At 38.5% G+C, this 144,179-nt stretch overlaps 5 protein-coding genes and 1 long non-coding RNA gene across 8 annotated transcripts; 3 read left to right on the top strand and 3 right to left on the bottom strand.

Moving 5' to 3' along the window:
* Nucleotides 1-12,836: 12,836 nt before the first annotated feature.
* Nucleotides 12,837-30,183, bottom strand: kiaa1191.S (KIAA1191 S homeolog). Of its 2 annotated transcripts, XM_018254264.2 has the most exons (9): nt 30,003-30,182; nt 28,242-28,353; nt 27,983-28,058; nt 24,692-24,882; nt 22,701-22,818; nt 19,476-19,600; nt 15,921-16,024; nt 15,108-15,232; nt 12,837-13,981 (listed from the first exon to the last, which is right to left on the bottom strand). In XM_018254264.2, the coding sequence occupies exons 3-9, from the start codon at nt 28,008-28,010 to the stop codon at nt 13,770-13,772; spliced, it is 903 nt and encodes a 300-aa protein (XP_018109753.1). In that variant the 5' UTR covers nt 28,011-28,058; nt 28,242-28,353; nt 30,003-30,182; the 3' UTR covers nt 12,837-13,769. The 2 variants fall into 2 exon arrangements, with proteins under 2 accessions (XP_018109753.1, XP_041444629.1); XM_041588695.1 differs by lacking the exon at nt 24,692-24,882 and having other exon boundaries at nt 30,003-30,183.
* A 4,498-nt stretch (nt 30,184-34,681) lies between these two features.
* Nucleotides 34,682-37,578, top strand: arl10.S (ADP ribosylation factor like GTPase 10 S homeolog). The gene is made up of 3 exons (XM_018254614.1): nt 34,682-34,735; nt 36,730-36,898; nt 37,394-37,578. Exons 1-3 carry the CDS (start codon nt 34,682-34,684, stop codon nt 37,576-37,578), a joined length of 408 nt encoding a protein of 135 aa, XP_018110103.1.
* A 1,277-nt stretch (nt 37,579-38,855) lies between these two features.
* On the bottom strand, nt 38,856-42,427 carry nop16.S (NOP16 nucleolar protein S homeolog). The gene is given in 5 exon segments (NM_001092262.1): nt 38,856-39,241; nt 39,640-39,746; nt 39,970-40,027; nt 41,946-42,054; nt 42,297-42,427. Coding segments are annotated over 5 exon segments (507 nt in total). The 5' UTR covers nt 42,401-42,427; the 3' UTR covers nt 38,856-39,112.
* A 2,638-nt stretch (nt 42,428-45,065) lies between these two features.
* LOC108712394 (ADP-ribosylation factor-like protein 3) lies at nt 45,066-57,160 on the bottom strand. Its single transcript, XM_041588694.1, is given in 7 exon segments — nt 45,066-45,233; nt 49,241-49,426; nt 50,888-50,938; nt 51,403-51,481; nt 51,483-51,526; nt 53,512-53,664; nt 56,949-57,160. Coding segments are annotated over 7 exon segments (579 nt in total). The 5' UTR covers nt 56,967-57,160; the 3' UTR covers nt 45,066-45,185.
* A 12,488-nt stretch (nt 57,161-69,648) lies between these two features.
* Nucleotides 69,649-106,020, top strand: rgs14.S (regulator of G-protein signaling 14 S homeolog). 2 transcript variants are annotated; one of them, XM_018256123.2, is made up of 16 exons: nt 69,649-69,869; nt 72,917-72,938; nt 74,951-75,111; nt 75,617-75,709; nt 79,372-79,515; nt 81,515-81,679; nt 84,383-84,506; nt 85,864-85,973; nt 88,225-88,428; nt 91,386-91,462; nt 92,067-92,193; nt 100,803-100,881; nt 103,561-103,613; nt 104,309-104,477; nt 104,575-104,924; nt 105,517-106,020. In XM_018256123.2, the coding sequence occupies exons 1-15, from the start codon at nt 69,825-69,827 to the stop codon at nt 104,886-104,888; spliced, it is 1,887 nt and encodes a 628-aa protein (XP_018111612.1). In that variant the 5' UTR covers nt 69,649-69,824; the 3' UTR covers nt 104,889-104,924; nt 105,517-106,020. The 2 variants fall into 2 exon arrangements, with proteins under 2 accessions (XP_018111612.1, XP_018111611.1); XM_018256122.2 differs by having other exon boundaries at nt 104,575-106,020.
* Nucleotides 106,021-113,176: 7,156 nt separating this feature from the next.
* LOC108713237 lies at nt 113,177-128,286 on the top strand. The gene is made up of 6 exons (XR_001935133.2): nt 113,177-113,214; nt 114,067-114,288; nt 118,219-118,324; nt 120,907-120,978; nt 121,712-121,768; nt 125,957-128,286. It is a non-coding gene; the product is annotated as an uncharacterized LOC108713237 (long non-coding RNA).
* The last annotated feature ends 15,893 nt before the right edge of the window (nt 128,287-144,179 follow it).

Genomic DNA, 144,179 nt, shown 5'->3' with positions numbered 1-144,179 from the left:
CTATCTATCTATCTATCTATTTATCTATATATATATATATAATATTATATAATATAAATATATAAATATGATTGTTTTATATCCTTTCCTCCACTGCCCTCTCATGGTAATTGTGTACATAAGTAATAACTAATAAATGGATGGATGGATGCTTTGCATCCTGAGTTATCTCTAATCATGCACTAACTGCTTATCAAAAAGAAAAGTTAATCAGCCTTTTAGTAAGATATGGGTTGTAATGTAGTACTTTATATTGCCACCATAAAATATGACTTCAGGTCTCAGGATCCATCACTTAACAATGGAATATGGTAAGGGAGGGGTAGTATGAAACTTTGAGTCTAATATCGGTGGGGAAATGGTCCCTGGGATCAAGGATAAGACTATAATGTTTTTATTTCTATCTCTGTCATCAGCAATGTCTATGTAAGATAATATATTTATATATCTGTTTGCAACTTTTTTACAAACATCCAGTTGAATGGCCTCATGTCAAAAAGGGGGGTAAATGTTGAGGAGAGCTTTGTTTCCACTTTAATAAAATGCAGCTCAGAAGGTGAAGTACCAGTTACAGTTGTATACAGAATAATAGCAGTCCGACATCACTTACCTGATACCTGATATAATATTCCATTTTTCTAATAATAGAAATTTGATAAATTTTTCTTTATGTTTTTAATTAGGGATTAGGGATTTTAATTTAGGGATGCACCGAATCCAGGATTTGGTTCGGGATTCGGCCAGGATTCAGCCTTTTTCAACAGGATTTGGATTCGTGCAAATCTATCTGTCCGGCTGAACCAAATTCTTATTTGCATATGCAAATTAGGGGCAGGGAGGGAAATCGCGTGACTTTGTCACAAAACAAGGAAGTAAAAAATGTTTTCCCTTTGATTTTCCTCCCAAGGATAACTTTCTAATTTTTTCTTTTGCTATCTTCCTTTTTTTTTTTTTTCTTTCTTTTATTTCTTTTTCTTCTTTCTTCTTTTCTTGTTTTTTAAGTTGTGCATGGGTTGAGTACGAATACTGTGCTATGGTCTTCGGTTGAACATTGTAGCAGTTCTCAGTAAAATTTACATTAATGGGCCTCAATTGTGCTATTCTGTCAGTTTGTATTTCTTGTAATTGCTTATGCTGAACTGTATTGCTTATTACTAGATGTTAAAGTGCTACATATGCCATAATGTTCATATTTTCATGTAGTTTGTCTATGTAACAACAAATGAATAAAAAACTTTAAGTTACAAAAAAAAAAAAAAAATGTTTTCCCCTTCCCATATGCATATTAGGATTCGGATTCGGCCAAATCTTTCACAAAGGATTCAGGGGTTCGGCCAAATCAAAAATGGTGGATTCAGGGTGTATCCCTAATTAGAATGGAATCTGCAGTGTTCCCAATCCATTTGTTTATATAGAAATAAAAGCTATTATAAGGATTTTGAGCTTTACTTATTTTTTTTTTTAAACACACTACTATTATTCTGAACACAACTTTATATTAAATGGAAATAAGTATATACCGGTAGTTTAAATTATTTATGTAAATACAAAAAAATCTCAGTAAAAATGTCATGAGAACACAGGCTTTTTCCCTTTTTCCTTTAAAGGGATACTGTTATAGGAAAACATGTTTTTATAAAAACGCATCAGTTAATAGTGCTACTCCAGCAGAATTCTGCACTGAAATTCAATTATCAAAAGAGCAAACAGATTTTTTTATATTCAATTTTGAAATCTGACATGGGGCTAGATATATTGTCAGTTTCCCAGCTGCCTCAATCATGTGACTTTGTGCCTGCATTTTAGGATGGAACTACTTTCTGGCAGGCTGTTGTTTCTCCTACTCAATGTAACTCAATGTGTCGCAGTGGGACCAGGATTTTACTATTGAGTGCTGTTCTTAGATTTACCTGGCAGCTGTTATCTTGTGTTAGGGAGCTGCTATCTGGTTACCTTCCCATTGTTCTGTTGTTAGACTGCTGGGGGGAAAGGATATCACTCCAACTTGCAGTACAGCAGTAAAGAGTGACTAAAGTTTATCAGAGCACAAGTCACATGACTGGAGGCAGCTGGGAAACTAACAATACAGTATGTCTAGCCCCACGTCAGATTTCAAAATTGAATATAAAATACCTGTTTGCTTTTTTGAAAAATGAATTTCAGTGCAGAATTCTGCTGGAGCAGAACTATTAACTGATGTGTTTTTATAAAAACATGTTTTCCTATAACAGTATCCCTTAAAAAGGAACAGTAACATTGAAAAATAAAAGCAAATTTACCCTAGCAACCATGCATTGATTTGAATAAGAGACTAGAATATCATTAGGGAGTGTTCACAGGAGCAGTAATAAGCCGACGGAGTGAGCCCATTAGCAGGGAATCTGCATGCCGGTGTGTCCTAAGGAACCGCTCTGGCCGCGGCAAACAACAACTTGCAAAAATTCAGAGACGGACTCCACCGGAACAGTAGACACTCAGGGAACCAGCGTTTAAAACTGTAAATGCTTTATTAGACGTAGATTAAAATCACCAGCGGGCAGGGGATGTGCGCTTGACGCGTTTCGTGACCATTGTGTCACTTCATCAGAAGCATGAGTGCCCTCTGTCGGGCTCATACTAAAATAACACATATCATTAAAATCAAACGGAAACACCTGAATAAAAATCACGTAACGTGCATTTGCACCAGGTAGAAAAATCTGTCATATATCAGAAATGTAAACTCTTTAAGCAGTCCACTACCGTATGAATATAGATCCATTAATTCGACACATAATTTTTAAATATTTTTTAAATATCGCGTCAAGCGCACATCCCCTGCCCGCTGGTGATTTTAATCTACGTCTAATAAAGCATTTACAGTTTTAAACACTGGTTCCCTGAGTGTCTACTGTTCCGGAGGAGTCCGTCTCTGAATTTTTGCAAGTAGAATATCATTAGGAGAGCATCTGAATGGAAAGAGTAAAAAGTAGCAATACCAATACATTTGTAGACTTACAGGACACTTGTTTTTTTTTTTAGATGGGGGTCTGTGACCCCCATTTCTTAGCTGGAAAAAAAAAGGAAAGCAAATAATTAAAAAATCATAGCTAATTGAAAAATTGCTTAGGATTGGTAATTCCATAACATACCAAAAGTTAACTTAAAGGTAAACACATGGTGCATGTAACTACTGTTTATTCATAAGCAACTACAGTATATATAACTTGCAACTAGAATTTTCCAGAGATTACAAATAAAATCTTACCTGGAGAAACAGCAAACGCACATCAGCTCGTCTACATCCCAAAGACTGACCAAAGCGTCTGCACTGCCTGTGGCAAAATACTTTCCTGTGGGGTCAAACTTTATGCAGATGCAGTTAGAAGGATGAGCATTGATTGATTGTATGGGCTTCAGGTCAGGGTAACTGAAAGTGAAATGGATGTCGAATAATAAGATATATTTATCAAGCATGGTGCACAAAACATCCTATATAATCACAAAAAGGTATTTACCATTAAAGCACTTGTTGTTAAATGTGCTGTCAGAGCAAAGAAATAAGTGCAAAATAAAGTTACACAGTTTTAAGATATCGTATGCAATATACATGAGAGTGGAGGTGGTACAATATTACCAAGGCAAAATATTAAGGGTAGTAAGAAAATCCACCATACCGGCATGCATTTAAAGTATTGGCACATATCTATATTTGATTCTCCTTTTGGAATATACACAATTCACATAAAAGTTGCCCCAAATGTGCAAGGAGTATATTCCAAATAGAGAACACTGGTTTAAAACACTGGGATTGGGCTGAATTGCTTGAAGTTGTGTGTGCTTCAACCACCTTATATAAACTTGTGAGTTGAATGCAAAGCAGTTTGCAAACCCTTGCCAGGGGTTAAGTAGTACTTGTTGCAAAAAGCCTGATAAAGGGTGAGACTAAGCCCGAAACATTTATCTGACCTAATAAACTCGACATTTTTTACTTTTGCAACAATAAAGTGAGTTAGATCGCCGGAACCTACCTTGCCCTTCAGCATTTTGATTAATGAGGTAGTGACGAGCTGAGCATCTCTGAATAGACAGGCACGGTTAGAGTTTTTGTATCCAGTGGCTTGTTACAATGTTTACAGTCAGATGTTTCACATACCAGTTGTGTACTGTTAGGACACAACTGTTACAAGAGGTGGATAGTGAGGCGCTAGTGATGTGCAGGTGGGTCGGGCAGGTTCAGGCCGACCTTGCATGCTTCTTCGTGGAAGGTGGGCGGGTGCGGGTTGAGCTCTTCTCCTGCTCTCCCTGCCCGCCACCGCTTCTGGGTTTGACTCATGACGCCTGCTCCACCTGCCCGTTTTGTGACATCATCGGCGGGCGGGTCGTCTATAAAAGCAACTCCGGAAGCATGGATGCAGGCGGGCGCTAAGGATTGGCATTTGTACACCCAATTAGGAAAATCCTGACCCGCACATCACTATGAGGCGCTAATCTCCAATACTCAATAGGCAGGGACAACATTATTCTTCCACTAACCCCAACTTCTCTGCTTGCCTTCCGATAGAGAATATTCTCACCTGTTTTTAACCTCATTTTTGGTACAATTTGATTTTAACTATATAAATCGAAGGTCAAACTTGATCTTAAATTGGCTTATCCTTAGCCTAGTGACCAATGTAGTGGTGCAGTTCTCTGTGGAGTCTTTGGTAACCACATATGATTCATGGTTACAAGAAGCTGTATGGTGTTTTTCCACAGCACTGCAAACTTCAAGCTAAGTTCCTCTATAAGTAACCTATACAGGTGTGGGGGGGGCAACACATTTCTCTTTATTTGTTACCAATGATCATACACTGTCTAAGTAGAGAGAGGTCAGACAAGGCCTCAGTGTGGCCCAATAAATGGGTCGATAAGCTTCTGGCTCAGTCTGGAGGAAATATTGGCCCATCATAGCCAGTTTGTGAGGATATTTGTTTAATTGCCGTACAATTGCAAAGGCGGACAAACCCACAAAGAATTTTAAAGCTAAATATAATTTTATTTCTCTCCAATAAACTAAATCATCTTAATGAGGTGCCACTGCATAGGCAATTAGATTTTACCTCAGAATGCTGATACAGCCATTCCCACTGGTGAGAAAGAACATATGATTGTCATTGTTCCAGGAAATTTTTCAGGTTATATTATACCCCAAGGATGGAAAAAGTCAGAATCTGAAAATCCAGCATCTCAGACCTGCTGAAGTTATATAAGTGAATGGGAGAAGTCCTGAAGATATTCTGATATGTAATTTGTGCAAAAGAACTCATGGTTTTTGGCAAAAATCCAAAAAAAGTCGCGCAATTTGAATTTTCCTATGAGTTTTTTCCTGAACTGGAATTTTTCAGGAAATGTATTGATAAGTAAGGGGAAATTACCCGTGCGGATATTTTAGAAAACAATGAGATATATATTTCGATTTTGATAAATAACCCCCTACGAGTCTTTATAAAGCTGCCTAGCAGTAAATTTATAGGATCTATTATTGGGACAGCTTGGGACCTGGGATTTTCCAAATATCGGACCTTGGATCACCATACCATAAGTCTGTTAAAATCATTTAAACATTAAATATATCCATTAGGGTTATTTTGCCACAAATTCATGAATTTATTCAACTTAGTTACAATCAACTACAATGATCAGTTTTATCAATACAGAGAAAAAGGAAATCATTTTTAAAACATTTTTAAAATCACAGTTATTTTCTTAAAATTGACTCTGTGGGAGATGGTTTTCCAGATAACAGATTTCAGATAAGGAATCCCAAACCTGTAAAAGAAGCTGCCTAAAACTGCTATTATCTCAGAAGCTACCTAAAACAGACAACTAAGGGCACGGGGAGATTTAGTCTTCCTCCTGCTTCAATGAAAAAACGTCTGCGCCAATGCACTTGCGGGGCTTCGATTTCCGAAGTTTCCTCACGTAAAAGTGCCGGAAATCTAAGCGCCACGAGTGCATTGCCGCAATCGTTTTTTCATTGAAGCAGGTGGAAGACACAGGGAAGCAGTTCAGGGAGATTAGTCTCCCCGAAATAAGAGGCGAATTGTCGGCGGGTGACTAAATCTCCCCGAATGTAAATTGCAAAAGTGCTCAGCAAGTTTACAATAAATTATTTTTTCACCCTTTAAATAAGAAGTATAAATTTTGCACAGCCAAAATGTGTATGTAAGGGATATGTTTGTTCTCCAGTATCTGTCCCCAACCGACGTTCATATTGGTTTTCAGCATAAAAGACCAGTTATCCAATAACTATGTCTAGCATTACCTGAAGAAATTGAAGAGAACAAATCTACGTCCATTGTAAACTCAATAAATTTCTGTCAAATTTCTGCTGTCTCCGCCAAAAAGAAGATCGTCGCTGACCCACCTCAAGCAGTATTTTGGCCGTCGACCTCCCCTCCCTCCATCGCGAGCGAGTTCCACCGCTGCTGCAAGTGGTGGGCTGCTCCAACAAAACAGCTATAACACTTCAGGGCCCTTTCCTTTCACAGGACAGGGGGGAGGTCTAGCAGCCACCAGCTCCTACGCCGGGCATCATGTCGGCCTTCACAGCCACCCAGAGCCGGGCCCTCCAGCTGTAACACTACAGGGCACCCGGTTCTCCCACCTGGCGGCAGAGGACGCCCCTTTTCAACATCTGCCATTCACAGCACACCCCAGCATGCTGGTCCTACGCCTCAGGAGGAGCCACAACCCATCCAAGTGATTGGTAACTATACTGCCAATGATTTGATAAAGTCTTTGTTAGCTTTGTTAACCCCTGGTGCGGCGACAATGCATATAAGCACGGGGCTGTCTCTTCCCATGTAGCTGAAACTGCCTTTAGAGATTCAATCCTTTGTGATGCTATTCCTTTGGGTTTGCACTTGCCACATAAAGGACAAAATCACAAAAGGAGAGTATGCGGATATGCTTTCACTTTTGCCTTCAACAAAATATTTTTTATGCAAACAAATTAAACAGTCTGATCCTGAAATGGATAGGCGCCGGCCTGTGGCTAGGACATTCTCTAACTGGTTGCAGGCATTCTGCATCTATTCAAATGTATTGTGTGAGAAACACCCACAATTAGGTCCAGGGCTATTTAAGCACATAGACAGTATTCTAGAAGCATATAAAACCTATGGGGATATTTCCTGGTTTTTGTATGATGATAAATTTAGACAGAAGATGTCCATTCAGAGGTCAATTCCTTGGGGCTTCAAGGATATTGACCTTTGGATGGAAATGCTAATTCCCAAACAGCCATCGGTTCCATTACCTGGGAACAAAACCCCTGCTAAAAACAATGCTTGTTGGGCTGGTTCAATGAGTCAACATGCTGCTTCCAAGCGAACTGTAAATATTATTATTATTAACATGTACTTATATAGCGCCAACATATTGTGTAGCACTGTAATATAAACATGAACCCCAGTAAGTCTGATAACCCCAGTGAAGTTACCAGAAATGGACCCTGTAACCCTCATATCATTTCCAAAGAATTTAAAATCAAACAGTTTAAACCCAAAAGTAGTTAAAAAAAAAATTGGGAAGGAACTAGAATTGGGCAGAATATATGGCCCTTTCGAAGATCCTCCATTCGAGGATTTCAGAGTTTCGCCGTTAGGGCTAGTACCTAAGAAAGAGCCAGGAAACTATTGCTTGATTCACCATTTATCTTATCCATTGGGGGCATCTGTCAGTGATGGAATTGGTCAGGAGTTATCTTAAGTTTCATATACAACCTTCGACCAAGCAATATCGTTAATTCAGGAATATGGTCAAGGTTCATTATTGGCTAAAAGTGACATCCAATCTGTGTTCAGGCTACTGCCAATACATCCTGATTATTATAAACATTTAGGCTTTCACTATGAAGGCAGTTTCTATTTTGACAGATGGGCTGTTCCCTTTTGTGCTTTTATTTTGAAGCCTTTGCTTCTTTTTTGCAATGGGTAGTTCAATGGGAAACAGGCTCTAAGGGGGTCATTCATTATTTCGATGATTTCCTATTTGCAGGTCCTGCAGGTTCCAATTCATGTTGAATTTTGTTAAGTACTTTTACTTGGTTTGCAAGGAAATTTGGCATTCCACTAGCTGCAGACAAAACCATATCCCTACTACAACTTTGGAATTCCTTGGTATTCAGATAAACACTGTAAATCGTGAATTTCGCTTACCCGAAGTAAAAGTAGCTAAGCTTAGAAACATTCTAAATTCTGCTTTAAAATCAAAAAAGGTTAAATTAAAACATATAACACACTTCTTTTAGGAGAGCAGGTAAGAAGTAAGGGAAACTTACGTCTCCCCTGGAATGTTATCCTTGTGACCCCTCGTTGTGTTTGTAGCTTCTGATTCAGCTTTATGCTTCTACATTATGTTGCCCTGCCAGGCATCTTGAGGAGTTACAACCAATGTTCCATCTAAGGTGTGTGTTCATGCTACAAAGGGCGTGTAAAGGAAAATCCCATTTTTACCTTCTTTAATGAAAAAGAAACTGATCTCCAATATACTTTAATTAAAAAATGTGTACCGTTCTTATAAGAAACTTGACTGTATGCAGTGAAATTCTCCCTTCATTTACTGCTGTGGATAGGAATTGTAAGACAGTCCCTAACTGCTGAGCAGGGAAACAATGATACTTATGAACAGCAGGGGGAGCCCCCGCCTTACTTCCCAGCCATGCAGAACTCAAGCAGCTTTGTTTATGATGATCCCTAAGCAGCCCAGACCACACTGAGCATGTGTCTTAGTCTTGCAAAGATGTTTAACAAAGTTACAAGATGGTGACCCCCTGTAGCCAACTTTGAAAGAATAAATTATTTATTTGATTAGGCTTGTGGTGCAGTAAGTTCGTGTTTATATCTAGTATACAAAATACAGCATTTCTAGCCTTATTCTATTTTAGACTTTACATGCCCTTTAAGGCCAGCGCACACAACAAATTGTGTTGCACACACAAGTTGAAAATGTATGCACTAAAGAATTTTTGTGCACATAGAAATTAGAGTGAACATTGGTTACCACACCACATAAAAAATGTTTTGTTTATGAGTTTTGTGTGAGGGATATCCTTTTTTGCATTGTCATTTCATGTGATTAATAAGGATCTATCTACTGAAATTATTTAAGGGTAACTAAAGTCACAATAGTTTACATCTTTAGCTCATGTAAGATTTACATAGAGCCAGTGTAGCATCCACTCATACTCCATTACCCTACCACAAGGTAGGATCAAATACAGATGCAACACAACTCTACAGGGCAGATTTATCAAAATTTGAATTTTCAAATGAAAAAAAAAAAATCGAATTTAGAACTATTTTTTGTGTACTTCAACTAGGAAATAGTCCAAATTCGATTAGAATTTGAAAAAAATTCAAATATCTAAATTTATCATGTACTGTCTCTCTCTTTAAAAATTCGACGTTGATCATTCGCCATCTAAAACCTACTGGATTGCTGTTTTAGCCTGTGGGGGACAACCTAGAGTCCATTGGTAGACTTTTAAAAATAGACTTTTTTTGGGAAAAACTTTGAATCAAATGTGATCGAATGCGATATTCCTTTGATTCAAATTTGGGCGAATACAGACCTATGCAATTGAAAACTGACCTATTAGACCAAAAAAAAAAAATACTTAATTTCGGTTGGTCTTTTTGAATTTTTTTCAATTCGAATTGCGACCTTTTTCCCCAGCTTATATGGCTGCCCCATTGTTACACAACAGCTTATTTATATAAACTATAGTAAAGTTTCTGAAGCAAACACTGAACTTTTACTAGTGCAGGGCAACAGTACGTGATATTGTAATTACTTTAATACACTATTTTTTTTGGTTTTACTGTTCTTTTAAGCATTGGTTCAATCCCGTGTACTTTTCTCTACCAGTAATGCTGATGTTGTCTTAGTCGAAGGATCCTGGAAGAAAGTGGCAGAGGTGGGATGAGTTACTTCATTTTCTAATTTTATTGTTTCTAGTTACCAGCAAATAACATCAGAGCAAGCCTATGAAATCATAATGCACCATTCCAAATAAATTGTAATTTAATTGAAAACTATGGGTAGCTCAGGCTAATAGATTGAGAAAAACATGGGTTAAAACGGACATTGGTAAATTCAGTACTGATAAGGTAGAAAATTAATGTTTTCCTTTCCTAGAGAAATTACCGAGTCAAATAATAGACCAGATTGATATGACAATACTTGTAAAGCAGACTGTGAATCTGGATGAGGACACCACAGAAAGAGATATTGACTTTCACCTGGACATGTTTTAAATGCTCCGATTTCTAGAGAATGATATACCAGCAGCACTAACAGAGACTTCATACACTACATATCTTACTTTGTATGGCTGTTCTTAAAAAGACAAAGCAAAGATATTTGAGTTGTGGGTATGACCAAATATAGCTATAAATGATATGAAATGAGCTACATGGAGAGACCAAGCTCCAATAATTATTGCTCTCCATTTAAGGATATACAACACATGGAGCAAGTTTTAGCAGATTCAATTGTGACTCCAAATACCCAAATCAGCCCCAACCATCAAACGATAACCAATTGCAACAACAGGCACCTTTGTTTGATTGCAATAGCAGGTAATTGGGGTAATATGGCGCCTGCCTCTGGACTAGTAAAAACTGTAGATGGTAAATGGTCTGCACACTTCAATATTTAAAATACTACTATATATATATATATATATAAAATAGTATTTATATACTATTTATATAATAGGGCAACTAGGCTGGTAAAAGGTATTGAAAATCTTAGCTATGAGGAAAGACTGGCCAAATTGGGGATGTTCACGCTGTAGAAGAGGCGCTTAAGGGGTGATATGATGACTATGTATAAATATATAAGGGGATCATATAATAATCTCTCTAATGCTTTATTTACCAGTAGGTCTTTCCAGCTGACACGAGGTCACCCATTCCGATTAGAAGAAAAGAGGTTCCGCCTAAATATTCGGAAGGGGTTTTTTTACAGTGAGAGCTGTGAAGATGTGGAATTCTCTCCCTGAATCAGTTGTACAGGCTGATACATTAGATAGCTTTAAGAAGGGGTTGGATGGCTTTTTAGCAAGTGAGGGAATACAGGGTTATGGGAGATAGCTCATAATACAAGTTGATCCAGGAACTAGTCCGATTGCCATTTTGGAGTCAGGAAGGAATTTTTCCCCCTCTAAGGCAAATTGGAGAGGCTTCAGATGGGTTTTTTTTGCCTTCCTCTGGATCAACTGGCAGATAGGTAGTTAATAAAAAAAAAAAAGGCTGAACTCGATGGACATGTGTCTTTTTTCTATATATATTATATATACTGTAACAAAAAAACCGCACTCACAGGAGTTCAAAAGAAAGCCGCAAAGGCTGTGATTTATTTGAAACGTCGGATCAATAAATCACAGCCTTTGCAGCTTTCTTTTGAAGTCCTGTGAGTACGTTTTTTTTGGAATATATATATATATATACATATATACATATATATATATACATATATATATATATACATATATATATATACATATATACATATATACATACATATATACATATATACATATATATATATCAAAAAAGTCCAGACAACTTGCTTGTGCATCAAAAAAAGGTTTTTATCAAGCAAGTATTAAGTACAACGTTTCGAAGCTCCCGCTTCTTTATCAAGCTTGCTTGATAAAGAAGCGGGAGCTTCGAAACGTTGTACTTATTACTTGCTTGATAAAAACCTTTTTTTGATGCACAAGCAAGTTGTCTGGACTTTTTTGATATATATATATATATATATAATTTGTCCTTCGGACTAGGTCACAGACCAGGGTTAATCTCCACTCCATTTTGTTGATATATATATATATATATATATATATATATATATATATATATATATATATATATATATATATATATATATATATATATATATAATATATTTTATGTATTTATTAAGAAATAAGTACCTTTTACAGATTTATAATGCAGGCCATTTTTTTTAAGGGATGCAAGGAGATGAACTATGTCAACAGTTACTATGGTTTACCTTGATTCTGAAGCTACTGTAAAGCACTTTATAAATGTAAGCAAATAGTCAATTTAGCAAATTAGTCGATTTTTTTTTTTACTCTTATTTGACAGAAATAGTTTCACACATGGTTTTGTCAGTTGTTTGTTGAACAAATCAGCAGTATGTTGCATCATTCATACAAGCAGAAAAGACACAAGGTTAGGGGATTTGTGGATGTAGGAGTAATATACGGAAGGGCACAAAATCATTTGCCTAGGTGCATTTTAAAAGTAGTGTTGTGTTAGCTGGCAGAAACCCACGGGTTGGGTGGATTCGGGATGTTGCTTTGGGCTGGAGGCCAAACTTTGTCTTTGGAATTTCAGAGTGACGTTGGCATGCAGTGGTGGGGCTTAAATGGGCATTTGGCTGGTGTAGCAGTTTAGATGTGAAGGTAGGACAGTAACTACACAGAATCTACACCTCTGTTAATTTCTTCCGCTGTCACCTCTTTGAAGAGTTACAATGTGCCATTGTGATTGGATTAGTGGAAGAGTTTATATGCCGAGAACTTCCCACACCAGTCAGTTGAACTGAAGAAGCTGCTCGGATGAGTAGTGAAACGTCTTCATTGATTACTCAGCAAGTCCAGTTGTTTTTAAATTTACCTATACTAGATATACCATGACCTGGATGAATGAAAATCTTCAGTCATAGGACACTAGCAAGTTTATTGCCATTATATTTGTAATACCAGCCCCAGCTAGGCTGGTCATATACTGGTTGTGTGGCAGCCCTAAATACAAATGTTGGGTATTGCTCATAACTTAGACAAAAATGGTTATCTTTTTATTGTGAAGCATAAAATTAGGCACAATTAAAAAAAAAAAACCACAAGCACAAAGTAACACAAAATAAATTAGTTCTTAGAGAACAGAGTGCAAGTTTTCAAAACTGGAATAAACCTACAACGTCCATTTGTATTCAAACAGTACTTTAAGGGGGTAGAAATGAAACACCTTTTTCCTGAGTCAGATGTAGGGTTACTTGTTTTAAGTACATTTGTTTTAACAATTTAATGATTAGGTCTATGGACAAGAGCCACCAGACATCTCTATCATGCTTAATTGTTCAGAGCCCCAGGATTCTGTTATTGCAGTTTGGAGTGAGATGTAGACTAGATAAACTAAATGTTTTAGTGATAGGCTTTAAGAAAGTAGACAGGAAGCAGCCAGCCAGAAATAAGTCCACTATAATTACATACCTACATTAAAAAAAAATATATATATATATATATATATATATATATATAAATGTGTGGCATATTGGGATGGTGGCTCAAATTAAATTATAAAGATGAGGTCACTTGAACAGAATAGGTTTGTTGATATCTACCCTGATGGAAGGTGCAGTATGTATTTCTGATCTAACTGAAAAGTGGTTGTTTCAGGTGAAAATACCTAAAAGAAAATGTGATATTATCGACCAACTACCCGCTAGTGCACAGTTGTAGTTATTCAGTGGTTTACCTGGCAGTCGAATGCTCTAGCAGAAAGGACATTTTAGAGGCTTTTTGTTTACACATACATATAGAGTGCTAAAGGCTTACAAAGAACATCCTCATCACGATGGAAAGCTCAAGTCCAGAAGGTATGACAAGGTAATGCCAAATGTATCTCACTAATTTGCAAAGAGGAGAATCATTGCTAGTCTCCTCCTAAAGAAAAGCTGCAGAGCTATGGAACAGGACAGCTGGGTAGTTAGAATCCTGTTGGAGTAAGTATGTTCATGTCACGTGGTTTTAGATTGTGGCCACGGGGAATGTTCTTAGTTCCTGAAACCAATGAAGGCATTTCCATATTGGGGGGTTTCAAAGCAGAAGGATCATCAGATATCCTCGTAGCCTGTGCTCGCATCAGCTCCATAGGTGTTGGCTTCTGAGCACCTTTATACGGCTGGATAGTGAAACCTCCTGTATTGGAACAAACACAGTGATCAACATACACAATTTTTCAGCAGGATAGCGTTTTGTTCAAGGGGCAGGTCTGCTGGCACAGCATCTATCTTTTATCTATGCCTGGAGTATTCATTAATTCAAAACTATACCCCTGAACAATGTAGGTCTCTACAAAAATATCTTGCATAAAACAGCTCATATATAAAACATATTTCTAAAAATGTTTTAGTAGAATGTGCCATTGGCTAATCCTAGATAGGAAATTGCCATCCGAGACTATATGGAGACAAATAAAGTCTCAATATAATAGAGTGTTAAAAAGTGATACGGACATTCCACATCACCTTTCCTCTCCTCTTTACTTACTGTTTCAGCCAGCCACATGCCTTCAACCATGGCTGCTGCAGCTTTAATAGTAGACAAAAAAAGCACATCTGTGTTCCAGGCTAATGGGGTCTTTAATCAATTCCCAAACCATGGCTGAAGGGGCTTTGCTGGCTAACACAGGCGGGGTGGGGTACAAGTTGTTATTTTTCAGAATATTAGTGCCAAGTAGACACCAGGTTGTGCTACAATGAATACTAAAATCAGAGCTGCAGCGGTCATGGCTAAAGGCATGTTGCTGCTCAAACGTTAACGTTAGTTCAAGCGCTCAATACAGATGTTCAGAGAGATGGATTCTAATAACTGGTTGGACAGAACAAACAGATAAAACAAATTCTAATTCTAACACAGGTTAACTATAGTAATCACTAGTGGCAGAGCTTCATAAAAGTAGTGGAACTGATGAAACTGCAGTCACGGCTATGGAAACAAGGTTCCCCATTGTTTGACAGCACAGATGTAGCCCCAATGCTACTGGCTAGAATGGGGAGCCAATCATCATGACAGGTAAGTATCAACGCGAGGTTACAGTGTTCATTTTAGAGCAGCAGGAAGTCTTCATGTTTGCATAAAAATCTAGAATCTGGTCAGCATGAAGGAACACTTGTTCTTAGTGAAGACATTTATTCGCAGGTTCTGCAAGTTAGAACAATGTTATATCTGAAATTTCCTGCGGTCCACAGAATAGCCTTAATATTTATACAGTCATTTTAGTGTTCCTGTTTTCAAACGTCCTGGCATCAGGAATAAAGTTTACCTGGATCTGTGGTGGATTTCTGTACAGCACGAGGGCCAAACACACTCCATTTATCCACTCCTGTATCAGAGTTGCTTAAATCCCCAACTTGGAGAGAGCTGGTGGATCCCTGGCTGAACCATGATCTGCACAAGAGAACAAGGTCAAGAAAGCTCCAGCACCACTAGATAATAGCAGTATAAAAAAAATGCAATATGTCCGCCTTATAGTGAACACAAATTTTGAAATTGCATCGGAATATGTAGAAAGTGAAAATCTGAATGTTGTAGCTTGAAAAGTAAATAACCATTATCAAGTGAACAGTCCTCCAACATTAAGGGGCCGATTCACTAAGGGTCGAATATGGAGGGTTAATTAACCCTCGATATTCGACTAGGAATTAAAATCCTTCGACTTCGAATATCGAAGTCGAAGGATTTAGCGCAGATAGTTCGATCGAACGATAATTCCTTCGATCGAACGATAAAATCCTACGAATCGAACGATCCTTCGATCAAAAAAAGTTAGCCAAGCCTATGGGGACCTTCCCCATAGGCTAACATTGACTTCAGCAGCTTTTAGATGGTGAACTAGGGGGTCGAAGTTTTTTTTAAAGAGACAGTACTTCGACTATCGAATGGTCGAACGATTTTTACTTCGAATCCTTCGATTCGAAGTCGTAGGTCGAAGTAGCCCATTCGATGGTCGAAGTAGCCCAAAAAAAAACTTCAAATTCGAAGTTTTTTACCTTCGAATCCTTCACTCGAAGTTAGTGAATCGGCCCCCTAATCTAGACATGAAAACTGTGTCCCAAAGGAATAGCTGAATAATTACCTGCGCATTTGCTTAGGAGAAGAGCTGGGAGTGCTGCAAGGAGTTGACTGGGTAGATGAACTTTGCTTCTCTTCAGTGGATTCACCAGTGTGCATATTAAGTTTCTAGCAAGAAAAACATTTAGAAATGGTTGGACGGAACTTCATACACATTCAGTTTCCATGAGAGAAGTTGCGACAGATATTGCACTTGCGGGTGAGCAAAAAAAAAAAAAACAAGCAAGACATGACTGCAGTTTTGTTAAGGCTCAATAACATGGTGATGGGGCCTGGGCAATGCAAAAAAAAAAAAGTGCAATATTTGGTAATACAAAAGGAAACAAAATATCAAGAGCAAAGAAATCCCCCGCCACTTTTCTAAGCAAAATATCAGTTTTCTAATTGCCAAGAGAGAGCAAAGTAAATGGGACAGGAAAATTTAAGATAGTGATGCGTGGGTCGAGAGAGACTCGACCAGCACCTGACTTCTGCCCTCCGTTTATAGACCTCTGCCAGCCCCACCGATGACATCACAAAAGGGGCGGGGCAGGCACGTGCCTACAAAGCCAGCTGTGTAAAGTCGCAAACCGAAAGGTTGGCCAGAACCCAGGGGTCCCACGGGTATCGGGTTAGCCCACACATCACTAATTTAAGCCCATGCAGAGATGAGTTCTAAAGCTGATTATATTTTAATTTACATTTGCCTTCTGTATGGCATAAGCACATATTTTGCAGTATCTATAAAACTAAAGTGTTTGTAGTTCACAAAGCTTAAACGTTCCTTTACGCCTGGTCAGTAAAGATAGATGGTCACTGGTCATGTTTCTCCTGCTTGTCCCAGCGTCTGATAATCCAGCAGATACTGTTAATGCAGGAATGTCCACACAATATGCATAGTAAACCTACCGTACATGCCTGCATTAACATTATCAGGGGAATTTTTAGGAGCTGCAACAAGCAAGGGAAACACAGTCAGCCGGTGTCTAGGTTTGCGGAGGATGCACTCAGATTAAGTAAAGGGCATTGTGAACTATAAACAATTCATACTAAAAACAATAAGAATTTTTAATTGATATATATTGTACAATATGTACAAATGCCAGAGAAGGCTAATATAAATATATTGCTTTTAGAGCCACTTTAAGCCTTAAAGGAGAACTAAAACAACCCCCCCCCCACCCAAAACCCACCCTAAGCTTTCTGGCATTGCCCCCTCCCCGGGATGTGCATTATTTTAAAAAAATATATATATATATATAAACCTTTAAAAAAAAAATTGAACCTTAAATGTATCTATTGGGTGACTCGAAGCCTGCGGGAGCATGCTAGGTTGTGCCAATTTAGGAATCGGCTTGAACTGCACATGCGCAAGTTGGCATTGAGACCCAAAGACAATAATATGGTGACTTGGGGCTCCGGATGATGGTGACCTGGAGCTCCGCGCGCTTCTCTGCATTTAAGGGTCAGATTTTTTTTAAACTAATGCACATCAGGGGGAGCCAGAGGGGAGGGGGGCCAATGACAGAAAGTTTAGGGGGGGGCTTTTGGTGGGGGGGGGTTAGTTCTCCTTTAAGTCACACATGGAGATCAGGAGATCTTGTTTTTCTCAGTCATCATTGTGGTAAGTTGCCTACAAGGGAAAAAAATTAAATTTGAGATATGAATGACATTTGACCTACAGTATGTGTGTCCCATGCAGCCCTAGTGGAACTAAATAGCTACATGGAAGATTATTAATAAATATTACAGCATCTGAAATAAAAAAAATTTACCAGTCGAAGAATAGCCCTTTCATTTCCTTTTTTAATATTTCATTTGCCTATGTTCCCTGTCAGTGTTGGGCCATCTTATACATCTCTTCCTAGCTTATTAATGTTAAAAAGCGACATTAACATTTAATGCAATTTGGTGCTAGAGGAGGAAAGTACCTTCATTAAAAGCTGAAAAATATAAATAAAGGGATTCTGACATGATCTTTATGCAGAAGCTTATATTACTAAATTACATTGTTTACATTACAAATAATTCACTCTACCATATAAAATGGTTTAGCTGTCCAACAAGTGTACAGATGCCATACAAATAAACCTACAGAGCCCACAAGCAGGCCAAGGACAAAAAATAAATAAAAATACTGGTACAGAGTTTAGTATGACTTTTCAATTCAGAAGTGCCGCACTTTCAGAAACCCCTGCAGACTCAGCAAATGTGGCTAAAACACATCATGATTTTTCCTGCCTACCAAGACAACACTAGGGAAACGTATACAAATGACCATAGAGGAATAGTGCTATTTAAAGGGATACAATCATGTTCCAGTCATTTCAGCTTGTCAATAGCAGCAATGATCCAGGACTTCAAACTTGTCACAGGGGGTCACCATCTTGGAAAGTGTCTGTGACACTCACATGCTCAGTGGGCTCTGAGCAGCTGTTGAGAAGCTAAGCTTAGGGTTGTCGCAAATTATCCAGCAGAAAATGAGGTTGGCCTGTAATATAAGCTGATGCTACAGGGCTGATGATTACATTCTGATGCTAGTTGTACTGATTTCTGTGCTGCCATGTAGTAATTATCTGTATTAATTACTAATCAGCCTTATACTGTGACATTTATATTCTATATGTATAGGGTTGCCATTCAGCCGGTATTTTACCGGCCTAGCCGGTAAAATACCTGCCAAGGCCAGGGCCGGTATTACAAATTTACCGGCAATGTAGCTCCCTGTAAATTTGTAATACAATTAAAAGGAGCCCTCGGCCTGCCCCCAATCCCCTGGAACTTACCTTTTCTTTACATGTCCATGGTGAGGCCCCGCCCCTTTTGACATCATGGCCCACCCCTTTGGGTCCCCGAACCCCAGCAGCCGGTAAATTTTTTTTTAAAAAAAGGTGGCAACCCTATATATGTACTGTATATTGTGAGTGGGTCTATAAGCCCATTAAGTGACAGCAGCACAGAGCATGTGCAGTGAAGCAGCAGAAAAGAAGATGGGGAGCTACTGGGGCAGATTTGGAGACACAGATCATTACTTCTAAATGACTGTGGTTGCCTTGGGCTGGAACAAAAGCCCAAAACACAATACACAACATTTATAGCTACTTCTTTAGTTAAGCGTTAGTTGTCCTTTAAACTTACATCTGCTAAAACACTCAAAATTGTGTATAGCTCAAAAAAAAAAAAAGCATACAAAGGCAATCCGAGTGATTATATGATTTGAGTGGTTTAACAGAGACAAGTCTCCGTATTGTCTATGGCAGGGTATTTTCTGGCTTATTCTAGAAGAGACAAATTTCGTGTCACAACAGTCATCTTGTGTCGTTGCTCTTTATAAACGTTCAAATATTAATTTAAAGGAAAAGATATATTAACGCATTCTATAAGTTAGAAAATGAAGATTTCCAATAGGAGCAGCAGGGATGTTAGTATTTAGTGTGGGTGAGAGAGCAGCAGCTTTAAAACAAAAAAAAACAAACAAAAGTATCACTTGAGCACTATATGCGCATGCACCTAACTCACTGCTAAGCTTGTAAGAAGATTCAGGCTGAGGATGACAGGGGAAACCAGGAGAGAATCTTACATGCAGGGCTTCCGCCACGCGGTGGTATTTGGTCTCTTCAGCAGTGAGGCCCTTGTGTGGCATATACCCAGCATCCCTGAGGCCAGCCTGCAGTTCGAAGCGTTGAATGCTCTCCTGTGTATGCTCTGGAAAAGGAGACATTCGCACACACAACTTTCAAGCAGGCATGGAAGCCAGAGATTTGTACTATACCAACTACAGTTACAGTAACACAAAACAACTCACAAACACTAAACACAATCCCAATGTGCAATTAAAATGTTCAAACATTGAAAATAAGCTGGAATTCATTCTTGGGGATTGAGACTGGGGGAAAAACTGGTGCATTATGCTTCTTACATTTGAGGTACTGGTGGAATGTTGATAAAGCTTACTGTTATTTCTAAAAAAAAAAAATAGAAATTCATGACATTTATTGCTTTATAAGCAATTCACAAGCATTCTGGTATTTCCATGACATTTGGAAAAGCAAAAGCTACGAAAACAGTTTATTGCCTATAGATTAGCCACAACAGTGCAAGCTATAAAACTATATTCTGCAGAATGCTTTACCATACCTGAGTAAACAGCTCTAGACATTGTCTGTGTTTGTTTAGGACAGCAGCTGCCATATTAGCTTGGTGTGACATCACTTGCTGCCCGAGTCTCTCCCTGTACACTCATAGCTCTGGGGTCAGATTACAGTAGGGAAGGGGGAAAAGGAGTAAACTGAGCATGCTCAAGCCCTAGCCCTGGAGGTTTATGTTGAAAACAGGAAGTCTGATACAGAAGCCCATGTGTACACAATAGAAGGATAGAATGCGGTGTTTCTTTTGACAGAGGACTCAGAGCAGCATTACTTTGAGGGTATACTGGTGTATTTATATAGAGCTTTCTGATAAAGCTTACTTACGTTTAGCCTTTCCTTCTTTAAAAGCACACAATTTAGTTTAGCTTTGATTGGCAAAATAGAAATTTGTTTGTGCATAATTTCAAAACCAATACACATACTATAGAATGTAATGTAAACATACAGGTCAAATGTATACTGGATAGTGTTCCACTTTCGACAATATGAAGAGACAAAAGCAGAAAAAACATTACAGCTTTCTCCTGAAGTAACAGCCCGACAAAGCAAGACACAGTGAAACACTACTTGGATATTGAAAAGATCAAGCTTCCCAGAAAAACACGTAACATTATTACGGCTACTTTGGAAAAACCATAGAAACCTTTTTGTCAGGAACTAACCATTGCACACAATGTGGTTTGCAAATACCGGTACTTAGACTCCACTATTGCTATTGAAATCCAGCCAATTGGCCTTAAGAATATAAAATTTTTCTCCACACTAGCAGGATATATTATCCCGCAAAAGGGGAAAAAATGGAATGTATGAATATATATATTTTTATATTTTGTTTTATTACATAGACATTTACCAGCAGGTCCAAATTAAAACTTCCATCTAGTAAATAATTACACAGCTAACCTAGAGTTACTTTACGCTTCAACAACAACAAAACGTTGCTGTGTTATAGGGTATTATTATATGCGAGCGCAACACACATCTGGACCCCAACTAGACAATTTGTTTTGTCCCAGGAAAAACAAATATACTTTTACAAGCAATATGGGGAAACGCCCAAGAAAATGATTTAAGTTGCAAAAAAAGCACCATAATGAAAGTGCATTCAGTTCAATATTAAATGCATATTAGTTTTGTATGCCAATGATTTTGAGTAGACCGTTTATAAATAAACATGTGATTGGAACAAGCAAAAAAATGCACAATTCGCAAATACTAAGGCATTTACCTACATAGTTCCAATATCATCATATACTACAGTTTATTTAACCTTCAACAGTAAAAATGCTGCAATAAATTACCTAAAAATCCTGCATGCTAACATGGTTACATGGTAAGCAAACTACATAGAGAAAACAGAGCTTGAGATTGGTCATTTATGTTAAAAGGCATGCCTTGATCTAGGGTTAAAACCATTTCTGAGGATGCCTCTGTCATGGCAAAAATATGGCAATTTACTCCCAATTCTATACATATGCAATATACGCAAAGCAAGAATATTTGTCTTTTAAAAGGAAAATAAATTTGTGGTATTTTGTTGGGCTTTTAATCATCCGTTGCGTAACCCACAATGTAAAGAATAAGCCTTGGAGTGACACTATACAATTTCACCATTTGCAGATGTAATTTCATTTGAAGAAGTTTGATTGCATATTAAGTGTTGCACAAACTAACTAGCCAACGGCAATTAAACATCAGCTGGTAGCATGCCGGCAACTAGGAGGAATGGTCTATGACAGCAAATGATTTAAAGATTCATTATGTCAGCAGCAACAATCAGATGAACAGGCCAAGACTTTCTATTTTCCAAATGCAATAGCCTGTCTCATTAAAGGGATACTGTCGTGGGAAAACATGTTTTTTTCAAAATGCATCAGTTAATAGTGCTGCTCCAGCAGAATTCTGCACTGAAATCCATTTCTCAAAAGAGCAAACAGATTTTTTTATATTCAATTTTGAAATCTGACATGGGGCTAGACATTTTGTCAATTTCCCAGCTGCCCCTGGTCATGTGACTTGTCCCTGCACTTTAGGAGAGAAATGCTTTCTGGTAGGCTGCTGTTTTTCCTTCTCAATGTAATTGAAGGAGTCTCAGTGGGACATGGGTTTTTACTATTGAGTGTTGTTCTTAGATCTGCCAGGTTATCTTATTTTATCTGGTTACCTTCCCATTTTTCTTTTGTTTGGCTGCTGGGGTGGGGGGGGGGAGATGATATCACTCCAACTTGCAGTACAGCAGTAAAGAGTGATTGAAGTTTATCAGAGCACAAGTCACGACTTGTGGCAGCTGGGACATAGACAATATGTCTAGCCCCATGTCAGATTTCAAAATTGAATATAAAAAAAATCTGTTTGCTCTTTTGAGAAATGGATTGCAGTGCAGAATTCTGCTGGAGCAGCACTATTAATTGATTCATTTTGAAAAAAAAAAAAAATTTTCCCATGACAGTATCCCTTTAAGAGAACTGCCTCATAATTAGAATATGTACCAAAGGAAACATATGCAATGATCCTAAACAAGCGGGGACAGCTAGCCTTCGGCACTTCATTTCTTGAGACAATACACAGAGCATTTCGCAATGCTCTGAGAGTTGTTACTCAGTAAATCTACCTTCCAGGAGAAATAAATAGGTTATCAGCGAAAGTGGTATCCTTACTTGTCATAAGAGAGTTCATGATGATAGAAGTGGCTTTAGCTTTCACCACAGGTACTTTCTCAGTGGAAGAGGAGGGGGGCAAAGAAGGCAGAGGAATGTTACTTTCCCCATCCTCAATCTGCTCAAAGGGGGTAGAAAAAGAGGTAGACAAGTATTGGGACAGGGGGAAAGAAAGAGAACAAAGTTATTTCCTTTCACAGGTTCAGTAAATGCAAAGGGTCGTTAATACATATATGTTAATTATACTTTTAAAGGGGACCTGCCACCCATTAAAATAATTCCAAATCCTATTTTATCATGTTAATCAAGCAAAATGAACTTTAATTACACTATATAAACTATTTGAAACTTGTGTCCTTCAGTCTGGGAATTCATAATTATAGCAAGCAGGCAGGAGCCATCCGACGCACTGGCTACACAATTAAATGGTGCTGTATGGAAAGTGAAAGTAACATTTGACTGACAGCTATGGTTTTTAAAGGAATTGTTCAGTGTAAAAAAAAAAAACTGGGTAAATAGATAGGCTGTGCAAAATAAAAAATGTTTCTAATATAGTTAGTAAGCCAAAAATGTAATGTATACAGGCTGGAGTGATTTGATGTATAACATGTCAGTCAGAACACTACTTCCTGCTTTTCAGCTCTCTTTGTTTACACTGACTGGTTACCCTGGTTACCAGGCAGTAACCAATCAGAGACTTGAGGGGGGCCACATAGGTCATATCTGTTGCTTTTGAATCTGAGCTGAATGCTGAGGATCAATTGCAAACTCACTGAACAGAAATGTACCATGTGGCCCCCCTTCAAGTCGGTGACTAACTCAGAGCTGAAAAGCAGGAAGTTGGATTCTGGCTGTTTTATTAGACATCTGTTCACTCCATCCAGCCTTTGTACATTACATTTTTGGCTAACTATATTAGAAACATTTTTTATTTTGCACAGCCTATTTACACAGTTTTTATTTTCACACTGAACTATTCCTTTAAATGAGTTTACAACAATATTTGGGTTTCATGTTTAATTTGAAAAGGAAATTTTTTTATACAGATTTTTATGTCTGGGTGACAGGCCCACTTTAAGAGCATATAGACTTTGTGAAATACAACAGAAAAATCTACACAGCACAATGTTTCAAGGTGCCATACCGAGGATTAGAACACATAGGTTATGCTTCAGGTTAATAATCCTATAGAAACATTACAGTGACATCCACTGCAAAACACACAAGGCTAACAAAATGTTTGCCTGTAGTACATGGCTGCCACAAAAATAATCTACGTCTGCATGCCATTTATGTGTTGAAATAGAGCACATGAAAGAAGTACAAATGCATTAGTCCAAAAATGGGCACAGCCAAAATGCACAAGAATCAGGAAAAACAAAAGGACAGGCAAGGCATGTTCTGGGCAGAAGTGGGCTAATAATCCAGTAAAAAAATGAAAGTAATAATTGCTGATGGCAGGCCTAACATGTGGAATGTTACTAACTAGTGAACATATAATCCCCTCAAAATCAAAAGTCCAGCAAGCTATGTGTGCATGTTGGACCAGATTTACTTGTTTTTTCAAACTGCACTTAAAAATCACTCAATATCTTTCCAGGCTCCACAAGAGAATGGAAATGAACGATGACCCCAGTAAGTCTGGCCAGCTTGAAACTTATTTTAAATCATTTTCTAAATTTGGTGCCTTTCATGTCTTTTTAAAAAGTGGGGGGCTTAACTTTCTGAGCATAATTTTGTAACTAAAAACCCCTGTTTTGCAAAATACATACATTAGCTTAGATATGAAATTCATTTGTGAAACAGTCGACCAGGGAATGTGCGTAGATTCATTTTTTCATGTTTGGATGTTTGTAAAAAGAGGAGGGGCTTGTATTTTTAGTTATTAATCTGAAGTTCTGTGATCAACTGATTATGTGGGAGTCAAAATACACTACAAAATAAAACTTGAAAATGAAAGGGTACCGAAAGAGATGTTCTCCACTGCATACCTTAGATAGTAACTGGTATTTACGCTCTGGAATTATAGGTTTTCGCCAGACGCTGTTACTGCCCATGTCAGAGGGAGGTGGTGTCATCGGCGCTGTATCCTCCAGCGCATCGTCATAGCTGAAAGCTCGACGGTGCATCCCAATTGGGAGGGACATCTTTCCCAGCAGCCCACTAGAACTGTGCTCAATGGCTGAAGACAAAGAGTCGACAGCTTACTTCAGGAAACTGCACTCAAATCCTTAGTACTCAATTAAAACACAAGTTCCATGAGTGTATCTACATAAAAACGCCGCTATATCAAGGAACCTTACTTTTTGACCTAATGCCTGAGTTTTCTACATCTGTAGAAGCTATGGATGGATACAAGGGAACACTTGATTTAAAAAAAAAAAAAATTAAATTTGAGAACAGGGACTTAGAAATAATGGTGCATGCTAGACAACCAATTAGATATTTATTCTGCAAAGTTTACGTTTATATTTGAGTGGCCTCAGCATTAGCTGAAAGGACACTAGCTTAACAAGTACATGTGTTGGCAATTCTGCCAGACAGTCATATGAAAAAGTTTGGGAACCCCTCTCAGCCTGCATTTACTCCACTTTCAACAAAAAGACAGTGGTATGTCTTTTATTTCCCATGAACATCGGAGTACTGGGGTGTTTTCTGAAAAGATTTTTAGTGAAGCAGTATTCAGTTGTATGAAATTAAATAAAATGTGAAAACCGGTCGGTGCAAAAACGTGGGTACCCTTGTAATTTAACTAATTTGAATGCATGTAAACTGCTCAATACTGATTACTGGCAATACCAATTTGGTTGGATTAGTTTGTTAAGCGTTGAACTTCATAGGCAGGTGTGTCCAATCATAAGAAAAGGTATTTAAGGTGGTCAATTGCAAATTGTGCTTCAGTTTGACTCTCCTCTGAAGAGCATGGGATCCTCAAAGCAACTCTCAAAATATCTGAAAACAAAGATTGTTCAGTATCATGGTTTAGGGAAGGCTACAAAAAGCTATCTCAGAGGTTTAAACTGTAAGTAATGGAATCAGGAAATGGAAGGCCACACAGTTGCTGTAAAACCCAGGTCTGGCAGGCCAAGAAAAATTACAGGAGAATGGAGGATTGTGAGAATGGTTACAGACAACCCAAAGATCACCCCCAAAGACCTGCAAGAACATCTTGCTGCAGATGGTGTATCTGTACATCTTTCTACAATTCAACGCAATTTGCACAAAGAACATCTGTATGGCAGGGTGATGAGAAAGAAGTCCTTTCTGCACTCACGCCACAAACAGAGTCGCTTGTTGTATGCAAAAGTTCATTTAAACAAGATGAAGAGACAAAAATGGAGTTATCTGGTCATAACAAAATGTGCTTTGCATGGCGGAAGAAGAACACCGCATTCCAAGAAAAACACCTGCTACCTACTGTCAAATCATCATGCTGTGGGGCTGTGTGACTAGTTCAGGGACAGGGGCCCTTGTTAAAGTCGAGGGTCGGATGAATTCAACCCAATATCAACAAATTCTTCAGGATAATGTTCAACAAGCATCAGTCACAAAGGTGAATTACGCAGGGGTTAGATAGTCCAACAAGACAATGACCATAAACACACTTGGAAATCTACAAAGGCATTTATGCAGAGGGACAAGTACAATATTCTGGAATGGCCGTTACAGTCCTCCGACTTGAATATCATCGAAAATCTATGGGATGCAAGTTGTCCATGCTCAGCAGCCATTAAATTTAACTGAACTGGAGAGATTTTGTATGGATGAATGGTCAGAAATACCTCCATACAGAATTCAGACACTCATCAAACTCTACAGAAGGCATCTAGAGGCTGTTACATTTGCAAAAGGAGGCTCAGCTAAGTATTGATGTAATATGTCTGTTGGGGTGCCAAATTTATGCACCCGTCTAATTTTGTTATGATGCATATTTTCTGTTAAACCAATAAACTTTATGTCACTGCTGAACTACTACTGTTTCCATAAGGCAAAAGGAAGTTGCTACTTTGAAAGTTTAGTCAATGAAAAACAAAACTCCAAAGAATTAAGAGGGGTTCCCAAACTTTTTCAGAAGACTGTAAATATCAGAACGTTATGAGAGCCGCACCACAGGCTGACACTATGCATTCAGAGCGGGCTTATTAGTTAAGGTTAGCACAGTATCCAACCTGTGACCTATAGAAAACTGGTTAGGGATCAAAGTGGTAGCTTAAAGGAGAATGAAAGCTTAAAAAAAAAAAAAAAAGAAGGTGGTATGGTAGAAATGCAACACAGATATAGTATTGAATCATTTTGAATGTATTTTTCAGTAACACAAGCGTTCAATCTTTTTGTATACATTGTACTTGGCCTTAAACCAACAGTATATTAATTATTATGCCTATTATCATACAGATTAAAATGCTGAAATGTTAAATAGAAAAAATGCCTCGCTTCAGCCACAGCTGAACAAAACATTGAGCATAAGTTTAAGAACACCAAGGGGCAAATTTATCAATTAAAAATACTTAGAAATTCGACCATCGAATTTAAATACTTCGACTTTGAATATCGAAGTCGAAGTTTTTTTTCATCGAATTTGGGGTTCAAAGTTTTTTTTAAAGAGACAGTACTTTGTTTATCGAATGGTCGAATATTCTAACTTTTTTACTTCAAATCGAATTCGTAGTATCCAAAAAATTACTTTGAATTACGAATTTTTTTACTTTGAAAATTCCCTCTAATTCACTTCGACCCTTGATAAATCTGCCCCCAACACACTGCAAATCCTTCTGAGACTAAAGCTGGCCATAGACACAAAGATCCAATCGTTGGAACGATCAGACCTCCCCATCTCCCGACCTGCCACTAACCTTCAGATTAAATAAAGTAGTAAAAGAAGAGATCAGATGATGTTCTGCCCCTAACAGCAATCATACGAAAGTTGATTTCCGACAAAGCTGGTGACAGCCTCCCACTGAAAATCGTCTGAACGTCAATACATGCAGAGATATCAGCAGCCGTCAGAAGTCTTTTAACCTGGACGATCGTCCTAACGACAGATCTCCGTGGGATGAAAAATGTCGGGACTCTCCACACACGGTCCGAAAATCATACGAATCAAGGATTTGTACGATCCGATCTTTGCGTCTATGGCCAGCTTAGTGGCAGTTTTAGAAGAAACTAATTAACATCTGTAAAATTATTTCTTACACATGATAAGCTAAGTGCACCAACACTATCTGAGCCCAAAACATACGTAGGTAGGTGTTCCATCAATAAAAACAATACTGAAACATTACCAGGTACATCAGGCTGTCTTGATGCCATTACAATAGACTTGTTCTTTTTTCTCTATGGTATTCCAGAAATGGTCACCTGGCAAACACAAGCAACTATTTATTGCACAATGTAATTGGATATGCAAACAAATATTCAGACAACAGAATGAGGGACAATAATATTGACCAGAGCAATAAGCAAGTCATGAGTCAGCAATGTTCACATTTATACAGCAAAACAAACACTGCAGATAAAGAGAAGAGTTATTAAGTGCCTTACCAAGCCACTGGGTTTCGAAAAATTAATTGGAATGAAAGAGGTTAAAGTGGTACATTGTGCAAATAACGTTGAAACCGTGGAGAATACTCCAGAAGTGGTCCATGCAGCATATCTAAAGGCAAGGAAACAAATGATGCATGAAGAATAGACATTAAGCACGTTTGTTTACTTAACATCCTCACCAATAAAACGTAGATATAAGCAGAAACCGAGTTAATGTCTACTAGGGATGCACAGAATCCACTATTTTGGATTCGGCCAAAGCCACAAATCATTTGCGAAAGATTAGGCCGAATATAGAACTAAATCCGGATCCTAATCCATATTTTTACTTCCTTGTTTTGTGACAAAAAGTGACCCGGTTTCCCTCCACTAATTTGCATTTTGAGTCAGCGGGATTGAAGGAACTTCTCTGCAAGCCAAGACATCGTGGCCCGACAATACATACAATATGGGCCAAAATGTAACAACCAACCGTATGAGAGATTATCACCTCACGGGTGCAAAGTATTCCATATGCCAAATTTATTAAAGGGGAACTCTGGCTTCGAAACCAAAATTTGATAAAGAGGCCCACATAACACAGAAACCCCTAATATACCCATTACAGTTACCGGTTGCTGAAATCCAGCTGTTTAATCTCTTTCTGCATCATTTGAAATGCTGTCAGGGAAGGAGGGACTAAAACACTAATGTTACAAATTGTAACAACTTCTCCACAGCTTAAGGTGGCCATAGACGCAAAGATCCGCTCATTTGGCGACATCGCCAAACGAGCCGATCTTTCCCCGATATGCCACCAACGTGCATGGCAATATTGGGGATAATCTGAATCTTTGGCCCTATGGCCGAACGACCGGATTACAGCGAGAGTGCAATGGGCTCCGACGGGACAAAATCCAACCTGTCCGATCGACCAATCTCCGCCGGATGAAAAATGTCGGGACTCTCCACACACGGTCCAAAAATCGTACGAATCCTCGATTCATACGATAGGATCTTTGCGTCTATGGCCACCTTTACAGACAGCATGCAGGAACTACATAACCCACAATGCATTGCACTATGATCCATTCCTTATTGAAATCACATGTGCAGGGAATTGTGGGGTTTAGAGGATGCAGATGGCTGTTGATACAAAGAAACAGTAGTCAGACAGCTCAGCAAAGTAGTCAGACAGATGAGCAGGAGAGCAGGGGGCTAGGCTTAGAGAACTGTTCCAAACCATTAAAAATCATGAAAAGTCTGCATATTTTCTAGTTGATGTATACTGCAAAGTTGCTTGAAATTATTTATAGTATATAGTTTACTTTTCAAAAAGCTATTTTAAGTTATGTTTGTGTGGAGTTCCCCTTTAACAAAGAAAAATTAAAAAAAAAACAAAGAAACAATAAAAAAGTGCGTTATTGAGATAAAGTGGCAACCCTATGCTAGACACAATACGTGTCGTCGTGTTATGACGACCAAAAAAAATGTACCGGGTTTAAGACAGGACCAGAAACGTGTGGAGAACAGACCTAATCAATTTCAATTCAGGGCGCATTGTGTTACCATAACTACTATTCTAAAGGCGTTCTTTAACCTTCTGTGATAAAAGAAATGTTATCTGGATGGAACCTTGATGGGAAAAAGACAAACGTTGGGCAGGGCACCCCTTCTCTGCTGATGGTTTAATCCGGCCATTCCACCCCGTGCTCAACAATACAGGAAAGAGGAAGAGAGCAGTATGGCGGTAGTAGAATAAGTCATGTCGAATCTTACCTGTAGACCACTCGGTCCTCGGTCCCCCCTCCCTTTACTAGTACTCGCCCTTCCTCCTTCCGTGTTGAACCCCAAAACGGTGGCGATTAGGCTCGGTAATGAAAACAACAAACAACCCCATCATCAATAGCAGAATGGCGGCCTGAAATGAGAGGCGTGTGCGTAGGGACAGGGCCTGCGCATGCGCTTTCCATTCCCGTGCGGATGGTTTTAGTTCTTGAGGCGCGCCGCTGCTCGAAAGCCTTTTCCGCCATTTTCTTGTAGGGAAAACATTTCTCTTGTTACTTATTATAGGAATGCCATGGCCATGAGGTTTGGTGTATCCTAGCAACGCGCCATAGCCCTGGGAGACGGAAAATAGCAAGGCTTCCATAAAAAAATGGGAGTTCTCACAATTTCCAATTGTCACAGAGACTAGACTCCCAACCTGAGTTCGGTGCAGGCCATCTAGCCTTTGCCCTTCATGCAGTATAACCAGTTTAACTTACTATTTCTATAAATTTGGACTTGGTTGGTGAAAAATATTTACTTCATTCTGCTAAACAGGTGAGAAGGCTGCAAAGGAAAGATACGTGGAAACTTTCCAACGGCGCAAACGAATGGGTAAAGCACTGCGTATCTTGACAGCGCTATATAAATAAATGATGATGATGATGATCTTGCCAAGATTCAAGCCCATGAGATCCATGAATTTAGAGCTGAATCAGATTAGATTGAGGATGAAAACATTCCCAGCATAAGTGCAAAGGGAATATTAGAATTCAGAGCATTGCATGGGAAATAAAACTGTCCATTGCCCTTACCCCTAAGCAAATAATTTAAAAATGAAATCAGGACCAACGAAAAAGTTGCTAAATGGTCAATCCGTATGTAAAGTTTATTTAATGAAAAGTTCCCTTCTGAAAGGTAGTGGACGCGGAGCTAAATACAGAAGCATAATTTTACATTTCCATATTTATTTACCGTTTGTTTTGTCAGCAAACCACATAAATTAAGACAATGTTTCTTTTGTATTATCCTGATTATACTGTGCCTTACCATGTCATATTTCTCTTTAAATATTCAGTATGTTAATGCAAAAACACTCTTACTGTGGCAATGCAGAGTGTAAAGTCACAGGAACAAATGAGTGGAGCAGAACATAGAATAATAAACAATAAAGATGTGACATTTGTCCCTGCTTCTTATAAGGACCACTTGAGGCTAAGCAAATATACTCACTTATCTCCACTTAAAGTGGACCTGTCACCCAGACACAAAAAGCTATATAATAAAAGTCCTTTTCAAATTAAACATGAAATCCAATTTCTATTTTTTATTAAAGAATTCATAGCTGTTGTAAACTCATTAAAAATCTCAGCTGTCAATCAAATATTATCTGCCCCTCTATGCCTTAGGCATAGAGGTGGGGCAGACAATTACTTTCACTTTCCATTCAGCACTTCCTATATGTCACTGCTCTCCACACATTTCCCTGTTCTCTTCACCGTTTAATTGTGAAACCAGGGCATGGGGATGGACATCGGGTCCCCCATTCTGGTGCATAAACAAGATTCTGAGATGATGCAAGGCTTGTCTTAATAACAGTGTCCACAAATGGCTTCTGCCTGCTTGCTATAATTATGAATTCCCAGACTGAAGGAAACAAGATTTAAATAATTTATATTCCTGGCTATCCTCCCTGTCAACATGAAAATTCACTAACGGGTTAATCTCCTGCTACTCCCAGCCTGGACAGAAGAAAGTTAATTTTAAGAACCCATAAAGCCCACCCCATCCTGGCTCACATCGGTCTATTTATAAAGCCACCATAGGGAGGGCATGTTGGCCGGGAGGATGGCCAGGAAAAGAAAATTCCGGTAAGTATGATATTCATTTTCTTTTTTCCTGGCCATCCCCCTCAACATGACAATTCACTAATGGGTCATACCCAAGCAATTAATGTTTTTAACAAACTGATGTAATAAACTAAACCTTTTTACTCATAAGCATGTTCTGGAAAATGATTTAAGTATATATGGTTATACCTCTGTTTGGTTACCAGTGGACTCCAGCATGCTAACATAATGTTTATTAGACTCTACTCCCAAGTTGATTAATATAATACCCAAGCAATTAAACCACAAGAAAGGGAAGATAACTATACTTCAATTTATATGGCCCAACAGGCAAAAAAAAAGGACTGACTGTCCAAACTGGACCTGAGATGATGACATAACCTTGAATCTGTCAAGGTCTAATAAGAAACGTAGTAGGGGTAATTGCAGATCATTTCGGAAGTCACTCCTGCCTCTGATGCCCAGGAGGCTGCCACACCAAGTGTCTAATGTACCTTACGCCCCTAGGCAAATAGTTGCCCTGCTATTTACAAGTCCTTGATATGGTCTTGACTATCCAGGAAAGAGTTGACTTGGAGGCAAGTTCCCCCTTTCTCCTTCCTGCTGCACAGCAAACAGTATTCTAGACTTTCTGAAGTCTTCTCTTCTTCTGAAATAAATCTCAAAACATTGTATGACTATATCTATATTTGAATCCTCCTCCCGAGAGGATGCTGGAGGCTCCAAGGACAGCAATACAATTGGTTACTTAATGTGGAACTTAGAAACAACTTAAGACAGGATACTGATTGGTCTGAGTAATACTTTCTCCTCATGGAACATCCTGTAAGGAGCATCTATTGAAGGGCCTGGCCCTCGAAGGGCTGACATCAAAAAGTTTTCAGAGTAAGCAACACAAAGAACTTGATCTAAATGCTGAGTTGTGCAATAGAGAGGGGTCTCCGATCAAGAGGAAGACCCCAGGTTGGACAAATAGACCTAGTCAGTGGACGAATTTTGAGTTTTGATTGGAAAAACTTATCTGTTAATGGATCTCTCGACCACCTCTTCTCCAAGTCGCCAACAATGCAGAGACTTGGCCTTTCAGAGTGCTGAGACTCAGACCCTTTTGTAGCCCTTTGTTAAGAAACTTCAGGATATTCACCGCAGATGGTGTTAAGGATTAATATGCATCTCAACAGCCCAGGAAGATAATATCTGCTATGCTTTATAATATTTACAATTTGTGTTGCATTTCCTGGCGTTGATAAGGGTTTGACCTGATCAGAACATTCATACTCTCTTAGGATCCTCCTTTCAACCTCCACACCATCAGTTTGAAGTTGATTGGGTTTGGATGCCTCCATCCTCGACAATAAGATCCTCTGCAGGACTCTCAATATTATCTGTACTGGAGGAAAGATGTAAGCAAACAGACCCTCCCAACTCTAGGAGAAGGCATCCACTGCCACAGTCCCATACAAGGGACTCTGAAGAGGAAGATCTAAAGCTTGGAGAAAAGATCTATCGCCATCATATTCAGCTCCGTAAACCCCAATAGATGACGGCTGAGATAATCTGCCTCAAGATATTGCGCTCCTGGAATGTACAGAGCAGTTAAATCTTAAAGGTGGATCTAAGCCCATTCCATGATTGGGACAGTTTTAAGAACTTGCTCCTTGTTCCCCTTGATTTCTAAAATAAGCTGCAGCCGCTGCATTGTCTGATCTTCACTGTAGACCCTAGAAGAACCACCCTGAATTCTAGGATATTGTTCAGTATCTCGGAAAAGGTCTTCTACCTGCCCCTGAGAAGACCTACAAATGTTCCATGGAACTGCCTTGCTTGGGAAAGAAAAGTACTCTTCCCCCTGAAGACTTGGAGACCATGTCATCTAAGGCTTTCCCAAATAATCCTTTCCCTTCAAAAGGCATCTTGCAGAGAAATTCCTGGACCCAGTATCTGCAAACCATGTTTTAACCCAAAGGGCTCTGCGCTGCAACTTCAATGACAAAGAGCAAACTGACAGCTGGACAAGCTCTAGAGAGGCTTGTTCTGAAGTCATCCAGACCTTTTAAGTTTTATTAATTTTTTTTTTCTGGGAACTTTATCCTCAACGGCTTGTTTCAGATTCTTTGCCCACAGAGAAAGGGCCTTTGTAGCTGCCAACAGAGCTGCAGTAAGCTTACAGGCCATCAAGAAGACATAACATTTATTTGATTCCTGGGATGTTTCAGTGCTGAAATGTCATCTATTAGCAAAGCCGCCATCTTAGCTAATCTAGCCATTGGAGTATGCCATCAGATCTACTAGTCTCACCTGAAAAAAGGATGCAGCTCTTACACTTCTCTCTCAAGCAGAACTCTTTTGAAGATTTTAAACTACTCTGCCTGAAAAAAATCTGGCACTTGAGCATTCATCAAAGGATCACAGCCGGTATTCGAACTCAAAGCTCCATACCTGTAAACCAGGCGCTGCGCCACAGGGTCTGAGCCCTTGGAAAAAGAAGAGAATTGGTTAGTTGGTCAAACTCCTCCAGGTTGATGGTACATCTAACAGACTTAATAAGGGGATTAAAAGCTTTTGGTCAAATAGCGAGATCTTCCTCTCAGCCCCCCTTCTTAAGCTGTATAAAAGGTGTATCTTTGATTTTTCTACAAGGCAAATGAGTTACAGCTGTAGGCTTTCTTTAATAGCTGACCATGGCAACTGAGCTTAGCCGCTGGCCCTTTATTAAAGAAAATTTCCTAGATAGAGAAACCTTAAGAGGCACAGAGAGATCTTAAGCAGAAAGTCCCTTTGAGAGTTTGGGATACTGCTCTCTTAATTAATGACTCCTGATCTGGCAAGGAGGTGGAAGGAATGGCTGCATCATGTGAAACAATTCACCTTCTTAGAAAGATATTCAGTGAAAAGGTATTACAAATCCTATGCTCTTCATTGCAGACTTGTTAAATGCTTCTGAATCTCACTTACCCACTTTTACTGGGCTCTTCAGAAGGAGCAGAGACACTCAAAACAGTAAGAGAATGCATAATAAGCATAACACTCTGGAGGTTCGTATTTTTTCAAAGTGCAAAGCATGGTACTCACTCGGCAGCTTTGCATCGACTCTTTTAGATACAGCCAGATCCCTCATAGTGCACATGTAGGCAGCAGCAAGGAAAATCCAGATTGGCGCCATACAGCTTTCCATACAGAGTGTGCAAAGCACCAACAGGCACTGCAAAGCAGCAATAATACCCCGGCCGCACAGGGTCCCCTTCCTGACAACGCTGTTGTCAAAATGGAACAGGGGCTACGGGTGTAGAAAGAACCTCCAGAATCAAAACTGCACCCTGTAATCTACAATTTGGCAAATAAGTGAGTACTTTCTTGTCCTGTAAAATAAATAATAGAGAGTTAGTTTAAGCTGTTAAACCTCTCACACTATGCCCAGGCTGGGACAGAAGAAAAGACTGATGTGAGCCAGGATGGGGTGGGCTTTATGAGTTCTTAAAATTAACTATCTTCTGTCCAGGCTGGGAGTAGCAGGAGATTAACCCATTAGTGAATTTTCATGTTGATGGGGGATGGCAGGAATTGTTACTTACCACATTAGGGAAGTGGCCCAGGTGCACCACCCTGAGACCTCAGCATAGGGAGAGGACAACCAAAAAGAAACATGGAGCAGGCACTCAAATGAAGGCAATATTCCACCAGATAGTTGAAACCATTTAAAAATATTTATTGTGTCCTCAGCCTTACATGTTTTGTGTTATAAACACTTAGTCATAGGCTAACTATACTATATATTGTCTATAGTGCCTACACTTCAGATAACTGGACATAGAGGTTGGTTTATGTGGAGGACTCAGGGATTGGATCACTTGATAATTGGTGTTGTGATTTGTGCACATGACTAAATACTGTAATTAAGCTCCGTACATTTAGCCTATGACTAAGTTTTTATAACACGAAACGCGTAAGGCCGAGGACACAAATCTTTTTACATTGTTTCAGACACTGACACAGTTTTATATAGAAGCACTGTGGAATGATACACGACTGCCCATCCAGACTCGGAATGTGTACAGTGCAAGACTGAATTCATGCATTTTGGATTCACTACTGCTGGGTTTCCCAAAGGAGCACTCATGCAGATATAGGTCAGGTATTTATGAGACTGGAGTTGCAATAGCTGTAGGCAATAAATGTTCTAGTCAGTAACTGCAATCTCAGGGTGGCAGGGCTCTGCAGAATTTATTGTTGTTTTTATTATGCACAGCTGTGGCTTTCTTTTAGACCTGCCTATGCTGGGCAACCACTGGTAAATACCACTTAGGACAATTCTCTGGCTATTTTAGAAAGTCAGTCAATGCACTTATATGTCCTCCTGTCAGAGATAAAGGTACCCCTAGCTAGTATATTATATATTAGAATATTATATTAGTATATAATGGCAACATGTATGAGCCTGTTTTATAGTGCTTTATGCAGAATTGCTTATGAAAAGTGGTCAGCAATCTATAACCACATACTTGACATACACAAAGGGTGCTTCTAGGTGGGCGATTTCTTTGCCACTCGAATGTAGTGCACCACAGGCAACACTAATTCTAACAGCAACAGTAAACTGTAGTTCTTTTTATTCAGGTATCTCTGCCTGTGTTAGAATGCAACTTTCTACCCATGAACACTGTTGTATAAATAACATACTGTGCATTTATGTGCAAACATTTTCTTACCTTGATATAACCTTATTTATCATTCTACCAAAAACAAGTCATATGCTGCAATTTTTGTTTTTCTAAATACCTTTCTATTTCATAGGTACTTGCATTAGATCATTTTCTTTCAGTACCTCTGTTGGTTTCATATCTTTTTGTTTGTGTTTTAAAGCCACAATAACACTTCACTTTTCATTTTAGGTGAAGTATTTGGATAGGGTATTATTAGTACTGGGTTTGGATGGAGCTGGCGAAAGCAGCATTATTCATGCTGTTAGCACCAATACTACAAAGTCCAGTTCTGCTCCAACTCATGGATTTAACTCTGCCCAGATTCTCCACCAAGGACTGTGGATTGAATTGCTAGAAGGTAATGAAAGTTGCCATTTTTTTGGACAGATTATGAAGGTCATCCATAGGCTGTAACTACTTTGAGTTGAGGGAAATGACAGATACATTTTTGTGAGAAGCTACAAACCACCTGCAGAACAAGGTATGTACTTGTCCTTGTAGCTTTAACCCCCATTTTTTATGTTGGTGCACTTAAGTAGGTATAAACTGTAAAACAGTCCTCACGTCAACCGGGGTTACAGTTGTTTTATGTACATAATGGTTTGCCAGCACCACTTTGCTGCTGGAACATAACTATATTTGCTGGAAGCATCATTCAGTAACTTCTCCGTTTGTTGCCAATGCATCTATCAAAGAAGTTACCCCCAGCAGCAGAGCAGACCAGAACTCTTGCATTACTCTGTATCACCAGGTACAGAAAATACATTTTAGGCTTTAATTTACGGTTTAGAGGTGCTGTTGGTGGCACATATGTTGCTTATGTTCGATGATAAATTATCATTTTGTTTCATAGTTGGAGGCAGCCAGAATCTTCGGACATACTGGAACCAATATCTGAAGAATGGCCACATTATAGTCTTTGTAGTGGACTCAACAGACAGCAAGCGCATCCACCTTGCTAGACAAGAACTGCACTGGCTTCTTCATGAAGCACCAGATCTTCAGCTTATGGTTCTGGCAATAAGCAGGTACAAATAGACACAAAAAAGAATGCTCCAAGGAAAATTAACTTTATAGTATTAATGGTGTAGTTAAGAGTTGTTTATTAATCTGCATAGTGGGAACATAAAGACAGTACACCACCAACTCTGCAGACTTGAGGCTGCAATAATCCTTTAGAAGGTTGCATTTGTGCCTTCTGTTTCACAGCCCAACAATAAAATGTAATGTCTCCTGGTGCTTAAAAAAGCGAACATGGCACAAATCCTATTTTAAAGTGACCCCATTCCTCTCCTCAGCACTGATCTTTGCTAGTCAACCACACAGCTTCTACAAACATTATCTCAAAAGTGACTTTGTGCTTAAGGGGCAGTGCAAAGTAGCAAAAGGCTGTAATCAAATCTAATGTATCCCCTACTTAACGAGACTTTGCACCTCCAGACACAGTGTTCATAAGGTTAATAGCAGATCCTCTTCCAGTGGAGAAATGCAAAGAATCGACAGATTTATCTCTAATTTATAGAAGTAAAAGTTTAAACAAGGGGGAGGGGTGCGCATATGTTTCACACCATTGCAGTTAAGTTAATTGCTTTGTGACCTGGGCCAATGTGTGTCCTCCATAAAAATTGCTGTAGCCCAAGGAACTTTATTCTAGATTGTTGCCATGTTTTATCCAATAAACCCAGTCACCCTTGTCAAAATGAAACAAATAGACCGTATTTCCCATGAAAGACTCTCAATATCAGGCTACATGTTTAAAGGGTAAGCAACTTGGTATTCTAATTTTCTCAACCTCCCTTTCCTTCAAAGATCAGAATACTGCACTGTGCCTTCCTGAAATTCACTCAGAACTTCATCGGATTACTGGCGATAGGGAGGTGACCTCGCTAGGAACTAGTGCCATATCAGATGGAGCTGGCCACAGCACCAGGCTACATACTGTGAAGACACTGCTAGAGGAAAGATTACATAAACTTAAAGGACCAGCACAAAATGGTGGTAATCATCCAGCAACTACCCAGTGCCACACATCTCTTCAAAGGGATGGTTGATATATGTGCCTTATGGACATCTACAAATATGTTTACAGTCACCATCCTCAAACTGCTCGGGTGTTTTTCGGGGATCTATTCCTGTTGCAGGCGCAGACAAATACATAGTCTATACAAGATGGTCAAACTGTGCGCTAAAAAGATGGACACTGAGCAACATAGTTTACACTCAGTGTGTGTTGGCTCACACACTCATTCAGGGTTCTAGTATAAAATAATCACTTGAAAAAAATAAGCTATTAATGACAAGGGAGAGAAAATTTTTAAAAATTATATTTATATATAATAAAATGACTGAATTGGTGCTAACTTTTGAATGTCTTAACATGTATTCATAACAGTATGTCCCTGCAACAAAAACAAATATTCCCAGCTGGTTGGGCATATGATCCAGGTTCATGAATACTAGGCCTGAATGCTGATGCAGATGTACTGATGTTCCATGAGATCTGGATTGAGGGTTGTCCAACTAATGGCAATGTCCTCAGTCAGATGGACTGTCTTCTTCACAATAAAATGTTCTATTGCATTACGTGGGATGTAATCATAGCCTGGAAGTCTTGTGGGTGATGTCGTTTGTATAAGTTGACTTTGCGCTGGATCTGTTTTGGTGTATCTTGATAATAATTCTTCTCATCCCGGGCCATTGCCTGCACAGACAAAGCTTAATGAGCTAGAGCAATTGCTTGCTTCTACAGCAGTTAAAAAACAGAACATCATGGTTTCCTCTCAATCTGTGGAATCAGGTATGACAGTTCAGATAGCTCTCAAGTTCTCTCATTACCCCTCATAATTAAATTGCTGCTTACATGAAACAAAGACATATTAGGTTCAACTGTTAACATCTCACTGGTGGGAATCCTGAAAAAATGTTTTGATCTTTTAACAATAATCTAAATGATATATGAAAACTTCCATACTACAGCTCAGATCCTTACTTTCTACAGTTCCACAGAGCCTCAGCAGGGCTAAACTTGAGGCTGAATAGAGCTCACGGTAGATGTTAATGGGCTATTTTTAACTACTAGATCCACCACAGCACATTTACCTTGTAGTCTTCACCATAATTTTCAACCATGTGCCGAACATAATGAATCATGTCAGAAGAAATGCCCATTGTCTGTTTGGAAGGCAGGCTGGCTAACGCTTGGAGCCCTGTCAAGTAGACAAAGTTAAAGCAGAGCTTACACACACAGCAATTGATATTTTATTTACTGCATTTCACTTTTAAAACATTTCATACAACATGAGGGTAGTCCTGTCAAGTCATTATGGAATGTTTACATTTTTTTTCCAGCACTATTGCCACCACTTCAATAATTACAATTCTTAAAAAATCCCTACTGCTCTTTTTTTGTAACAAACCAATCCCACTTACCTTCTAGAACATATGGTTTCTTTATTACGTTGCTGTGTTGTTCCTCTGCATCCTTCACCTGGAGTACAGTAATAAAGTAAATAAATGTATATCTGTCACCCAAACACCATCACACAAGATTGTAAGAAACATGGAACTGATGTAATGTATGCATTATAAAAAATGGCTTTAAGAGACACTATACCCAACTTTTAAGATGTCCCACAGTTGACAGAAAACCTAAAGCGATACTGACACGTTCCTATAAAAATCATAGGAACATGTCAGTGTCAAGTAAATGCTTGACTGACACGTTACTATGATTTTTATAGGAACGTGTCAGTATCGCTTTCATTACATGTGGAAAACAATTCGCCAATGAGAATTCTACTAACTAAAAACTTTATTACCAGCAATAGCATTCTTGATGTAATCTTACATCGAGATTATTGTGTCATTTTGGCTTTATTATTACTCTGTGCAGACACTTTTTCATTGCTAGGAAACCTCTTATTGACTGCAGCTCTAAATGCAGAAAAATAGCATATGGAGTCATATTTAAAAAAAAAAAAATGTTTTAGTACAGTAAGGGTAGAGCTCCATGAGCGACTTTTTATTCGGTCCAATTAAATCTTCACAAAATGCGACTCCATCCGTCATGTGCGTTTTGTCGGCAGGAATCGATCCAACTAAAAACGCTCATGGAGTTCTACTCTTAGGGAAACGTTTTATTGAGCAACATTTATTTAAGACTACAACCCAGGTGTTGCTGGACTACAGCAACTCTTAACCTAGAGATGATTGATTAAAATTTGCTGGGATTTGTAGTACACTTGACAGCTTTATGTTCTTTATGCTTGCCTCGTTTGTTTTGAGTATAACAGCTGCTATGTGCACTGGGATGTCAGTTACTAAGATGTCAGATCATCAGGGTGATAATGGGGAGGGTCATAATTATTATCATTAATATATTAAAAACACTTATGCAACATCTATTTTTAAAAATATACGAAGCATTTTAAACAGGTGTCACATAATAAATTAAAGGAAATTAAAACAGTAAGATGAATTATTAAAGGATTCTTATAATTATTTGCCTTTTTGTTCTGACTCTTTGCAGCTTCCAAATGGACGTCGCTGACCCCATATAAAAACAAATGCTCTGTAAGGCTACAAATGTATTGTTATTGCTACTTTTTATTACTCATCTTTCTATTCAGCCCCTCTCCTATTCATGTTCCAGTCTCTTATTCAAATCAATGCATGGTTACTAGGCGAATTCGGCCAGGCGGGTAAAATACCGGCCAGGGGGCAACCCTACTTGCAGGTGAGCACTAGCATCTGGAAAGACAAATTGGAGAAGGAAACTCCCAGGGCGCTAAACCGCTCCCCCCCTCCCCCCTGGGCAAATGCCCCTAACTTTTTACTCACCCCTCTGCGCAGGTCCTGTCCACGGAGTTCGCAGTCGCCATCTTCTCCCACGCGCGTCTTCTTCCTGCTCTGACCGGCGTCTTCTGGCGCATGCGCAGTAGGAACAGGTACCGGTACGGCTCTACTGCGCATGCGCCGAATGTCACCAAGTTTTCCGATTTCACTTCGTGACATTCGGCGCATGCGCAGTAGAGCCGTACCGGTACCTGTTCCTACTGCGCATGCGCCAGAAGACGCCGGTCAGAGCAGGAAGAAGACGCGCGTGGGAGAAGATGGCGACTGCGAACTCCGTGGACAGGACCTGCGCAGAGGGGTGAGTAAAAAGTTAGGGGCATTTGCCCAGGGGGACAGGTAGGCCAGGGGGGAGGAGGGAGGGGGGGCAACACAGGGGAGGGGGGGAGGGGTTTAGCGCCCTGGGGGTTTCCTTCTCCTTTAACACATACAGATATTGCTGTAGCAGTGAAGGGATATGACCAAGACTGTTTAACTGGCCTGACACACACACACACACACACCCACCCACCACCATTTATAGATGTAAATTGATGCTTCCTATCATGGCTCACCTTGCTGGGACGCACAGGGAGGCACTTATTGGGATCAGCTGCCAGGCCCATTTCTGCCAAGTTCTTGGCAACAGACTTTCCATCGTTCCAGGCATTTCTAATTGTTTCACTGGAATAAGAAAAAAAATACTTTTATAAGCACCACGTGACTTGCAGCTTATAAACACGGAAATACATCTATGCACAGTTCAAGGGGTACATTGCTGCCATTCTACTGATTAATAAACTATCCCAGGACACCACAGAAGAGATGTCCACCCATCACCTGGGACAGGTCACTGTATAATAATAGTTCAATATTACCCACGACCGCCGCGGAATACATGCTGTAAGTATCACACACTTCCGTACCAGGGAATTCTGGGCGCATGCTTCTTTCTCGCCTTCCGTTTGAGTTTTTTCCTATCCACGTTATAGTTAAATGTATTCCCACGCTTCTTCTTGACTTTACCCATGTTACCGACACACTCTGATCATAAACAGGAATCTGCGCCGTCCGCTGGAAGGAACACGAGGGGAACGGAAAGCGGAAGTTCCTTTACTGATGACGTTCATCTCCCAGTTGGATTCTGGGCAATGTAGTTTTTGATTACGATGCGCAGTCTCTTTTCAGCCTACCATTTTTCTTATCCAAGTTTTTATAGTTTGTGGTGGAGAAAAAAAGTGCAACATGGTCTTTTTTTTTTTACCAAAAATATATAACGTGATAAATACACGAAGAAGATAAAATATACATTTAGACAGTATAATGAATTTGTACAAAGGAGAAACACAAGCTTGATGTTGACTGTGGTATTTTTCTAAAACTGTTTTCAATACCAATAGGTCTTTATTAAAAAAAAACAAAACCAACTTTCTGTTCTTGAGATCTGGTTGCTAGGGCTCCATTTACTGCCTAGCAACAAGAATGACAGAATGCGACAGATTATGGAGACCAAGGACATATTCCCCTTCCTTCCTGTTTTTCTGTACCCCAAAGGAAATCCTTAAATAAATCATGCCTTTCAAAAATAATGATAAAAACCAGGACTCTGTGTATCTCGCAACCAGCAATTATTTTTTGTGCCTGTATGTTTGCCTCCCATCCACTTAGACTGTAAGCTCTACGGGCAGCGCCGTTTCTCAGGAAAGAGCCGCCTGAGGCGGATCCTGTAATGCCGCCCCCCCTGCCCACTTACCTTTTCGGGGGGGAGGTAGCAACGCTAGTGCGGAGAGTGCAATTGCGCTATCTTACACTAGTAAAGCCGAATTTCCAGTTTAAAAAACGGAAAGTTGGCTCTTAAAGGCACCAGGAGCGGCTCAACTCGCCTCATTGGCAGAGCGCCCCTCTCTACGGGGCAGGGACCTCCTTCCCACTATGGGGAATATTTATCAAAAAGTGAAGATAGAGATTGCCACAGTCCTCTAGAGTGAAATTCCGCCACTCTCCATTCATTTCTATGGGATTTTTAAAAGAGTGTTTATCAATGGGTGAAAGTGAAAGTTCATCCTTTGATAAATACGCCTTTCAAAAGTGGTGGAATTTCACTCTAAAGGACTGTGGCGATCCCTAACTTCACTTTTTGATAAATATACCCCTATGTCTCATATCCACATGCTGTAGCACTTAAAAGAGAAGGAAAGCTATGGAGGCATTTTATTGCCAATAGATTACCCACAATAGTGCAAGATAGAATGCTACATTTATTCTGTAGAATGTTTTATCATACCTGAGTAAACAGCTATAGAAGCTCTCTGTTTGTTTAGGAAAGCAGCTGCCATATTAGCTTGGTGTGACATCACTTCCTGCCTGAGTCTCTCTCTCTGCGCACTCATAGCTCTGGGCTCAGATTACAGCAGAGAAGGGAGAGTGGGGGGGGGAGGAGCAAACTGAGCATGCTCATGCCTGGGGCAAGGAGGTTTAAGATGAAGGCAGGAAGTCTGATACAGAATCCCATGTGTACATAATATAAGGAAAGAAATATGGTGTTTCTTTTGACAGGGGACTCCGAGCAGCATTACTTTGAGGGTTTACTGGTATATTTAGATCCTTTCTGATAAGGCTTACTTAGTTTTAACCTTTCCTTCTCCTTTAATCTCTTTGTCCTGATATGAATCTGTATATATTTATTATGTGATTTGTCTTCCCTGTGTATACTTTTATATGTACTTTTATGCACTGTACAGCGCTGCGGCTCCTTAACAGTGCTTTACAAATAAAGTTATACATACATACATACATTCATACATTATTTTAAATGCCTGCGTGGAGCAAGACAGGATAAGAGTATGTAATAATACAAAAACACAATAAAAATATTCAAATAAATATCATTTATCATTGTGCTCTCACCCAGCTATTTGGCATTGTATGCTTATACGATGGCCAATCTGCATTTTTGTATGAAAATAAAGAGGAGCAAATGGAATAACATATCAATCATAGCATGCAAAGAGAGGAGACTACCTTGTTGTTCAATACAGGTATGGGACTTGTTATCCAGAATGCTCGGGACATGGGGTTTTCCGGATAATGGATCTTTCCGTAATTTAGGTCTTCATGCCTTAAGTCTACTAGAAATTAATTTAAACATTAAATAAACCCAATAGGCTGGTTTTGCTTCAAATAAGGATTAATTATATCTTAGTTGGGATCAAGTGCAAGCTACTGTTTTATTATTACAGAGAAAAAGGAAATCATTTTTACTAATTTGGATTATTTGGATAAAATGGAGTCTATGGGAGACCCATTCCGTAATTCGGAGCTTTCTGGATATCGGGTTTCCGGATAAGGGATCCTATAACAGTTGAGAGAGGACTGGACAGGAGGAAAAATAGTGTGGAGTAGGCTTTCAGTCTATAATTCTCTGGTGGGTCCCTGGTATCCCAGTGTTACAAAGCAAATTTATAATTTTTGTATTATTTGCTTTCAGTTCTGCTCCCATTCCAGCACCTTGATAATGACAATTATTTTTCTTTGCACATAGTTATTTTAAATTATTAATTTTCCTTTAAATAAATATTTAATTTTTGGGTGGTTTTCATTATTATTTTGCCAGAAATGTTAATAGTGTGCATTTTTGAATTGCTGTGGGATAGACTTAGGAAAAGAAGAATCTAGGACAACTGGAGTTTCTTATGTTTTTTTTATTGCAAATATGTTTCATTTTACATTTGCATCATTTGCTAATAACGTTTACAAAGACTTATTTAGGCAAAAGTTGGTAATCAGAAGATGCCACAAAACCTGCAGAATGATTTTCACTTTTTCTTTGCAACAATATTCTTGCATATCCAGTGCATCCCATCCTAAAGAGAAGGCAACAATACACATATTACAAATCAGCAAAAAAATATCTAATTTGGTGGCACTGTAATAAAAATCACAATGTTTGTTCTGATAACAAGAAGCAACAAGCAAGTTGCTTTTACCGAACAGTTGTATAAAAGCAGACATTTAGGGGCCGATTCACTAACTTCGAGTGAAGGATTCGAAATAAAAAAACTTCGAATTTCGAAGTGTTTTTTGGGCTACTTCGACCATTGAATGGGCTACTACGACCTTCGACTACGACTATGACTTCGAATCGAAGGATTCGTACTTAAAATCGTTTGACTATTCGACCATTTGATAGTCGAAGTACTGTCTCTTTAAGAAAAAACTTCGACCCCCTAGTTCGCCATCTAAAAGCTACCGAACTCAATGTTAGCCTATGGGGAAGGTCCCCATAGGCTTTCCTAACTTTATTTGATCGAAGGATATTCCTTTGATCGTTGGATTTAAATCCTTCGAATCGTTCGATTCGAAGGATTTTATCGTTCGATCGAAGGAATAATCCTTCGATCGCACTATTTGTGCTAAAATCCTTTGACTTCGATATTCGAAGTAGAAGGATTTTAATTCCCAGTCGAATATCGAGGGTTAATTAACCCTCGATATTCGACCCTTTGTGAATCGGCCCCTTAGTAAACCCGATGCAAGTTTTTTTTCCATTTTTTCCGATGCAAGTTTTTTTTCCATTTATTACTATACTTTATAAAAGGATACTTTATATAATGTTTTGTAATACCTAAGAAAAGGTAATTTAGTAAGGGTTAGCAAGATTCAAATATAAACAACAGGCTCAAAGTACCATTTTAGATCACAGCGGTTATATAAATTCAGTAGTTATATAAATTCAGTTTATACCTGAATAAGGGGTGTGTTACCCAAACCTTATGTAACCACTTCTGCCTCGAAAAGCTGTTAAGGCAATAGCCTATTATAACCTGTATTATTATATGTATTATTACATGTTCAAGTTGAGTGTCCAGTTTGTAATGTTGTCCTAATACATTTAGGAATGGGGTCTGTTTGCCCAAAATATATAAGTATTAATATAGCACCAGTCACACATTAAATTTTAGTGCTCTTCTTTGTAGAATGCTCTAGTAGAATGTTTATTGCTTATGTCGTCATGGAACAACATAACATTATGTTCTTTATTTTATTTCTTGGTGTTGAAAATCTACATTATGCAGTACACTACAATAAAAAAAAGAGAGATATCAATAAAGGCCCTTCTCACTGGCTAAATGAAATGTTATTATTCTGCCGCACACCCGTGATTCACTTCTACTGCAATGGTGGTGCTGGTCTTCCTTTGGCCCAGCCGGGTCCCTTAGCAACAATAAACATTTCGAAACAGATCCACACAAACTCTAGATTATGCAGTCAGGGAATTAATCCCACCAGAAATTTAACGTTTCGGGGGGAACCCTCCCTGGGGGAGGAAGGAACCCTCCCTTCATCAGTATTAAATTATTAGTGTACAGACCCATTTAAACACAACTAACGCCGCCTCCTTTTCCCATCAAGCAAACCGAGTAGTGTTTTTACCCCATTTGTTAACAACAGTCCAATTTACCAAATCCATTTGTCCAATTAGTCAAATTAGGGTATACCAACTTCCTCATTTATTTAAGGGGGTTATTTACTAAACTCTGAATGCAAAAATCCCGAACAATTTGTGATATATTTTAATAAAATCAGACTTTTATTTAATTATTTAAATTTATTTTATTTAATTTATTAAACCCCGAGGATGGAAAAGTCGGAATCTGAAAATCCTGCATCTCAGACCTATTGAGGTTGCATATAAGTCAATGGGAGAAGTCTCAATGATTTTTTGATGTGTGCTGGGTTTCGTGCAATACCCTGAAATTTGTGAAAATCAGATTTTTTCCTGCAAAGCACATTTTTGGGAAAATGTAATAAATACACATAAAACCCAGAGCGGATTTGATCAGAGTTTGTAGCACAAAATATTGAGATAAATTCAGACTAATAAATAACCCCCTAGGTGTCCCAAAGTGAAGTCCACATTTATTATACCACAACATTATGGGGCCGATTCACTAAGGGTCGAATATCGAGGGTTAATTAACCCTCGATATTCGACTAGGAACTAAAATCCTTCGACATCGAAGTCGAAGGATTTAGCACAGATAGTTCGATCGAACGATCGAAGGATAATTCCTTTCGATCGAACGATTCGAAAGATTTAAATCCAACGATCGAAGGAATATCCTTCGATCAAAAAAAGTTAGCCAAGCCTATGGGGACCTTCCCCATAGGCTAACATTGACTTCGGTAGCTTTTAGATGCGAACTAGGGGGTCGAAGTTTTTTTTAAAGAGACAGTACTTCGACTATCGAATAGTTGAATAGTTGAACGATTTTTACTTCGAATCCTTCGATAGTCGTAGTCGAAGGTCGAAGTAGCCCATTCGATGGTCGAAGAAGCCCAAAAAAACTTTGAAATTCGAAGTTTTTTAACTTCGAATCCTTCACTCGAAGTTAGTTAATCAGCCCCTATGAGTGGTAAAAATGCACATTCCATAATATCTTCTCAGTGGCTAACCCTTGGGCCAGGTCTATTATGACCACTATATACTACAATAAATGCTCATTTAAAAACAAAACAACCAGCAGTTTATATTTCAAATTTACTTTAGTTTTTTAGTTTATATTTACAAGTGATTTTCTGCATTACTAACAGCTCATAAGACTGAATGTAATTTTTACAAGTTCAGCAGGTTTCCAATAGACTTGTCTTCAGGCTCGGATTTGTGGAGAGGCCACCAAGGTCCGGGCCTAGGGCGGCAGGATTTTAGGGGGCGGCATGCTGCCCAACCACACCCACATTGGTTCAGAAACACTGGGGAGGCGCAAGAGATACTATAGTTTTTAAAATTAACTGTACATAAATCCCAATTGCTCTGGTTCCAATGATGAAAATTTGATTAAATAAAAGGAAGGGGACAGGGCGACGCCTTGCATCACATACAGGGGCCGATTCACTAACTTCGAGTAAAGGATTCGAAGTAAAAAAACTTCGAATTTCGAAGTGTTTTTTGGGCTACTTCGACCATCGAATGGGCTACTATGACCTTCGACTACGACTTCGAATCGAACTATTCGAACTAAAAATCGTTCTACCATTCGACCATTCGATAGTCTAAGTACTGTCTCTTTAAGAAAAAACTTCGACCCCCTAGTTCGCCATCTAAAAGCTACCGAATTCAATGTTAGCCTATGGGGAAGGTCCCCATAGGCTTGGCTAACTTTTTTTGATCAAAGGATATTCCTTCGATCGTTGGATTAAAATCCTTCGAATCGTTCGATTCTAAGCATTTTTTCGTTCGATCGAAGGAATAATCCTTCGATCGTTCGATCACACTATTTGCGCTAAAACCCTTCGACTTCGATATTTGAAGTCGAAGGATTTTAATTCCCAGTCGAATATCGAGGGTTAATTAACCCTCGATATTCGACCCTTGGTGAATCGGCCCCTTAAAGTAATTCTCATTTTATTTGGGGCTGGGGATAATCAGTGGGATGTTAGTGGGAGGATAGTTCAGTGCCCCTGCTGAAATGAAATGCCACATAGATAAATATTTTCATTACTCAAAGCAGTTCAGTAAGTTCCGATGAATTAGCACTTTTAAAAAGCCAAACAACTTTGTAAAGTGTGCCAGTTTGTTAAAGCACCGACTGTCAGGAAATTGTGTCCTCTCCACTAAACCACCATTTTCTCCAGCTGAACACACAAAGAAATCAATTACTCTATAACATTCAAGGCTAGTTGAGGGGCAGCTCTAAAAACCTAAACTGAAGTAACAGGAGGATTTGAATTTATTTCACTTAGTTTAAAGATCCAAATTAAAGGTATACTTATGTTTTTTTACCGTCCTTGTTGGCCACTTACAGCATATACTATATGCCTGTTGTACAGAAGCAGATTGTATGGTTTCCTTTAAATGAAGACTTATTACCTGGATGCCTTCTCCTGAGAGGGCTGAACATGCTTGGATCTGCCAAGTTCTGTCTCGGTACGTGTGTAAATTTAATCCCGCAGAAATATCAGCTGCAGGGGCTGCGGTCAACAAATCCTGCTTATTGGCAAACACCAGCAAAGGAACCCCCACAAGGCTTTCATCTTCTATTAATTCTGCCAGTTCCTAGAAGGCAATTAAACAGAATTAAATAGAACTAGCAGACCAAGCTTTTCCTAGATGACTGCATTCTTCTCAAAAGCTCTTATATTTATTGCAAATGAAACATCATGACAATATTATACCCGGGAACTCATATCTTTTCTTTTTACTTTTTCTGTTGCTTAAAATCACAATACTTTCACAAAATTAATAATGGCTTTTTGTTATTCACACATTCTCAGTATAATTCTGCTCTGTACACCACATGAATAGTTAAACTTAAAAAAACCAACTGGGATAAGTGGCAAATGGTACTCTACTTTCTTGCTGAACTAAAAAAAAATGTTTCTCTGTCCACTTCTCAATGTTGTTCTATATCACGCTCACTAAATCCCTCAAGAAAAGGCGCATAAAGGCTAATACACACAAGAAAGATGATGTAAAATGAACCCAACTGTAAGGCCAAAGGCCTCAGGAGTAGTGAGGACCAAGGGAGGAAATAACAATGTCCAAGTTCGCAGTACAGAAGAGGATGAAACAGAAGAATGGTCAAACAGGCAACAAGATCAGTCCAGGCAGAAGAGGTTCAAGGTCGAAGTTTTCAGGCAAAGGTCCGTACACAAATATCAAGAAGTTCGCAATGAATCACACCCAGGAGTAGTAAACTAAACCTATAATCGGGCATTGAGGGAATCCCGGAGTTGCTTTAAATAGGCCAGGTTTCGGCGCCAATTTTGGACGCGCTGACGTCATGACGCCGACGCTGACGCACTGACGCCAGCGTCCTGACGTTGACGCACGTTCTGACGCCGGCGTCCGTTCCGACGCCGGCGACCAATCCGGGGACGGAAAGACGCTGACGTCATCGTGCTGCGACCAGCAGGATCCAGAGGGCTGCCATCTTGGACGCCATCTTGGGAAGGACTTACGGTTTTCCTTACACCAACTATGTCCGCACTCTGTCTCCATTGTAAAACTCAGCCCATAAAACCCGTATACTGGGAAAAACAAAATACCAATATAAAGCATAGCCTTAGAATGATAGATCAGTAATTATAATTGCCTAAATGTCCACTGTATAATGAATGTATGGCCTGTCTTCTGTTGATAATCAAGAATAGATATTCGGTATTCATGTCTTCTTTAACATCAATCTTTTAAACCTCGTATCAGCTTTCCAAGTTATCAATTGGCAGTAGGTATATTAAAGGATTAGGAACATTTTTTTTAAGGGGGTACCGCTTGATCATTATAAAGGTGCCCCACATAGGGTACACCAATAAAGCCTAAATGTTCTGCGCCTTTTGATTCTAATTATGTTATCTATCCTCACAAATTCACTTCTGGTATGGGGTATATTGGTCAAACATCAAGGGTTCTTAAAATAAGTATTAAAGAACATCTCAGTAACATCAGGAACTAAATACAATCCAATGTTTTAAGGTTAAATTTATATTAAATAGACTACAATTTTGCAGGCTTTACCTGTCCTGTTTCCTCAAAACGTTTTCGATCTGCACTGTCCACTACATATATCTGCAAAGAAAAGGAAGATTTAGTGAGCTGCCCTTGGCACCCTTGCCCCAAACTCAGATGTAATTGCATTTTATAATAGGTTATATTAGATGGTAAACCATATACTACTCCTACGGTTACCAAATGTACATCCTGAGGATGTGAGAGAGTGTGTGTGGGTTCATGCGTGGATTTGTGTGGTTGCGTGTGTGGCTTTGTTTGTGGATTTGTGTGGGTATTTGTCTGTTCTGTGAATATTTGATCACTAGATGTGAATGGATGTTTGCATTTTGAATATCGTGGCTAAGCCATTTCCATACAGTCTAGTAGGAACTTAGTAGGAACCTTTAATGGCATAAACAAAATGCTTTCATTGTTGGCTTGATCATTGCCATAGCTACCTTAGGCATGGGTTTTCCTGTTATTTCTAATAGCATACATTTAGCTTTATTACTTTTCCATAGACCAAAGTACAAGCGTCTCACCAATAGATCAGTGCTGCTGAGGTACTTTTTCCAGTGTGTGCGTATTGCCAGTGTGTGCGTATTGCCCTTTGACCCCCAATGTTAGCTTCAGACCCTGGGATTGGACAGTTTTGATGTTAAATCCCTGAAATGAGAAGTATCCAGCTTTATGAGCCTGCTTTAGAGACATAAATATAATACAGCAGCCCTTCTGCAAAAGTCATTACACAAAGGGGCCGATTCACTAAATTCGAGTGAAGGAATCGAAGTAAAAAAAACTTCGAATTTCGAAGTATTTTTTGGGCTACTTCAACCATCGAATAGGCTACTTCGACCTTTGACTACGACTTAGAATCGAAGGATTCGAACTAAAAATCGTTCGACTATTCGACCATTCGATAGTCGAAGTACTGTCTCTTTAAAAAAAACTTCGACCCCCTAGTTCGGCAGCTAAAAGCTACCGAAGTCAATGTTAGCCTATGGGGACCTTCCCCATAGGCTTTCCTAAGTTTTTTTGATTGAAGGCTATTCCTTCGAACGTTGGATTAAAATCCTTCGAATCGATTTTATCGTTCGATCGAAGGAATAATCCTTCGATCGTACAATCGCAGAATTTGCGCTAAATCCTTTGACTTCGATATTCGAAGTCGAAGGATTACAATTCCTAGTCGAATATCGAGGGTTAATTAACCCTCGATATTCGACCCTTAATGAATCAGCCCCAAAGTTCTGAATCATATATATAGCTAAATACTGACTGTGGATGCTAGATAGAGATGGATCATTTTTTAATTTGTCCAAATACCTAATTTGCAACAAATGATTGGCCAATTACAGAACTGCAGCCAACCCCTAATTTGCATATTCAGATATGAGATGCATAACAAATTGCATTATTTGGGAACAAAAATTTTTTCTTTTTTCCAGAGCTGAACCAAACTTGAACTCTAAGGATTCAAACCAACCAAATCCAGCTGGAATTTGGCCCAATTCTGATTGCCCAATTGTAGGTCTCATTATGCTGAGTTCATAATGCCCTCTAATTCTATATACATTGCCTGCCCTGACAACTTCAGATCTTATCTGAACCCTTCGGTATCTCACTATTGGATCGATTTCTGCAACCCCAGTATCTAGTCTTTTCCCTAATCCTTCACAAACTGTTTCTGATTGCCCTGCAGCCCTGAAAATGCCATACAGATATGTATAGCCAGAGAACTGTGCAGTTGAGCAGTCAAACAGAAAGTAAACATTGAGCATTTGTTATTGTTCCATTATGATATAAGTAAACGGAGGGCACACCAAATTCCAATAAACATAGGCAAATATTAAATATGAGGTGCACAACAAACCATAAGTCGCCCCTACCGAGCGACCAAATATAACAAATACAGAAAATTGGGTCTGCACACTCAAAAGGAATTTTCGACACAGGTGGTGAAATTTAAGATATGCTTTACTTAGTAAAAACAGACAATGACATCGTCATCACAGCGAACAAAAAAACATTTCACATTGTCATAATATACATACCACCCTTAAGTACAGAAAAGGCAGACAAGGGAATACAAGTAGCGGATACACCTGCCTAAATGAGAATGACCCCAACGTTTCGGCTTACCCGTGATAATGATAGTTTAGGGAGCCGCGTCACTACGCTGCACGTATAGTCGGCGGAAGTGACGTAGGCGGATGTGACGTCACAGATCCGGAAGTTCGGGTAGCGCGCGAAAAATAGGGACGGACGCGTTTTTGGAGAGGGTATTTATTCTGCTGCTTATTCGGTTGCACATCAGAATCCCCTTGACAAAGGCTATTGTGCCGAAACGTTGGGGTCATTCTCATTTAGGCAGGTGTATCCGCTACTTGTATTCCCTTGTCTGCCTTTTCTGTACTTAAGGGTGGTATGTATATTATGACAATGTGAAATGTTTTTTTGTTCGCTGTGATGACGATGTCATTGTCTGTTTTTACTAAGTAAAGCATATCTTAAATTTCACCACCTGTGTCGAAAATTCCTTTTGAGTGTGCAGACCCAATTTTCTGTAATTGTTCCATTATGAGTAAGAATTATTAACCAAGCTAACTTTAAGGACCCAAATAAAATGTATTTTTACCCCAAAACTGTACCTGTGTGGGAGTGATACTGCTGACTTCCTCCAAGGCAAGCCTGGTCAGAATGGTGGTTTTGCCTGCATTGTCCAGTCCCAGCAAAACAATTCTTATTCCATTTTCATCAAAACTGTTTAATGACTTCAGTTCTTGTACAAGTGACAGCAAACCCTAAACAAGTAAGTTCATAATATTTATGAGTCTGATTTTTGTTTATAAAAGTACAGAAACATATATTGAATTATACAATTATGCTCAGAGAGCCATATTAGTATTTTTTACATGCCGATATTCCAATGACAATTTTCTTTGACAATACAATTACAGGGGAATGTAATAAAAGTCGCAAAGAGCAAAACAATTCGCACCAATAAGACTAAAAATCCACATCTCGCAATGTAATATTGTTCCTTAAACTGTAATTGCATTGAGAATTTTAATTGCGCATTGCGAATTTTAATTGCGCACTCATAAGAAGTGCTTGAAGGTGTCGTAATCTTTTGGAGCAAACATAACGACTTTTTCAGTAAGAAGTTTTATTACATTGACTGCGCATTGGCGCAAACTATAAAATTCGCAAACGGTCTTTCACTGTAGGAAGTGGTCTCTAAACAGTTTCCGGGCTCGCAAAAGCTATATTAGATTCGCACAAAGTAAAATTTGTTCGCGCAAAGGCATAACTTTTCGCATTGCGAATAGTTTTTCCGTTAGCGATTTTTATTACATTCCCCCGATAGCATTTAAAACTAAGGAATAACTTTGAGCTTGCTTCTCACATGAGAGTTCTGGTGCTTTATAGGTAAGTCAAACAGGATGTTATTTCTCAGTAAAGCCGAGCATGGGTTCGCCCATTTTATTAGATTTTTAGATTTCAGAGGTCCAAACTTAGCATCTAAAAAAGGTTATATGAAAAGGGGGAAAGTTTTACTCCAGTCTATACCTTCAGACTGTGGTGGACAGAGTCTCATTTTTGGCTCCCAATGGGAAATGTAGCTCCTCCACTGGTGCCTTTAATTGTTACAACATGGCCAACACGGAGGGCTGGTAGATATGATGCTAAGGGGCTGATTTATCAAAACCCTTATCAAAAAATTTGTTGCCGGGCCACTAATCTCCCCAAAACTCCCCAAATCTCCACGTGTGTCTCTGCCCTAAAGGACAATCTGTGCATGTGCTGATTGACAAAGGGATCCACCCCCTTAGCTCCACCTCTGACTTTAGCTGAATGTGTCTTGTGATGTGCTGAGGGAATTTTTTTTAAGGATTTGTTTTCTGTTTATGCACACTAGAGCCGCCCCCTTAGAGCCTCCACCCTAGGCTTCAGCCCTCGTGTAGCTATATAGAGAATACAGCTCTGATTACACCTTTCACAAGACGTTAATGACAGACAGTCTGAAGAGTGCTTTCCAGTTTCAAAGAAAAAAGAATGATTAATATTAGTGCACACACAATACAATATTAATAACATGTCATAGAATGTTGGAGAGTATGGTGGTTTTCTGCATTATTATGACCTAATGAGAATGGACACATTTCTTGGTCCAAGCACATGGATTATACACAATCCTTCTTGTTATAACAAGATCTTGTTAAGTGGGAAATTAAAAACACAATTTCTTTAGAATAGTTTAACCTATAGGTCACGGCACATCATAGAAGAGACACTTAGGGGCCGATTCACTAACTTTGAGTGAAGGATTCGAAGGTAAAAAACTTCGAATTTCGAAGTTTTTTTTGGGCTACTTCGACCTTCGACTACGACTACGACTTTGAATTGAAGGATTCAAAGTAAAAATCGTTCGACTATTCGACCATTCGATAGTCGAAGTACTGTCTCTTTAAAAAAAACTTTGACCCCCTAGTTCGCCATCTAAAAGCTACCGAAGTCAATGTTAGCCTATGGGGAAGGATATTCCTTCGATCGTTGGATTAAAATCCTTCGAATCATTCGAACTATCTGCGCTAAATCCTTCGACTTCGATATTCGAAGTCGAAGGATTTTAATTCCTAGTCGAATATCGAGGGTTAATTAACCCTCGATATTCGACCCTTAGTGAATCGGCCCCTTAAAATTAAACAAAGTGTATTACATTAAAATCAGTTTTTGGTTTGGGCAACTAAATCCAGGTTTCCTCAAGATAAAGGTTAAGAAACACTGGATTCACATGTTGTTGTTGGGGACATTTAAAGTTCAGCACAGTGCCTACAGAGGTGACAAGAATTCTTGGAAAGATATGATCAGAGATAGTGCAGAATGTGGTAGGAGAGCGATAATGAGGACATGCAGAAGAGAAACCAGAAGCTGGAATTCCCCATGTGAATGTGAAGTATAGGGATTCTCTGTATTCGGTAGAATCCTAGCACTTGAACTTAAAAAAAAAAATTAGGATGACTATAGGGTTCATTTATGATTGCAAGGTACAATTTGTATTGGCATCAAGGCATGCAACATGTGCATCTGCTTTATGTTATTTAAGGACTCCCTTTGCATGTTGTGACTATACACACAGAATGGGCTTGCATTCCAATTGCATTTCCAAAATATCACTGTAAAAAAGTCCCAATTTGCATTCACTCTGCAAAAATCAATATGCAGCCACAACTTGCACAAAGTACACAAATTAGCATTTGCATTGCTACACATTGCACTAACTTCATAAATAATCTCATATATGGTAATGCCTTATAACTAAATCATTGGAAAGCCTGTGGAGAAATGATTTCCAAATAATCCAGTGCACAAAGGATGCCAATGAAAAGGTGGTTAGAGGCAAACTATGTAAAAGGTCATCCCTACACTAAATTTTGAGGAAGATAATATCCAGATTTTTGGATTGCCAGTCCATCAGTTAGCCAATGTGAGCAAGACAATAATGTAAAATTAGAAATAAGGGACACACATGGAAACAATCCATTGTTGTAAAACTAACTACCCCCATACAGTATCTTGTTTATCCCTTCATCCCAGCACTGGTCTCATACACATTGTTTTGCCTTATGTGCTACTGAGTAGTAGACAGTAGGAGTGTACCTTATGATATCAATTCAGTAAACAAGACCACTTTATTCCCTGTAATAATCTAAGGAGTTTATCCACTAAAGTGTGTGAAAGGTCTATATCCATGAAAGCCAGGAGTCAAAAATAACAGTGTATGATTACCGCAGTCACATAATTAGGAAGCAATTACATTAAAGAAAGCATGTTGTCACTTCAGTTTTTTTTACCACCCCACCCAACTGCATGACAGATATGTCTGTGATGCTAACTGGGATAAATGATTTTCCATGGCCTGTATTTTGTGTGTATGCCTCTCTGCTATGATATTTAGAACCCATACCATAATTACATATTGCTGTAGGAATTAAAAGCATTGTATTTAGAGATAGGCTTGCACTATTTGCTTTTGCTCAACGCTGCGTCTCTCTATTTTCAGTCTACCAACCTGCCCACATACCTTTTGGACTTCGCCCATACTTCTACATTCTCTGTAGGTGTATCACTGTAAAGAAAAGTAATTTCCCTAAAGCAGTAACGAGTCTCTGTTTATGATGGCAGAGGACATTGGGCTGATCCTTCCTTTGTCTACACAGTTTACCCTGTGTGTAACACATTTCCAAGGGGGAGGCATGCAGAAGGGATTAGGCAGCCAGCTTTAGCTGCTCTTTTTTTTTTGATCAGCATTAAATAATTACCTGGGTAATCCCTCAGCCATCTGCCACTGCTTAAGGGTTCATCTGACAAGAACCATTCTTACATGAAATATATCTCACCTAAGCCCAAGCTTTGGTCACTCTGCATACTCCTTATCTTTATTTCATAAGCAGATGAGTGTGATCCAGCACAACATGCAATTTCCTGCACTCTTCCTCACCATAACACAGGGACACGGTGTGTCTTTTGTTTATAGCTTACACCGCAGAAATGCCCGGGAGAATTATTTCAATTATATGCAATGGGAGAAGCCAGATATCATATACAGAGTCGGGCTTCGGAAGCTTTTTTTGACATTGCACATCTAACATTTCTTATTTAATAATAAATTACCTTATTAGCATTTATATATGTAAGATGGTCCCTTCTTGAAATATTAACATAGAGCTGTTTATTCTCCTTGTGACTATACCACCATTTGTAAATATTCTTGTTACAAAAGTATAAGAATAATGTGTAGATACTGTATTAGGAGAAGAGAAAACAAAAACAGGCATGTGAGACTAGTCAGCATAACAATACTGGAATTAATTTACTGTAGACAATCTCTGATAAAAAAACAAAACAATCCATGATGGAGGGCCCATGCCTCTTATAAAGAGCAACTTACTAATACAGTCACCCAGCTTCCTCTCTGCAACTCTTTAGGGTCAGGCCACACAGGGCGTTTTGGGGAGATTTGGTCGCCTGGCGACTATTCGCCTCGTTTTTGCGGCGACCAATCTCCCCAAACGCCTTCCCTGAATATGCGTCGGCTAAAATGAAAAAACGCCGGTGCTAATCAGATGCAGGGATTCATTTTTCGAAGTCGCCCGAAGTTTCCTCGTGAGGCAACCGCAGACGACTTCGGAAAACGAACCGACGCGTGTGATTAGCCGCAAAAAACTAAAAAATCTCCCCAAAATGCCCTGTGGGAACTTACCCTTACCCACCACCTTTCAATAATGAGATTGATACCAATTTATATAGTTAAGGCTACAGCAACATTTATTAACAGAGTAAATGTAACTGCTTGTATAACCAACCAAAGGAAAATAATTTAATATAAGATTAAGATAAGGAAAGCAAAATTTTACAACTTACATTAAGGGGCAGATTTATTTTAAGGTTTGAATGGTAAATTTGAATTTTCATATTGTTGGGGGGGTCAACACAATTTCAAATTTAAAACCAGCAACTCGAATGTGAATTCGAATTTGAGATTTATCACACCTCGACCATGGAAACAGTTCTAATTCGATACTTCACCACCTAAAACCTACCAAATTCATGTAGAAGTCAATGGCAGAGGTCTGTTGACCCATTTGAAGGTGTTAATAGCCTTCCTGACATTCAAGTTTTTTTCTGGAGGAAAACTCAATTCAATTTCGGTTTGTATTCGATTCGAATTAGATTTGTATTCGATTCAAATTTTCGGGTCCTTCCTATTCGATTGAATGTTAGATGTTTGAGTTTTTACATAAATATTCTACTGTTTGAGTTTTGAGTACATTGGAATTAATTAGAGTTAAAAAAATTCACATAACTTCGAAATTCGACCTTTGATAAATTTGCCCCTATTAGTCACAGATGATGCATCTCATTTAAGACCCTCCACAGCCCCCACATTTCCATTGTTTCACAGCCCAATGCTAGTGACCTTTACACCTCTTTGCGTTTTACATTACACATGGTGATGTTAGGTGTTTGATGACCCATAAAAGACCCATTTCGTGCAATAATCCAAAGATTGTGTGGTTTTCAGCAAAAATCCAAAAAAGTTGGCATCTTAGTGTCCCATTTATCAAATTCCGAATTTATCTGAATATTTTCTGAAAACTACTCCGACCAAATCTGCACAGGTTTTTTTGACTTAATTATCAATACACTTTCGCGAAAAATCTCTGTGCTGGAAAAAACCCCAAAAAATCATGAATTTTTTTTTTCAGATTTTTGCCTGAAAACCACAAAATTGCACGAATTATTGCATAAAACCCAGCGCAAAAATAATTAAAAAAACTTTTGAATTAGGTTAAACAATCCTTATAGAATTTTATCAGTTGCAAAAGCAAGCACTATATATGTACTGTATTATTGGACTAACTTAACCTGCCCTCTAGTGGCCAGATCACAATGTGCTCCGTGACATGGCTCTTCCAGCAGAAAACTTCAACATTTCAACAGATTATTTGTACTTGTTTCGAAAACTGAAGCATATTTATACAAGATATTTGATATTTTTGGGATTTCTGAATTATTTTCCCTCTGTAACCTAAAGTATATTATACAACAGTTAACAAACAGGGACAACAAAATATGTTTTAAAGGAGAACTAAAGCTTAACTAAAGAAGTTGGCTAGAAATGTTGTACATTATGTTTTGGGTTTCTGTACCAGCCCAAAGCAACCACAGCCCTTTAGCAGTAAAGATCAGTGTCTTCAAAGATGCCCCAGTAGCTCTCCATCTTCTTTTCTGCTGATTCACTGCACATGCTCTGTGTTGCTGTCACTATAATACTTTAAATACCTAATATGCTTCATGTAATGTTGATTACTGTTGATTTGATCAATCAAAGTACTGTCTCTTTAAAAAAAACTTTGACTTCAATACTTCGCCAAATTAAACCTGCCGAAGTGCTATGTTAGCCTATGGGGACATTCTAGAGCAGTTTTCTAAGTTATTTGAAGTCGAAGAAAAATCATTAGATCGATGGCTGAAATACTTCGAATCGTTCGATTTTACTTTGATCGCAAATGGCCAAATTCAATGTAAAAAACCTTCGACTTCGATAAGTTGAAGTATTCCAGTTCCAATCCAACTCGATGGTCGAATTTCGAAGCTTTTTTTACTTCAAAATCGACCCTTGATAAATCTGCCCCTAAGAGTCCGACGACCACAGAAATTAGTGGCAGGACAGACAGACCAAGCACTCATCTTTGCCTACCCTTTTGCTGATCAGATCAGAAGAGCAGCAGTACTTTGTAGTTCACAAGGGAATAGTTATAATTGGTGGTTATATGATAGCACGCCTTGTTAATTAGTTAATTAGAAAGGTTACTCGTACAGCTCAGGGGTGACAGGTTCTGGATTGCACCACTTCTAGACTTTTAATATCACTCTTAACATGCAAATGTAAAAAGAAAATAATTAGATCGAATGATGAAGTATTACAGAGTTGGCACAGCCAATACTCTTTGCCCAAAACCTACTTGATCATAATTCTCTTTCTAGCAGCATTGTGCCTTCTTGTGTTTAGTATTCAAGGCACTTAGAAAGCACTAGAAAGCACTTAATAGGTCTCACTGCATTAGTCGCATGCACATTGCTTGTTTTGGTCCAATGTACTTTCCTTCCATAATCACATTCTTGTTTACTTTCCTGACAGAGCGAGAGGTTGCACGCTTATTATAGACGTCAGCATCTGTGGGCTTTTTTTCCATAGTTCCAAAGTCTGCCTCTGCCTCTCTTTGTGCTCACTGATAGCACTGTCCTGATGCTCCGCTTCATCTCCTTTCTTCCCACTGATACAAAGGATGTTCTCAGAGCCCGAGCGAAAGGTAATAGAAAATTCATTTTCCCCAATTTATTTTCTATTTGATTTCCAATCTTTGTGTTGTCTTATAATCAACAGGTGTATATTGTTTTAATATATCAAAGGGGAGACAGACCATTGGTTAGAGATGATGTTAGGTTAAGGTAGGGTAGAGCACATTTAAACATTTAAAATAAAAAAAGCTCTGGGGGTACATAAGTGCTATGAATTTGTCCTAGAGGTTTTTTTTATTCTAGGCTTACTCTATTTTGCTATATACTGTAAGGGGCTCCTATCACTTCACTGTGCTTGTGATTATTCAAGGTTGTCTGTATAATTTAACTTTAGGATAGTAAAGCACAATTGTAGTTTGTTAGCCTTACAGATGAATCTTGAAGATTTCACTTAATTATTACATTATTATTTTTAAAAAACCTAAGATACAGCGGAGTCTGAACCTCACATTTATAAATGATCTGTATGAATGATTAGATTTTTTTTTGTTCATTAGCATTTTAAAAGAGATGCTTGTTAAGTTTTCCCTTAGTTTCCTACATTTTATAAACTTGGGTACTAAGGCTGATGCTCCAGCTGGGGATGCTGGGTGTTTTAGGCCAGGAACATCTATACTGCTTCAAAGTAATCTTTATTGCCATAGGCGTGTTAGCAGTTGGATGCTGACCCTGTTTTTTTTTAACTGGCTCCCAATGCAAATTACCCCAAGGTTTTTCATATACTGACATAAGGAGAATTTGCCAGGGTTTACCAAACAAGGGTGTTGACCATCAGACAGGATCAAATTGGTATTTCAGAGTAGCAGGTGAACTGCTATGACCTGTGGGTCATAGTCAAGGTGAATCAGCCCTTTCTTATACACATATATATTTTATATTTAGCACTGTCTTCATCTATTTTTTATTAGATTGGACCCTTGATGTCATGTTCTCTGTTGGGCCCTAAGAGGCCAAGTCCAACCTTTTATCTACTATGGCATCCCACTTTTCAAGCAGACAGGAGAGAGTGAGGAATTCTTGTCAAAGACAGGATTGTAGCACAGTATTCATCCATTCAATTAAAATCCATCTTTATTAAATGAATTTAATACTATATATCAAAACCACAATGCGAGCAAACTTGTGGAGAATTATGTGACTTATGTGATCAGCTTGATGCCTTTCGTGGTTAACTACTACTTCATCAGAAGTGAAGTGCATCCCCCAAAAATGCCAAAACCCCAGTGTGAATTATCTGAAAGATCCATGCAATTTCAATGTTTTCCACTTTAACTTTTTATTGCAGCAAATGTTCATAATGTAATAAATATCTGGTGTCTTTAGAAGATGTTTGTTCTTGTCCCATGCAGAGTAGGGCTGTGTTGTTTTGCATATCTTACAGCAATGGTGCAATCTCTGGACTGCTTTCTCACCCGCCCTGTGTAGAAGGATCAGATGGCCATTCAAATCTGGCAGACCCCACAGTGTATCTGCACAGAGGTACCAAAACTATAAACAAGAAGCACACAGCACCTTTCTCAGCCTTATCATCATAAAAATCTACAAAATACACATGCATATATACTGTATACACACACATATATATATATATATATATATAGATATATATATATATCTATATATATATATATATATATATATATATATATATATATATATATATATATATATATATATATATATATATATATATATATATAGTCCCGCAGTACCAGCACTCTGATCATTAAGCTTGTCCATGGTGCACGATCAAAACAGGATAAATAGAGTAAGAAGGATCAGCACTCACTGTATTCATGTGAAGAAAAGTTGCTTTTTATTTTTAAGATTTACATCATAATCCGACGTTTCGGCCCCACCTGGGGATCTTGAAAAAGGTCCCCAGGTGGGACCGAAACGTCGGATTATGATGAAAATCTTATAGTGATTTTGTAATAGTAATAATGAAGAAGAAAGAACCCATACCATGATTCTGATAGGAAATCTGGATGTTCCACAGGGTCAGGTTATTCCCTATGTGTCAATCAAAAAATAAAAAAAATCTAAAAAGCAGTTGTTGTTTAAAAAAAGCCCCTTTCGGAGTGGGAACCAGGGCTTTTCTGAATTTTTAAGCAGCTGTTTTTTTCAATTTTGATTTCGTGTGCCTGCATTTTGTTGTATGGGTATGGAACCTGTCATCCAGAATGCTTTGGATCTGGAGTTTCCAGATAAGAAATCTTTTCATAATTCGGACCACCATAATTTAAGTCTACTGAAAAATAAATTAAACATTAAATAAACCCAATAGGATTGTTTTACCTCCAATGTGGATTAGTTATATCTTAGTTCGGATCAAATACAAGTTAATGTTTTATTATTACAGAGAAAATGGAAATCACTATTAAAGGACATGTAACCCCCCCAACAAAAAATTAATCAGTGAAAAGCCTCTTTGCAATTTTTACATTACTGCCACTCTGGTTGTTAAAAGGTTAACAGTAAGGCTGCAGCATCCCCTTAATAATTTAGAAATCCTTCTACTCCCTCCGTCAGTAATTTACTTTGGCTGTTGGCTTATGAGCATGCTCAGTTCTTCTCAGCTCAGATTACTAAACACACCCTCCAGTCTAACAGCCAATGAAGAGATAGCATTGCTGGTTCCCAAAGAAACTCTAGCTGTCTGATCCTATTTTTTCTCCTCTACTGAGCTTAGTTTAAAGGAGAACAAACCCCCTTGCTAATAAAAACTACTACCCCCTACCCTCCATAGTCCCCCCTCCCTGCTTCCCCCCGCACAGGTGTTTACACAAGTGAAAGCCCCATAGCTGGTAATTACCCCTCATTGCAGAGTCAGCGCAGTGGAGCTCACGGGGGCCATCTTCAGAACTTCAGGAATCTTCAGTAAGCGCCTTATCGGTGCATGCGCAGTTGTAGCAATATTCCAGTCCCGAACAACTGCGTATGCCCTGAAAAGCCACGTAAATTGCCGCAAGGACCAGAAGATTACCGAGCTCTGCTGCGCTGACTTTACAATGAGGGGTGATTATCAGCTATGGGACATTTACTTGTGTGAACAACTGTGCAGGGGGAAGCAGGGAGTTCTGTCTTTTGCTTCAACACTTCTTCCTGTTACAGTTAGAGTTGTAGTATTTCTTGTCAGGTGATCTCTGAGGCAGCACACAGACCATTACGAAATGGTGGTTCAAGGCAAGAGATGTAAAAGGGCAAGATTTACTTAAATATATAGACCAGTTTGATAAGATTCTTTAATATGCCATTTCATTTAATATAAACTATCTCTTGCTTAAGTGTTCATTTTGGGGGTATAGTTTTCCTTTAAATACAATATTCGAGGCTTATGGAATGTGTTGTTGATCAAAACCTCCGCATTGTCTGTGCAATACGTTGTTAGTGAGCAGGGAAAGGGTAAACAATAATTCACCGTGGTGCATTGCCCATGACATCACAGTGGGTTTCCAAATTTAACTGCTACTATGACATTAGGTCAGTAATGCTGTGTTCCAGCAACATGCATGGGGGTCGCTAAGGGGAGTAGGGGGGCCCAGTAAAATTATGTACCAGAGCCCTTAGGGGTCTAGTTACGCCACTGGCTGGAACTCTGGGAAAATTGAAATTGCTTAAGTAAATAATCCTCATTTTTTATTGCCTGACTCATTATATTCAGGTTCCTATATAAGAGGATGAACTTTGGGGCAGCTATGGGGGCCCTAGCATCAAGACTCAACATTGTAAGCTGTACAGGGCAAAAGGAATGTGTGGAGGGAAGCTGTATCAAAGTAGGAAGAACAAAACAATAAGCCTTGATTCTTCGTTTAAAAGGGGTCATATTGTCAAAAATACATTTAATTCTAATAATATTCTAATATGATTCTATGCACACTGAAAGCTGTATTTGCTTGTCCGTTGGCCACTGCTGGTTCTCACACTTGAAACATAGTAGCATAAATCAGCGTTGCATGCTTCTTCACGGGTTGATCGGCTGGCTTCTGCCACAGTATTTTAAAAGTCAGAAGCACCGAAGCAGAGAACAAAAATACAGCACTTACATGTACAATTAACTTTTAAAAACTTTGTAATGCACGTATATTGGAAAGTTGCTTAGAAGTACATTTTCTGTCTCCAATATTATATTTTGGGGTTTACACCCCCATTAATATACATGCTATAATTTTATGTTGCGCATAAGTGTATTTTGCTTGTTCCGTTGGTGACAGAATCATATGCATATGGCTATGTATTTTCCACTGTAGTAATGTTACTGAAGTGTGTTTCCATGTGCACAGGACATTGAGGGCCGTCTCTAAGAGATGACTGAGAGCCCAGGTCACTCTGACGTGAGATATGGCAGAAGGAGTTGTCATAGTGACTTTCTTGAACAAATATAAGGCAACTAGTAAACATCCGATCATCTAAATGACAAGTGTGTACATAGGTAATGGGAGGAAAATGCTAAAGGTGAGCTAAGGAGAATGATAAAGCATAGTTAAATTAATATTTTATCACTTAAGTGCATATAAAACGGTTATTGAAATATTGCTGGACTTATAACTCCCAGCATACTCCCTACATATTAACAAGGGTCAATGTATGCTGTGAGTTTAAATCCAGCTACATGATGGTCTCTTAAACAAGACATTAACCTTCCATAGCAGTATTGCTCCAACCACAAGACTGCCTCTACTTGCAGGGACTATTTCCTAACCCCCCATAGCCACCCACCAAGGAAAGCTGAGCGATAGCAGTGAGCGAATCTGTCCTGAAAAATTTGCAAAATGCATTGAAGTCATTAGACGACATTTTTTTTACACACAAAAATTTTTTACTTTTTTTTTTTCTCACTCCAAAAGTCAATGGGCATTTTTTCTTGTGGCGACTTTTTTGTCTGAGGGACTTTTTGTCCAAATGCATTAAAGTCAATGGGCTTTTCATCTTACGAGGACTTTTTTCTCTGCAACTTTTGTGTCCCTGTGACTTTTTCGTGTCAGCGACTTTTTGTCCAAATGCCTTAAAATCAGTGGGCAAAAAGTGGCTCCTGGTAATACAAGAACTGTTGCAGAAAGTGCAATTGTGCTCTCTTTACCACTTTTGTGGCCTCCCTCTCCTATAGAGGCATTGAGCAAATTGTGTTAGGCCGATCTGGGGAGCAGAATCACCACTGCTCTCCTTATGTTAGGTGCAAGGAAGACGACTGATATAATGCTTGAACACGTTTGCACTAATAAACTTGTATCACAAGCAAAAGCAGCATACTTCCTGATATTCCTGAATTTTGTAGCACGCTTAAAGTTCTAGAAAGAAATTTAGATGAGGAAATAAAAAGTTACCATATCCTTTGGACTATGGACTGGTAATAGTTGTATCTACTGTGCATTAATATGCTAATTTTACTTAAACAAAATCCTTTTTCCCTATGTAATGACTCTTTGTGAAAAAAATGAAAAACCTTCCAAATCTTGCAATACCTGAATGTCATTTTGAATGAATGCCATGAGCTTTCTGAAGTGTTATGTTTAACCAGGTTTGATATCTGTAAAGCCATTTTCTGATACTTTCCTTCCATTTTTTTCATAGCGCTCCTTGCAGTTCCTGGAGTTTTCATTCTGGGAGGTCAAAAAGACCAGAACTCACTTGTCTACACTGAGGAACAAGTTCAAAACTTCAAAGTCAATTTATATCAATCGCTCCCTAGATACACGAGAGGTGAGCTGTAGTCTAAAGGTTTGAAGCCTGAGTCACTAAGATCATGTGTAGAAAGTTATCTTGATCTGTAGCATACGTTGTTCTAGGCTGTAGATATGTGTTGGACTCTGCAAGAGAATTCAGAATAGCTTCCATTAAGCCTAACCCTTTTATGGCCAGCTACACACTGCATGACCAGATGTCCTTATAAGATCCACTCCAGTCCACCCTTTTTGGATTTGCGAGGTTGGTGGCCTTCTCTGCATAACGTCCTCCTGGTTGAGACTGTGGAATTTCTGGTTGTCCAAGGTGCAGCTTAATGGTCATTTTTTCTACATTAAACCAGAATCTTTCATACCATGCCATAATCCAATCATACCAGCACGTACCATAATCTTATATAACAAAAACAACCTAAAGAGAAGAACCCTGCGGGAAGTTCATTTAGGGAGCTTCCATCCCTGTCAACGTTTAACAAAGAATTATAGAATCAAGAAATGATCTTTCTGCACAAAAGGACTGAGTCATCAGTAATTTTTTATTTCTTTATACTGTAAATGTTCTCATTAAAGTCATTGAACCGTTATTTAGCTCAGTATACATGCCACCAAGAAAAAACAATAATAGTTAATATAGTATACTATAGATCAGTGATGTCCAGTATTGTCAAATGAATGGACTAATTTTCTGCTATTAAGTGGTATCAGGTTTATTAACAATTTACATTAAAAATGTATCTTTCTTTTTCTAGTCAGTGGAAAACATTTTTAAAATTGTCTTTTAATCAGCTTTAAGTTCCCGTTGGCATCCATTGTGAGAATATATCAAGTGCAATGAGAGATAATTTGGCATTTATCACCTGGAACCAAAGAATTTGCAAAATGTTTCTTGAACTTTTTGATAAAAACCAATGGTACTATTAAAGGGGTGGTTCACCTTTAAGGTAACTTTTATTATGCTATAGAACAGACAATTCTAAGCAAGTTTTCAATTGGTTTTCATTATTTATTTTTCATAGTTTTATAGTTATTTGCCTTTTTCTTCTGACTCTTTGCAGCTTTCAAATGGGGGTCACTGACTCCTTTCTAAAAAACAAGTGCTCTGTAAGGCTACAAATGTATTGTTATTGCTACTTTTTATTACTTTTCCTTCTATTCAGTCCTCTCCTAGTCATATTCCAGTCTCTTATTCAAATCAATGCATGGTTGCTAGGGTAATTTGGACCCTAGTTACCAGATTAGTTAAGATGCAAATTGAAGAGCTGCTGAATAAAAATCTAAATAACTCAAAAACCTTCAATAATAAAAAATGAAAACAAATTGCAAATTGTCTCAGAATATCACTCTCTACAATACATCATACTAAAAATTATCTCAAAGATGAACAACCCCTTTAAAGAAATAGGACAAAAATATTTGACACAATAAAAAACCCTGACCATGGTCAAAATCATACAGTTTTATGGTGGCTTTGCATACCTTTCAGTATGAGTGGAAATGATTTATTGTATGCCTGTGTGAATTATTTGGTCTCATTGCACCCTTGCTTTAATTATAGGTCAGACTTGCCAGCCAGGGTTGGCTATTAAAGAAAAAAAGGCATTTTGGCAGCTTTTTCCACAAAACATCTCAGTGTGCTTTAATACATTATGGAGGTTATTTACTCCCAATGCAAAAATCCCGAAAAATTTGTGATTTTTTAGTATAAAATCGGACTTGCAAAAAATCATGAATTTTTCTGAATTTATTATACTCCGAGGATGGAAAAGTCCTAATCAGAAAATCAGGCATCTCATGTTGCATATGATTTTTTGATGTGTTCTGTGTTACGTGCAATTCCCCAAAGATTTCGGAGTTTTCCGGAAAAAAAACATACAAATTCTGAGTTTTCGGGTAGAAGAACGTGAAATTATGATTTTTTCCTGCAAACCACATTTTTGGGAAAATGTAATAATAAATAAGCAGAAAAAAACCTGTGCGGATGTAATCAGAGTTTTTGGCAGAACATGTTGAGCTAAATTCGGACTAATAACCCCCTATAAGTGCAGAGAAGCTGCACAGGGGTTCTTTGACTCTTCTTTCATTTTCATCAACAGGAATTTTAATCACTGCAGAGTTACCAAATTTCTTAAAAAATATTTTTATCTCTTACATTTTTATATTTTTTTTTATCTTTTCACTTTATACTTCTAGACATTATGGCATTCATAAGCTATACATTGAATTTGGAAATGATAACAAATAATCTAGTGCTTTCACCTTCTGAGTACCTGTCCCAACATAGGCAATAAAAATCATCTGCAATGCTGCCCATAACCAGTAAGGAAATGCCACCTACAAATTAGAAAATGAAAGCAAACATCTGATTGGTTTTTTTGTAGGCAGCAGCACTGATGATATCACAACTTATCTCTGATCAATGCCCTGTGCTCTCTATCAGTGCTATTCAATGTATGTGTAACCTCCCCCAAATGAGTGATTGGCAGCTCCATCAAAGATTTAATTCTGCACATGGAGCAAACCTTGCATCAGTCCAGTTTGGCAACGACCTTTGGGTACACACTGTTGAAATATCTGACCTGTGGTCATGTAGGATAATCAGTGGATGTCCAGGCACGAGTTTAATGCAAGTTTAAGGGCTCTTACTCATGAGCTTTTTTACCTGCGCTCCCCTGCGTTCCGTTTTTCGGCGTTCAGCCGCAGGGTAGTGCAGGAATAGACGCATTTCATTATTTCAAATGGGGCTGTACTCACACAGGCGCGTGTAGGCGCTAAACGCAGGTTGAGACGCAACATGCTGCATTTTTCCTGCGTTCGGCGCCTACGCGTGCCTGTGTGAGTACAGCCCCATTTGAAATAATGAAATGCGTCTATTCCTGCGCTCCCCTGCTGCTGAACGCCGAAAAACAGAACGCAGGGGAGCGCAGGTAAAAACGCTCATGAGTAAGAGCCCTAAGGCAAGAATATAGGTATGCGACAGACTGTGACAAACATAAGGTTATTTTGGTAAACTATTTTACTACACGCAATGGTTGTGCAGCAATACAGAAGCCATTTGTTGCTACAGATGAAAGTGGCTGAAGCAATGTTATTTCTAAAGAATGATGACAGCTCACTGATGCATATTTCATTTCGGTGTTTAGCTGGGTGAATCATGGCCTATAGATTACGACAATAGTTTTTATGCGAGAGGAGGAAGAACATTTTTTTTCAGATACCCATCTTCCTGCTGTGGTAAGGTTACCATGGCAGCGCTTCCTGTGGCTTTGAAGGAAAGCGGTAGTGTGGCTTTTGAGGATGTTGAGGACATTTTCTAGAGTTGGGGGTTGGTAGTGTCATTGTCATTGAGTTCCTGCATTCGGGCAGAAATGCTCTGATCCTCAAATGATGAACTATTGTGATTAACAGGGGACGTAATGCTGGGAAAAATAAAGCACCTGGATGTTCCTAATGGAAGGATGGTGAGTAGGTACATGAGCCCCGCTGGCAGTGAGCATGTGTGCATTTATTCATCTGACTTACACTCCCTAGTAACCTGCTGTGCAATGAGTGTATGGCGAACTAATGACTCTCCCAAGCACAAGAAGCTATTCACAGCAAAGCATCATTCGTAGTATGCATTTGTAGTACTGTTGTCCTGCCATGTCATGTGAAGGGCTTGAGAAATTCCACACTAATCGTTTTTATATAAATATTTTGTACAACTATAAATATTTGTTTGTGATGTTATTTATGAGTGTGTTTTTTTTTACTGCTGAAGAGCTAGGATGATTTACATGAGCATACTTACTACTATTACTTTTTGTTACCGGATTTCATTATTTTAGTAAATCGTAGGCTTAACGTTCATGCATGCAGTTACTCTGGTTATTATGAAATGAATGGGATGTTCAATTGCGTTGTGGTTTTCCGGTGTTGATCGTGAGAAAGTATCTGTTCAAATGTAGCACTGACTTGACTGTTTTGAGCATCTTGTTCTCACTGAGGTCAGTGACGGTGGTTCCTTAAGATAACCCAAATGTCTATCCAAGGTCTGTGTTTTTGCTGCCGTAGACCAATATGCAGGTGTCACATCACAGGAGGAGCATTTTAACAGAGGAAATAGTTGCAAAAGAGTATTTAAAGCTTACAGAACAGGTTTGTGATGTCACCATGGCCCAGAACTTCCCAAAACTTGTAGTGAGCGTCACAGATTCAGGAAAATTGATCTGAATCAAATGTGCAAGACATGGAATTGAATCAGTGATTGCTTCCTCCATTTGTTTACTGAATTATAACTACCTATTTAACATTTTGGAGTCATTTGTGTCTCAAGTGCTGTCACAGAACTGACATATAGGGTAGATTTATTATGTGGTATAGAAAAACATATGAATAATTCGCCATGTATTGGCCGGCATTGCTGTGTAAAATGATGTAATTTTTTTAATGTGGTTTTTCTTTGAGCAACTTCCACCGGAACTTGCTTACAAAGGTCTGAAGCAGTGTAAAATAACCGAAAATCCGCATGGTATAAAATATCGCACACCTTGATAAGTTTGCCATTTATTTATCAGCTTTTTATGCGAATTTCTTGGAGCACTTCATTTTCTGAAGTCGACCGAAGTTGCCTCACCAAGAAACTTCGAGTGACTTCGGAAAATACCACTGGCGATTTTCATTCTAGCTGAGGGGAAGGCAGTTCGGGAGATTAGTCGCCCCGAAGAAGAGTAGAATTGTCGCCAGGCAACTAATCTCCCCAAATCTGACCGTGTGTCTCTGCTGTAATAGTTGTACTCATATACTGTTTGATTAAAATAACCTTTTTAAATATATGAAATGTAACTGTTTATAAAAATCATGAAAATACTATGTTATTGGGAGGGGGTCTGTTCTTTGTATAAAAGTACTTAGCCTTCAGCCTATGGCCACTGATAAATTCTTATATGCTTACCGTGGCCAGTTAAAGGAACAGTAACACCAAAAAATAAGTGTTTTAAAGTAATGAAAATATAATGTACTGTTGTGCTGCATTAGTAAAATTGCTCTGTTTGCTTCAGAAACTCTACAATACTTTATAGAAACAAGCTGCAGTGTAGCCATGGGGGCAGCCATTCAAAGCTGAAAATGGAGAAAAGGCACAGGATACACAGCAGATAACAGATCATCTCTGTAGTGTACAGTAGGATTCCTCAGAATTTATCTGTTATCTACTGTACATCCTGTGCTTAAATGGCTGCCCCCATGGCTACACAGCAGTTTATTTATATAAACTATAATAATGTTTCTGAAGCAAATACACCAGTTTTACCAGTGCAGCACAACAGTACATTACTGTATGTTGTCATTCCTTTAAAACATTTTCACTTTTTGGTGTTACTGTTCCTTTAAGCAGATTGGAGGGCAGGTTGCCATTCACAGCTTAGTAATTATAGTAGAGGAAGGTTGTGTAATGTACAATGCTCTTTCTACCATTATAGAGATGCTAATATCCCACAATATCAACTGTTATATCCTATAACATTATATCCACCTTTATGCTTGTTTATAGCCTTTTGCACATTAAAATGTTCCTTATTTACATATTAGATCAGTCTCACCAATATTGTTAATAGCAGATGGGACTTTTGTCGCCCTTGATTAATCTTCTGTGCAGGCGACAAAATGTACAAGGTCAAATTTCTACCAGGATTAATGCAAATCAGCAGTGGTAAAACATACATCGCAGGTTCCTTTGAGCAACTACAGGCATTTGTTTTACCAGTGGCAATTTACATTAATCATGGCAGAAATGTAACTTTGTACGCTTGGTGCCTATACCCATGCAGATTATGCACAAGCAGCCAAATGCCCTGTCTGCCAGTAGTTTAAAATTCTTATAATAACTCTGCAGCATCATAAACTGTTTATATAAGAACAGTGGAGGTGATACAGTACATCTACAAACCTGATTTTAAAAAAGTGGGACAATGTAGAAAAATCCGAGATCATTGCTGACCAAGGCAGTTACAGCTAGACATGTCCCAATCCCAAACACTTTCCACTTTCCTGTAAGCCTCACCCCATTTGGAGCATACATTGGTATAATTATCTATGACGCCCATAGACTTCAATGCATTTGGGCAAACTTTCGCTGTTTCGCAAATTTTTGGCGAAGTGAAACAGGTCAGATTCGCCCACCACTAATGATAAGGGATCATGCAGCTATGACATCTTCAAATAGAAGTAAAATGTACTTGTACTGTAGGGTTTACCTTCTAGTTATTCAATGGAGTGCAAGGGCAAGGCCCTTTATTCCAGTCATATCTATGCATTATAATACATACATTTAGTGAGAGCTTCTATATTGCTTGAGGTATTGAGTATATTGGTCATTAAAGATGGTGCTGTTCCTATTTTAATCTTTGCCAAATAGTGTTATCTTTATGGACACCAGTATTGCCAAATTACCCTTTAATAACAGGGAGCAAAAGTAAATACCTGCAGGAGCATATGCAGATATTTGACCTTATATTGTCTTTTCTTTCAGGTGCTGGCAGTTTCTGATGGAGGTGAGTTGCACAGACAGCTGTAGAGATATCAGGCTCCTGCATCACTTGCTTAACTTAACCGAACTGGGCCAGTGGGGAACCAGGAAAAAAACCTGGTTGGCCCTGCTGACCCAAACCCACTCCTGCATGAAACCCTGGTTGTTACACCATGACCTCCCCCTGGCCCCAACTGGGACCACAAGAAGAGGAAAATAAGCTACACACAGGGGGTTGTGACTAGGGTGTGGGGCCTGGGGGCAGAAAGGAGTTGTGGCTAGGGCAGGGAAGAGTCCAGCTCTGGCATTAGTGTTTGTTATTATATACTTCCGGACTTATTTTTCATACTGTGTAAAATTATTTACCCTTGAACAATGGTGTAAGAAGCAGTGTAGAATAAATGGCAAATTTATAAAGCTGTGCATTTTCCTTTATGCTACCCAATGCCATATTTAACAGGGTTATTTCATAACATTTTCACTCCATTGCAAAAATATTATGGATTCCTTAGAAGCTTAGACCATCTGGTATGAACCTTATTTTGACACAGGCATTGACTCTTTGGGTCCAAATAAATACACATTATAAATTTGAAGCTCCAAATAAACCGTACCTGTGAATTTCCACTAGAAAATAATGGCAAGGGTGGCATGAATCTAGATTGAGCAGAGTTTGCGACTTAATTAAGCCAGGTACAATTTGGACAATTTCCTTCCTCGAGGAGAAACGTAGTGTTCCTTAAAGTGAAATGTTCTGCTTTTTCCACCAATACTTGATTAATATGGGTTTTGCTTTTACTTGGTGATGGCTGGTGATCGGAAAGTAATGTGTGGAGTATGCAATCTTTATTTTTGTACACACCATAATAAATAGGCCCCTACATGTATATTTTAATGGTACAAATTGCACTTGGAGTCTGCCATGCATAATGAATAGATAGTTTATATTTATATAATGCAGACTTTATGTATGTAAAGTGATACCATATAATCATCAGTCAGTGGGTATGTCTTAAGGTGGCCATAGATGCAAAGATCCGCTCGTTTGGCGATGTTGCCAAACGAGCGGATCTTTCCCCGATATGCCATTAACAGGCATGGCTATATCGGGGGTAATCTGATTGTTCGGCCGTATGGCCGAACGATCAGATTACGATGTGCCATGGGCTCCAGCGGGATTGGTCGGGTCAAAATCAAACCTGACCGATCGACCAAACGACCGATCTCCGCCGGACGAAAGATGTCAGCACACGCCACACACGATCTGAAAATCGTACGAATCCTTGATTCGTACAATCGGATCTGTGTGTCTATGGCCACCTTAAAAGTACATTGCAAAGTACAAAGCAATTGCATAAGGGTAAAGGCTTCTCAGTACTGTCAAACCACATTGATGTAATGATAAGTTTAAAGCAGGAGATAAGAGGGAAGTATTTAAAGGCCTATTTTAAAAGTTCCTTCTGTGCCTAGGGCCAAAAAGAACAATAGCTAACTAATCATCTCTCAGCAACTTCACACTAAAACAGTAGCTATTGTATTAAAAGCAATGTGGGCAGTGTTTTGGAGATAGATACAACCCACACGACTTACAAGACTGCCTTTGCCCTCATGCTTTGCCTTAATTCACATACTCTGGTTTGGAGTTGCATGAATAAACCTAAGGAGCCAAGGCATACCCTTACCCTCTACTAATGTAATACAATGTCTGCATTTGGGCATGATTTGCATGGGCATGGTGCCTTCATCAAGCACCTCCAAAGCTTCTGGAAAGATGTTTTGCATCACCATCACCACATCCACCTCCACCTCCATCACCACCACCGTCACCACCACCACAACAAAGGTAAGGATATCACAGTAAATATGCTAAAGGTAAAACCTATTGAAATAGTATCGTCTTTTATGTACAAAGACAGCTGTATTAATATGTTCAGCAGCTTGTTTGGTGACAGTGGTCAATTAGTAATGAAAACATATAATAGCAGATTCCATAGCTGTTGTGTAACGGTGTGTGACGGTGGTCTTTATGTTTTATAGAGTTAAATAATACTGTCCATGATGGGCGAGGAAGTAACCACAGCCTCAACAGCCTGCCCAGTGTACAGATTGGTGGACTTGCTTCAGAGAAATCAGTGGCCAGCTGGGCTGTATCATTTGAGAGGCTTCTGCAGGATCCACTTGGGGTGGAGTATTTCACGGTATGGCAGAAACAAATTATTCCTCATTTTATTTAGCAAAGGCAGACGATAACCTCAATTAAAGGATAATAATTCGACCTATGGTATAACCAAAAGGATAATAATTCTGATGCTTTTAAATAACATACCCTTCGGGAAACAAAGCATGTGATGCATTAGCATGCAAAGCAAGTCTTTCACCTTAGTTTCACTACAAAGTGTTCATATACCTGTGCATATGCCATTATGAAATAATCTGGGCACTGAAACAACTATTTCATTAGAAATTGTGTTTTTCTTAAAAATCATCTTATATGATGCAAATAAGTTGCTGAGGTTTTTTGTTTGACAGACTGCAAACATGTATTTATATATACATATATTAATATCCTTGATAAAGGTCCCAATGGGACTGTAACGTTGGATGCAGCATGTTATAAAATAAATCACTTTATTTGAAGTAACGTTAGAGTGCGAGCACTTGGACTGTGTATATATATAAATATATATTGTCTGTTATCTGCAGGAATTCCTAAAGAAAGAATACAGTGAAGAGAATATATATTTCTGGAAGGCGTGTGAGAAATTCCATGCAATCTCTAATGATGATTCAGCAAAGGTAGATTTATATTTCAAGTCTGTCAGTCTGTTCTAGAAATAAAATCATTTAAAATATTTTTTTAAATATGTTTATTGCTGTTGTATACATATGTGTGTCTAAGAGGGGAACTGGGCCAATTTATATTTTTAATATAAAATACACTTTCATTGTTTTTTATTTCCCTTTGTAATTGCCTCATGGAAATTAGGGATGCACCAAATCCAGGATTCAGTTCAGGATTCGACTGAATCCTTCTGCCAGGCTGAACCGAATCAGAATCCTAATTTACAATATGCAAATTAGGAGCAGGGAGTTAAACCGCGTGACTTTTTGTCCCAAAACAAGGATATGCATATGCAAATTAGGATTTGGGTTTGGTATTCGGCTGAATCTTTCGAGAAGGATTCGAGGGTTCGGCTGAAATCAAAATAGTGGATTTGGTGCATCCCTAATGGAAATATTAAGAAAATGTTTTTTTTAAAGTGCATCTTAACCTTTTGCTGATAATGAGTTACATAATTACATAGTTACAAAGCAAGCAGTTGTCATCAAAACAGAACTTTTCCCCAACATCACTCACATTAGGAACAAAAACATTGCTACTGTGCAACTCTGTGTAAATACATACACATAAATATCCATACAAACATATATAAACATTACTTCACACTATACTAACTTTAACCATGGAGTTCACTGAAGCCCTGGATATATGTCCTGTCCAAGCAGTGTCGGACTTGTGTACCAGGGGACCACCAGAGAACCTCGCCAAACGGTGCAGTGCTGAATATTGTAGGTAACGCCATAGTTTGGCACTCTCCTTAGCTATAAGGAGAAGGAATAGCATTTCACATTTGGGGTGTGAAAAGTTGGCATCCCCAAGTGACTATTTTTACTTACCTGACACCCCTAGCCGGTGCTCCTATCAGCAGAAAACCGCATTGGCACCATGTAGAGATCCTCTTCCTGCATCATCGGTTTTCAAATTTCTGGGGCAGACTCATGTACAGTAGAGCGAAATAGCCGTTTTTTTTTTCATTAAAGTCTGGCTTTTCGCTGTACTGCACATGCGCAACTGCGAGAAGACCCGAAGAAGCAGGAAGTGGATCTCTCCATGGTGGTCGCTAGAAGAACCCTAGGCCCATGCGGTATTCTGCTGATAGGAGTACCAGCCCGGGGTGTGGGGTAAGTAAAAATAGTCACTTGGGGTTGCTTAACTTTTGGCACCCCCAAGTGTAAAATTCCTTTTCTTCTCATTTAACCAGATAGGCCAGTTTGTTCACTACACAAAATGGACAATGAACACTCCATTAAACCTAGACATGCCAATAAATCGCAGAAGAAAAGGAGAACATGAGGTTAATCAGATTATGTAATAAAATATGTAATAAAATCTTGCCCAGGTGCAAAAACTAGGGATGCACCGAATCCACTATTTTGGATTCGGCCGAACCCCTGAATCCTTCGCTAAAGATTCGGCTGAATACTGAACCAAATCCTAATTTGCATATGCAAATTAAGGGTGGAAAGGGGAAAACATTTTTTACTTCCTTATTTTGTGACAAAAAGTTATGAGATTTCCCTCCCTGCCCCTAATTTGCATAGGATTCGGATTTAGCCGAATCCTGCTGAAAAAGGCCGAATCCCGAACCGAATCCTGGATTCGCTGCATTCCTAGCAGAAACCCATAGAAATCAGCAGGTAACATTTACTGGTCACCTGACTAAAAACAAACACCTGATTGGCTGCTACAGGGTGCATTTTATTTCAAATGGGAGTTAGGATTGTACAACAAACTAACTGTAGCCTTTGTAGATGTTTGGTTTGTCCAATAAGTCAGCCAATGCCCTAGTAAAGGCATTAATGCATTCTACACCATCTACACAGATACTAAATTTCTAATAAAACAGATGAATGCCATCTGCCTTCACAACATCACCTAGTATTTCACAGCCTCATGAATTAATTAATTGCATGCACCCCATCCCATGAAAGGTTATTTATATATCTTTAAGCAATTCAGAAACTAAAGAGAGAAACAGATGGGCTGGTTGCTGCAGAACTTCAAAACCAGAAAACCAGAGCAGCAAGTTATGGAGTCAAGGAATGAAGTGTAATACAATAACAGTGACTGATGACTGTGCAGTATGGGAAGAGGGGATAGTAGACATCCAAGCCTCTCATTAAGGCAGCGATTTTCAGACTTTTTTTCATTTTACGCCCACTTTTAAGGGGAAAAAACGAACTTGTGTAGTCCTTTATAACATACATTGTACTGGACTTTAAGAATTTGCTGTATATCATCACCACTAATGGCATGTGCCACAGGAAAGAATAAATAAAAGCAACATTGAAGTGAATAAACAGATCTGATGACATCTGCCTCGGTCATGCACTTTGCAAAACGCTCTTCTTCTGTGTTTATTTGATAGCTGAAAATATATTTTCCACCCAAAATGTCAGTGTCTCTGCGTATGTCATCATGAAAGTAGTTTCTTTAAAAATAGAATTTACTTTTAAATATTGCACCCTTTCACTGTAGTTGTAAGTGACTTCAGAAAAGATTAAAACATTATTATATTACAGTAAATATCATGAATAGCATCAGGTCTGCTGGATTACTGCTTAGTTATATCACAATTATGGAAATCTCTATTTATAGTTAAATGTAGAGCTATTCTTTACGTTTTAGCAGATCACATATTATTTAGTTAGGTTAAATTCTAAATTCTAGTAAGGTTTCCGTGAGTTTTTTGTGTGAGTGTTTTACCCAATAAACAACTGCAATTTACTAAAATCAATTAATGGGATGGAGGGTTTTAATCCATCGGGCAATTTCCCTGTCAGCCATACCCATACGGGCATCAGCACTTGCCGTCCGTAGCATGCCACAGTATCTCCAACTGCCATGAGGGGGCAGACCATGGGGCAGTCACACCCCTCAAAGCTCTTTGCTCCCACCTTTCTTTCATATGTTCATAGCCATGATCTGTTGTCCTTGGAAAACACTTTTGATGGTTCAGCTGCTAAAACCTGTGCTAAGATGCCCTTTGTAGCAGAATTAGAAGTTGATCTGTTGACCACCTATTCCATATGCATGCAAACAGCAGTACAATTTCTAAATGGAGCAGGAGCTGGAAATGTTAGTGGCTGCATTAACAAAATAGTAGACAGTATTTTTAAAAGAAAAAACTATCATTCCCATTATGGGGCAGATATACTAAAGGGCAAAGTGGCCGTCACTAGCGAAAACTCACTGTTCTTGGGGTGCCAAATACGTGCTGTGATTGCCCATTGGATAGCCCCTATGTTGTGGATTGCCAACCTACATTGAGGCTCTGTTTGGCAGTACATCTGGTTTTTATACAACCAAAACTTGTCTCCAAGCCTGGAATTCAAAAATAGGCACCTGCTATGAGGCCACTGAGAGCAACATCCAAGGGGTTGGAGAGCAACATGGTGCTCACGAGCTACTGGTTGGGGATCACTGCTTAAACTAACCCATAGCACCCCACTATAAATACCCCAACCTCAATTACAGATGTTATATTATTTACCAGTGTTGCATAGCAATCAAACAACAGATGGGCTGATATAATTTAGCAGCTCACAATAGCTGGAGGGCTCCAGCACTGATGCAGAATCTGTAAATGTAATTTCTCTTCTACTTTTTGTTGCAGCTTTTGGAAGAATCACACAGGATCTACAATAAATATCTTTCCAGCAGCTCCCTGTGTCCAGTCAATGTTGATCAGCAGGCGCTAATTACAGAGGACATGCTGAAAACACCCTCGCCGGATATATTTAATGCACAGCAACTGCAGGTTAGACCTGTTCACCTCTCATAAGCACCTAAAGAGCCCAATTAAGTCATTGCAGCTTATTAGGAGACAGGCAAGGAGATCGGTGGACAGGTGGCCACACAGGGAATATAAATAAAGCTTTGCAGGACAGCATTAATATTGCTATCATGTTTAATTTACTTTGTGCGCATTCATTGAACTCATTGCAATGTACTGAACAATGTAAACTAACAATGAAGCTAAATATCTAAATCAGGTTTGTCCTCTGACTGAATGGCCCAATGGATGGAGAGCGCATGATGGGTCATACATTGCAGTAAAGAGGAGCTATGGTCCCTCCTCACATCCTCATCTGCCAAGTTTCATACACTGGCTCTTTATGCATCAGCAGATGAAGTTTTCCAACCTGCCCAATTCCCAAACAAACTAATATACATAGTACATAGATGTCAGGATCAGTGGGCCACCATAGACATATGAATACAAAGAGCTGCTGCATGAATCAGAGTGTTAAAAAACACCATATTAAAGCACAGTTACATTTTATTTAATTAACATAATAGCAAATGTGGTGTGCAAAGCAAGTACTTTCTGAATGAGGCCGTTAGTGTTTCTCCACTAGCATATTTCAGGCAGCAGAAAAACACTCAATACCCATCTGTGTTGGCTGTCGTCTACATGAATAAAAACTTCCAGTCACCTGCGTTGATTACTCAAATTTTGCGAATGTGCATTATTAGGCTAAAAATTACTTTTTGAGGGTGGTGACGGGCAGCTTCCATTGATGTGAAATAGCATAGAAATATGAGGCAATGGGTGCCATTACCCTAAAGCTTGTTGTCTCATGTATAGTTCTGTAGAATGTGGCTAAATATCTAAAACATGACATCAGAATGTTTGGAGAGAAATTAACAAGAATGAAATGATTTTAGTCTCATTTGTTCCTAGCAAAAGCTACCATTTTACCTTTATAAAGGTTTATAATGTATCTTGAAACTCTAATATGATGTGGTATTTGTGTACAAATCAAGCCCTGGCAAGTGTCAACAAGCTTACACCAAAATCATGCCCAGGAGTTAATTTCCCAGAATCCACTGGTCCGGCACGGTGTCTTACCCAGTAATTAAAGCAAGTAACATGTTTTTGTTTATTAAAGAGGACTTAACCTTCTCTAAAACTGACCTGTTCTGTCAGCTGTTTAAAGTAGGCTTTGTACACTTAATTACAGGTGCAAGAGGATTCTCTAGTGAGAACCATTCCTAACAATGCTAGGTCACCTCTTTGTTATCTACATACTAACATTACAGTGTAATATTTGCCTGCCAAAAAAAGTATTTTTTTTTTAAGGAAAATCGTTCGATCGATGAATTAAAATCCTTCGAATCGTTCGATCGAACGATATTTTCTACAATCGTTCAAACAAATTGAGATAAATCCTTCGACTTTGATATTAGAAGTCGAAGGATTTTACTTCGACCAATAGTAAATGTGCCCCTAGGTGTTCACAACTAAAAAAAAAAATTTCTTTAAGCATATGAACTTAAAATAAGTCCAATGTAAACATAGCATTCAGAAGTATCTTGGGAAGATCATTCTTTATCATTTAGGCCAGTGGTCCTCTACAACTTAGAGAAACAATTTTGTGCAATGTTTCTGTAATAATTCAGTTCTGTTGAACTACAGTTCCAAACACGTCTAATCCCTATTTATTTAAAGGCACGTGCCTGTGTGTATTGGTGTGCTTCTTCCCTACACAAGATATAGCTGGATTAGTCAGTGGGCCCCCTGCCATTAATATTATTAGAAGTTCTATTAACGGGCCATCAAATTAACTTGCTGAACTTGCTTGATGGGAATTGGCACTGATATTTAGATACCAATATTTAAAAAGCCTGATTTGTATAGGCTGTCCCTGTTTTCTTTTGTGCCTCCCTGCAGCCCCACCTGCTGTATATGCTATATACTGTATCTGCCCTTGTAACAACATGAACAGTAACATTGATCAATTTTCAATCTGCAGATTTTCAACTTAATGAAGTTTGACAGCTATGCCCGCTTTGTTAAATCACCATTGTACCAGGAGTGCATGCTGGCAGAAGTGGAGGGTAGACCTCTGCCCAACCTTAACCTCTCCCAGAGCGATCCAGTTGCAAGTTGCCATGCTCTTGCTTCTGGTGCAGTAAAGGTAAATTTATAATTAACCTGCACATTTAGAGGTGGGAATCAAAAACTGAAATATTAAAAAAAAAGTACAGTTGAGTCCTATTGTTTTTTTACAACTTCACTTTTATATTACCATACATTACCTGTGTTAAGTCAAATAGGGTAACTACTTTATTTCTACAAGAGGCAATTTTAGTCTTGGAGTTTGAACAGTCTTGAAGACTCCAAAATTTTATGTAATGGCTTGTAGTAGCTTCTGGTTTGCCAGTTATTATTAGTTAAATTAGATAGCATTTGTGGCTGTTTTTACATCTCCTTTAGAGCCAAGATCAACCCAGCCAAGTAGTGATAAGGAGGTCAGGCGAGTTCAGGCTGACTTCCACACAAGATTGTTGGGTCACCCCATACCCTGCCTCACCCCTTTTCGTGATATCAGAGATGGATGGGTCCAGGAGTGGTCTATAAGTAGAGTGACTGTGCCAACTGGGGTAGGATTCAATTTGGGAGGGCTCAGTGTAGGGTAGTTGTGCAAGTTTTTTTTTTTTGACCCCCACATCACTACAGTCAAGATCTGTGAAATAAAACTGTGGACCTTCACAAATACTTTTTTCCCTTAGAAACAATTTCCAAAAGACAAAGGCCCCACGAGCATCTGCACAAACAGTTACACATATATGCAATTTGGAGATATAAAAATCTTGGTGTCACACAGACACTGTATTGTTCAGAAAGGATCCCCCCTCTCTGGTAGGAACACTAGTGCGAAGAGCGCAATTGCGCTCTATCGCTCTAGTAAAGCCGAATTTCCGGTTTCAAAACCAGAAATTCTGCTCTTAAAGGTACCAGGAGTGGCTTTTTTGCCGTCCCTGGAAACCTACCTGGCGCTGCCACCTGAGGCGAGTTGCTCAACTCGCCTCATTGGTGGAGCGCCCCTGACAGCGCCCCTGACAGGCAATGTATGGTAACAAGAATGAAGTTGTAAGAAATTATATTTGAACAGTTTTAGCATAGGTGTATGTAAACTTTAGGACTAGCCTGTACAGCTTGGAATAGTTGGATATTGCCAATTTACTGGTAAAAATGTTTGTTTTGTTTGTGAGGCATCTTGAAGAAATTAGATACTCACTGTTTATGAACAACAACACATAGTAGCTGTCTTCTGCTGCAGCATGCTGACTGCAATTTTGGAGGTCAGAAATGGATTTACTTACCACTTTTCCATCTGGTGCAGGTTACATAGTTACATAGTTACATAGTTAAATCGGGTTGAAAAAAGACAAAGTCCATCAAGTTCAACACCTCCAAATGAAAACCCAGCATCTATACACACACCCCTCTCTACTTTTAATTAAATTCTATATACCCATACCTATAATAACTATAGAGTTTAGTATTACAATAGCCTTTGATATTATGTATGTCCAAAAAATCATCCAAGCCATTCTTAAAGTCATTAACTGAATCAGCCATCACAACATCACCCGGCAGTGCATTCCACAACCTCACTGTCCTGACTGTGAAGAACCCCCTATGTTGCTTCAAATGAAAGTTCCACTGCTATTTGTCTATAATGTCCTCTAATGTACTTGTAAAGTGCAATCATGTCGCCTCGCAAGCGCCTTTTTTCCAGAGAAAACAACCCCAACCTTGACAGTCTCCCCTCATAATTTAAGTCTTCCATCCCTCTAACCAATTTAGTTGCACGTCTCTGCAATCTCTCCAGCTCATTTATATTCCTCTTAAGGACTGGAGTCCAAAACTGCATTGCATACTCCAGATGAGGCCTCACCAGGGACCTATAAAGAGGCATAATTATGTTTTCATCCCTTGAGTTAATGCCCTTTTTTATGCAAGACAGAACTTTATTTGCTTTAGTGGCCACAGAATGACACTGCCCAGAATTAGACAACTTATCTACAAAAACCCCTAGACCCTTGTAGTAACATGCTGCGATTATCAACTAGTGTTGCACAGGCTGGACTGGAACCTGCGAATTGGGCGGGTCTGAGTCTGTGCAACACTTTCCAGGCTGGTCACAGGTAGGTAGCAAGTCTGACTCTGACCATGGCTCTCCCTACCCGTGAAATCAGCACAACCCATTTTTTATGCCTCCTCCGGCTACCTTCCATTTTTCATTTAGGGTTTACATAAATAGAAAAGTTGATATAAGTATTCTTATAGTATTTCTTTTTTTCACTATACTAACATTATATTGTTGTTTTTGACTTCTCAGTTCTTAAAATGATGTCACAGCTGTTTGAATTTGATGCCCTCTTGCACTGCTGTGTGTTTTTAGGGTGAAATGGGTCTGTTTGGTTTTGAGAAAGGTCCCTGGAAAGACCAAAATGTCAACCTAATAAATGTGTACTTGTGTGCTTTTCATTAAGACCCATGAATGCTCTACTATATCAAATTTGTTTGGTAGCACCAAGGCATGAGTGGTTGTTAGTGTACTTATCCTAGCACTCTTTGTAGGCTTTGGATTGGGCAAAGTCATAGTGTTCCCTTAAAGGCACGTGACTTTAAAGCACTGAATAATTAAAGGAAACTTTTTTTGAGCTAATACAATTTTTATGGTCTTAGAAAAGTGGCCAAAAAATATGTTCCCTTATCACTTAGTCAGAAAATGTTCACATAGGAAAATGCAGATTTTTATTTGAACATGATGTGATCTGCAAATAGTGTGCTTTTACTGTTTAGAAACCAATATGTATTCTATACTTAGAAAAAGAAACTGAAGGCTGGAAAGTCTCTGCCGGTTGGAGTTGAGGGGATAGACATAGAAACCGTCACAGACAAATCACATCGCAGATCTTTTAAGAAGAAGGACAGAATAGGACATTCCAAAGGTAACCTGATAACAAACGATTATGCATCTCGATTGTGATAGAAATACAGGAAATACTGAAAGGTTTTAATTTTGTTGGTAATCAACCCCCAAAATAAATGAACTATTTCACCCCTTTTCCAATATGGTGAGGGATCAGAGGTGAAATCAGGTCCCTTAATCTCTTAAAAAACAGGGTGTGGGTTTTGGCACAAAAGCATTAGCCTTAATACTCAGTCTTCAAAGCACACATGGAGCAATTCACAAAATGGAGTGAAGTGGAGTGGAGTTGGAGTTGCTGTGGGTTACAACTTCAGAGGAAAATTTACTCCATTTTTTGAGAATTCCTCCCAAATAACCAGTGAGCAAACCAATCTGGAAACAAGTCAGATTCATACAAAATAGAAGATCTGCAACTTTATAAACATGCCTTTAAGAGTACAGTTGTATCCATGTGAATTTTAATCATTTTTTGTTTGTTTGTTTTTTGATACTGGTCCTTAAAATCATTGGTGAGGACAAATATTCTTCCCCCATTTTTAATTTTTTTGTGATTCGGAGGATGTAGTGAGATGCCACGAAACATATAAGTGCTGGTCCTCTCTGGATTTATGCCCTGGTATGTTTCTAAAGGGAAACAATAAAAGTGACTTTTTAAAATGTTACTGCTTAAGCTCTGGTACTCCATTAATTGATCTTTTGCTACTTTAACGGTGATGCTGAGGGGGCATGCTAAAGTGCATCACACAGTAGAGTGCCAGCTGAGGTGCTACAGAGGTGCCCTTATTTTTTATGACTGCACACAAGAGAAACTTTGTCCTTGAATATTGCATAAGCATTTATCTAGCTTCTGACTTTCCAAGCTGAATGTTCTGCTTGTGGCAATTATTGGTGAGTGACCTTTCTATAAGAGCAATGTGCACTGAGAAGCCTGGTGGAATTATGCCTAGAGCTTTTACCCGGACAGCTTTGTTGTCACTTACAGTAACACAATTATTTTTAAAAATAGCAACAGAAGGCATTGCAATTTAATAATAGGAAATCATGCTGTCCCTAATAAGTGGTATTTCCACACCATAAATACCTCAAATGCACCTCAAGGTGCATTTCATGGTGTCCACAAATGCATGTCCACTCCTTATGCATTGAAGCTGCAGAATATTAAGCGCCCCAAGGGAATTTCATGGGCCAGGACAGAAACTTTTTCTGGTGGCAGCATAACTGAGAATGGTAGAGTGGTACTAGAATATACAGTATGTACTGCTCTACCTGTGGCCTAGAAGCTAATGAGACTTTTTACAAACAATGTGCTGAATTCAACGTACAATATGTATGTGCCCCATTTCTGTTTCTATTCATTCTTCTACATGCTTCCACAGAAGCTTTAGACAGCAATGGACTCTCATCTCGCCGGGAATCGGGGGTATCACTTAACTCCAATACCAGTCTGGAGCTAGGTCTCAACTCTTCATTGACAAGCAAATCTGAGGTATCTAATGATATTTACTTCTTGAATAGCATAACACTGTATACCCACCACAGCACAGAGAAGGGACACAAAACCAAGTAAAATCCAGGAGTCAAGACAAGCCACAGAAATAGTTTTTTTTTCTTGACCCAATTAATCAAAAACTTTCTGATTCATTGCTAGTAAGAGCCCTAACTATAAATATGGTGTGCAATTTTCATTGTGTATTAGCCTGTTCATAAAAAAAAACGACATAGTATTTCTATTCCAGTATTTCTATGGTTCGGTTCCTGATTTTGTTTGGTCCCTGGCATCTAAATATAGATTTTCTGCACAATATGGAACTTACTGCCTATTGTATCTCTAGGAATAGGAACTAGCTGGATATCTCTTAGTTGTCACCACCTCAGATCTACAAGGAGAACCTCAACAGACTCATTGCACAGTATGAGAAGCACTGATTTAAAGAGCAAGTTTAAGTTGTGTTTATAACTACTATGTATTATTATTATAAATCAAATGGTTTGATGCATTTTTCTTGGCTGTAAGAAAAGTTGTATTTTGTGCTAGCTTCTGCTTTCTTTACATTTATGCAATACATTTGTATTGGGATTGTTCACAGAAAGCAGTAGCAATTAAATACCCTTGTGTCAACTCCTTGTAGCCTTGGGTAAGCTGTGTTTGTTCCTCTTCCTCTTGTATCAATATTATTATTATTATTAGCTCTATGGGCCAGGTGCTTATTGTGTTTGAATGGCTATGTGTACTCTGCCGAGTATGTAAAAAATGAAAATGATATACAGACAAAGAACGACTGATTCCTTGCAGCCTTTACAGGGCTCAACAGAACAAATGAGTGATAAGATTGTATGAATAAGTATAAGTAAATGTATTCTCAGAGGATGCTGGGTGGAAAAACCTGGGGCATGTGGCCAGTGTCCAAGACTAATTAACCCCTTAACTGAAATAACTACAGTAGTATTTTTATAAACTCATATGGCTGTAAGGGGGCCTATCGGCTCCCAGCGGGAGAAGTCCGGACCAAGGAGGAAGCTTATGGTTAAAGTAAAAGTTTGCAGTACAAAAGTGATCAAGAAATACGTAGTCAGGATTCAGGCAATAGTTCAATAGGCTGGCGGCAATAATCAACGTTCCAGCGTCCAGAGTTCGGTCAAAAGTCCAAGAATCAGCAATTTCAGGAAATTAGGAACACCCAGGAATGAAACAAATCCTATAATCGGCATCAAACCCGTGACCTGGAAGTCCTCTTATTTTCAAAGTTCACGCCAGGCGTGTGACATCATCACGCTGGTGTCAAGGTGCCGGCGTCAGCCCATGGCCACTTCCATTTTGAAAAGGACACTGCCGGACATGGGAGCATCAACGGGTGCTCCTGCCAATGGCATATGCTCTGTTTGCAGCCGGTGTGCACTAAAGGGGGGGGGGGGTGTTAAATTCCATGAAGTTAATTCTGTGGTTGGAGCCATCCATCTGGTTGGCAGTTCTCCTTTCTTTTTTCCCCTCCTCTAAGCATAATCCCTTCCAATGAACTGTCTAGCATTTCCCTTCCTCTGAGTATAGTCCAATAAACAGGTTCAACTGTAAAGTTGGCTGTTTTTCATCTGTAGCCCCATGTTTCCACACTGTCCATTAACTTTCGACACACAGGTCTGAACTTTTAATATTTTTAAAGGTTCTGGTTTTTCCCTCTATATTTTTTCTGTTAATTACCTGCAGGAAATTGTAGGAGGAGGAGAAAATAAAGGTATACTGTAATTACTGGGAGGTAAATTATAATTATTTACCTAAGACCACAGACAGGTGCCCCTTTTCTCTGAAATCTGCACCTTGCTAAGGGTACTTCTGTAGGAGCACCATGCAATCATCTTCTTACCAAATCCTTTCTACAGTCTGATCCTGACGCATGCACGTGCGAGTGAAAAGTGGAATTTAGCAAGCTGGGTTTTCACACCCAGCTTGGACCATGGAATGGATCCAAGGAGAGGAATAAGATTGCAAAGTGGTGCAGCTCAGGGCACTCCAGCCGAGAGGCAAATTGAGAAGCTATCCTGAGACAGTATTGAGGAACCTCTGGCTGATGTAGTTTTTCATCAAACAAGAGCAGGGGTGCCTGACATCTGCCACTTACCCCAATGATTGTAACATCCCTTCTCCTTTAATACATTTATTTTTAAGGATAGTATGTAGTAATAATTATTATTACTTTATTTAGCATGAATTAATAACCTGTTCCTTCTTCATTTATTTACAGAATGAAGGTGGGAGCACAGGCAGTGCTGACGCTGAAGCAGATACCAAATCACTAAAATATTGTTGTGTCTATCTTCCTGATGGCACTTCCTCACTTACTGCTGTCAAACCAGGTTTAACGATCCGGGACATGTTGGCCGGGGTTTGTGAAAAACGTGGATATTGTCTCTCAGATGTGAAAGTGTTCTTAGTAGGAAATGAACAGGTATGCCACAGTGCATCTATATGGCCAGAAATGCATTTCTTCTATTAATGCAGTCAGCTGTCTTGCCTTCAGCAGATATAATGATGATAAAATATGGATTTCCCTAACAGGATTGCATTATTTAGTCCTCTTGCTTTACATACAGCTTAGGATATAACAACTTGGTGGGTTTTTTGCATGGAGCAAAAAAACAAAAAAAAACCAGGTGCAAAGCAATTTGCTGCTTTAACCTATTGCTTTCATAGAGCACAAAGAGTGCTTACTATGCTTTGGGCACTTCCTATGTTTAGCAGTGCTGCATACTGGATGGCATATAGCCGAACATAGATGTACCACATACAAGGCACCTAACTTATACAGTATATCATTCAGGACAGGTAAGATGGGGTGCTATGGGATGCAAGTCACTAGGGAGGCATTAGACATTGTTTTTTTGCACCTGACAGCAGGGGGCAGAACACTTGCAGAACTAGGCACAACCCCCCAATTTTGCAGCTGTTTGTGTTCCTGCAGTTAGGCCTAAAGTAGGCTAATTGAGTAACTACTTGTCTTTAGTAATCCTCAAATTAAACAAGGTGGCAGGTTTGGAGGTGGACTAAACAAAATAATAAATAACATTTCTTAATACTAAATTTGGCATTAGTTTCTGTGGGTATATCTGTCCTGTAGTCATATAACTACAGTCCACAATCCACAAGGAGGCACAATTATTAACTATTAATTATGAAACACAAATAATCATCAGTGCAATAATCCACTGCAACCAATCGGCAATTAGCTTTGATCAGTTAACTGCCATGTAGACAACAAAAGTAAATATTTGGTTGCTGTGGATTACGTGAGGCCAGCTGTCACATTCCGTAGATTTGAACAGAAGTTACAATTCTGTATCTAATAGAAATGTCATATTGCTTCATTGATATCAGAAGACCACAAGGTGGTACTGTTGCCACATCCAAACGCTTCTAGCATTCCTTTGACTTTTCAAGCAATTCTACCTTTACGATATATAACTGCTGAACTACAGCTTATGATACCCCCTGACAACCAGTTTAAAGGGAAAAAATTAAAAAAAGCTTTCCTTATTAAAGGAAAACTATACCCCCCAAACAATGTAGGTCTCTATAAAAAATATATTGCATAAAACAGCTCATATGTAAAACCCTGCTTCGTGTAAATAAACCATTTTCATAACAATATAATTTTTTTAGTATTTTAGCCATTTTAAAAAATAAGGGCCACCCCCTAGGATCGTAAGATTCACAGTGCACACAAACAAACCAAACAACCACACATGTTAGGTCAAATGAGCCAATTAAAGGAGAAGGAAAGCTCCAAGACAGTTTATTGCCAACATATTAGCCACAATACTGCAAGCTAGAATGCTATATTTATTCTGCAGAATGCTTTACCATACCTAAGTAAACAGCTCTAGACATTGTCTCTTTTTGTTTAGGATAGAAGCTGCCATATAACCTTGATGTGACATCACTTCCTGCCTGAGTCGCTCCCTGCTCACTTAGAGCTCTGAGTTCAGATTACAGCAGGGATGGGAGGAGGGAGGGGGAGAGGAGCAAACTGAGCATGCTCAAACCCTGCCCTGGAGGTTTATGCTGAAAACAGTATGGTACAAAAGCCCATGTGTACACAATAGAAGGAAAGAAATGCTGTGTTTCTTTTGACAGAGGACTCAGAGCAGCATTACTTTGATGGTTTTCTGGTGTATTTATATAGACCTTTCTGATAAAGCTTACTTAGTTTTAGCCTTTCCTTCTCCTTTAACAGACAGAGTTCTGTCTTTTGCTTCCACACATCTTCCTGAGTTGTAGTATTTCTGGTCAGGTGATTTCTGAGGCATCACACAGACAATCACGAAATGGTGGTTCAAGGCAAGAAATATAAAAGGGCAACATTTACTTAAATATATATAGCCGTTTGGTAAGATTCTTTAATATGCTAATTAATATGATATAAACTATCTATTGCATAAGTATTCATTTTGGGGGTATAGTTTTCCTTTAAAATGATAGTGGAGATGTTTGTTTTATACCTTTCTACACCTTCTGTCTGCCATCTTCACCATTCTCTGCCCATAGTTAGCTATAGGTAGAGAAACTGGGAAAGGGGGTTCCAAGACTGGAGATTTGGTGTGAGAAAGGGGAGATTTGTGTGATAAAGAAGGGGGTACCTTTCTTTCTGAATAACAAAGATTTCTGTATACAAGAGAGGGTATGCTGTGCGACATACTAAATGAAACACTACTGAGAGAAAGAGACTGCTGTGTGAGTCTGCCAAGCCCCCAATACTCACCACACTGCTGCTGATTTGTAGGCTAGACTTGGGCAGACATAGCATAAGCACCAAGTTACTTATCTCTTATCTGTGTTTTGGCAAGCATGATGTATCTCAGATGGATGACCCTCACCACCAAAGGCTTTCCCTACCCCTCTATCAGGGTAGTAGGTATCAGCGAAATGGCGGTAGATCTAAAGATCCAGCTCTAGGGTTGTTTGCTTTCATCCCTTCTTAGAAAAGGAGAGTGACCTTTTTGTTTGGAGAGGTTAATATTTGGCTGTTTTCTACATGAGACTTTAAAGTTGTAAAGAAATATATGGCTGCAGGGGTTTTTCCATTATTTACCGCCCACTGCTTTTGCCTCTGCATTACCAAACCCTGCAGGCAGAATGGAAGAGTAAAGGGGATAGCAACCTCCCAATGGTCCTTGTTTATTCATTAATTTCTCTCCCCACAACCTCGCCATACACAGGGCAAAGGTAAACACACCACTAGGGATTCCAGATGATGGTTCTTTTACAGCAAGTGCCCTATAGCAAGGTCAGCTTTGTGATTATTTTACTTACAGTATGTTTGTGTTAGTCACAACAGATTAATGGCTTTAATACTGCAAAGCCTAAGCATATTCCTCTGTTTCTATTCTCTGTCTTTTGCCTCCACAGAAGGCCTTGGCCCTGGATCAGGACTGTTTGGTACTAACAGAGCAGGAAGCGAGGCTGGAAAACTGGATAAGCTTTGAGTGAGTTTCTGATTTTTTTTTCTTCTTTATTTCTATTTTTTTTTCTTGCTAAATGATGATTTCACTTTGGTGATGTATGCAAACATTTCAAATTCCTAAAAAATAAACGTATAACCTCACCGAAAGCTGGAAAGAGTCAAAAGAGGAAGGCAAATCACTCAAAATCTAAAAAACAGGAAAAACTGAAACTTTGCTAAAATAGGGCATTAAGTTTATATTCACCAAGAAAAGTTATTATAGCACAACCAGATTGTGTTTAGATTTTCCAATGTCTTTACCCCATAAGGTTACATATACAATATATGAATACATTGTTACACCAGTCACCTTTCTATTCCCAAAAAATTTAAAGCATTAAATAGGTGTTAACAACAGATCACCCCATTAGTGCTGGGCTTCCAATAATATTTAGATGAACAAATACAGATTAATTTCACATCTCACCCTAAACCAGCCATACCCCTCATTTTATACACTCCTTTCGGTACCTCCTTGAATGTTTGGCAGGCCTATAGCTTTGTAAATTGTAATTTAAATTGTAAGGCTGTGTGAAAGATGTTTATTGGTGAATCACAAGTCTTAAACCTTTACTCTGTGTGTGCAGGTTACAGATGAAACCGATGGATAAAAGTGTTCGGATCGTGTCAAAACCCACTAAGACCATTGGAGAGGCCCTACACTCAATACTAAAGAAATACGGACTGGAGAATCAGCACATTGTACTCACTAAGGTTAGTGTAAAAAAGTTTAATGGTTCTACTTCCTTTCTTGTAATGCAGCCAGTAACCTTACTAATACTGTGTCTCTTGGGCCTCCAACCAGTCTCTTGCCCCATTGTAATGTCCTGTTCTGCTAGTCTATTCATTGGTTATATAGTTATCTGACACTGTGCAAAACTGCTTCATAATTGCCCCACAAAAATGAATGCTGTAAAAGATTGTCCTACAAAATATTACTTAAAGGAGAAGTAAAGGCCAAAGGTTAGGCCATCCAGCTATCAGAACTGAGTAGATACACATCTGAAGACTCTTCTACGCTCAGTGACTACATTTTCTGATGGCGGCCAACCCAAAAGAAGAAATGGTGGCTAATAACATTAGTTAAACGTAATTTTTGCTAAACGTAAAAATTGCTAATAGCTTGAAAACTAGAAAAGAAGAATTAATGTGAATTGAAAAAGTTCTCAGAGAAGGAATATTTTACATTAGTTTAATTTGAAGGTTTATATACCCTTTAAATATATACTGTAACTCTTTGGTGATAAAAGAAGAGCACTGTGGTCAATTTTATGTTACTTTCATTAATATATTTCGAGGATTTAAGGTTTAGATCCCCTTTACACTGAAATGCTAACAACCTGACACATTACTTGAAAGGTCCACATCGTCAGAAAAGTTGGGACACTTGCTTTCAAGAAAAGTAATGCTCCTTGACTGTTTGCTATGTGAATCCGTGCCAAAGGTTTTGGTTAACAGTTTAGACAAACATTTGAACATATGAAATTGCATTACTTTATTACACTAAGTGCAGGATTAATCCAGCAAGTATGTAAGCAAATAGGGAAAAAAACTTCAATTGACAGTACCAAACGGACTGTCTAATAACTGTGATGTTTAATTTAGCATGACAAATTGATTATATCCAGATGAAAGGCATTTAATGAAATGTCAGTACATATGAGTGGATACAGCACAGGTTTCATATTAATCAAATATTTGAACGTGACAGTAAATAAGCTTTATAGAGTTCATTTCGGCATCAAACAGCTATAATCTAGCACCTATAGAAAAAAGTGTATATGCAATTTTATGCAGATGTCAGTGGTAAGGGCTTTCTGTGAGCCAGACTAGAAATGGATGTTCAAATATCAGTAAATATGGCCTTTTTACAACTCTTTTACCTTGAGCTACAATTTTGTGATGGTCTGAGTGCTCTTTCAGAGATCACTTGACCAGAAATACTGTAACTTTAACAGGAAGAAGTGTAGGAGTAAAAGACAGAATGATCTGCAACCCTAAAGACTATGAACATAAGGACTAACAGTTCATGAAGTAAGACTAATTGGTATTTGATGGTGGTTGTTGCCCTGAAGAGCTTCCAATCCAATGCACAGGAAACAATTTGCTCTTCATATCTGAAACAAGTAGAACAACAAAAGGCAGAACTGAGTCAATCCTTGACTTAGATGCAGAGTTCTTGTCTTCATTGTACGCATCTATTAATCCAAAAATAAACACCTATTTGTGTGAAATGGTTTTTCAGCTTGCTTATAAAATCTGCCTCATTTCCCGAAAAGGTCAACAAATTGCAGCACAGAGAGCTATAATGGAATATTTCAAAGCAAAAATCTACTACCCAAAATAAACAGCTTTCATTTCCCTTTAAGGCAGTGATCCCCAACCAGTAGCTCGTGAGCAACATGTTGCTCCCCAAACCCTTGGGTGTTGCTCTCAGTGGCCTCAAAGCAGGTGCTTATTTTTGAATTCCTGGCTTGGAGGCAAGATTTGGTTGTATAAAAACCAGGTGTAATGGTAAACAGAGTCTCCTGTATGCTGCTAGTCCACATATGGGCTACCAATAGCCAATCACAGTGCTTATTTGGCTCCATCCAGGAAAATTTTTATGCTTGTGTTGCTCCCCAACTCTTTTTACATCCGAATGTTGCTCCCCAACTCTTTTTACATCCGAATGTTGCTCACGGGTGAAAAAGGTTGGGGATCCCTGCTTTAAGGCCTGAATAAAATGAAATTATGATTCTGCTGCTTTGGTTTGTTTCCTGCAGCGATAATTACTCTCTTGCCAACATAATTATCTGTGTATCAAGGAATATAATGTGTTGCAGGGGAGTTAGTGCTGATCATACAATCTAAAAGGGAGGTTATTGTTTCAGTACATTGGATTTTATGCACTTGAATGCAAAGATTGTGACCACTAAACATTTTTGCATTAGGCTCATTAAGATGAAATTAGACATGGGCACCAAGGGTATTTAAGGATACATTCTAAAAGTAAATAACAATGGTTATACACATCTGCTATTCATACAGAAATCACATGGGTAACTTTCACTGTTTCACGGCAGATAAGAAATCCAAATGTAATGTTGCTTGAAATGGAAGGTTTTATTGTTTAGCATTTTTTGCTGTAAGGGGAACTGTATTATACAATCAAGCTGTGACCAATTAGCAACCATGCAGAGAAAGGGAGAGTCACAGGTACTAGCTCTAATAGATAGGGTGGGCGTCTGCAAGTCTGCAAGTCAACACAAACTTCAAAACTAAAGCAAATAAAAAGATGATTTTGAATGGTCATTTTATAGGCCAGTAAGAAGTCTGGAAGGAGTTCACCTTCTACAATATGAAATTACCCAATACATTGCCACACATAAAAGTAGCCCCTTCTCCAATCCTTACATAAACATATTCAATGTAGAAAGAATAAATAGTATTTAGCCGTTCATAACAATACCATAGCCCAATTTGCCAGGTACCTACAATGTAGAAAATGTCACACGCTCCCTTGTCATGTACACACCCATTCAGCTGCACCTGATATTGGGTATGGTATGGCTATAAGGGGTTATACCTTCACTCTCTATACACACAGGTAAAAAACTAGCACAATTACATGTGTATTATTCATTGTCTAACCTCATTATTTTTATGGCTGAATGGAAGCATCTCCCACCGACAATGTTCCAACACATAGCAGAAATTCAGAAGAGAAGTGGCTGCATTTCCTTAGATAAGAGATATTAGACATGCCCAGCCGATCAAGAATAAAGATTATTGAATTTTGAATCTATTTTTTCAAAATTTCCTATTTTGTTTATACTTCAGTGGTATTTTTTCTATGAAGAATGCCATTCATTTTTAATTAATGTATATACGAAAGTTGCTTAGAGTTAAATTTTCTTTGGAATTCGACTAGAAGTAATTGCTGAGTAATTCAGTGTAGAGGTCTGATGTGTTTGTAGACTGAATTTACTAGGCATGTATGTAAAGCTGTATTTACTGTATATAGTTTCAAGGATACACAATGTTATACAATTTTACAATACACAAGTATAAACACAGAGGACACACACCATACCTCCCAACTGTCCCTTTTTTGGAGGGACAGTCCCTCTTTTGACAGCTCAACCTGCAGTCCCTCATTTGTACTGGAAAGTCCCTCTTTTCTCTGCTCTGAACAGCCAGAAAAAGAAACAAAGTTTCTCACTTAATTGGCTTTTAGCAGAGAGCCCAGAACAGCTAACAGGTGCAAATAAGATACTTTGTAACAATTTTGAGACACAAAAACACAGTTTAGATAAGGAGAAATATTTTCAAACTTTCATAACCTGCCAAATTTTGTAAAACAAACATGGTAATTAGGGGGTGTGGCCACAGAAATGGGTGTGGTCCAAAAATTGCTGCGCTATGTGTGGAAAAAATTTTTTTGTCCCTCTTTTTACTTCCAAAATGTTGGGAGGTATGACACACTGTAATAAATAAATAAATAAATATGCAGGCATTATGTACCATGTGGTAAGAGTCATTAAAGGAAGAAAGTACTGGTCCCAAAAATCTATAATTTTTTAATTGGCTAGAATACCAAACAATTTTGCTTAATACTGAACTAAACCCACACCTTAAATGAAAATAAAAACAATTAAATAGCATCACACGTGAACATCAAATTGCCATGAATCCTATAATATGCTCAAAACAACCCTATCATTATTCTTGGACTTTCCTGAGCCCAAATAATTACCTGTCAATAATATATTGTATGTGCTGGGAACTCATCGGCTGCAGTTTTATGGCCATAGACATTACAATTACAATCTTTCCTGGAAAAGATCTTTCCAAGAAAGATCATTTGTTTCAATACACACCTGTGGAGCTGAATCGTCAAGATATACAGGTAGAAACAATAGAATTCAATCTGTGTCTGACGATTCAACACTAACCATGGCCAAAGTTTGGGTGCCTTCAAAGGCGCCTGATTAAAGTTTTTCGGCCATGAATAAGCCGACCGATATCGGTTGGCTCGTTTCCCACCATACACGCACTGATTATTAAATGAAAATTAGTTTTGGATGATATTATAGATGCGTCTATGGCCACCTTACAGTGCATGCCTTCACCCACCTACACACAAGGTTGTTTGGAAGAACCCATGTAGGTCAGAAGTTAAACATGTGAATAAGGGTTTTCAGAAAACATGAAAGGTTGGATTTGTCAGGATAATAATAGCAGGTTGTTAATGTACATGAAAGCCACTGGACTGTGTTCTTTACCTCTTTTGATGTACTGCATAGAATTATTTATTCTTTGCAACTCACATTAAAAACAACAATAGATTATAGATCCATTGGCATGGCATTGAATTTTTTTCCCTTTGTCATGTAAATGTGCATGTCCCTAAAGACTAGACGGTTACATAGGCTGCCTTAGTTCCTCTTTATTCTAGTGTTGATGCCTCAAGGTGCATACGAAACGCATATTTCCAAGAACTGTGTGCCTTATATTTAGCAGTGTCCCACTGACGTCTGTGAAAGACATTTCTCTGCCTTGACATGTGAGCACAGAACATTAATATCACGTGAAATCAATTTAGTTTGAGAATGTGTTAGGGAAAAATGTATCACAGGCCAGAGAATTGACACAATTCAGAATTAACATTAATATGCCCTTTTCTAATGCTTGAATTAACAGGAGGACATGTTGAAGTAATTTAAAAGAGGATTTTACACTTAGATTAGTGTCTCCTATATCTTTATGTCCAGCATATTTTATAATTGGAATGCACAGAGAGTAGTACTGGCCATCTATTGACCATGCTCAGTAATCACCTTAAAAAGCTCAGTGCTGGGTAGACATCAATGAAAGCGATGACATCATACGGAATATCAAGCCCCCCCCCTTTTTAATCAATGACTACCATGGATTTACAAGGCACTTATTTATAGTAATAGGGTTTGCTGCAAGAAATCTGCTAGTTATTGACAGAAATAGGCTAGCTACCAATGCAACAAAAATAAAACAAAAAAAAAATCATCTGAGCACTTTAATTATTGTCACACAAAATTATTCATTTTTTAATCATAAATTGTGCCCAGAATTGTTTTACTATGCTATGAGGCTATGGTTTATTTGTCCCATGACACACATTAGCCTTACCAAGCGAAGCAGCAAAATTACGGTTTATGCCTCATTTTATATCATAGACGTTTAAGAGCAGAAGGTCTCAGCCACAGGGGTCCATTTCTGACACTGTAGCACAGTGGGAGGCTCTGGGAAAATGACGATATATATACCATACCTACACCACACCAGTCAGGGGAGGAGGCTGTCATTTTTGTTTGTGGACGACAGCAATAAAAGGCATCTATATGATAAATATATCCGAAGTGTTAATAAATACAAACATACATATAACAACATAACAAGGTTCGAGCAGCTGCAATAAAAACAAAACCATACACTGGTGTACTGTGCAGATGCCATTCTGTTGTATCAACTTAGGCCAAGGAACCTTCTAACCTAAAACTTAGCACCAGCACCCCTTATGAATGCCTTATCTATCATTATGTATATAAATAGGTAGAAATATGTTTGCCTCCCCCCCCCTACCAAAATAAACAGTTTCTGTGGCCAAAGAAGTGGAAGTAAACAGAAAAGCTCAGGCAAATCTTTTCCAGATGCAGCTCAAGGGCATCCACTTTGAATTGCTATTGAAAGAATCTTTCTGTTTATTGTGCAGTGCATTGGCACTCATTGTTGCTTTGGAAGCTGTCATTTTTTCAAGGTCTGTTCAGACTATTTTCTAGGATCTTGTGAGTAGCAGCCCACACATCTCCTTAGGGTAAAGTCACACTGGGCGTTTTGGGGAGATTTAGTCGCCTGGCGCCTGGCGTCTTTGCGGTGACCAGCCTCCCCAAACGCCTTCCCTCACTCTGCGTTGGCTAAAATGAAAAATCACGCTAATCACACGCATCGATTTGTTTTCTGAAGTTGCCCGAAGTTTCCTCGACGCAACTTTGGTCGACTTCGAAAAAATTAATCGCCGCGTGTGATTAGCGCCAGCGATTTTTGATTTTAGCCAGCGCAGAGTGAGGGAAGGCGTTTGGGGAGATTGGTCGCCGCAAAGAAGAGGCGATTAGTTGCCATGCGACTAAATCTCCCCAAAACGCCCAGTGTGACCTTACCCTAAGCAGAGCACCCACTTGTCAAAAAATGTTTATTTTGGTGTTGAAAATGGTAATGAATAGGGATGTCGCGGACTGTTCGCCGGCGAACTTGTTCGCGCGACGTTCGCCAATAGGCGTTCGCGTCAAAATCGTTCGACCATTCGACCATTCGATCGCTAAAATCGAACGATTTTCGTTCGATTCGAACGAAAATCGTTCGATCGAACGATTAAAATCCTTCGATCGTTCGAATCGAACGATTTTCGGATGTTCGAAGTTCGCGAACTGTTCGCAATTTTTGCCGGCGTTCGCGAACGGCGTTCGCGAACACATTATCGGCGGTTCGCTACATCCCTAGTAATGTAGAGTTCCTTAATGGCTAAACCCCTAACTGACAAGAAATAAGTAGGTATAATACTTATGTATAAAATAATTTAAAAAAACATTGAAAACCTAAAAAAAATCTTATGACTACAATACACTAGCCATTTTAATTGCTGGTGGTTTCTCATTTCTCACTGGAGGCAAAACAGGAACTCTCTAGATAAGTCAATAACAATCATTCTCACTTTAAATACAACTACAAACTCACCCCTCTCCCAGAGACTATATCCTGGATAAGTTGTACAGCAGGCAACAGCTTTCTTACAAACAGAGTAGAGCATGATTCTATTACAAATATATTCAGGGGTTATCAAAACCCATGTGACTCATCTCAGGCTACTTCACTGTTCAGTGCAGCAGATCAAAGAGAAACTCGGGAAATATCAGTACTAATCCGGGACTGCGGGTTGAGCTGTCAAAAGCGGGACTGTTCCGCTCAAAACAGTACAGTTGGGAGGAATGTCCTTTCACAGAAGTTTCATGTGAGATCAGGCAACCATAGAAAATCATCTGTCTCCAGGGACCCCATCCCCGAGGAGACCTCTGAGCGCCATTACTCTCACTCTTGTACCTTATACTAGGGGTGTAAGCTCTTCATCTGGCAGGACTTTCAGTGTTTTCCACATTCATTATAGTTTAGGCCATTCTATCCCTATTCTCAATAAAATTCAGTCATGCCTAACACATGTCCATTCATTCAGATTAGTTTATATTTTACTAGAAATATGTTTTACACCTATAGAACATGATGAAGATGTTTCCATTTCATATAGACTTTGCTGGGAGGTTAAATAAGGGGTTACAGGTAATACATGAGCACAGATCCAATCACACTGCACTGTGCTTGGGGAGGGGTGAAGCTTTCTATTATGCATAAACCATTGTTCTCTCTGTTCTCTTGACCTGTTACCTTGTATTCCTTAATAAATGGAATGAGCTAGGGCATGGTTAATTTGTACTAGTCATCTCATTATTATTTCCAACAAGGAAATATAAAGTTGCCCCTTAAACTATAAACCCCAAAATAATATATATACACATAACCCATTTCATAAAGTTTCATAATAAAAATGATAACACAGGTATGGAATCTATTATCCAGAATGCTGGGGACCTTTCGGATAAGGGATATTTCTGTAATTTGGATCTCCATACTTTATCTACTAAAAATCATTCAAACATTAAATGAACATAATTGGATTGTTTTGCCTCCAGTGTCTTTCATATAAAAGTCATGACAAACAGGGTAATTTAAAATGCAAGTCTCCTGGGTTCTGTTTCAGGCACTTCGAAGGGGAACTATCACAAAAATAAAAATGTGATATAAGCTTCAACACATTTTCTATAACTATAATTGATTCTGTTTTCTGAAATAATCAATGTAATCTTTAATATCCCTTGTCTCAGCATTACTTTCTCTTCTCCATACAGGAATCGTATATTGATTGCAAATTCGGTCAAATACATCCTTTAGGGGGTTCTCCATTTGCCTAGAAGATGAAATGTTTCATCTTTCTTATTTTTTTAATTTCTTATCTCAGTATGATGAAGCTTATATTCATTGTATTTAATATGTTTCCCTGTAATCCCCTTTAATGAGTTTAGCTCATTGGGAAGGGAAAAGAACTGCATTAATCATTTTATATTGGTTCTTATGCCAACACCTGAGAGATTATAACCCACAGTTTTATGTATACCAGGGAAATAACATTGAGACTAATTTCATGTTTTTCATAATTATCATGGAAATGTATAACTGACTTGATTATTTTTGTTCAGGCTGGACAGTGCCATGCTTTAGATCAAAAGAGCTCTGTGAATGAGGTGGCAGGGCAGAAACTGGATTTGGAACTTGTCCGTAAGTTATATAAAAAATAATATCATTAAAATAAATGCATGTAGTCAGTATTTGCTTTAGAATTCTATAATCCACAGAACAATATAGTAAATGGAATTTTTTTGTGTCCAAAGGAAAACCATTGGGTTTTTAAGTGCACAGGGCAAACTTGCACCAGGGCATTAAGCCGTCAATCAAGCACAAAAATATGTCCCAAAAAACTCTGTAATTAAGTTAAAAAGTTAGCTTATATTTAACATAAAATTAAAAAAGTAGGCATACAGACCAACTGGTATTCTGCCTTATGCGTTTCACACCCTCTGGTACTTATTCATAGGCATTAATGATATCAACTTTAACCACAGTATTTAAACCCCAAAAAACCTTTAATAGTTTTTTAATCACATGTTGCCACATCACATAGTATATATATACATAGTTAGAGTCTTGTTTTTTCTTTTTAGTATGCCTACATTCAGCACAAACATTAGCCAAACCGATAACAAAATATATCAGAGCTATCAAAGAAAGCATATATATCCTGATTAAAACATTTAAAATAGTTAGTACAGGTATGGGACCTGTTATCCAGAATGTTCGGGACCTGGGGATCTTTCCGTAATTTGGGTCTTCATGCCTTAAGTCTACTAGAAATTCATTTAAACATTAAATAAACCCAATAGGCTGGTTTTGCTTCCAATAAGGATTAATTATATCTTAGTTGGGATCAAGTACAAGCTACTCTTTTATTATAACAGAGAAAAAGGAAATCATTTTTAAAGATGTGGATTATTTGGATAAAATGGAGTCTATGGGAGACAGCCATTCCCTAATTCTGAGCTTTCTGGATATCGGGTTTCCGGATAAGGGATCCTATACCTGTACTCCAAAAAAGAGTATAGATCAGGATTGATGCTCCACTCTTTTGGCTCAAACATAATTTAGTCTACAGATATACTCACTTTCCTTGTCATTAATTTATATTTAAGTACCTGTGCCTTACAAATACTTCCCTTTTTGCTAATAGGCCTGTCAGATTTCCTCCTCTAGCCCCTAGTCTCACTTTCTCAATCCCTTGTACAGAGAAATACAATATATTGCTTCCATTGCACTGTGTAAATTGTCTCGTTATATTGCTCTTTTCAACAGCTTTTGGGTTCTTAATTTGTTCTGGTAGCCGTTTTTTTAATGCTCTATTTGTACAACCCACGTATTGTTTTTGGCACCAAATAGGTCACTGTAGACGTATTACAGTTTATATAATCCCTTATTTTGTAGCTAGTGTTTGTTACAGTTGATTTAAATTCCCTAGATACTTTAATAAACTGACAGGTTATACAACTATGGCAACACCTACATTCAACACCTATGGATACACCTACATTCTACAATTGACTCCTATCTGTTCTGTTAGCCCTCTGATCTGACTTTATTCACTATTTTACATGTAAACAAACCAGGTAAAAAACAGGGAGAAGCACTAGAGAGGGTTCCTTTTGTAACTAGGTATAGTAAGCAGTTCTATGCAATATTGGATATAATTAAGAGGTACTTACCAATTTTATACGCAGATGATGACTTCCATAAAATACTACGGTCGGGTCTAAAAAGTGTCCCTAGATGGGCCCATACATTAAGGGATTTATTGTCACTCCAGCCTTTATACATTACATTTTTGCCTAACTAACTATATTAGAAACATTTTTTATCTTTCACAGCCTATTTACCCAGTTTTTATTTTTACACTGAACAATTCCTTTAAGCTGAGAGGAGTAATGTAACAGCAATTCAGAACACAGCAGATGCACCCTAGTTAGTTTCATAATATCAGTATGGTCCCGGTTTCCTTAGTTCTCTAAGGCAGTGATCCCCAACCAGTAGCTCGTGAGTAACATGTTGCTCTCCAACCCCTTGGAGGTTGCTCCCAGTGGCCTCAAATCAGGTGATTATTTTTAAATTCCAGGCTTGGAGGCAAGTTTTGGTTGTATAAAAACAGGTTTACTGCCAGACTGAGCCTCAAAGTAGGTTGAAAATCCTAATAGGGGCTATTAAATGGCCAATCACAACACTTATTTGGCACCCCAAGAACATTTTTCATGCTTGTGTTGCTCCCCAACTCCTTTTACTTCTGAATGTTGCTCACGGGGTCAAAAGGTTGGGGATCCCTGCTCTAAGGGATGTGGCACTTAAAATATTTTAGTAGCTTGGGGGTATTAATAAGTCTGTATTTTAAAGAGAGAGTCGCTTGCTACAAGGGCTTCTACAAGTGCTTTTAGGTTATTCTGGGCACTCTAGTGTAGCATCTGAAGCTGCTCAAAATTGTGTCGTTGTCCTACGGAGTCCCCTAAAATGATCTTTCACAAACATCCTGTCTGTTCCTAATATTGGTGGGCTGCTAAATAGGCCCAGCCACAGTACGAAAAGCTACAGTTGCTCTGCAGAAATCCAGCAGGTGAGACCCTTGTCATGGTATTGTTGCCCTTCTGCTGTAAAGACAAAAACATTTAGAATTTTTCCACCCAGCAGGACCTTGCCTATCCCCACGTACCATGGTAAAAACTTTAAAATTAACTTTACATGGTAAAAACATTATGCGTGGAGGAAATAATTGCAGCCTATGCATTTTTTATTGCACTTATAATGCTAAAAATGAATTGAAGCAATTAATTAAAATTCATTCTATGTACCATTCACTTACAGAGTTCAGTGATCCTACAAAAGCTGTAGGAACTACAGTTGAGCATCATACAAAGGTATGCTATGAGTTTGTAAAGGGAGTTATCTTAAACTTTATAAATTTAACAGCAATAAAGTTAGCCATCATGGGGCACTAAGTATGCTGGGCAGCAGAAGACGATGCTGTCTCATAAAGGGTCACAAATACATGCTACAGTTTTTTCAGTGCAGGGTCTCTTACAGTTTGAGATCCAACTAAAGAGCTTGATGGACACTTGGGATCAAAATGGACACAAAAATGTGAGCTTGCTGTGCTCAGAAATGTGTGAAGGTAATGGTACACTGATGTGATAGCGGTCTCTCAATTGCAATGTAAGTCCATGTAGGCCTGTGTTGGGTGCTTTAATTGTGCTGTTTGAAAACCAGTTATCCAATACAGACCCATGCACCATTGCACTCAGTAATTCCATTATGATAATAATGGCAACGTGTGTGTTGCTCACCTTGTGCCTCAGGTAGCATGACTGTGTGAGCTCACTGACTGGTATTCATTACCTTGCACTGGCAGCTATAGTAGTGCAATGACAATACTATGTAAGCAGTTAAAAAATGAAAAACCAGTAGCATTTAGTGGGCCTTCAATGGACAGTGAGCTAGCTCATCTATAAATGAACTTCGTAAAATAGACAGATAGCTAGGTACTGCCCAGTTAATTGTCTTTTACAGATTTTTTTAACTTGTTATCAAGCAGTTTTCCCTAATCTCTCCGTAGAAACACTGTACAAAGGAACACAAAGAAGACAAAGGCATTCCAGTGACAGAACCTTACCACAGGGCACAACATGAGCCTCATCATGTGAACCAAGTATCATCAGAGAACGGGCATTCAGAGGCTCCACATGGGAAGCATAAGCCTCATCGGCATAAATATGATATTGAAGGTATGCTATTTCTACTAAATAGTAGTAAATAATGTGAGATAAAAAGCTATTGATAGGCTTTTAAATACACATATAATACAGTAACTTTCCCTAACAGGATTGGTTGAACTGCTTAACAAAGTTCAGAGCACACGAGCAGATGACCAGCGTGGATTGCTCTGTAAAGAGGACCTGGTCCTACCAGAATTCTTAAAGCTTCCTACAGACAAGGACTGTTGTCACTGCAGCATGGCCAGTGCGGATGAATCACCAGTTATTACTGCAAATGCTCCGCACTGCTTGGATCTGTCACAAGCTTCTCAAAGTGGCTGCGAACACAACTCTTCCACAAACTCCATATCATCAAGATTTAAAAAAGATTGTTTAGCAGAGTCACAGGCAAACACTGCAACAGGTGTAGCATCCCTGTAGAACGGGACACTTTTAAACACAGAAAAGAAACTAGAGGTTAGCGTTTTGGATCCTACCTGCTCACATTATACTTCAGCAGAGAAGCCAAGGAGTGCGTTGTAATAAAATACTTTTTGGATTGAATCCCCTAACCTGGATTCCTGTAATCAAAGGCACAAATCTAAACTACTGTCCCTATAAGATCATTGAACAAGGCTAAACATAACACCTTGTCTTGTGCATAGGATATAAAGATGTACCTGAGACTGAATAATATGTGAGGGCAGTTTAAATATACATTGAGTTTTTAATAATATTTCCCTTTTATGAAAAGTCAAATTTCAATTGGCATATTTTTTCATAATTATTTGTGTTAGACAAATTTACAGTGTTTCCAAAAATGTGTGTGTTTTTTAAATTATTTTCGAATTTCCCTTGGAGCTTTACACCTAAATGTGTTCACTGTTCAGCAGCTCTTTGGGGGCAAAAGCTATTATAACCTATTACCAAAATAACTTGCACATCAGTTGATCAAAATACCAATTTTTTTATGACAAGGACACATTCTTAGAATGGTAAAGAGTCATTCACATGGGAAAAAAGAAACCCTGGTGAGAAAATGTGCCATTTGTAATACTTTTTTTTTTAGAAATCTGCTCCATGCTGCTCTAGAGCCCTGTGCGAAATATAAAACTTGCATTGGAAAGGATCAGTGAAAGTTCAATTAAATAAAATTTCAGTTCTTGGTGTGCTATGTGGAAATTAAACATAGCCTAATGGTTCAGTTGCTAACATGTGCAATCTAACAAAAAGGCCGAACCAAAGAGCTCAAAGGAGAAGATCCTTATAGAAAGTAGATGCTCTAGAGCAGGGCTGTCTACTGGAGACCCACTGGCCAGATATTGACCTTCTATAGATTTCCAAAGACCTCAGACTTCTCAAGTGCTCTGTGGACCTCATTGACATTATCTTCTATTATAATATGACCTTCGAACAGAAAGGAGCTTTTTACTAACGGGCGCAGGCATCACTTCGCTAGCAATGGAGGTAGACGGTAGAGTTGCTTCGCACTCTGAAGCCAGGCGAATTTTCACTCTGGCGATTAGACTTAACTCTGCAAATTCACTAAGATGCAGATTTTACTGAACGTTACCTCTTTCACCAGACTCAGACCAAGCGAAGTCCAATGGAGTGCATAGGACTTTGTCAATTTTTAGTGGAAAACTTTTCTAAGTCCCAAAAAACTTCGGCGTCTTTTCATTTTTTCAAAGTGATAGCCTGCAAAAGTCCTTAAAAATGTTTTTTTGGGTAACCGGGTTCCCCAATACATTTTCTAACATATGGAACATAAACTATACAGTGGGCTCATGTGTAGGGCATTATAACAACTCTATTTTCTTTATTGAGGTTCCCTGGGCTTGTGTAATGTAATTTATTTGCTGCAACATATATGTCAATTAAACTTTATAATTTCCTGCCGTATGCAAATTTGCCTGAGCGAAGACCTCTAACGAAGTTGCGCGAGGCATAATTAAACGCTAGCGCATCTTCTCTTTGATTGCCGATGTAACGCTCACGAAAATTCGCCAGCGTTCGACTCCCTGGATGCAACTTTGCATTTTAGTATATTAGTAATGTCTGAGCAAAATTTCACCTGTCGAAGTGTAGCGATGTGCAAAGCCATCGCTGGCGACTTTTCGCAGGTTAGTAAATTTCCCCCATAGTCTAGTAAATAACTGGCCTTATGTATAAAAACAGCTGGGGAAACAGTGCGTTGAGTAAAAGAATGGATATGATATGGGCTTTCCTATATGGAGCAAAGTAAGAACTAATTTGTTATGATTATTATTTGTATTATTGTAAGAACATATATTTGTATATAGTGCTGCTATTTTGAGGCAGTGCTGTGAAAGGTACCTGCAGAGCATATATTGTTAGAAAAATAGACTCGTCTCATGTAAATAAATATCCGATGTCTTTTTATAGTTGTTTTTTTTATTAATGTACCGCTAATGATTTTTGCCTTAGGTTAATATGTAATGACTTGCTAGTATCAGGTTGGCTGGCTTCAGAACAGCAGTGGAACTAGGCAGGCATCTTTGGAGACTTCTGGGAAAACAACAAGGCACACACCATGCACAGTGGCTTTTTAAATTTATGAACTTGTACCGCATTTGGAAACTGCATTGTTTCTTACAAAATAAGCAAAATGGTCACACTTGAGTGTCAGGGGGTCAGGCATGTAATCCAGGATCTGCCTGGAGCAAGCTATTAACAGAATAAATGAAAAATGAAGCTCACCCTCAGGAATGAATAAGCATTCATCTAGCACTTGATTAGCCAGGGCATAGATACAATTCGGGTTTGGTGTCAATAACCTCTACTATGGCAGAAAAATCTTGATTATTTTTAAAGCAATACTTTCGTTGTCACTGTAGGTCATGGATTCATTTGGTTATGGGCATCAGAGAGGCCGGCATAGAGGTATAGGGTACATATAAACAATGGCCAGTGACAAGCTCTATCTGAGTATCTGTTACTCAGCATCACAATAAAGAGCCTTCAGCACAGAAATAACATTTCTCAGTGACACCTCTTGCTTCTGGCCTTACATTCATCTCCCAAGGGCAACATATAGCAAGTTTACATCTGGTTTTATCCCCTTGCTCCTGGTAACACATTTATATTGCTGGGAAAAAGAATATTAAATCAATCAACTGAAAAAGAACAGTGTACAAATACTGTATTACATGTCAAGAGTCAGTAACAGATAAAAAGAAAAGTCTCACATATATATGAGTACTGTATAATGTATTTCTGGTCTGCTTTATAATGTATTTCTGGTTAGTTGGAGTAATTTTCTCTTTCGCAACAATTGCGCATGAGCCGAAACTCACGAAAATTGCCAAAGAGCAAGTCTAATTCTGAAGATTTCCGAATCGGCTGAAGATGAACAGAATCTGCACGGACAGGTAAGTAAAGAGTTAGGGGCATTTGCCCAGAGGGGCCAGCTAGGCTGGGGGAGGGGGGGTCTATGTAGGGTAGATGGGTAGGGATTATTTTTATTAAGGGTTTGTTTCTACTTTAAAGGCATTAACTGAATCAACCATCACAACATCACCCGGCAGTGCATTCCACGACCTCACTCTGCATTCATTCTTATGTACTTATAAAGTGTAATCATGTCCCCTCACAAGTGGCATTTTTCCAGAGAGAACAACTCCAACTGTGACTATCTACCCTCATAATTTAAATCTTCCATCCCTCTAACTAGTTTAGTTGCACTTAGTCTCTGTACTCTCTCCAGTTCATTAATTTCCTTTATGGAGCCCAAAACTGCACTGCATACTCCAGATGAGGCCTCACCAGGGACCTATAAAGAGGCATAATTATGTTTTCATCCCTTGAATTAATGCCCTTTTTTATGCAAGACAGAACTTTATTTGCTTTAGTAGCCACAGAATGACACTGCCCAGGATTAGACAACTTGTTATCTACAAAGACCCCTAGATCCTTCTCATTTAAGGAAACTCCCAACACACTGCCATTTAGTATATAACTTGCATTTATATTATTTTTGCCAAAGTGCATAATCTTGCATTTATCAATATTGAACCTCATTTTCCTATAGTTCTGCACAATTTAGTATCATCTGCAAAAATAGAAACAGTACTTTCAATGCCCACCTCCAGGTCATTAATAAACAAGTTGAAAAGCAAGGGAGGGACCTAGTACAGAGCCCTGCGGTACTCCACTAACAACACTGGTCCAATTAGAAAATGTGTTTTGTACTGGATTATGGTCTGTCATCTCTATTGTTTTTGTGTGTGTATTGAGTCACTGCTAATGGTTGTTTATTTTTTGCATCAAAATGCAACACTACTGAAAAGGTCTGAAAACTATTATTACTCATTACTCATGTCAAACTAACATGACTGTAAATAAATTCAACCTAAACCTGCTATAGAAGCCATTGGAGAAGCTTAAAATGTGCATATAAAGCACGTCTGTCTCCTTCACCTACATGATTGCCATTTGATCTATAGGAATGTTTTTGCTATCCGTTAAGAACCAACCAATTTTAAAGAAAATGTACTTCATAGCATACTTGTGCTATACAGGGACCCCAAAATTAATTCATGTCGACATCCCATCCTTTCATAATCCTATTAATTTCATATATGTAGTGACAGCTCTGTGATACTGGACTTTCATAAATTATATTTAGCCCAGATAAGCTATTTAAAATGCAAGCATTGAGAGAGATTTTTATAATATAAAATATTATCTGCAGCCTTTAAAATGGAAAGATTTAAAAACCCTTGGTGCAAAAATCTTAAACTTGTATCTCCTGCAGGTGCATTACGGGGAAATTACACTGACTGACTGTGGATTCAAAAACAATTAAACTGTCTTGCAAGGCTTGTCGGTGAGATGTTTGTCTTATCAGTTATGTCTCGCTTAAGTCGAGCAAATATTTTTCCAGTTTTCATGAAAATCAGTTTGAAATTGCAGAGAATTACATTTATTGCAAAATAATATATGTCAACATGCAATACTAATCATTTATAGAAAAGCCAACAGGGCAGGATATTTGAAGTTTACACAAAGATTAAAGTGAAACTCCATGAAGGATTGGAATGTGACGGTGTGTAAGTCTAGCTCTGTAATTCGATCAGCGGATGGGATACATTTTGTTTTCAAATGTTTGTAGTGATTTTTTCAATAAAGCATACAAACCTTTTAACAATGTCATTAATGCAGGGTGATGAATATCAATTAAAAGCTTGACATAACTTAAGGGCTTTTACACAAAGTTGTTTTTGCCCTGTGCCCCCCTGCATTCCGCTTTAATCTGTTCATCTGCAGGGGAGCGTGAGACTAAACACATCCGATTATTCATTACCGGCACGTACTCATGCAGCCGCAGGTGGAACGCAGCATGTTGATTTTCATCTGAAAGGTCAAGTTTACCAACAACCACAACAACCAAAATGTTATGGTGGGATATACTTTCCAGATATTTGCACAGACAATTTTGTCTTGAGTCTATGATATACACTGAGCTGAGTAATTGCTAGAGCGAGCTATAGCAATTTTTCATTGGTCCTGGCTTCTACTCCATCACACGCATAAGTCAAGCATTGGCATGCAAGAACATATTGGCATATTGACATTTCAGAAGGCAGCTAAACCCTCCCATAGGATATGTGTAATGGAAAATCCTGATAGGTGAACACTTTTAGGCATAAAAAAGGGTCAGAAAAACAATAAAAGTGCAGTAAAAGAATAAAAATTGCAAATAAGAAAAAACAGAAATGTTGATTTTTATACCAATGCAACTCCTTTTGTTAAATAGGAAAAACATCTGAAACAACAGGGACATTTAAACTGTAATTTAAAAAAGTTAAATTTCAGTATTTTCATTTTGATAAATAGAAGCCACTCTGTTGCTCTATTAGCTAGAAAACACATTGAATTGTTTAGCGGGTAAAAGAAAATATAGTTAACAGCTAATGGGCCAGATTTAATTTTATTTTAAGTAAAACTTATCTCCCAAGTCCCAGTGTACTCCATAGACTTCTATGGACTATTCATGAGATAAACCCTGAGATAAGGTTATCTACTGGCGTTGACTCTGGCCCAGAGTCAGGAAACATTGGCATTGCTAATGGATATACAATTGCCCCCAAAAATCGACATAAATAAATTAAATATTAACTAAACTCTGTTCTATTTAAAATAAAGAGTTTGCAATTTAGTATAAATCCCACAGGTAAAATGTGTACAAAATAACAAAAAAATACCGCACTCAACATGCTCAGTTAGAGTAACTGATTTTTATAGAAAAACAAATGAAATTCCAACATTTTGATAACCAAAGATCCAAGTGAGGCGTATAACTAGATATTGCATAGCAGGTTGAGGATTGTCGCCCAGACACTGGGTCCAAAAATGGCAAAAATGAATAAACAAGATAAGGCAGAAGGGTCTTATCCAGAACCAAAACTGAGCACAGTTTCAAAAGTGCTAAACTATCAAAAATGTCCAGAGTGGACTGCACCACCCGAACGGTTCTGTCACTTTTATGTTCGGGTGGTGCAGTCCTCTCTGGACATTTTTGATAGTTTATCACTTTTGAAATTGGTACTTTGTTTCTTTGTATTATGCTATGAATAATCCAACAACAGCAGCTTGATTTTAATGATTTTCCATACCTTGCTGCATCTGCACTTATCGCTTACTTTCATTTTATTTACTTTTACTATCTTTTGTTAGGCTGGTTTAGTTTGTTTTTTACTCCCAATTTTGATTTCTATGGTAATTAATTGGATTCTTGTTTTTGGTGCCATGTTTTGCACAGGGGCAGGGTTCTTAAAGGGCATGTAAAGGCAAAAAAATAAAATCCCATTTTTACTTTCTTTAATGAAGAAGAAACCTATCTCCAATATACTTTAATTAAAAAATGTGTACCGTTTGTATAAGAAACTTGACAGTGTAATTCACCCTTCGTTTTACTTGCTCTGACAGCTGCAGTTAGGAAACTTCAGACAGTCTCTCACTGTTGTGCAGGGAAACAATCATACTTTCAAATGACAGGGGGGAGCCCTCCCCCACCTTACTTCCCTGTAACAACCGTGTAGATTTGTATCCACAGACCAGTGCAGTCTGTATATTCTGATCCCTAAGTTTAACCTCCCAACTGAAGCCCAGACCACACTGAGCATGTGCGTAGTCTTGGTATTGCAAAGATGTTTAACAAAGTTACAAGATGACAGCCCCCTGCGCCAACTTTAAAAGCATAAATCATTTGTTTAATTGGGCTTCTGGTGCAGTAAATTCATGTTTATATTTAGTATACAAAATACTGTTGTAAAACAGTAATCCATAAGGTAAAGATAGTAAACGAGGAACTGATTGCGGCAGAGGCTAAAACTAATCCCAAAAAAGGTTTAAGTATATAAATAGTAAAAATATGTGGGTTGAGAGTGTAGTTCCATTTAATAAAGGAAATAATGTGTTTATAGAGGATACTGAAAAGGCAAATGTGTTTAGTCAGTTCTTTTCAGTGTATACAAGGAATCAGTGCCCCCACTCAACAGGGACACTGATGGCTCGGCAAAATCTAATCGGTGGTTGACACAGAATATGGTACATATACAGTAGGTTAACTCAAATTTAATGTGAACAAGGCATCTGGGCCAGATGGAAAACACACTTAGGAACTGAGAGAGCTTATTTCAGTTTTAGACTGACCTCTATTTGTGATTTTCTCAGACTCCCTTTCATCTGTATGGTACCTGTGGATTGGAGGAGAGCTGATGTAATTCCTATATTAAAAAGGGATTATGATCTCTGGCAATTATAGGCCAATAAATTTGATAAATCGCTGATGGGCAAGTTATTTGAAGGTTTGTTGAGATAATATTCCAAATTATGTTCTGGAGAATAGCATTATGAGCAGTAATCAGCATGGCTTTATGAAGGATAGGTCATGTTCGACTTGATTGCTTTTTACACAAACTGCTTTCTAAACTAAGGTCCGTCGGGTGATAAATGTACGTTTATGCACCTGGAGTGCAAAAATATGCAAGCTACTTGTACCTTTAATGGGACTGCATGTTGCAAGCAATGCCAGTCAGCAGCCGCAGGGGTAAGGTTTTGAGCTGTATTAAAAGGGGCATTGCTTTGCAGGTGTAAGGAGGTTATTTTTCAACATTACAAAGCTCTGCTAAGGCCCCATCTTGCATATGCTGTGCAGTTTTGGCCTCTGCACTCAACCCATTATCAATATATTTAAGACAGCGAAATTTTGTGCATACTGCTACTGAAAAATGCCTTACCCTTTAAACAGAACAGGGATTGTTTGTCCATATATTGCAATATATTTAAGCTGGCCAACTACGTCAACTACGTCAAAGTCATCCCATATCTGGCCAGTCCTATGCTCAATTTTCATCTGATACATTATATGGGATGACTTTGACGTAGTTGGCCAGCTTAAATATATTGCAATATATGGACAAACAATCCCTGTTCTGGTAAGGCATTTTTCAGTAGCAGTATGCACAAAATGTCTCTGTCTTAAATATATTGATAATGGGTTGAGTGCAGGGGACTCTTGTATTTGTCTATATGTATTTTGTGGTCACACCCTCATTGCACCCCCACCTAATGGTTTTAAAAACTAGTGGTGAGCACAACTTTCCCTTGTTTATTATAGTTTATACAGGAGCAGTGACCAGCTCCATGTTGTAGCTCCCACCCTCTCCAACTATAGTCAGGTGATCCCACTGGTGTCTAATAAAAGGGCAGCCAAGTTTGGGAAGCAGCTAGTAAATTGCAGGTAAAACTTAGTCCCTTTTGTAAAATGTATAATGAAGCAATTGAATTCTTAATGAATCAGATGAAAAGTAAGCGTAGAACTGACCAGATATGGGATGACTTTGACGTAGTTGGCCAGCTTAAATATATTGCTATATATGGACAAACAATCCCTGTGTTGTTTAAAGGGTAAGGCATTTTTCAGTAGCAGTATGCACAAAATTTCGCTGTCTTAAATATATTGATAATGGGTTGAGTGCAGAGGACTCTTGTATGTGTCTAAATGACATTTCATGCGACATTCCATTCTATGGATGCACTGATGCAGAAAAAAATGAAAAATAACATCTAAAGATGTAGAAACCATTAAAAAAGATGACATTTTGACTCCCATCTCCTGACAAGTGCAATGATCTCTTGAAATGAATGAATGATCAGATTGCAATATCACCATAAAGATGAATGCATTTTACTCTCGAGTGGCAGAGACTGGGAGTATAAATCACACTTGGGCTGTATGTAAATCTCTGCTCTGAATGATAGATTCTCCCATTTTCCAGCAGCTTATAGATTGACTTAATGGTTATTAGAACATCTCTCTTTCACCTTGAGCCCAGTGTCTGTCAGAGCCTATCAGAAACCGGGGAGAGATCTCCTTTTCACAGCCTACTGTATAATAGAAATCCTGATCTTATGTTTCACATGACTGAAACATGCTTTTGTGCAGATAGTGCCACCAAGCAGTTGCATAAAGACATGCATCACTAAACAGCAAACATGGCAATGATGGATTTGGAGTAATAAACATAAGAAAATAAACCATTTAATAATAATATTTTTAAACATGATAATATTATACAATTTTTTTTTTCAGATAAGCATGTGATGTGACCCATACTTCCAAGTGAATTGCAGGTCCTTCCAGTAATGCAGGTGTTAAGATAAACGGAGCAAAGCCCATCACTGCCATTCTGTTGGCTGCCTGGAAGAACCATGTGACAGTTGAGAGCTGTCTGCGAGGTAGGGAGCATCGGAATCTGTGAGAAATAAAGAGAGCACAGGGGAGCCGGCTGAGGAGCTCAGGAAGCGCAGGCAGGTAAGGAGGCTCATATACATACATTCATACATAGAAGATCAGGATACATACTGGTACCCACAGGGCATTGGGGCTATGAATGTAACACCGTGAGGAATATAATTGTGTGTATTTGAACATTTCAGAAGCTTGCTTGATTATACAGTACTTCCCCATTCTCAGTAAGGGAGAAACATAACAAAAGTGTTTAGCATGTGTCTCTTCAAAAATCACAAACTTTTTTTTTACCTTTGTGCCATACATCTGTGTTTTTTCCTGTGTGTTTGTGTGTATACAGGATAACATATATGTGGGAGTATATATATATATTCAGCATATATACATGTGTGTGTATAATCATGTATGTATCTCATGGCCTTAGCAAACTGCTCCGCTCCCGCATTTTTTGATGTAAAGAAAGATCCTATCCATCCCCATATATCAGGAAGACTTGTGCCATTCCAATATCCAGACAGGCATATTATTTATGAAACCCCTGGCTCTCCTGCTGTTATTCCGGTGTGATGGAAGATGAAGAATTTGCCAATTAGTATGCTGTAAGCTTCCCTCCAATTCTGGATTTAACCCCTCATACACACACTCACACACGAATGCTCCTTGAATGGAGGAAGCATTTTGTCTTTTGAAGCTCTCTGTTATGAGGTGACAAGTCCATTTTTCTTTTTTATTGATTGTCTGCAGCAGATTGTGTCTAGAATTGTATCACTGCATGGGTCTTGCAGGCCTTGGAAAGCGTTTTTACCATCTATGCAGAAGTGACATATTGTTACATGGTGCAGAATATATGTAACTATGGTGTTCTGAGCAATGTTACACAACAAACTACATCTCTCTGCCATGTCTCATTTGCATCAAGCACATTTTTTAAAGTACATTATTGGTTTTATGAGACAAAGCCATATATGTGTGTATGTATATATACATTAGGGATGCACCGAATCCAGGATTCGGTTCGGGATTCTGCCTTTTTCAGCAGGATTCAGATTTGGCCGAATCCTTCTGCCCAGCCAAACTGAATTAGGGGCGGGGAAGGAAATTGAGTGAAATTTTTTTTTACCCTTCCCACCCCTAATTTGCATATGCAAATTAGGATTCGGATTCGGTTCCGTATTCGTCTGAATCAAAATCAGGTCTATGCCCAGAAAAGGTCTAAGTTCATATACAGTGTGATCCAATATTTCAAGGTAAAACATTGTACGTCTTTGTATGCAGAATACTAAGAGGTGAAAATAGAATAAAAGAAAAAAAAATTTGCATAGATAAGAACAAACATTTGCATTCTACACTAGAATAGTCTCTGTTTGACATGTATTACATTGCAAATACGCAACACCACATACAATACCACATTTCTCACCCACTTAATTCAATCTTGCCCATTCCCACACCTTGTGTGTTATTCCCTTTAGACTGTATGCCTATGCATAGGGCCTTCCTCACCTTTTGTACCTGTACTGATTGTGATGTATGTAACTCCATATGTTCTATGTATAGAATTCATGTGATTTAGTTGTATAATCACATTTACTTTACAGTGCTACGCAATATGTTGGCTCTATATAAATACATGTTAATAATAATAATAATAATAATAATAAGTTGTTAAAATATCCTTTATCCTCTCATCCTGTGGAAAGGTGTTGGAACATTGATTGTGGGATTTGCTTCCAGTCATATGTAAGAGGCTGTTGTTGGTGATCAGGCCTGGCTCACATTGGTATTCCAGTTCATCCCACAGGTGTCCACTCTAGTTGATCGCTCTGTGCAGGCCAGCCAGGTTCTTCCACTTCCATCTCTGTAACCAATTCTGTACAGACCTTACTTTGTACACAAGATTATTATGATATTTATTTATTATTCTGATAAAGTAGGATAATAAAGGAAGCACAGAATTGTCCAGCATGGTATGATGAAGTGGCACCTGGGTTTCTTAAGCCCTATGCCCATATAATAAACACATGCCAGCATCCTTCATAAATGGTGCTGCATGGAGATTCCATCGTTTGCAGAGAGTAATTTACATTTCAATTTTTCCATCGGGCCTTTGTCATCTCCTTACTGTTTAAATGCCACATTCCTCTCCATGCTTAGTCCAGTCCTTCACTTGCTTAACTGACTCCACATTACATTGTTAGATTGTTATGGCTCACAGGCCTAACTCACGCTCAAGAAGGAACGCTGCACTCGCAGACCTTTTAAGATTTATTTTCTCTGAAGATGGAAGTTTTTTTTAATGGTCGCAAGAATGACGACTCCAATCATTAAAGGGGTGTCCACATACTTTTTGCAGTATAGTGTACGGCTAATAGTTAGTATATTGTCAACAATGGTTGGGCAACATGGGAAAAGTCATTATACTACCATCTGGAGGACCAATTATAATTTGAAAGCTTGATTTTGAAGTAAGAGTCAAACAAATTAAACTAGATCAGATCCGGGTCAAACCTTTGTTAACACTTTCCAGTATTTTAGACACATGGCAATCATTATGCTTCAGCTGTCCCCATTTATTTAAAATTGATTTGGCTGTGTTTGTGGTTAACTCTTGTGCCGATATATAGGCATTGCTTTCAAACACGGTTCACATGCAAAAGTGTCTGCCATGTGGAGAAGGGCTGTTTAATCACATTGGAGTGGAGTAATAAAAATGCCCCTATGCCACGGGCCTATTAGTGAATCTCTGCAGTGCAGTTCATTTTATTTATTTAAAAAATAGTTTACATTTTAAAACAGATTCAGAATCTCACTTGTAACTTACATTCAGTGGTGTAACTAGATATTAATTGGCCCCACAGCAAATTATTTTTCAGGCCTAGAGGTTGCCCTGTTTTACCAATATTTATTGAAATTGTATATGAATTAGGGCCTCATGGGGCCCTTGTAACTACTGGGCATACCTGCTACTGCAGGGTCTGCTTAATCTGTAGTTATGCCCCTGCTTACATTAAATACTGAAGAACCCTTATTCTGCACACCCATAACTTTAGTTTTTTTTCAGGGTCTCGAATAGGCAAACTGAGTGTTCTTTTTTCTTTCCAGGATTTTTCATTTTTTTTGGAATTATTGCCATTATGACACAGTCCCCGGAAACCATAAAATGATGGTCCTACTGTACAACATATACAGTAATGATATCATGAAAAAATGACAAGTGACAGATTTCATGCGCATACATATGGACAGCCTCATGAACAGCAATACCCATAGATACATTCATACTGAAACAGGATAATATGTAAGAGCATTGAGGGCATATTTAATATGTTCTAAATAGCTGCAGACTTTGTGAATGAACATGGGCCCTGGATCCTAAGGGGGCCCACTGGCATAAATACAGTAATTCAATGCCCCCACCTCTAAATCTCCTATGCAGGTAATAAGCAGGAGACATAAATGTAAGGAGCAACAAGAGGGGGGCATTGTGCCCTTTGAATATGGACTCCCTGGCCTCAAGCTATTTTGTTTTATACCTTCTTGCACTAAACCTTTTAACAGAAGCGTGGAATGCATGACCATACCCTTATATTGGATTATAATCAGAACATCATGAAGTTATTGGAATTATATAATCTTTCTTTTTATTTAAATGGAACACTAATTCTCAAACTCATATATAATTCAAAAACGATACTCCGTAAGTAGATACTGAATAAATGATAAGCATTTTCTAGAAATTGAAATCTTTTTTTAGAAATACCTGTAATTAAACATGAAGCAGGGTTACTGCAGGTGTTAAGGATTTTAAATAAGAAATATACACAGTGAATGTTGCACATGTAACAGCAAGCGATGTGCTTTTTTCCCTGTTAAGGCAACTGTGGCTGCCAAGTGGTTACTGATCAAGATAAATTGACTTCAATTTAGCTGAATTATTCTTGCTCAGCTGAACAGTACATCTCCGACAAACCTTTTCTCGTTTCTTTCTCTTAGTGAAAAGCAAATTTTCCTGCCGGGGTCACCACTTGCTTGGGATCTGCCATCTTACCTTCTAAATTGGTTCTATTGAGAGGTTATAACAGCGGAAATGGAGCCAAAGGTAAGATGAACCACAACTACCCTGTGTGCAGAGGAAAGCCTCAGTTACCATATTCATTATTTACAGAGATTTATGGTTCTTGCCTGATGTGATATATATATATATATGTGTGTGTGAAAGCTTCACCCTCCTTGCATCATTTGCCAACTAATGCTTTTTTAATGAAAGATTTCAATCCAGCTGATTTGCTTTAAATATTTAATGATACTTGAATCTGTGACTTCCTCATGTACTGTACATCTGTTGGCTCCATCATGCACCACTGAATATGTATCATATAGCTTTGCATATGGCACTTTGCATGCTGCAGATAATGTACTTTCTGTAAACATGGCATCAAGCATTTAAAATAGGTTTCGATGCTCAGCAATTACTTGATTAGTCTTCCAATACTAGACTGGAAAGAATCTATGTCTATCTTTATTGATATGGATTTATGTATAATTGCAAACGCACATGGAATTAGCTAATGACATGGGCAAACTCTGAGCCAGAGTCAATATTCTCCATATTCAGCCAAATTGGTGCATCGATACTATAAAGAATATTTACCTTTAAGCATTATACCTTTATTGGAGTGCCCTTTATATACTTTCTGTTCCCTTTCTTTTGTGGGTGTGTCCTCTTCCATAAGTACAGTAGGAAATAAGTAGCCAATCATGCAGTAGCTCTGTTTTAGACACGTATAATGCAAATGCAAATACCTGTATTCACTACCCTATGTACCATTAAAACAACTTGCTGATAAATATATGATTCTTTATAATTATTAGGGATGCACCGAATCCAGGATACGGTTCAGGATTCAGCCAAGATTCTGTCTTTTTCAGCAGGATTCTGAATCCTTGTGCCTGTCCGAACCAAATTCGAATCCTAATTTGCATAAGCAAATTGTGGGGAGGAATTTCACGTGACTTTTTGTTACAAAACAAGGAAGTAAACCAATTTTTTCCACTTTTTCCTTTCCAGACCCTAATTTATATATGCAAATTAGGATTCGGATTCAGGTTCGGGATTCGGCCGAATCTTCCAAGATGGATTCGAGGGTTCGGTAGACTTAGTAGACTTAAGGTATGAAGATCCAAATTATAGAAAGATACATTATCTGGAAACCCCAGGTCCTGAGCATTTTGGATAACAGGTTGCAAAAATGAAAGTTTAATATAACTTCTGCATACTAAAATAAGACCAATTCTAAATACAATCAATCAACAATTCTGCATTGTTTCTGAAATAATCAAGTTGATGTTCACTGTCCCTCTTTCCTATCAGATTTATTAGAGCTCACTCTATTAAAATCACCAGACTTTGTGCAAAAGGCAGTTATTGTTAGATTTTGTTTGTACTGGCATCAGTTATTTGAGTGAGCTCTAATACATCTGCTAGGAAAGGAACCCCCCCTATAAGATATATTGGATCTAACTGTCAATGACTATCTGACACCCACCTGCTGCATGAAGACAGAATGAATACAAAATAGTGGATTCGGTGCATCCCTAATAATTATGATATTAATAAGGAAGGCATATAAAGGTGAGGAGGGTTTGAGGTGGGAGCTCTCTCTAAAGATAGTCTTGGGCTAAGCAAGATGGAAACTGCTCTGTAGCTTTAAACTTTGCAGCACTTATTCTAGCAGAAATTCTAAAACCTGGTGGGTGAGCCCTGTTTTGTATATTTGTTATGGAAAACCATGAAGGAAAATGAAATTGTCTTTCCAGGAAGTCTGTTTTATTTAATAGATACTTTGGTCAAAGCTCTTATTGTCTAAAACATAAATATATTGTGTGTAAACCCTGACTTGGCTTTTTCTATTCAGAGGCATGAAACTGATTTGAGGTTAGCTAGTTTTTCTGAGGATGTAACACGGCTTCCTGCCAAGAAATACTCAAGATGGGACTTTGGTCAGAGTTCTTTAACTTATGCAAGGCTGTAGGTTAAATGACAGTTGGTGTCAACATCGGTATGGTGTCCAGACCTAATGGAGCTTTAGCTTTTTATATTAAAAGCATCAGTGACATTGCCAAATGTCTGCACTCTCCTTGTCCAATTTTAACAAGAAAAAAACCTTTATTAGGAGAGATAAGTCACTGAGTGAGGGTAAAGATCTCTTAGCTGCTCTGGAGGACTTATCTTTACCTCTTCCTGCACTTACCCACCTTTCACTTCTTCATTTTTACTCGCTTATAACATATTTTATTGACCTTACAATTATGGGTCTATAAGAGTTTTTGGTTAGCCATAGAACTCTTGTATTTCTCATTTCTCATATTTATTCCCTTTTAAATAAAAAAAATATCACCAAATTTGCCCATTAAAGAGTAAGGTAATAACATGGAGGATAAATCCAGGCCCAGTTATCCTTAGATTTCAGTTGTCTACTCCATTTAGAAGAATAGAGGCAAATATTTAGTTGGTGCCATGCTAAATATGAATTTGCATAGAAAAGAAGTAGGCCAAAGTAGATGAAAAAAAAGTAATTTTAAAATATAGATATTGATTCCTCAGCAAAAGGTACAATACCCACCTTTGCAGTCAGGTGCTTTTATTTGTATTATTCAGCTTACTGATCTATTTCCATTCAGTCTTCCTCCCCGCAGAAGCATACCGTGAAGAGCCGTTCTAAATCTACTGAAGAGGTTCAGCAAGCAAAGAAGGTGAGATCACAATCCACAGACAGTCATCAATAACAGTGATATACCTTGAAACCTATGGGCCCCAGAACATAAGTTGGTCAAGATCCCTACACCACTGCTTTGTAGTCTTATTCGCCCATGTCTCTAATTGAAATCAGATCCATAATCTAAGTAAACCATTTCTACTTTCAGCACCACTGTCCAACTCCTACTTGTTACATCATGATGAACAAGTGCACTTATTTTCCATGATCTGACCTTCAATTACATACAAGCAAATTACTAATTTTGATGAAATGGGTTGACAGGGGGAACCCTAGAGTTACCACCACCTCTGGTTCAGGTGGTAGCTCCAGGGATCCCATTTTTTAATGGGCCCATACTGTCAATTTATATTTCTTTCTATAGAAATGAAGGGTTTTATTTCTTTCTATAGAAATGAAGGGTTTGGTCTTACTGTAGCCTCTAATTAAACATTTTTGTTTTATTATTTCCTATAGAACTAGTTAATTATTATCAGTTAAGTGATGTTGTTTAGGTTTGTTCAATCTATAATTCTTTCTTAACAGAATCATTTAAGAACTCTTTAGTTTTATAATATAATCTTTTTATTTCAAACTGATAAAATATCATCTCTGTATCGATTCTTTTTAAAAATTACATTTTGTTTTCATCTCTGTCTGTCTGGTGCCTTTGATAACTCATTTATGCCTCTGTAACCATATCATTGAATTTCAATTTATTCCTGTCTTAGGCATTTCATACACCACAGAAGTCCCTTCCAAATACAGGAGAAGAAGACAATCTACAAGTAAGACTTCCACAACCTTCATTTAAAATATCAGCAGTTAAAATGGAAGTACGTGAGACTTGGCATTCTTGGCAGCACTTTGTTGCCCTGAGACCTACCTCATGTTATTCTAGGAATCCCCCTGATCGTAGCACCTAGAAATGCCATTCATTCATTACAGAGTTTTTAAGAAGCTTCATTCTGTCCACTAGTTCACAGAATAGATGTAAGTTTATCTCCAGTCAGGTTCAACTTAAGCACATGTGTTTTGTTTAGAAGATTTATTTACAGTAACACCTCTATAAAAAGTATCTTGTTTTCAAACCTTTAATGGGACATAAAGACTGTTGCTCAACACAAACATAGCAGGAATCTCAGCATTCTCCAACATATTCACCAATCATACTCTGACATATGAATGGTGATATTGCTGGGAACTGTAGCTGTGGAAGAATGTGTATCCACTTCTCTCTACCTATAAAATACAGGTGGAGAGAAGTGGAGCCAATGCTCTTTGTGACCAGGGCCTTAATATTAACTTTTCAGCCGCACATTTTATTACTATGTAATTAATTATAATAAGGGTTGATCATGGCACAGCTTAAAATATCTTTTTTAATTTTTAAGAAGATGTTCTTCATGCTTGTAGGAAGTTTGCTAAAATAAGATGATATATCACAAGGTTAGTGTCAGGGAGCAGGGAGCTCCCCAGGCCCGGATTTGTGGCGAGGCCACATAGGCCCGGGCCTAGGGCGGCAAAAAATAGGGGCGGCATTGTGGGGACGTGTGCGTCCCCATTCAATGACACCAGCTGCGCGGCGCATTTTCGCCGGCGCGCTGGGAAGGGGTAGTGTAGGCGGGCGCTAGGACCGCGCGGCCTAGGGGCGGCCGGGAAACAAATCCAGCGCTGGAGCTCCCTCCAGGGTGGTAGTCAGGATCAAGGAGGAAGCCCTCTTGAGGGAGCAAGGTCGCGGTATCCGAAGGGTTAAGTAGAATCAGTAGTAGTGGTCACAGGTAGGAGTTAACGAGGGCAGGCAGATCAGAATCAAATATCAAGAGTTCAGGCAGGGGGTCAGAACCAAGGCAGGAGCAGGAACAGGCTGGGAGCTGGAAACAGGCTGGAATCAGGCTGGGAGCAGGAATCAGGAAACACAAACAGGATCAATGGCAGCAAATCCTATTTTTGGGCGCCGTCACAGTGTTTTGGGCGCCCTTTTATGACGAGATCCCGGCACGAGTGATGACATCATCATGCAGCGAGGCTGCAGCCATGTGTTCAGCATGGGCGCCGCCATCTTGGATCTTCACTGTGACCGCCGGGAATGTAAACAGCGCCGTTGGGTACTTCTGGATCGGGTACTTCTGGCAGTCCTGACAGTTAGAAGCAAACAGTTATTTTCATTTATCTATTCACTACTGTTACATGGAAGCAAAAATTTACCCATTAGACCCATTTGTATTCATCCTAGTAATGGCCAGCTTGACAAGCTGGTTCAATATATTAAGCTCTGGAACATTTTCCTGACCTGAATCTTTCTCACTGCTCAGCACATATAGGGCAACACTGGTTTCCAGCACTGAAATAAACACTTTGTACAAAATGGAAGGTTTTATCATCTATTTATAAATAATATGTATTCTGCTACTGCAGGAAATCTTGTACTGGTTTTCTTCCTTGTGGCACTACAGGAGTCCTGTGTCTCCGCTACAAGTGAAAGCAGGCTGACACTCAATGATCCCCAATCAACACACACAGAGGAAAGGTTGATAGGTTGATTTGCAGGACACTGTACCATTACATAAGCATGATATATACATCCTGCCGGGCCAGGAGCAACTTACATAATATTTCACATGGTTTTATCTCTGAGTTGCTGTCGGAAATCCCCCCTTTTGTGGCAGTTTCTTTAGAGTGCTAAGAAGGACTTCCTTTGGTTAGGTGCCCTGAGAAGAGCATGCTTTTCTCTTCAGAGCCCTGACAAGGAACCCCTTTGTTCTGCATCATAGATAGAGTGTGCTTTTCCTCCACTGGGGTTTCTTATTGACTTTACACACACAGTGATTTCTGGGACCTTTCAGCAGCTTTCTCTCACTCTGCTGCTTCTCTCCCAGCAATTCCTTTGCAGGCATTCCTTCCAGTCAGCTTACAGAGGTGGGGACTCCTCCCCCCTCCATGCAAATTTAGCACACCCATGGGTGGGCCTTAGATGTGTGGAAATAATGTGGCTTGCTGTCAGTGTATCCCAAACACCATTGGGCTGTGGGCAACTTCCAGCAAACTATGTGTGTGCCCCTTTAAGCACCTTACCCCAAGTGGATCATGAGTGTCTCCTGGTGCACAGATCAATTAGGCTGACAGCAATAATAGCCCAGGGTGGTTGATTCAATAGAGAACCTCTTTATTGAACAAATGGCAGGTAGTGATGGGCGAATTTATTCGCCAGGCGCGAATTCGTGGCGAATTTGCGCAATTCGCCACCAGCGAATAAATTCTCAAAACTCCCGCGAAAAATTTGCGGCAAAAATTTCGCGAATTTTTCGCCGTTTCGCGAATAAATTCTCAACACTCCCGCGAATTTTTCGGCGAAGCGAAACGGCGCAAATTCGCCCCCTCACTAATGGCAGGTTATGGCTCACAGCAGTCAGGCAGTAAACCCTCTTTATATTATCTCAAGTATTATCTCAAGTAGTTCCCTCTCAGAGGTAGTGCATCCTGTCTTAGTGATCCTATTCCCAGCATAGGTAACTCACGGTTGTATCTTGCTCAATGGAAGCTCCTCCTGCCCCAGTGCTCACCCTCTCACCGGTGAAATCTTGCTCCCTGGCACTTTCTCTGCTCCTGAGCTCACCCATTCGTGCCCCTGTCTGGCGGTTTGATCACCACAAGAGTGCTAAGTGTAAATACTCCTTGCTGGAGCCAGAAAGCTGCTCACTAAATTACCCTGCCACTATCTTTCGCTCCTAGACTATTATATAAATTCTGACACTAAATAAACTCTCCCTGCTTTTGAGCCTGACAACATTCAGACCCACTCCTGTACCCACCTCCCCTCAAGGTGGGATCCAGGAAAAGTCCAGGAATCATGAACAGAAGGCTTTCACAGGCTTGTGCAGACCTCAGTTAACTGCCCTTGTTTTGTAGCAGCTAGTCACCTGAAAGATGTAATGGAATAATCTGGTGATGACGCTAAATAAGCACACAAGGGCTCCACAAAAAGCTGACCTAAAGAATCATGACAGTGACATTATAAGGGCTATTGACTAAGTACAAGGCAGTGTACAAAGTGCAAAAATGTATCACAATTTGTGCAGGGCACTGTATTCACTGCATGAATATATCTTTTGTCGATGGCAGTTCTGTTTTCATGAGAGCTGGGCAGGGTAGGCAAATAAGCATCTCAAATGCTACACTCTACCAGTCACATAACATTCATGTCATTCTACAATAATTGCACATGATTAAACCCATGAACTGGTATGGGGACCTCCACAACTTCTCCTATCAAAGCTGTAGCTACTGGGCTCCTTGTATGATTGCCTGTTGGTATATGCTAGTTGTGTCTACTTTGGAAACCTCTAGGCTTCCAGGCAGGAGGCTTCTATGCAAATAAAGGGTGCTGAGATGTCTATGTCCAATAGACTGTTCTGCAGCAGAGCAATTTTCAGTCACTATTTCATGACAGGGAAACAGCTTAATGCTATAGACATTTTAACCAGTGTTACCTAATACATTGAGATTGCCATGAAATTTGTGTTTGCCAATATTACACTGTAGTGAAACATCAGAGAGATGGATATAGTGATCTATAGAAGTAATTTGTGCTAGAAGAAAAGCTATAATGCCTTAGGTGACAAAAACATTCAAACAAGAACCAGCCATGTGTAAACATAGACGGGGCTCTCATTATTGGATAATCTTGCATTAATTGATACATTTTAAGAATTCATCTGTGTGGTTGCTGGATTCCAGCTCCCATCTTGGGTAATTCTCTGTCAACATGTTGGATAACAGTGGGGGTTTTAGTCCAACAACATTTGGGTGCAAATGAAGGCATGAAGGATTGCTGTACTAAAAAAAAATATTTTGATCAAGTAATTTTCACTATCTTTTGCTCCATCTGCAGTACCTAGTTCCTTTAAGGAAACGATTCAGCAGTCATGGGCATGCCTACCAACCACGTTTATCTCAGTTGTTCTCTGTTTACACAGGAGTCTGCTGACGCTACAGAAGAATCTTCATCGAAGGAGGAGACCTGTGAAAATCAGGCACAACATTAGTACTATGGAAAATTCAGCATTCAACTGTATTTAAAAGCAAAAAAATCAGTCTCCAACTGTATCCAAAAGCAAGTTTTAGGATTGTTCCATATAATCTGTGTTTTACCTTAGAGTGTAAGGATCCCCCAGACCCATCATTGAATCCTACTCAAAAGATCTGATTGAATACTTATTTGCATATGCAAAACCGTAAATGTCCTACACCTTGAATGGGTACAGTGTTTGAGAATCTTCCCATTTCTAGTCCTCAATACCCTTTTGTCCCAAGGGGCCCAAATGCAGTCAATCAATAAGAAAAATAAGACTTTATACAACTGGTCAGATCCGAAAATGTGAAGTTCACCTTGAAACAGCAGTATTCCAAGACAATTTGCAAGTACTATGATAGTTTTCTAATTATGTTACTTTCTGCATTTCTATCATGTGCAGTGCAATGTCAATAAACCTGCTAGCAACCAGGCAGTGAATTAAATAACAGAATCAATGAAGTCATTGCAAAAAACACCTAGCCTTGCAATTAGTCTGGTCTCTGGTAGCTAGGGAAACTGTCAGATTGCTGTAAAAGTTCCAGGTTGTTGAAAGACACAACAGAAAGTCACATAAAAAAAATAAAGAAGAGACACAGTTGCTTAAATTACTTCTGCCTAAAAATAACAGTAAAGGCCATTATATGTGAATGTCTCCTTAAAAACTTGTGTTTGGATGAATTCCCCTCTTTGTGTGTATCTTTCTTGCTCTTGATGGCAGTTTGGTTGAATGTATGTTTTTATGTGGTATTGTCCATGTGCTATGATAAATATTGTGATAATTCTTACGGATACATCACAACAGGTGTCATTTTGTGCATCTTACAATTTGCCATAATACGTGATGAAAGATATTCCCACACCAAAAAATTAAGCATTGAGCCTTTTTTCCTTTACCAGTTTGTGATCTATTCAGCCACCACTGTTTTCTTAAATAATTTAGCATCCTTTTCTGTTTTTGGCATGATGTGTATGACATACTGTAGACTCATTACTGAGAGTATACTAATGTCATCTCACAGCTGGCCTTTTGCAACTGACTAAACAGAAACAACCATTTATTTTGTCAACACATAGAGAAATGGAACAAACAATCTGAATAATGAAATTCATATGCAACAAGGAACAAGATATTACAATTTATCAAGAAAAGAGTAAACCTTCACAAAATACTGACCTTGTACTGAGAATTATGTTCTTTTATCTATGTCTACATGCATCTGCTGTTCGACCTGCAGTTTCCATCATCTCCCACCAGCCAATGGATGTTAAGGGATGCTAGATGTTCCACAACATAAGGTCATCGTTTTACTTGATATAAAAATTTGATGAAGAACCAGTGCTTAAGATCAAACGCCTGATTGTCTCTAAAGTGAATGCACAAGACCAAAGATGCCTTTTGAACAGTGTAGACCAGTGATCCCCAACCAGTAACTTGTGAGCAACATGTTGCTTTCTAACCCCTTGGATGTTGCTCAGTGGCCTCAAAGTAGGTGCTTTTTTTTCAATTCAAGGCTTGGAAGTTTTGGTTGTACATAAACCAGATGTACTGTAAATCAGAGCCTCAATGTAGGTTGACAATCCACATAGGGGCTACCAAATGGCCAATCACAGCACTTTTTTGGCACCCCAAGAACATTTTTCATGCTAGTGTTATTCCCCAACTGCTTTTACTTCTGAATGTTGCTCATGGGTTCAAAAGGTTGGGGATCCCTGGTGTAGACTAAAGCTCTGTACGGAAAACAGTGTCTAGTGTCAGGAAATCGAACAGAAAAACATGGCTAAAAATATGTTTTCAGTCTACAAAGAGATATTTAATGATGGTCAAGGGTAGTAGGAGCTGTAGTTGACAACAATGTGAAGTTGTGAATTAGACATTGTCTACATATTGATTCCCATCAGACTGGCAAAATATAATGTTGATCTATTTTTTGAGAGTTTCCACACCTTTCCTCATGCATTATCTATAGGCCAATGCCATCTTAAAAAGGTTTGGCTTGGTTACAGCAAAGAGAGATTCAAATGTCACATGCAGACTGTGGTTTTACTCCATTAAGAGCTCATCAGTGTATCGTTGGAATATTGATTGGCATATATGTAGGTTGTATGTGAGACTATTTGTATTGTGTTTAATTTTCATAAAATTGTCCCTTCCAATAAGAAGAGCCTAAGAGAATGTGGACCTGTATTCAGTGTTTGTACTCTCTCCAATTGAAATAAAACTGGTGAAACCGAGCAAAGATTTGTTTATTTTTCATGCTTGAGAAGCAGCGTGTCTATATAGTACATGCAACTTGTCATGTGTATTGATGAAATAATGATGTCATTGAAAATATCCTTATGAGGGCCAAATCTGGCCTCCAGTTGTACCACCCTCTTCTAATGTTAGAAACATAATCTTTAAAAAAATGCTATTATATTTTAATAAGAAGATAGACATCCATCTATAATCCCTTTTGGTTTATTGTTTGTTTCTTTATTTCTCTAAGAATTATTGTGCAAGTTTTATATCTTTTAGACTGTTTCCAAGATTTTTATTTTTTATGTGTCCTCTTCATTTTCCTCCTTTCACCAAAATTGTCTTTAAAAAATATCTTTGCACAGGTTTTCCATATCACTTTCACTTTGCAATCACAGCAAAGGCATAGGGATAGGTAACCAAGGCAAAACATGAATTGCAAAATTGCATTCATGTTAGTAAGAGATTTCATTCAGCTTCACATTAGAATCAGCCAAGCACTGCCTTCAGGAAACACTAACACACAGAAGCCTGAAATATATTGTTTTTTCTCAATGATGATGGTTTTGGAGGCATAGCCCCGCCCAAACATGACTTCAATGAGGGACAGATTTAAGTTTAAAACAGTATGTATTCCTTAACTTTTGATTATACTTTAAAGGGGCAGTATAACCCTTCCTGTTCTTACAAGCACAATCAGCTGCCCATTAAGGAACATCTGCATAATAATAAGAGGGAAGGGAGAGGTTTGTTAATACAGAGGCTTACATATTTTATGTCCTTCCTAAATAAATCCTGATGTCCATTGGCCCTGTTATTCTATTGAGGCCCTTTTGAAGGCCACCAATCGTTGTGGGGATTTAGAGTAATGCCATAATGGGGTAACTAAATAATGGTTTGTTATAATATATATATTTATAATATAATTATATTTATAACGTTCCCTGTTATTTGTCATTTTTCAAAATGCATCAGTTAATAGTGCTGCTCCAGCCGACTTCTGCATTGAAATATGTTTTTCAAAAGAGCAAACAGAATGTTTTGTATTTAATGTTGAAATCTGACATGGGGCTAGACATATTGTCTCCCAGGTGCCCCCAGTCATGTGATTTGTGCTCTGATAAACTTTAGTCACTCTTTACTGCTGTACTGCAAGTTGGAGTGATCACCACTCCCTTCCCACCCCCAGCAGCCCATCAGCAGAACAATGGGAAGGTAACCAGATAACAGCTCCCTGGTAGATATAAGAACAGCACTCAATAGTAAAATCCAGGTCCCACTGCAACACATTCAGTTACATTGAGTAGGAGAAACAACAGCTTGCCAAAAAGCAGTTCCATCCTGAAGTGTTGGCTCTTTCTAAAAGCACATGATCAGGCAAAATGACCTGACATGGCTGCCCACCCACCAATATTACAACAGAAAAAATACACTTGTTGGGTTAGGAATGATATTTTACATGGTAGAGTGAATTATTTGCAGTGTAAACTGTGTAGTTTAAAAATAAAAACTACACCATAAAATCATGACTTTAATAATATAAATTGACTTGAATAATATAACTTGTTTACATGCTAGTCAAGATCCATTTCATTGGCTGCTAGTAAGTAAGGCCAGTGTAGCTTGTTTGCATTTTATTGCTGCCCTCCTTTGTTAAAGGAAAACTATACCCCCAAAATGAATACTTAAGCAACAGATAGTTTATATCAAATTGAATGACATATAAAGAATCTTACCAAACTGGAATATATATTTACATAAATATTGCCCTTTTACATCTCTTGCCTTGAACCACCATTTCGTGACTGTATCTGTGCTGTCTCAGAGATCACCTGACCAGAAATACTACAACACTAACTGTAACAGGAAGAAGTGAGGAAGCAAAAAGCAGAACTCTGTCTGTTAATTGGCTCATGTGACCTTACATGTGGTTTGTATGTTTGCACAGTGAATCTTACGATCTCAGGGGGCGGCCCTTATTTTTTAAAATGGCAATTTTCTATTTATGATTACCCAATGGCACCTACTACTAAAAAAGTATATTATTATGATAATGGTTCATTTACATGAAGCAGGGTTTTACACATGAGCTGTTTTACTCAGTATCTTTTAATAGAGACCTACATTGTTTGGGGGGTATAGTTTTCCTTTAAACACATCTCAAGCTAGGGGTGATAAGAAATTCTGTTTACCTGGAATGGTTATCTTTTATGTCACCAGTTCTTTGTATTTCTTCAGGAATAAATAAGTAATGAAACCCTTCAAGGTTCTTCTTCTTGAGTAAAACCACAGCTCAATGGCATAATGCTGTAATATAATGTTTACATTTCTTTACTACAGAATTTGAGGGAGGAAAATGATTAACATATTCAAGGAAAGCAAACATTATCTTAATTAAACACACAGTTATGTGTGCCAAACTATTAAATAAGACATACAGGAGTTTAAAAACAGTTGAAAAACTCACAACTTAATAATTAAGCATAGTGTACTGGGATAAAAGGAAGAAGATGACACCACATATAAGTATTTAAAATGCCTGTTTAACCAAATCATCACACTGTTACTCTGTACTATCTGCTGTGTTTAATTAGTCATCTATAAGCGTTATAAATTATAAACTAAAATATTTGTAAATCTCTGTGAAATAAATTGGATACAAGAAAGTGGATTGTACATGAACAATTTAAGATGCATAACACTTTTCAATGAGCATAATTATCTAAAAGAAGTCATCTAAATAAATAAATTGCAATCTCTAACACAAGAAGTGACCGTGGGTTCACTAGAATTACCAGTGACCAGCTTATTTAGATCCCACATTTGAGAAATGCTGCATTGTGGGTAAATAACATGGAAAATCACATCAGAAATTGTACTTTGAGGTGCAAGTTAAATAACTATCCCATGGGACCAACACCCAGAATTTGGGGAAGCACAATAGCAAATTATATTATCTCCATGTATCTTGCTTAAGTCAATAAGTACAGTACATTTTCCACATTTTAAAAACTACAGTCCCAATAAAGGAGAATGTTATTGTCTTCAGCATTTACAAGCCTCGAGGAATAGGTCACGCCAGTCTAAAGTTCTGCCAGAGATAATGTTACTTTGCTTAAGTCAAATCCCAGAATAATGTTCTGTTTATAATGTTATATAAAAGTAGACTGCACATTGAGTGTTTTCCTTAATATGAATAAACATAAGATTGGGTTTCTTTCCAAAGCTTTCTATTAATATCTGTGAGTCGCTGGACTGAAGAGATGACCAGAGATAAATCCTCTTCAATCTGTACCATTGCACTTTAATCTGTAGCACTTTCACATTGTATTTCTATAAAGTATGGCAAACATTGTAATGAACCATGGAAGATGACTTTAAGCCATCTACATCAACTTGAACTTGTTATATAGCTGTCATGTACGGTCTGAAATTGAATTCTGGACTTTGTCTTGAACCATACCTGTAGGAATCCAAAGAGCCCCTGGGGCTGAATTGGTATAGGTCTGTCATTTTGATGGTTTTGTTTCCACTCCCTGCTGCACTCACAACTCAGTCTACCTTGTTAACCTCCAGTGTTCCCAATTAATTACTGTACGGGCTTTAAAGGAGAACTAAAGCTTAACTACAAAAGTAGGCTAGAAATGTTGTACATTATGTTTGGGGTTTCTGTACCAGCCCAAGGCAACCTCAGCCCTTTAACAGGGAAGATATGTGCCCCCAAAGATGCCCCAGTATCTTTTCTGCTGATTCACTGCACATGCTCTGTGCTGCTGTCACTTACTGAACTTATGGACCAACTCACAATATACAGTACACATAGAATATAAATGTCACAATATAACGCTGATTAGCAATTAATACATATAATTACTACATGGCAGCACAGAAACCAGTGCAACTGGTATCAGAATTCAATAATCAGCCCTGTAGCATCAGCTTATTTACAGGCCAACTTCATTTTCTGCTTGATAATTTGAGATGCTGAAACTTTGGGCTGGTACAATAAGTTTACTATGTAAAATATGGCATTTTTAGCCATTTTCATTTTCAGGGTTTAGTTCTCCTTTATAAGCCTGTTTCCTGCATCCCTCGTACTTGATCATTGACACTCCAAAGCCAGATCTAGCCTGCTGCTTTGTTTTTTCCTGCTTGTCCCCCACCTGTTTTGTTCCAGTGCCCTTGTTCCTGATACTTGCCTGTTTATGACTGACCTCCTGGTATTGACCTTGGCCTGTTTTCTGGACTATCCTCTGGCTTCAGCATGTCCCTGACCCCAACCTGCCTATCAGACTCCCCTTGTTTGCTGCCTGTCCAGATCTTCCACCTATCTAATGGACTCACCTTGCTACCGCCATTTTTCATAACATGTCACCTGCTTGTAACAGGGCCCCTCTACTGGCTGGTAGGCTCCTGTTACGTAGATGATTATAATTCTAATTCTAATCCGCAGAAGGAGACACTGCATTGTAATTGCGAGGACCTCAACATTTTTATTGATGTTGCAGCCTTCTGCAGGGCATAGTTTACAGTGCAGACCGGGACTCTGGTTGCCTACAAGGGTATTCTTTATACAATATCAGATACTCACATACACCGCAGCATTCTCCCCTCTGAAGCCTTCAGGGCCCTTGTCCTATAGGATACACCAACAGGAATGTCATCAGAGGGGCTCCCTCACCTAAGACACTATTACCCCTTACAGCTAAGAATCGTGTAACCTCAAATTAAAATGTCTTTCCTCCAGTCTAAAACGGGGGCCCTACTTTATTAGATAATTAGACAAAATGTCCCATTTGCAAGGGTGTCTTCTACAAGGAAAATAAGACACATTTTGAAAGTCTCTTCATAACTTAAGGGTTTCAAACCTCTTACCACCTTAGTCTTAGTTGTACATTTTGGTGCTGTTTATAAAAATAATTACTTTTAACTGCACTGCATACTGAAGATGATTTTTTATTAGGGATCTACATACAGTAAAAAAAGTCAATGCCATTTTTTATAAAAAGTGCTTCATTAGCTTTAGCCAGCAATTTCAACAGCAGCAAAGTCTTCTATCCAAAATAATGTTTAAATTTATAATTAAGGAGACCCTCAACACAATTCCATTTAGTGTAGAGCTAACATTCTTCCTTTAGATAAATAACCTACATTCACCAGAGTTAATTCTAATTTGCCAATTTGCTGCCCAATTTATTCAAAACACCTTGCAAACTGGAAAATACTTAATGGAGCTTTGTAAGGTCATGAGCAACACGGAGACAGTACTTATTATGCCAACCTCAAGGTCATTTATGAATAAATTAAAAACAAATGGACTAAGGGCAGACCCCTAAGCTATTCTATCTATTTGCTCCACTGGTCCAAAAGGAAAAAAATATTGCATTTATTGCCACTCTTTGTAATATATTCCTTATCTAGTTCTCCAGTTCTCAGCTCAAAACTCTCAAAATTGTCTGTCCATTTCTCATGAAAGTGCTATAAAATGTTTAAAAACACTGGCGCAATTTCCATTCAAATAAATTGCCACATGCCCCATTGGTCCCTAAACCTTCCTGCGGTATCTTTCTTTTTCTTTACAATTATATTTTGCTCATATTTATTATTATTATGAGTGCCTCACTGTGTTCCTTTATTGCCTTTTGATTTCAGTGCAAACTATAAATGCTCAGCTTTGGTCAGGTAGTTTGACTTATTTCAACCATATGTCCTGACCATGTGTTTATAATGCAAGGTTGGTGGACTGTTTCAACTGACCATCCTGCCAACCGGATCTGGAATGTTTGTAAATTCAATCTGAAAATTCACCATGTCGTCAAGTGTTGGCCCAAATAAATGGAACAATGGAAGAGTGAACATGTATGTGCATGGCTGTCTCTTTAGACCGCAGGATGATCTCCTTACTAGCAAGAGAACCAATTATTGTCCTGTACAAGAATTTGGAGGAGCAGCCTATTGGACACAGAGCCGCTGTAAACATACACCTAGGGGCAGATTCATCAAGGGTCAAAATTTTCGAATTCGAGGGAATTTTAAGTAAAAAAATGCAAAATTCTAAGACATTTTTTGGATACTTCACCATCGAATAGGATAATATGACTTCGAATTCGATTTGAAGTAAAATAATCGAAGTACTGTCTCTTGAAAAAAAACGTCGATTTCAATACTTCGCTAAATTAAACCTGCCGAAGTGCTATGTTAGCCTATGGGGACCTTCTAGAGCATTTTTCTAAGTTTTTTCAAGTCGAAGAAAAATCATTTAATAAATGGATGAAATACTTTGAATCGTTCGATTCGAAGGATTTCATCGTTCGATCTAACGATTTTACTATGACCACAAAACGGTCAAATTCGGTTAAAAAAAACTTCGACTTCGATTTTCAAAGTCGAAGTAAAGCCATTCGATGTTCGAATTTCGAAGTATTTATCACTTCGAAATTCGACCCTTGATAAATCTGCCCCCTAGTCTTTTTTTCCAACTGGCTGCCACTCCAAGCCACTGAGCAGCATCTTCAGTAAATCTCTGGCTGGCAAGTGCAAATAAGCACTTCACATCATTTTAAATTGTTTGTAAGAGGTCAGTATAAAATTTTCCGCCTTCAGATTTCCTTGTGACATTAAAGCCATGGACAACAACATCAGCCGTTTCTATGTTTTTCAATTTCAATTTTTTTTTTATCTTGTGTATTTTTATCCTTCACGTATTTCAGCTGCATCCGTTTTAGGGCCTTTAATACTGAGACTAAGGGGCCCATTCACTAAATTTGAGTGAAGGAATAGAGGAAAAATAGTTCGAATTTCAAATGTTTTTTTTGGCTGCTTCGACCATCTAATTGGCTACTTCAACCTTAGACTTCGAATCGAACGATTCGAACTAAAAATCGTTTGAATATTCGACCATTCGATAGTCGAAGTACTGTCTCTTTAAAAAATTCTTCGACCCCCTAGTTCGCCACCTAAAACCTACCGAGGCCAATGTTAGCCTATGGGGACCTTAAAAGACTTTTAAATAATTTAACAGGATTTAGTATTTTAGAAATGTGCTCATTTTTATTTCTTTGCCCTTGGGAAGAAAAGAATATATCATCCCTTTTTCATAGGAAAGTAACGTCTGATCAACCATTATGTATATTAGAATAGTATATATATAGTAATCTTGTTAGAAACAAATATGTAAGATGAATAATGTTCAGCATGACTAAAACAGCTGATTTTGATTGAAAGGCTGCAAAAAATTTAAATGAACATTTTTAAATTGCTGCAACTGTTCAAGGCACCATTTGGCTTTTGCACATAAGTTACAATCATTTCATATTGATGAGTGCACAATAGATGTCTACTCATCCCTTTAATTACAGAAGCTTAGAAAATATACTTAATGAAGGTGCCACAAACGTTTTAACGTCACGCTGATTTTTATTTTCCATGAGTGTTGGTAGTTAAAGGAATGTGTTAAAGGAATGAGCAGGAAACTTCCTAGGTATATGTTCACTTTTAGTTTTTAATCTATAACCTACAGCAGTCATTGGAAACCAATGCCAGGCAGTGTATTTTGGTTTGCTTAGTGACGTGGCATTTAAAGAAATTAATTCCTTCTAAAAAATTAGAAGGTGCTGAAGAACTACAGTTAAAGGATCTTGTATGGTGGACCTCCTTAAATTGGTTAAACGTGTGCAAAAAATGAGGCAATGTGTTACTATTAAAACTAACAATTATTGTACGTGGAACTGAAATTAACTCTGTGGTTATAAATAGGGATGGGCGAATTTGACCCATTTCGTTTTGGCAAAAATTCGCCACCGGTGAAATGTTGCCGACGCCCATTAAAGTCTATGGGCGTCAAAAATTTTTTTTGGACGCGCGTCTTTTTTTTTTTTGGACACACAACACCATACAAGTCTATGGGCGTCATTTCCGCGGTGAAACAAGGCAAAAAAAATCACCCATCCCTAAAGGTTATATAATGAGAGTGTTATAGTCATGAAAACACTGCTGAATTCCATAGGGTTTCTATAGGGTTCCTATATTGGCAAACAATTGTAATGCATGCCCACGGTATGAAATCTGTCATTTTATCTTAAGGAGGAAAAGAGACTAACTGGGTGTTGTTTGGGCATGGCCAAATATTAACTGGATTTACAGTGAAATATGATAAACTCACAGAATAATTACTGAAAATAAATAATAGAAAATTACTCTAAACAGAACTTTAGACTGAAGAGTTACAAAAATGGTTTTGTAAAAATAGCATATACTTTCAAATACAGATAATTATATCTTATTCTCTGGTTTTAATACCCTTAAAGGACAAGGACAAGTTAAACTAAAGTAGCTAGAAATGTTGTATATTATGTTTTGGACTTCTGTACCAGTCCCAGGCAATCAAAGCCCTTTAGCAGGGAAGATCTGTGTCTCCAAAGATGCCCCAGTAGCTCCCCATCTTCTTTTATGCTGATTTACTGCACATGCTCTGTGCTGCTGTCACTTACTGAGCTTAGGGACCCACTCACAATATACAGTACACATAGAATAGAATTGTCACAATATAAGGCTGATTAGTAATTAATACAGATAATTACTACATGGCAGCACAGGAACCAGTGCAACTAGCATCAGAATATAATAATCAGCCCTGTAGCATCAGCTTATATTACAGGCCAACCTCATTTTCTGCTGGATAATTAGTGACGACCCCTAAGCTTAGCTTCTCAACAGCTGCTCAGAGCCTACTGAGCATGTGAGTGACACTTTCCAAGATGGTGACCCCCTGTGACAAGTTTGAAGTCCTGGATCATTGCTGCTATTGACAAGCTGAAACTTTAGGCTGGTGCAATAAGTGCAATATATAAAATATGGCATTTTTAGCCATATTCATTTTTAGGGTTTAGTTCTCCTTTAATGTGAATTAATGGCTTTGTTTGAAGTGATGTTCAGTTTTTGGACATGAAGGGGAAGCAAGTCAACTGGAAAGCACTTGGAATCACATTGTGTTCTTCGGATACCTGGAGATGCCTTGACGTTAAAGAACTGTACCCAGCAGGCAGCATCTAATGTGAATCACAATTGCTGATCTTTATATATATATATATATATTATATTATAAATATATAAAAGGTAACTAAATGAGGATGGCGTTTATATTTCAATAACTGTATCTACTGTATATGCAGATAGATAATCATAGGTAGTGTGAGTCCATTATCTTCTCACTGGTAACATGTAAGTGCGGTATATTTATTTAGCTAGTTACGGTGCTGTTTCATATACAAAGGGTTAAAGTTCATGTGGAATTCTGAAAATGTGAGAAATGCTTCGAGCAGTCTCCATTCTGTGCTTTGGGCATTAGAGCTGACCTATAACACTCCACTGAATAGTTAATCCCTGAAATTGAATGAACATCGCATTAAATTGAATACAATGTTGGCTTAATGATTGTGAAAATAACTGTATGTATCAGTACAAATCAGCCTCTGGTCTTCTCCCAGCAGGTCTCTGTAGGTCTGTGGGGTGAGGGAATTGGGTTGCTCACTTTTTTTTCCTGGGGTGTCCAGGGACACATTACACCACAGCTTCCCACCACGATTAATTTTTTTTTTAAGCAATACTGGGGAGTTTTCCACTTGTAATATCAAACATTTTCTTCTCCATAAGAATAAGGTTGATTGTCACATATTTATAGAATTTTTTTGGTCTATGTTTCTCTGATTCTTGAGCAATTCTTCCAATCATTTCTGTAACTCTTGGTTTTAGATAATGTTTAGCCTATGGACTGTAAATTATTCACACAATTTCCCTTAGATGTAGTATTTCCCTTAGATGTCAGTATTAGATTGAACTGGTCCAGCTACCATATTGTAATAGAACTTCAAGAAAGGGTTTCCGTAAAGTAGAATTGTTACTCACCCCATAGGGGAAGTGACCCAGGTGCACCGCCCTGAGCCCTCAGCATAGGGAGCGGATAACCAAAATAAATATGGAGCAGGCACTCAAATGAAGGCAACCTTCCATCAAATAGTTGAAGCAAAGTAAAAAGATTTATTGTGTCCTCTGCCTAGGCGGAAGACACAATAAATCTTTTTACTTTGCTTCAACTATTTGAAGGAAGGTTGCCTTCATTTGAGTGCCTGCTCCATATTTATTTTCAGCTACCATATTGGACTCCTTGCTTCTGTCTTTGGTCTAGAGTTGGACACTATCTGCAAGGAGTCTGTATGTTTTCCCTGTGGGTTTCCTTTAAAGCATACAGACAGGTTAATGTAATAGCAGGTTACTGTGTGTGACTGTGATAGGGACAGTAAACTGTAAGCTCCACCGGGGCAGGGACTGGTGTGACTGATACATAAACTCTGCTAATTTTTGTTTCTTTTATGCTCATTACAAGTAATACCAACATGTTATTACTCATCGAATAGCCTCAGGGACAGATTTCGGTCTGCCTTAATGGAGTGGGATTTGCCTCAAACCATGTAGGTGGCAATGTAGCAGTGTTTTATTCAAATATAATGGCTACCAAGGGCTTATTTAAGCTTTCTACTTTCCAGATGTTGTTATTCTGGGCTATAAATACAGTAGCTTGATCCTCAGATAAAACCTGAAAAGTGAGTATCTTCATTACTGTCTAACATAGGCACATTCTGTTTGCTGTACTGATCTCTATTTCTACAGACCAATAGGTTCCATCCTGACTTTACTGATTACTTAAAGGGGAAGGAAACCTAGTCGGCGCAAACCCCCCACACCCCCTCCCGTTTGTTGCCCACCCTCCCTCCTTCCCCCTGGCCTACCCGTCCCGCTGGGCAAATGCCCCTAACTTGTTACTTACCCTTCTGCGCAGGTCCAGTCCAGGGAGTTCACCGACGACATCTTCTTCCACGCGATCTTCTTCCTGCTTTGAACGGCGCATGCGCAGTAGGATCATTTCGCCGGTACGATCTACTGCGCATGCGCGTGACTTTTGGCGCATGCGCAGTAGATCCGTACCGGCGAAATTATCCTACTGCGCATGCGCCAAAACACCGTTCACAGCAGGAAGAAGATCGTGTGGAAGAAGATGTCGTCAGTGAACTCCCTGGACTGGACCTGCGCCGACTAGGTTTCCTTCCCCTTTAAACAGTGCTGCCCCTATGGGCAGAAGTAGAAATAAGCTTGTCCCCAAAGGTTTAAGCAGGATAAATGCAGATAATACAGGTAGAACTTCTCCTGTGTTGCCCCCTGGGCATATATAGATTATATCAGGGGTGTCCAAAGAGTAGATTGGGATCAGTAGACCTTTAGCTGGTGATCAGTAGACCTCAAGACACTGTCAACACACAGCTTGTCTAGATCACCTTCCTATTTCATGCTTTGCATTCAGATATTTTTTGTTTTTGTTACATAAGACATAGATGTAAATACAACAGTATACATTTTCTCATAAATCTATATTTCGTTAATATTTTCCATGGAACAAAATGCTAATGCTTTTTTGGATGTAGATAATAATGGGACAACATCACTAAAAGTAGACCTCATAAAATACGGGCACTCCTGGGTTATATCATTGATATTGTTATCTAGTTTTAGTACTATTACATTTATTTTAATTCAACTTGTTTACAATAAAGCCAATTCTTAATTCTCATTGGTTATAAGCCTGCCAAATAATACTACGCATAGCATTTCCTAGGTTGTATTCCACTGTCCTTTGTTTAAATTCAGATGAGCCAGGTACCTTCCTGTCAAGTACCATTACTCACATTATTTCTGCAATCAAGGCTTTCTTTGTAAATGGAAGCTATTTTTCTAGACTGTAAGTAAATTGTTATATCTTTTGATAAAAGTAGTGGAGACATAATATTAACTTTGCAATACAACTCCATTAGCTCCCTGCACTACAGATATTTTGCATGTAGGCTCAGCCAGCTAATAACTGTAAAGGGGCTGTAATCCTTCCCTAACAACGAGTCTGTTGCAGTCGCCATTCTTCAAAGTAGAAATCATACCAAATCAAATCAAATCTTTATTACAAATGCAATAAAACTATCCAATGAGAATCATCCCTACTAGCTATGCATCAACCATCTCAAAGTTAACATATAGACAAAGCCCAATTTTATGCTCCCTAATTTTATTTTTTATTTTTTTTAGAGTCCCTTCATGTAATGCATTTCAATGGGAGTATTTCATAGTTTTTTGGTCAGTTTTCCTGCATTTTAGGTCATAGTTGTGTCTTGAATTTTTGCTTAAAAACCCCTGTGAATGTTATGTTTCCCATTTTTACAGGAAAATCCTGATTTTATGTACCACCATTTTACGTTTTTCAGGATTTTACTTTTTTCCCGGTCCCCAGGAAAAAGTAAAATCAGGGTTTGGCGTTATGCAATTGTGCTTGCCTATAATCAAACTTAAGTACATCGGAAATAGTGTTGTTTAGGTTTTTACAAAATGAGCTATTATAGGGAATGTAAGACTTTTTAATTCAGTGTTAGAGTTCCAAATGTACTGTTCATATGGGACCTGATATGCTTTACATCGATGAACCCCAGTATGGTCTTCCCACACATAAACTTAAAACATTTGGTAATAAAACATTTAAATACCCTGTACATTGTATCTGTACATTGCAGCCCCAACCTTAATAGATAAGGCCAACCTGCCAGGGACTGTGCCCAATCCTTAAGCCATTAGTACGATGGTCCAGCTGCAATTCAGCATTACACTCTATCTTCATTAAAGGGATACTGTCAAAATGAATCAGTTAATAGTGCTGCTCCAGCAGAATTCTGCACTGAAATCCATTTCTCAAAAGAGCAAAACGATTTTTTTATATTCAATTTTGAAATCTGACATGGGGCTAGACATATTGTCAATTTCCCAGCTGCCCCTGGTCACGTGACTTGTGCCTGCACTTTAGGGGAGAAATGCTTTCTGGCAGGCTGCTGTTTTTCCTTCTCAATGTAACTGAATGTGTCTCAGTGGGACATGGGTTTTTACTATTGAGTGTTGTTCTTAGATCTACCAGGCAGCTGTTATCTTGTGTTAGGGAGCTGCTATCTGGTTACCTTCCCATTGTTCTTTTGTTTGGCTGCTGGTGGGAAAAGGGAGGGGGGTGATATCACTCCAACTTGCAGTACAGCAGTAAAGAGTGATTGAAGTTAATCAGAGCACAAGTCACGTGACCAGCCTGCCAGAAAGCATTTCTCCCCTAAAGTGCAGGCACAAGTCACGTGACCAGGGGCAGCTGGGAAATTGATAAAATGTCTAGCCCCATGTCAGATTTCAAAATTGAATATAAAAAAATCAGTTTGCTCTTTTGAGAAATGGATTTTAGTGCAGAATTCTGCTGGAGCAGCACTATTAACTGATTAGTTTTGAAAAAAAATGTTTCCCCATGACAGTATCCCTTTAAACAATATGGAATTATTTGTTTTACAATGCATTGCGATAAAGAGCCAGAGACCAAAAACACCAGGGTGCTTCTGAAGTACTGAGTTCCCAGAACACATTATCATTTGTTCACTGGAGCATTTGATGTCTCACACACTTAATTGACTGAAGCATGGCAATTAACTGTAATTTGTGGCTCATTAAAACAAATGATGCTACAGGAACACACAGTGTTGCCTTGTTTAACAGATAATATGCTTCTAAGTGGCATTTGTTTAGTGCATATCTTAATAGATTGCTTAAAACCTAAAATAATCATGTATTATTAAGAAAACTCCTAAATAAACCAATGTATTTTAGTGCTTTATATGTTATGCTTTATCTACAGTATATAGTACTATAATATTATATAAGAATTCCACAGGGGTTTACAGTTATTAAATAAATCCCCTTAGTCTCTGCCCCAGATGAACATACATGTAATGCTCCTATCATATTAAAATATCATATGGTCAATTTTATCAGGTTTATTCTTTATGTTTTGGGCAAAACTCTTCAAGCACAGGGTGAACACACAAAGCCCAGGCACACAGTACCCTGGCTGGAATCAAACCTAAGACCTTAGTATTTAAAGGCAATGACATCCTATATGCTTCAACACATCATTCTTTTAATAACAGAATGCTTTTGATATTCACTAAAATATCATAAAGTGCTGATGGCAAAACATTTCTATTGGGTTTAGAATTTTGAGTAGCCCTAAAGCATGATGCTCTAATATTTGGAAATATCCCTTTTCTGGAAAACCACAGGTTCCAAGCATTCTAGATAAGGATCCAATATCTGACCCAGTTCAACACTTGGCTCCCACACTTGCCTCCTAAAAATAAGAAATTTTAGCACATAGACATTAATTTAGTATCATTCCATGACGTGGTTTTGTTTAAACAATGTTCTTTTACTCACTTTAATGGTCAGTGCATCTATTCTGCTTGCTCAGATGCTCTTCTAACATATATGGTAGAAAATTAGATTTGGTGCATTTTTTGAGGAACAATATGAGTAATAAATATTTTTATGTGACATGTAGGGCCTGAACTAGGTATAGGCAGATGTGTCTAGGATGCAACACTAGGGGGGGTGCACATACCTCTTTTGTCCCCTACCTCTAGTTCATGGTCTGGAAAGACCAGGGAATTGAATGTTCACTATGAAGAGCCTCAGATGTGCTTCATTCCTAGCCTAGTAGTGATGACACATGCCGTAGATGCACTTTGATCTATGCCTGGCAGGGCAATTAGTAACTTCTTAATTATGCGAGCAGCTATTTACTGTCAGAACTGGTTTATAAGGCAATTAGTTCATTTTAATTTAATTATGGAAAACGGCTTGCCACCTATCTGGTTTAAAAGCAGAGTTAAAGAACATTGTTTGAACAGAACCAGGACATGGGATGATACTAAATAAATGTCTATGTGTTGAAATTGCTTGTTTTGGGAGCCAAGTGTTGAACTGGGTCAGATACTGGGTCAGATATTGGAACACAGTTTTTTTGCATGCGCTGCTTGGTTCAAAGCTGCCTACCCAGTTTTTGAAGTTTAATCACGTCATAGCCTCAAACATCACTGACACTCCCCTACATGTCCTACATGTCAATGGCAGTCCCCAACGTTATTTACGCTGTCCCTGATAACACCGACCCTCTTCCTCCCCACCCAAAGGCAACCCTAAGGTCTCACCATAGTTGCTGTCATGCAAAAATGGATGCAGTCCTTGCATCCATTGATGCCATTCATTATAGGTATCATTATAGTTGCCCTTTGCACTTCATTTCCAGCGCTAGTTCCTACTCCTGTTCTGAATTGTGCAATGTTGTATATATGGAGGCAGAGGATCTGCGGAGATTCCAGTTGCTGGATGCGTCAATAGGCACATCAGATTTGTGACTACAGAATGACAGGTAGACACCAGTAGACAGGTAGACACCACATGCCCGAAATGACACAATCCCAACTAGGAAAATTTCAGCACAATTGCAAGCGCTTTGGTGCACTGGGCGCATTGGTGGCAAACATAACTCACCTTTACACCAATTATTCTGGAAATATGGGACACATTTCATAAACTGCACTGGGCCATAAATGAATCCTATTATATAATACCTAATGAGAAAAAAGATTAATGAAAATAAAAGTCAAGCAGGGATACATTTCTTTCTAGTGTATATTAGTCCAGGGAAGAAATCTCATAAAGATCTTGCAAAAATGAATCCATGACTATAATAAACTGGTTGATGATCCTTAGCCATTTAATTGTCTTACCATATGCTTTAGGCCCCCTTTTGACCTTTAAGTCATTTTTCTTCTGTTGAACATAAATAAAGTTCCAGTGGGAGAAAGACAGGACACATTGTAGCAGCTTCCTGTATATTCCATGGGAGAAGTCAATGTAAATATGCTGTTATAAGTTACTAATAATTATCCTTTATTTATATAGTGGCGATATGTTCAACAGGAGTTTTACT

The sequence above is a fragment of the Xenopus laevis genome, chromosome 3S, assembly GCF_017654675.1.
Source record: "Xenopus laevis strain J_2021 chromosome 3S, Xenopus_laevis_v10.1, whole genome shotgun sequence".
Classification (NCBI taxonomy): Eukaryota; Metazoa; Chordata; class Amphibia; order Anura; family Pipidae; genus Xenopus; species Xenopus laevis.
The sequence above is the reverse complement of the archived record's forward strand: the minus strand, read 5'-3'. Positions and strand labels throughout refer to the sequence as shown.

Bases quoted from the DNA above. Each gene is read 5' to 3' on its own strand.
- kiaa1191.S (XM_018254264.2), bottom strand. From the start codon at position 28,010: ATGGCATCAAGACAGCCTGATGTACCTG. The intron at 19,601-22,700 runs GTAAGGATACCA...CTCCTTTTCCAG, and splicing joins CATGAACTCTCTTATGACAA to AGCATACACAGGAGAGCATT. The intron at 16,025-19,475 runs GTAAGATTCTCT...TTTTCTTGCTAG, and splicing joins GCGTGGCGGAAGCCCTGCAT to AAACTTAATATGCACACTGG.
- arl10.S (XM_018254614.1), top strand. From the start codon at position 34,682: ATGGCTGCATCATGTGAAACAATTCACCTTCTTAGAAAGATATTCAGT. The intron at 34,736-36,729 runs GTATTACAAATC...TTTTCATTTTAG, and splicing joins GAAAGATATTCAGTGAAAAG to GTGAAGTATTTGGATAGGGT. The intron at 36,899-37,393 runs GTAATGAAAGTT...TTTGTTTCATAG, and splicing joins GTGGATTGAATTGCTAGAAG to TTGGAGGCAGCCAGAATCTT.
- rgs14.S (XM_018256123.2), top strand. From the start codon at position 69,825: ATGCTGGGAAAAATAAAGCACCTGGATGTTCCTAATGGAAGGATG. The intron at 69,870-72,916 runs GTGAGTAGGTAC...CTTTTCTTTCAG, and splicing joins ATGTTCCTAATGGAAGGATG to GTGCTGGCAGTTTCTGATGG. The intron at 84,507-85,863 runs GTAACCTGATAA...ATGCTTCCACAG, and splicing joins CAGAATAGGACATTCCAAAG to AAGCTTTAGACAGCAATGGA.